At 40.4% G+C, this 104,247-nt stretch overlaps 5 protein-coding genes, 6 non-coding genes and 4 pseudogenes across 12 annotated transcripts; 3 read left to right on the forward strand and 12 right to left on the reverse strand.

Annotated features, from left to right (window-relative positions):
- Nucleotides 1-389: 389 nt before the first annotated feature.
- trnad-guc (transfer RNA aspartic acid (anticodon GUC)) lies at nucleotides 390-461 on the reverse strand. The gene has a single exon. It is a non-coding gene; the product is annotated as a tRNA-Asp (tRNA).
- A 9,926-nt stretch (nucleotides 462-10,387) lies between these two features.
- LOC138407133 (5S ribosomal RNA) lies at nucleotides 10,388-10,496 on the reverse strand (annotated as a pseudogene).
- Nucleotides 10,497-11,135: 639 nt separating this feature from the next.
- LOC138407140 (5S ribosomal RNA) lies at nucleotides 11,136-11,254 on the reverse strand. The gene has a single exon (XR_011240574.1). It is a non-coding gene; the product is annotated as a 5S ribosomal RNA (ribosomal RNA).
- Nucleotides 11,255-16,518: 5,264 nt separating this feature from the next.
- On the forward strand, nucleotides 16,519-19,210 carry LOC138407127 (zinc finger MYM-type protein 1-like). Its single transcript, XM_069521555.1, has 3 exons — nucleotides 16,519-16,884; nucleotides 17,328-19,144; nucleotides 19,186-19,210. Exons 1-3 carry the CDS (start codon nucleotides 16,558-16,560, stop codon nucleotides 19,208-19,210), a joined length of 2,169 nt encoding a protein of 722 aa, XP_069377656.1. The 5' UTR covers nucleotides 16,519-16,557.
- A 2,967-nt stretch (nucleotides 19,211-22,177) lies between these two features.
- trnad-guc (transfer RNA aspartic acid (anticodon GUC)) lies at nucleotides 22,178-22,249 on the reverse strand. The gene has a single exon. It is a non-coding gene; the product is annotated as a tRNA-Asp (tRNA).
- Nucleotides 22,250-29,098: 6,849 nt separating this feature from the next.
- Nucleotides 29,099-30,533, reverse strand: LOC138407128 (uncharacterized; annotated as a pseudogene).
- Nucleotides 30,534-31,380: 847 nt separating this feature from the next.
- On the reverse strand, nucleotides 31,381-31,452 carry trnad-guc (transfer RNA aspartic acid (anticodon GUC)). Its single transcript has one exon. It is a non-coding gene; the product is annotated as a tRNA-Asp (tRNA).
- Nucleotides 31,453-42,952: 11,500 nt separating this feature from the next.
- On the reverse strand, nucleotides 42,953-58,785 carry LOC138407129 (uncharacterized; annotated as a pseudogene).
- Nucleotides 45,235-45,306, reverse strand: trnad-guc (transfer RNA aspartic acid (anticodon GUC)). Its single transcript has one exon. It is a non-coding gene; the product is annotated as a tRNA-Asp (tRNA).
- LOC138407131 (5S ribosomal RNA) lies at nucleotides 46,288-46,406 on the reverse strand. Its single transcript, XR_011240566.1, has one exon. It is a non-coding gene; the product is annotated as a 5S ribosomal RNA (ribosomal RNA).
- A 1,336-nt stretch (nucleotides 58,786-60,121) lies between the features above and the next one.
- Nucleotides 60,122-71,251, reverse strand: slx9 (SLX9 ribosome biogenesis factor). The gene is made up of 6 exons (XM_020103841.2): nucleotides 70,816-71,251; nucleotides 67,709-67,829; nucleotides 64,734-64,811; nucleotides 63,509-63,686; nucleotides 60,626-60,691; nucleotides 60,122-60,511 (listed from the first exon to the last, which is right to left on the reverse strand). Exons 1-6 carry the CDS (start codon nucleotides 70,981-70,983, stop codon nucleotides 60,385-60,387), a joined length of 738 nt encoding a protein of 245 aa, XP_019959400.1. The 5' UTR covers nucleotides 70,984-71,251; the 3' UTR covers nucleotides 60,122-60,384.
- On the forward strand, nucleotides 68,314-77,328 carry LOC138406936 (uncharacterized; annotated as a pseudogene).
- A 153-nt stretch (nucleotides 77,329-77,481) lies between these two features.
- Nucleotides 77,482-81,242, reverse strand: LOC109640056 (dynein regulatory complex subunit 4-like). 2 transcript variants are annotated; one of them, XM_020103848.2, is made up of 10 exons: nucleotides 81,125-81,242; nucleotides 80,387-80,584; nucleotides 79,603-79,803; nucleotides 79,448-79,502; nucleotides 79,039-79,241; nucleotides 78,588-78,737; nucleotides 78,354-78,434; nucleotides 78,003-78,212; nucleotides 77,817-77,882; nucleotides 77,482-77,730 (listed from the first exon to the last, which is right to left on the reverse strand). In XM_020103848.2, exons 3-10 carry the CDS (start codon nucleotides 79,786-79,788, stop codon nucleotides 77,626-77,628), a joined length of 1,056 nt encoding a protein of 351 aa, XP_019959407.2. In that variant the 5' UTR covers nucleotides 79,789-79,803; nucleotides 80,387-80,584; nucleotides 81,125-81,242; the 3' UTR covers nucleotides 77,482-77,625. The 2 variants fall into 2 exon arrangements, with proteins under 2 accessions (XP_019959407.2, XP_019959406.2); XM_020103847.2 differs by having other exon boundaries at nucleotides 80,781-81,125.
- A 312-nt stretch (nucleotides 81,243-81,554) lies between these two features.
- On the forward strand, nucleotides 81,555-83,291 carry LOC109640055 (ankyrin repeat domain-containing protein SOWAHC-like). The gene has a single exon (XM_020103846.2). The coding sequence runs from the start codon at nucleotides 82,005-82,007 to the stop codon at nucleotides 83,196-83,198; it is 1,194 nt and encodes a 397-aa protein (XP_019959405.2). The 5' UTR covers nucleotides 81,555-82,004; the 3' UTR covers nucleotides 83,199-83,291.
- A 3,164-nt stretch (nucleotides 83,292-86,455) lies between these two features.
- Nucleotides 86,456-97,956, reverse strand: dhrsx (dehydrogenase/reductase (SDR family) X-linked). The gene is made up of 8 exons (XM_069520494.1): nucleotides 97,777-97,956; nucleotides 96,727-96,928; nucleotides 94,630-94,737; nucleotides 94,102-94,170; nucleotides 92,931-93,032; nucleotides 92,601-92,808; nucleotides 90,419-90,626; nucleotides 86,456-88,194 (listed from the first exon to the last, which is right to left on the reverse strand). Exons 2-8 carry the CDS (start codon nucleotides 96,824-96,826, stop codon nucleotides 88,018-88,020), a joined length of 972 nt encoding a protein of 323 aa, XP_069376595.1. The 5' UTR covers nucleotides 96,827-96,928; nucleotides 97,777-97,956; the 3' UTR covers nucleotides 86,456-88,017.
- Nucleotides 97,957-104,247: the final 6,291 nt, after the last annotated feature.

Genomic DNA, 104,247 nt, shown 5'->3' on the forward strand with positions numbered 1-104,247 from the left:
GGAGTAGGAGGGGTGAGAAGAGAAGAGAAGAGAATAAGGAAAATAGTTTCCTGGGGTTGGAGGCAGAGGAATTGATCGTTGACAGGTAGAAGGCAGATTTAGCTGCTGATACTGTTGAGGTGAAGTCAGAGAGGAGGTGGTGGTAATGGGCAAGGTCATCAGGATGATGTGATTTTCTCCATTTTCTTTCTGCTGCTCGTAGCACCGATCTATTGGTTCGCAGAGATTCAGACAGCCAGGGAGGGGGGAGATGATCCTGCCGGTAGGGAGGTGAGAGGACAGAGAGCATCTAAAGAGGACACGAGTTGATTCCCGGACCGGTGGGTCAATGAATTCAGAGGAGCGCAGCTTCTCTGGGGGGATGTTGAAGAGTGTCAAGAAGAATGCTTCTCCCCGTCGGGGAATCGAACCCCGGTCTTCCGCGTGACAGGCGGAGATACTGTCCACTATACTAACGAGGATTGGTGCAATAACCACATCAACAGGACGGTGGCGCTGTTCTCTTAAGCATAAGTCATTGTGTGTTGTGGCCTTGTACAGTGATCTGGAATTTGAAAAGTAATTTCCACTGAGGCCTAACATTGATAAGTTTGTGTTCCCTGTATTTATCTTTTTAATTTCCAACAGCCCCATCAATGAACAACAACATGAGCCACATCTCAATGAGAGATCTTTAGAACACTCCTCCAGAGAAACCTTGTGTGGAGCCGGGCCTGGAGGAGCTGAGGAGGCTGCAGGTGGACAAACACTTCCAGAGCAGCAACACGTCAGAGGAATGGCAGATGATGTAATTCGTATACGGCGTGATTCACATCAGGACGACAAGAAGAGAGTTTTAATCACTGTGGGTGTACCAGGAGCTCACACACTGGATTCTGAGACTAGCTACTGCTTGATTTACTGTGTCTGAGTGATAGAACAGGATTTTCTGTATTTTTATAAACTTTTTAGTAAGTGTGGACTAAAACTTTGGAGAAGAAAATGGAAAAGGTTTTTCAGTCCACCTCAGTGACTGTGTCCATGCTGTGTTTCACTTACATTATTATTATATGATCAACTCGCTGATTTATACAAACAGTGTGAGAACCAGTAAACAGAAACGTGTAAATCACTCTACCATCTCTCTCCAAATTTGCATGTCTTTGAGCCCTTTGTGTGTGTGGGGGATTGTGGGTTAAACTGCGTGTATAAACAAATGAAAATGAGTGTAAAAAGAATTCCCCCTTGAGGGATCAATAAAGTTTCAATTATTAATTATTAAATCTCTTTTTAAAAAGTCAAACAAAAACCTGAGCCGTGACTTGAACCTTGAAATAAACTTAAAGTTATTGTGTGTTTTGCTCTTTAAATGAAATTAAGCATTTTCTCTTGTTTAAATTTCAAATCAAAATGTTTACTACAGCCTGTTTACACTAATTTATTAACTGGCTTGATGCTACTGTTGTTGATGATTATCATTAAAAACTAAATTGATCTATGTTGGATTATATCCACTGGATGGCATCATTGGTCAACTGGTGCGTGCATGAAGTAGAAAGTAATGCTGCCGGTATCCACCTCTCAAGGGTAGGCTTTGCTCCAGATTGGGAGCCTATAATAACTGTTGTCAACCATGAATGTTGTCAAAGTGGTTCCTCGATAACAACAATTTCCTCACACGCAGTTTTGAATCTCTCTTCTGAAATCTCAAAGGACTCCTAGTAGCAAATTCTTTGCAAATAGATTTGGCTCCTCTCAGAAAACGGCTTATGGGACTCTGGTTGGTTATGGTGTATTTACCAGTGTCAGGCCCTGGGGATTCACTGTTCGTCAGTGTCTGTAGTGTAGTGGTTATCACCTTTTCTTAACACGTGAAAGGTCCTCAGCCTGAAACTGGGCAGAAACAACTTCTGTCTCAAAAAAATGTCTATTGCATTAGCCGGGAATCGAACCCAGGCCTCCCGCGCGGCCTTCGAGAAAAGTTTAGCTAATCCGACCTAAACGCTTTTTAACATGCATTTCAATGATAGTGCTGAACCACAGTGTGGATGTAATATTCTTTTGGCCACTCTTCCGGCTGTGGCGCTGTTCCGACTTTTTCTATAGACTCGCGGTCCTCCGATATTTTTTTTTTTCCTTCAGGCAAACCTCTAACGGCAGACGGTCATAAAAGCGTGCATATTCACTGTCTATTGTTAATGTCATTACGTGTTCTTACAGGGGCTGTGCATCATTCAAACATTCAAGTCATTTTCATTCGTCAAAGGTAAGACACGTTGTTTTATTTTCATAAAAGTTAGCCTGCTTTCTGATAACATTAGTTCGCTGCTGCTGCTAATTCGCTTGGTTGATGCGATAGAACTGCCCGGAATTAAGTTTGGGGTAATTATGGACTAAATAATGAATGAACATCATGCTATTTGTTGAGATTGTGTGTGGTTTTTAGGTTGTTGCTTAATATTATATATTCGTCAGCGCGGTATTGACAGTAATGTCGTGTCAGCAGTTGCCTAGCACCACTCGCAGGGTAACGCAGAAGATTTGTGGTGAAATAACACGTCAAAGTATGAATGGACATGATCGTTTTATATATTTATATGCATAGTTTTCATGACGTGACGTTAAATAGTCTTGTCAGTCCGTTTATATCAATCTTTTGTTGATAAGTTAACTATAGCCTACCTCAGCATTGTCCACTTGCTAAGAGACTGACGCTACAAACGTGTGTTGAAATTACGTGATAACATGATTGTATTTCATATTTTTGTGTATCTGGTTTTGATGTCGTGATGTTAACTCATCTTTACACCATGGATCTGTTACTCCTAAGATGTCTGACTAGTTAGGCTACATATTGCATCAACTAAAACAGCTGTACTACTAAGGGATTGATACCATCTCTTTTTTTAAAATACAAATGTGATATTAATATGTTCAAATTCATTTGGCAGAACTAGTAGTGCCAGAGTAGACTTTCAGACAAGCAGTAGAGGTCTGCCTACTGTATTAATCAAGTGTAATAAGACTTTGATCTAGGCATTCACTTCTCCTACCCCCCCCTCTCTCTCAGACACACATAACTGCTCTCCAACTCCTGCTGCAAAGACCGTCCCACCCCCCCTGTTGTTTTCGCACCCACACACACACACACACTGTGAGTAGATAAGGATCAGAGAGGTGTGATAAACTATTGTCTTGACCCTATGAACTATTTCACTGCAAGCCCCCACACACACACACGCACACACTGTACTTCCTCCCAGACTCAGAGGTGTGAGAAACTATTGTCTTTACCCTCTGAACTATTTGACTGAAGTTCATAGAAGATAACCCAAACTTATGTTTTTACTTTATGGTAGGTCAAGATGCAGAGGGCGGTGTTCTTCCCAGGTAAGCTCAGTGTTGTGTTCCGCAAGGGACCAGGTGGATTTCTCTTACAGGAACCCTCTGCAGAAGCCAGACGGATCAAGGATGACCCCACTCGTCAGGACAGGTCTGCCCTGAGAGAGGACCTCGTGCGGCAGAATGCCCTGGCTGCGGTTCGTCAGAGAGGGGGTGATGCCTCAGACAGGACGGAGGTGCTAGGAGACTACATCCTGCAGTTTGGCATGTATAAAGGGAAGGCTTTCAGGTGGCTTTTGGAGAATGATGTTGGCTCTACATGTTACCTTGTCAAGGATATGCGTAAGGAGGAGGCTGCAGGTCGTTTCAGGCCCGAGGGGCATAGCAAGGATAGTCTACTGTCCTTTGTGAATTATGCTCTGAGTTTTGCAGAGATCCAGTCTCTCCTCGCCTACGAGGCCAGGGGAGAGGGTGTGGTGACAGCCACATCAGAGGACGACCAGCTGGTTGGCTTTGGCGACAGGGCCAAGAGCACCTGGAAGGAGGAAGAGACAAGACCCACAACCAGGCCCACAACCACAACCAGACCCACAACCAACAGTCCGCCTCTGCAGATTCTGCCGCTTGGAACTGAAACAGGGACCAAACAGCCCTCACATTCACACGGGCTTCCCTGGAGTGGCAGGGAAATACATTTATTGCCCATCAAAGGTGTACTCTTTGTACAGAGATAAGGGCATGGCCAAGGAGATGAGCTGGCCCGAGTTTCAGCAGTCTCCTTTCTATGAGGCTGAGAGACAAAGAACTGTGGAAGAAAGGAAGAAATGATTTCCCTGTATACCCATTGTTTGTACCCATTTTATTTCAGTATTTTATTTCATTATTGTTTATTTAATTATTGTTCTTCATGTTTCTTATTTGACTTGTGTATATGTCTCTAGACGTACAGGTTCTTTGTCTGTGTATATGTAAATAGACTACAAATTAATAGTTGTAAAACAAAGTGTACATATATTGTTTTTCTTTTCTTTTTTTCTTTTATTTATGTGTGAATGCGTGAAAATGTACACACCAGAAACTAGTTTGGTTTGTTTGTTGTGTTCTTTTTTTTTTAATTTCTTTCTTTATTTTACAAATGTCTGAATGTATGAATGTGTGAAAGGTATATATGCCAGTATGTAGAAACTTGATCTTTTGTAAGTCAATGCTTCCGTCTAGTCTTCTGTATGAAAGTAAATAGATTGTAAACATGAAAAGGTTCATATGTTATTAGGTTATTATGTTAATTGTTTTGCATGGTTATATGTCTATAGATCATAGGTTCTTTAGACTTCTGTTGAGCTGAATATAGCTGTATAGTTTTTTCTTTTACTTATATTTTTTACTTACTTTAACATTATTGCATGACCAGAAACACCAGTTTTCTACTTGTCATATTAACCAGCACTGTGTATGTAGACACTTGATCTTTTGTGCATAGTTTGGACTGTTTTGTTGTACAGATGTACTTAGTGCTCTGTTGTTAACAATCGTTTGGATGTAAATAAGTCAATGCTTCCGTCTAGTCTTCTGTATGAAAGTAAATAGATTGTAAACATGAAAAGGTTCATATGTTATTAGGTTATTATGTTAATTGTTCTGCATGGTTATATGTCTATAGATCATAGGTTCTTTAGACTTCTGTTGAGCTGAATATAGCTGTATAGTTTTTTCTTTTACTTATATTTTTTACTTACTTTAACATTATTGCATGACCAGAAACACCAGTTTTCTACTTGTCATATTAACCAGCACTGTATCTATCACTATATACTCCCCCTCCCTATGTATGTACTGTGTCATTGTCATATCTAATTGTTGTCTTAAATTATCTATATTATTTCTAAAACCTTACTTACAGTCCAATTATTTCATTTGTCATATATACATTATTTCACATGTTCATAAATAAAACTGGAACTTTCTTGGAAATATTGCACACTGCCTTTTTGTCCTGCTTAAATAAAAACAATATAGTAGTCATAGTAGTCATGAGTCCTAAGAATTAATTGTTAATCTCCACGTATTTTCAATGCTTTTTACTCAGAAATATCACGTTCAATAACACCGCGATCGGGATGCGAACCCCGTCTTTTGGGGAATCGGAAATAAATAAATAAATGAACGGACCCAGAGAGAATGCTTCGATCCTATTGGCTTGCTGGACTGGTCCAGTATTCTCGACTGGCCCCCGCGCGGCCTTCGAGAAAAGTTTAGCTAATCCGACCTAAACGCTTTTTAACATGCATTTCAATGATAGTGCTGAACCACAGTGTGGATGTAATATTCTTTTGGCCACTCTTCCGGCTGTGGCGCTGTTCCGACTTTTTCTATAGACTCGCGGTCCTCCGATATTTTTTTTTTTCCTTCAGGCAAACCTCTAACGGCAGACGGTCATAAAAGCGTGCATATTCACTGTCTATTGTTAATGTCATTACGTGTTCTTACAGGAGCTGTGCATCATTCAAACATTCAAGTCATTTTCATTCGTCAAAGGTAAGACACGTTGTTTTATTTTCATAAAAGTTAGCCTGCTTTCTGATAACATTAGTTCGCTGCTGCTGCTAATTCGCTTGGTTGATGCGATAGAACTGCCCGGAATTAAGTTTGGGGTAATTATGGACTAAATAATGAATGAACATCATGCTATTTGTTGAGATTGTGTGTGGTTTTTAGGTTGTTGCTTAATATTATATATTCGTCAGCGCGGTATTGACAGTAATGTCGTGTCAGCAGTTGCCTAGCACCACTCGCAGGGTAACGCAGAAGATTTGTGGTGAAATAACACGTCAAAGTATGAATGGACATGATCGTTTTATATATTTATATGCATAGTTTTCATGACGTGACGTTAAATAGTCTTGTCAGTCCGTTTATATCAATCTTTTGTTGATAAGTTAACTATAGCCTACCTCAGCATTGTCCACTTGCTAAGAGACTGACGCTACAAACGTGTGTTGAAATTACGTGATAACATGATTGTATTTCATATTTTTGTGTATCTGGTTTTGATGTCGTGATGTTAACTCATCTTTACACCATGGATCTGTTACTCCTAAGATGTCTGACTAGTTAGGCTACATATTGCATCAACTAAAACAGCTGTACTACTAAGGGATTGATACCATCTCTTTTTTTAAAATACAAATGTGATATTAATATGTTCAAATTCATTTGGCAGAACTAGTAGTGCCAGAGTAGACTTTCAGACAAGCAGTAGAGGTCTGCCTACTGTATTAATCAAGTGTAATAAGACTTTGATCTAGGCATTCACTTCTCCTACCCCCCCCTCTCTCTCAGACACACATAACTGCTCTCCAACTCCTGCTGCAAAGACCGTCCCACCCCCCCTGTTGTTTTCGCACCCACACACACACACACACTGTGAGTAGATAAGGATCAGAGAGGTGTGATAAACTATTGTCTTGACCCTATGAACTATTTCACTGCAAGCCCCCACACACACACACGCACACACTGTACTTCCTCCCAGACTCAGAGGTGTGAGAAACTATTGTCTTTACCCTCTGAACTATTTGACTGAAGTTCATAGAAGATAACCCAAACTTATGTTTTTACTTTATGGTAGGTCAAGATGCAGAGGGCGGTGTTCTTCCCAGGTAAGCTCAGTGTTGTGTTCCGCAAGGGACCAGGTGGATTTCTCTTACAGGAACCCTCTGCAGAAGCCAGACGGATCAAGGATGACCCCACTCGTCAGGACAGGTCTGCCCTGAGAGAGGACCTCGTGCGGCAGAATGCCCTGGCTGCGGTTCGTCAGAGAGGGGGTGATGCCTCAGACAGGACGGAGGTGCTAGGAGACTACATCCTGCAGTTTGGCATGTATAAAGGGAAGGCTTTCAGGTGGCTTTTGGAGAATGATGTTGGCTCTACATGTTACCTTGTCAAGGATATGCGTAAGGAGGAGGCTGCAGGTCGTTTCAGGCCCGAGGGGCATAGCAAGGATAGTCTACTGTCCTTTGTGAATTATGCTCTGAGTTTTGCAGAGATCCAGTCTCTCCTCGCCTACGAGGCCAGGGGAGAGGGTGTGGTGACAGCCACATCAGAGGACGACCAGCTGGTTGGCTTTGGCGACAGGGCCAAGAGCACCTGGAAGGAGGAAGAGACAAGACCCACAACCAGGCCCACAACCACAACCAGACCCACAACCAACAGTCCGCCTCTGCAGATTCTGCCGCTTGGAACTGAAACAGGGACCAAACAGCCCTCACATTCACACGGGCTTCCCTGGAGTGGCAGGGAAATACATTTATTGCCCATCAAAGGTGTACTCTTTGTACAGAGATAAGGGCATGGCCAAGGAGATGAGCTGGCCCGAGTTTCAGCAGTCTCCTTTCTATGAGGCTGAGAGACAAAGAACTGTGGAAGAAAGGAAGAAATGATTTCCCTGTATACCCATTGTTTGTACCCATTTTATTTCAGTATTTTATTTCATTATTGTTTATTTAATTATTGTTCTTCATGTTTCTTATTTGACTTGTGTATATGTCTCTAGACGTACAGGTTCTTTGTCTGTGTATATGTAAATAGACTACAAATTAATAGTTGTAAAACAAAGTGTACATATATTGTTTTTCTTTTCTTTTTTTCTTTTATTTATGTGTGAATGCGTGAAAATGTACACACCAGAAACTAGTTTGGTTTGTTTGTTGTGTTCTTTTTTTTTTAATTTCTTTCTTTATTTTACAAATGTCTGAATGTATGAATGTGTGAAAGGTATATATGCCAGTATGTAGAAACTTGATCTTTTGTAAGTCAATGCTTCCGTCTAGTCTTCTGTATGAAAGTAAATAGATTGTAAACATGAAAAGGTTCATATGTTATTAGGTTATTATGTTAATTGTTTTGCATGGTTATATGTCTATAGATCATAGGTTCTTTAGACTTCTGTTGAGCTGAATATAGCTGTATAGTTTTTTCTTTTACTTATATTTTTTACTTACTTTAACATTATTGCATGACCAGAAACACCAGTTTTCTACTTGTCATATTAACCAGCACTGTGTATGTAGACACTTGATCTTTTGTGCATAGTTTGGACTGTTTTGTTGTACAGATGTACTTAGTGCTCTGTTGTTAACAATCGTTTGGATGTAAATAAGTCAATGCTTCCGTCTAGTCTTCTGTATGAAAGTAAATAGATTGTAAACATGAAAAGGTTCATATGTTATTAGGTTATTATGTTAATTGTTCTGCATGGTTATATGTCTATAGATCATAGGTTCTTTAGACTTCTGTTGAGCTGAATATAGCTGTATAGTTTTTTCTTTTACTTATATTTTTTACTTACTTTAACATTATTGCATGACCAGAAACACCAGTTTTCTACTTGTCATATTAACCAGCACTGTATCTATCACTATATACTCCCCCTCCCTATGTATGTACTGTGTCATTGTCATATCTAATTGTTGTCTTAAATTATCTATATTATTTCTAAAACCTTACTTACAGTCCAATTATTTCATTTGTCATATATACATTATTTCACATGTTCATAAATAAAACTGGAACTTTCTTGGAAATATTGCACACTGCCTTTTTGTCCTGCTTAAATAAAAACAATATAGTAGTCATAGTAGTCATGAGTCCTAAGAATTAATTGTTAATCTCCACGTATTTTCAATGCTTTTTACTCAGAAATATCACGTTCAATAACACCGCGATCGGGATGCGAACCCCGTCTTTTGGGGAATCGGAAATAAATAAATAAATGAACGGACCCAGAGAGAATGCTTCGATCCTATTGGCTTGCTGGACTGGTCCAGTATTCTCGACTGGCCCCCGCGTGGCAGGCGAGAATTCTACCACTGAACCACCAATGCATGACTTTTTATAAAGGGCACCCCTTTTTTTTTTTGTTTTTCTGACACTTTTCCAACTCAGATGGAAAGAAAGGTTCCTGCCATTCCTGTAATGTTCAACAGATACTGACACCTGCTTCTTGGCAGGTGTTTTATTGTGCTCTGGTGAGGTGCCAGGTAAGATAGGAGAAGGGTTTGTATTTCTTACTCAAGCCTGACATGGCAAGATTCATGCCTCTGCTTCAAAGCTACACCATAGCCCTGCGCCTTACGCATAGCCCTGCGCCTTACGCATAGCCCTGCGCCTTACGCATAGCCCTGCGCCTTACGCATAGCCCTGCGCCTTACGCATAGCCCTGCGCCTTACGCATAGCCCTGCGCCTTACGCATAGCCCTGCGTTCTGAAAAACAAGCTCAAGGTGCAACTTTGTTGTATCGTTGCAAGAAAAAAATCATTACAATTTTCAAAAATTTCCTTCAACAATATTGTCAGTGTTTCGTATCCAGTTGCTTCCTTGATACAGAGTAAACTCCCTGCTCTTTCATCTCTCTCTGCAAATATGACATTTTGAAAATGATGTGTTAATAAAATATGAATAAAGTAGTGTTTTGACTACATATGTTCTTTTGAATGCTCACTTTCTTCCTTCAGTGATGATGCGAGGGCTCCGTATCCTTTTTCTCTTTGATGAACAGTCTTTCCTGCTCTTTCCGATATGTGTCTCCTCTGAAGCAGAAGCAACTGCACCATCTGCTGGCGGCAAAGAGAATCATCACCCTAATCCACAGTTTTGCTAATTTGTGACCATTGACACTCTGGAGTTCCTAAACTGTTTTATTGTGCAGGGAAAATAAACTGAAGGTGTCATTTTGTCCTAGTATTGCAAGCCAAAAAAAGTAATTTGAATTTTCAATCATATCCTTCATTAACTATGTCAGGGTTACATAAACTGTTTTTTCCTTGATGCTGAGTAAACTCACCGCTCTCTCCAAATATGACATTTTGAGACTGACATGTTGAAGTGACACGGATAAAGTAGTGTTTTGACTACATATGGTCTTTTGAATGCTCACTTTCTTCCTTCAGTGATGATGCAAGGGTTCCATATCCTTTTTTCTTTGATGAATAGTCTTTCCTGCTCTTTCCAAGATGTGTCTCCTCTGAAGCAGCAGCAACAGCGCCCTCTGCAATGTAAAGTCTAAAAAACTTATAGCACCTGGTATTCCCAGGCTGCCTCCCATCCAAGTACTAACCAGGCCTGACCCTGCTTAGCTTCCGAGATCGGGCGTGTTCAGGGTGGTATGGCCGTAAGCGATAGACTCTAGCCACAATACCTCCTTTATACATGTGAATCATCACCATCCTCAATTGTTCTGTTGCTTTGCGACCATGGAATCTTGAGGTGTGGGGGGGCGGGGGTTAAATTGTTCTGAAAAACAAGCTCAAGGTGCAATTTTGTTGTATCGTTGCAAGAAAAAAATCATTACAATTTTCAAAAATTTCCTTCAGCAATATTGTCAGTGTTTCATATCCAGTTGTTTCCTTGATGCAGAGTAAACTCCCTGCTCTTTCATCTCCCTCTGCAAATATGACATTTTGAAAATGATGTGTTAATAAAATATGAATAAAGTAGTGTTTTGACTACATATGTTCTTTTGAATGCTCACTTTCTTCCTTCAGTGATGATGCGAGGGTTCCGTATCCTTTTTTTCTTTGATGAACAGTCTTTCCTGCTCTTTCCAATATGTGTCTCCTCTGAAGCAGAAGCAACGGCACCATCTGCTGGCGGCAAAGAGAATCATCACCCTAATCCAAAAATTTTCCACTTTGTGACCATTGACACTCTGGAGTTCCTTCAACTGTTTTATTGTGCAGGAAAAATAAACTGAAGGTGTCATTTTGTCTCCTCTGAAGCAGCAGCAACAGCGCCCTCTGCAAAGAAAAGTCTAAAAAGCTTACAGCACCTGGTATTCCCAGGCGGTCTCCCATCCAAGTACTAACCAGGCCCGACCCTGCTTAGCCTCCGAGATCGGACGAGATCGGGCATGTTCAGGGTGGTATGGCCATAAGCGATAGACTCAAGCCACAATACCTCCTTTATACATGTGAATCATCACCATCCTCAATTGTTCTGTTGCTTTGCGACCATGGAATCTTGAGGTGTGGGGGGGCGGGGGTTAAATTGTTCTGAAAAACAAGCTCAAGGTGCAATTTTGTTGTATCGTTGCAAGAAAAAAATCATTACAATTTTCAAAAATTTCCTTCAGCAATATTGTCAGTGTTTCATATCCAGTTGTTTCCTTGATGCAGAGTAAACTCCCTGCTCTTTCATCTCCCTCTGCAAATATGACATTTTGAAAATGATGTGTTAATAAAATATGAATAAAGTAGTGTTTTGACTACATATGTTCTTTTGAATGCTCACTTTCTTCCTTCAGTGATGATGCGAGGGTTCCGTATCCTTTTTTTCTTTGATGAACAGTCTTTCCTGCTCTTTCCAAGATGTGTCTCCTCTGAAGCAGAAGCAACTGCACCATCTGCTGGCGGCAAAGAGAATCATCACCCTAATCCACAGTTTTGCTAATTTGTGACCATTGACACTCTGGAGTTCCTAAACTGTTTTATTGTGCAGGGAAAATAAACTGAAGGTGTCATTTTGTCCTAGTATTGCAAGCCAAAAAAAATAATTTGAATTTTCAATCATATCCTTCATTAACTATGTCAGGGTTACATAAACTGTTTTTTCCTTGATGCTGAGTAAACTCACCGCTCTCTCCAAATATGACATTTTGAGACTGACATGTTGAAATGACACGGATAAAGTAGTGTTTTGACTACATATGGTCTTTTGAATGCTCACTTTCTTCCTTCAGTGATTCAATTCAATTCAATTTTATTTATATAGCGCCAATTCATAATTTACATTATCTCAAGGCACTTTACATTTAAAGGTCAAGACCTTAAGACAATAATAACATAGAGAAACCCAACAGTTCCCACAATGAGCAAGCACAGGCGACTGTGGAGAGGAAAAACTCCCTCATTAACAGGGAGAAACCTCTGGCAGAACCAAGCTCAATGTGGGCGGTCATCTGCCTCGACCGGTTGGGGTGAGGAAAGAAAAGTAAGGGGGGAGGAAAGGAGAGATGGGTGAAAAGCGGGGGAGAGAAGAGAGAGATGAGGTGGAGAGAGAGAGACCGGTAACAATTTGGCACCATCAAAATCAAGGCTAACCATAACAATAACAATGTATAGATCTACATGACTAGATATATTAATGAATTGCTGAGGTCTTGTAATAAATGCAGACAATGGTGATGGTGGTCGTTGTGGTCCTGTAGTCCCGGTGCCGGAGTTATCTGAAACGAGATAGAGAGAAGAGCCAGAGGGACTATGGGAGGACAAAGTGACACTTTGACATGATGACATGTTAAAACTAATAAATAAATAAATAAATAAATAAATAAAGAGGTGTGGGGGGGCAGAGAGACAGAGAGACGTGAAGAAGTGCTCAGTGCATGATGGGAGTTCCCCCAGCAGTCTAAACCTATAGCAGCACAACTAAGGGATGGTTCAGGACTCACCTGATCCAGCCCTAACTATAGGCTTTGTCAAAGAGGAAGGTTTTTAGTTTTACTTTAATTGCTGAGACAGTGTCTGCCTCCCGAACCCAGAGTGGGAGCTGGTTCCACAGGAGAGGAGCCTGATAGCTAAATGTTCTACCTCCTGCTCTACTCTTACAGACTCTTGGAACCACTAGAGACCCTGTGTTTTGGGAACGAAGTGATCTACTTGGATAATAAGGTGTTATCAGCTCTTTGATATATGAGGGGGCGTGATTGTTGAGGGCTTTAAAAGTGAGGAGCAGGATCTTGAATTCTATTCTAAATTTTACCGGGAGCCAATGTAAGGAAGCTAAGACAGGAGTGATATGATCTCTCCTTCTAGTTCCTGTCAGCACTCGTGCTGCAGCATTTTGGACCAACTGGAGACTTTTAACAGTCTTCATGGAGCATCCTGCTAATAGAGAGTTACAGTAATCTAATCTAGAGGTTACAAACGCGTGGACTAGTTTTTCAGCATCCTGCTTAGACAGGATGTTTCTGATTTTGTTAATATTGCGCAGATGGAAGAAAGCCGTCCTAGACACTAGTTTAATATGGGGGTCAAATGACATGTCTTGGTCGAACAACACTCCAAGGTTCCTCACAGTGGAGCTGGAAGCCAGACTGACACCATCCAAAGTGACTATCTGGTCAGACAGTGTTTCTCTGAGATGTTTAGGGCCAATTACAACAACCTCAGTTTTGTCTGAGTTTAAAAGTAGAACATTTTGGGTCATCCACGCCTTGATATCTTTGAGACATTCCTGAAGTTGAACTAGGCGATTAGATTCATCATGCTTCATGGAAATATACAATTGGGTGTCGTCTGCATAGCAGTGGAATTGTATGTGGTGCTGTCTGATAATGTTGCCTAAGGGGAGCATATATAGGGTGAAGAGTATTGGTCCAAGGACAGAACCTTGTGGAACTCCATGATTAACTTGCATGTGCATGGAGGAGTCATTGTTAACATTAACAAATTGGAATCTATCTGATAAATATGATTTAAACCAGTGTAGTGCTGTTCCTTTAATTCCTATATGTTGTTCTAATCTCTGTAGCAGAATCTTATGATCTATTGTGTCAAAGGCTGCACTAAGGTCCAACAAGACGAGGACAGAGACAAGTCCATCATCTGATGCCATAAGAAGGTCATTAGTGACTTTCAATAGTGCTGTTTCTGTGCTGTGATAGGTTCTAAATCCTGACTGAAATTTTTCCAATAAACCGTTACTATCTAAGTAACCACACAGCTGGTTAGCAACGGCTTTTTCTAGGATTTTGGAAATGAAGGGCAGGTTGGATATGGGTCTATAGTTAGCTAAAACCTCTGGATCAAGCGTAGGCTTTTTAAGCAGAGGTTTAATAACGGCTACCTTAAAAGCCTGTGGTACGTAGCCGGTTAGCAAAGACATATTAATCTGATTTAAAATGGAACTGTCAATTAGGGGGAGGACTTCTTTAAAAAGTCTAGTTGGAACAGAGTCCAGCTGACAAGTAGTTGGTTTAGATGATGAAACTAACGAGGTCAGTTCAGGAAGATCAATAGAGTAAAATTTGTTTAGACATAAATCTGGTGCTATGGTTTCAGGACCAGACAATGAATCTGTGTTATTCACTGGGAGGAGGTGGTGGATTTTATCCCTGATGGTTGTAATTTTATTAGTGAAGAAGCTCATGAAGTCATTGCTTCTCAGATCTAGAGGAATAGATGGGTCAGTAGAGGTGTGACTTTCTGTCAGCCTGGCTACAGTGCTGAAGAGGAACCTGGGGTTGTTCCTATTTTCTTCTATTAGTAATGAATAATACGAGGTTTGGGCATTTCTAAGTGCTTTTTTGTAATTTATAAGGCTATTCTTCCAGGCTAGGTGGAAGTCTTGGCGATTGGTGGAGCGCCACTTCCTTTCTAGCTTCCGCGATGTCTGTTTTAGAACGCGCGTTTGGGAATTATACCACGGAGCTAATCTCCTCTGACTTACTCTCTTCTTTTTTAATGGGGCGACAGCTTCAAGTGCTGTTTTTAGTGAGGCTGCAGTACTATTTACAAAGTTATCAACTAGTGTGGGAGTAAGGTTTTGATAATCTTCTTGTATTGTACTGACACATGGCTGAGAGGGAAGTGAGGAGGGGAGCAGTTCTTTAAATTTGTGAACAGTTTTGTCAGATAAACATCGACTGTAATAGAATTTCCGTCCAGAATTTCCGTAATTAACAATTCTGAATTCAAATGTAAGTAAAAAATGGTCAGACAGAAGCGGGTTCTGTTGGAATATTGTTACATTTTCTATGTCAATGCCATATGTCAGGACAAGATCAAGAGTGTGATTCAGGCAGTGGGTCGGTTGATTCACATGTTGAGTGAAACCAATCGAGTCTATTAGTGATTTAAATGCTGAACTAAAGCTGTCATTGGCAACATCTACATGAATATTGAAATCACCGGCTATAATGATTTGATCTGTTTTAAGGACTAGTTCTGATAAAAATTCAGAGAATTCAGATAGGAATTCAGAGTAAGGGGCGGGTGGACGATAAATGATGACTATATTAATTGGTTTATGTGACGTCAGGCTTGGGTGGACGAGGCTGGTTCTAAGATTTTCGAAAGAGTTATAACTCTCTTTTGGTCGGGGGTTGATAGATAGATCAGATTTAAAGATTGCTGCAACCCCTCCACCTCTGCCTGTGTTCCGAGGAATGTGAGTATTAGAGTGGGTTGGGGGCGTTGCTTCATTTAAACCTACATATTCTCCGTCTTGTAGCCAAGTTTCGGTTAAGCATAATAAATCTATTTGATGATCAGTAATGAGATCATTTATAAGTAAAGATTTTGAATTTAGTGACCTGATATTTAATAAAGCGCATTTTATAGTTATGTTTTTAGCTGATGGTTTGGCTGTGTTAATTTTGACTAAGTTTGAGTGTATCACCCCTCTCCTGTGTACTTTTGATTTAAAGAAATTAGGTGGTCGGGTGGCAGACACAGTTTCTATAGGACATTGTGATGGTGACTGTTTGAATAGAGGCGCAGAGAAGCGTGTAAGACTGCGACTCTGCCTCCTGGTCTCAACTCTGGATTGTCACGGTGTGGACATTCTAACAAACGTCGTCATGTTTCTAGATATGAGAGCTGCTCCATCCCAAGTGGGATGAATACAGTCTCTCCTAATCAGACCAGGTTTCCCCCAAAAAGTTTTCCAATTGTTAACGAAGCCCACGTTGTTATCTGGACACCACCTCGACAGCCAGCGGTGAAAGGATGACGTGCGGCTAAACGTGTCATCGCTGGAAACATTAGGCAGGGGTCCAGAGAAAATTACGGAGTCCGACATTGTCTTCGCATATGTACACACCGAATCAATATTGATTTTTGTGATCTCCGACTGACGTAGTCGGAGGTCATTACTGCCGACGTGAATAATAATCTTACTGTATTTACGCTTACCCTTAGCCAGCAGTTTTAAATAGGACTCTACGTCGCCCGCTCTGGCCCCGTATACATACATACCACAGTTAAATACATTTAACTGTGGTCGCTGGTGTCGCTAACTTCACGTTCCTTAGAATAGAGCAGGGCTGGACTGGCAATCTGGCATACCGGGCATTTTCCCGGTGGGCCGACTTCCCTCGAGGGCCGACGGCCGCCCCCGGTCAGTTTTTTTTTTTTTTTTTTTCCAAAAAAAAAAAAAAAAAAAAAAAAACTGACCGGCGGCCCACGATGTCATGTTGACGGCCCTCGGCCGCGAGTTTGCGTGAGTGGAAGACGGCAATGGACAAACCAAAGCGTAAACTCAAAGGTGGAGCTGAAAAGCTCAGGGCCAAAAGGCTCAAAAATCTAGCCGCAGACGCCGGAAAATGTTGTAAAATAACGGACATGTTCAGTGGAGGTGTTTCGGGAGCCCCCTCCACCTCAGGTGAATCAAGCACCACCAGCACCATTGGACAGGGCGAGGGGGCTAGCTGTAGCGATCCACCAATGGAGGCGGCACAGATGGTGGAAGAGGGTGACGCTAGTACTAGCCATGAACAGGGAGGAAGAGATGATGAGTCCGAACCCGAGGGTCATGGACTGAGTGAGCCGCTGCCGGTGCACCAGGTAAGCAGCTATTAACATAAGGATAATACGTTTAGATGATGGATTTGAATTTAGCCAGCCGCAGCGATATGAAAATGATGCGTAATAGTTGTGACAAACGGCTATGCTAATATGCTAATGAAAATGCTAGATGAATAGTCATGCTGCACACTATCATGCCTGACGGATAAGCAAGCACACAGCATAGCCCCACGATACACACGTCTATAAAATTGCATTTTTAAAACTTGGCATATTTTAGAGATATCCTACAGTGTTCTTAATATGGGTAATTTAAAGATATTAAAATGACTTAATGGAGATGAATACAGTATAACTTATTTGGATATTTCCAAATAAAATATAACATTTAAGCATTAATGTTACTACAAATAAATATACATTTGGATATTTAGTTTAAGTATTATTTGTAATTAATAATTGATCCCTCTGTTCTTTTCTAGTCAAGCAAGACTGTTGAGGCAGATGTTGACTACTTTTGCCGTCCAGACCGTGCTACACTGCAAACTTTTTTGAACCACCATCCAAAGCAACATGCTCCAAACCCAATAGGAAAGGTCTTCACAAACAAAGAAGGTACAAGCAGGAAGTGGCTGACATACTGTGATCAACGTCCTGCTTTATTTTGTTTTGTATGCTTGGCCTTTAGCAAGCCCTCTGATAACAGTGTATTCATTACTGGAATGTCTGACTGTAGACATGCTCACCAGAGAGCAGAAGAGCATGAAAAAAGCATGGCACATCGAGCTTGTGCTGAAGCTTATTTTCTAAACTGCTCAAAATCTGACATAAACAGCCTGCTTAGAGGAAGACAGCTAACTGCTCATAGAGAGCAGATCAAGAAAAGACGGCAGGTGTTAGACCGTGTGGTGGAAGTGGTCAGAGTGATTGGAAAGAGGGGGCTAAGCTACAGGCACGAAGACAATGAGGCTGCTTATACTCTAGAGGACAGCAGCCTTGATCATGGCAACTTTTTGGAGATGATACTTTTGCTGGGGAAATATGATGTGGCATTGAAAGAACATCTCAGTGACATAATTCATAAAAGCAAAAAGCTCCATGAATCTGCATCAGGCTCAAGAGGCAGGGGTTCCCTTGTCACTCTGCTGTCTAAATCGACTGTCAACTCAGTGATTGACACAATCCTTAAGATGATCAAAAAAAACATCGGCACGGAAATTCAAAAAGCCGGCATGTTTACCATACAACTGGACACAACACAGGATATCACAGCACAAGACCAGTGCTCAGTTGTGCTTCGGTACGTCACTGATACTGTACACGAGAGGCTTGTTGCTGTGGTAAGGTGCAGTTCATCCACAGGAGAGGCCTTTGTTCAGTTGTTGAGTGATGTGCTTGATGGTCTGAACTTAGACAAAAGCCTCTGCATCGGAAATGCCACAGATGGAGCTGCCAACATGCAGGGAAGATACAGAGGCTTCTCTTCACTCTTGTCATCACAATCTCCTCACCATGTCCATGTGTGGTGCTACTCTCATGTGCTCAATCTCGTTCTTTCTGACACCACTGAAATTGTGATAGAGAGTGGATCTCTTTTTCATCTCCTGAATGACATCGCTGTGTTCATCCGAGAATCTCATCAGAGAATGAACGTATGGGAGAAGGAAAGCCACAGCAGCAGGCACAAGCGCATAGCACCCATTGGAGAGACACGCTGGTGGGCAAAGCATGATGCCTTAAAGAAAGTGTTTGGCTCATTTGGGAAACCGCAGGACTGTCTCTACATTGATGTTCTGTGCACCCTTTCAGCCATTCAAGACCAGACGACAGTGAAGTCAAATGTAAGATCCAAAGCAAGGGGATACAAAGATGGCCTTCTCAGACACGAGACCATACTGACCGCGCAATTATTCTTGCGGATATTTGAGAAGACCACCCCACTATCCAAGTACCTCCAAACAGGCGGGATGGACATCCTCTCTGCCCACAGGATGGTGATGTCCACACAAGAGGCCCTTAAGGAGATGGGAAGAGATTTCCAGACAGTCAAGGATGCAACAGAGAGTTTTGTGAAGTGGGCAAATGACAAGCTGGAGGAGCAGGATGAGGAGATGGGCATGGAGGTGGAGGTTTCACTACCGCAGAGGAGGCAAAAGAAGAAGAAGTCCATGCCAGGAGAGATGGCCCAGGATGAAACTTCCAATGACACAAGCAAGACGTATGAGGTTAAAGTCCATAACCAAATTATGGACACGGTTATTGAGGCCATGCAAAGACGATTCCTCGATAACGGCAATCTGTATGCGGACCTCTCAATTCTGGACCCCCAAAACTTCCCAGATATCAAAACCAGTGGTCTTCCTGAGTCTGCACTGAAAGACCTAAGCAGATGTCTCATCAAATTTAACAATTCGGCAACCATATCAAATTTACAATCTGAACTTGAAAGCTTGGCAAGCCAGTGGGACATGCTGAAACGTCCACCACTAGATGAGTACACATCCCGTACTGTGGAGGAAGGACCTGGTGGAGACCCAGAGGAGATGAAAATTGTCAGCAAAGCCTGTGCCTCATGTAAAAACTGCCCCCTGTGTTGCTACCAGATTCTCCTCAGATTCAACCTGCTCACAGACGCATACCCTCTTCTTGCTCTGTCCTACAAATATCTGCTGACACTCTCAGTGACACAGGTAGCCTGTGAAAGATCATTTTCAACTTTGAAATTCATCAAGAGCAGGCTGAGGAGCAGCTTATCTGCTGGTAAATTGGAGGCCTTCATGCTGATGTCCACAGAAAAGGACATCCTCATGGGATTGGACACAGACAGTGTCATAGACAGAGTGGCCGAAAAAAGTCAACTGCTTCGGAAGCTCCTACTCTACTAAAGTAAGACAATATTTTTAATATTAGTTTAGTTTTGTTTCTCTTCAAAATTACCTAAACTTGATAGTAAGGAATAAAGGCATAACACTTTCATTGTTGATTGTCTTCTTTTTCCTTTTAGGAAGCCTCTGTCTCAGGTTGTGGCGACGACTTGCTTTCACAAAGTAAGTATTATAGTTATGGAAATGAATGTAATTGTTTGGCTTGAAATTAAAACTTTTTCCCTTTCCCCCCCTTTAACATGCATTACATCCTTTTCTGTTATTTACTGGTTTTAGGGTTCCATTTCAGGATTGTGAGATTGGATTGTGAGGATTGTTTTTGGAGATGGACAGACGTTTGGTTTCTGGGTAAGTGAGAAGAAATCAATCTGATTCAAACACAAACGCACACAAGCACACACACACACACACACACACACACACACACACACACACATGTAATGTATTCAAGTCTCACTTCTCTGTGTCTTCCTCTTTATGAAATCCTGTCCCTCTAGGGCTTCACATGTACATAGTTCTTACTGGATTGACGGGGTTTGTGAGCGTTGGTTCCGGTGAAGTCAGCTATTCACCAAGTGAGTAAACATTTACACCTCACCAGAACATAATTAACTTGTTGCAAACCAGATTTTTTAAAAACCAGATCTTCTCTATCTCTGTGTGTGTGTGTGTGTGTGTCTATCTGTGGGTTTCATGAGTGTTTGATGGACTGTAGTCGGTGTAGACAGACAAGGCTATGCACCAAGTGAGTAAACATATAAACATATCCACATTACCATGACATAAAAGCATTAAAAATCTGATGTTGTATGTGCCTAACATCAGAGTGGGTATGTGCCCCCCCCCCTCTCTCTGTCCAAGGAGCTGATTGGACTGAAGAGAGCAGATAAGGCCAGTTCATCGGCAGCTGCCAGGGGCTCTCTTCTCTCAACGTCCAGGTTTTCTGCCAGCTATCATGGCAAATTTATGGATTCATTTTAAATAAACAATTGAGTGTGAAGTCACTGCACATTTCCTGGTGTTTTTTTGGTACCTGAAAGAGAGTTTTTTTAGTTAAATTGTGCACCTTTTTCACTAGGCCAGAACGTTTGTACATTTAGAAGACATAAGTTACGTCAATTTAATGGCAGATGTGCTCCGCTAATTATGTGGGCCGGTCTGAGCCAAAAAATGCCCGGGCCGTTTTGTTCTCCCAGTCCAGCCCTGGAATAGAGTCGCCAATAACCAGAGTTTGTTTCTCAGCGGGTGTGTCGCTGAGTGGGGAAAATTTATTTGACACGTGAACGGGTTGGTGGTGAACCTGGGGCTTCGGTTTAGGGCTACGCTTCTTGTTTCGCACAGTCACCCAACCCACCTGTCTTCCCGGCTGCTCGGGAACTGCTGGGGGGGCTGGAGAAGCTACAGCTATGTGGCTCGCACCGGCTACTGGGGACTGTCTAACTACATCGCTACACGATCTACTCTCCATGGTACTCTAAAAGGCTCATCCTCGCCTCCATCCTGGCAAATAAGCTACATTTAACACATGTATCGTTATCGCTAAAGGAGGCAGAAGGGTGACTGAACATCAAACACACTGAGCAGGAGAGAGCAGGGGAGTGAGAGGGAGAAGCCATCGTTAGCTGCTAATGCTAAATTGCTTTAGCTAACGGGTAGTGTGTAGCTCACAGTGGTTTTATCAACGAGTCGCTGAGACAAGGGGGTGTACGAGCGACAAGTCAAGATAGCACAACTATGAAAGCAACTCAGAATTAGCGTAAATGATTAGGATGTGAAAGGGTACAGTGAGAGACAAAGAGGAGAAGAGACCGATACAACACACAGTAGCTAACACCGGAAGTGACACAATACGCTCACCGCAATACGTCAGCACGTCAGCCATTTCTTTCTGTTAACCCCACCTCTAAAGGTATCTTGTCCAATCTATATAACCTTATTTCCAAACTGCACTGCTCTTCAGTGGCAACTAGCCGATCTATTGGTTCGCAGAGATTCAGACAGCCAGGGAGGGGGGAGATGATCCTGCCGGTAGGTAGGTGAGAGGACAGAGAGCATCTAAAGAGGACACCTCTTTAGATGCTCTCTGTCCTCGAGAGGGAGGATAGCAGAGTGGAGGAGGCTTCCTCAGTAGATATTAGTGAAAATTGGTCTGTAGATGGTAGTGAGGAAAGAACAGTAGAGGCGAGAGCAGAGGGAGAGAGGGATTTCAGATTGCGGCGGGTGTTGACCGCGTGAGGTCTGGGGGCGAGGGAGGTGGTGAATTTTAAGGGGAGAGAGAAAGTGACAGTGTGGTGGTCAGACACAGTGAGTGGGGTAACAGAGAGTGCCGAGGTACTACAGGACCTTGTGAAGACAAGATCGAGTTGATTCCCGGACCGGTGGGTCAATGAATTCAGAGGAGCGCAGCTTCTCTGGGGGGATGTTGAAGAGTGTCAAGAAGAATGCTTCTCCCCGTCGGGGAATCGAACCCCGGTCTTCCGCGTGACAGGCGGAGATACTGTCCACTATACTAACGAGGATTGGTGCAATAACCACATCGACAGGATGGTGGCGCTGTTCTCTTAAGGATAAGTCATTGTGTGTTGTGGCCTTGTACAGTGATCTGGAATTTGAAAAGTAATTTCCACTGAGGCCTAACATTGATAAGTTTGTGTTCCCTGTATTTATCTTTTTAATTTCCAACAGCCCCATCAATGAACAACAACGCAACTTTGTTGTATCGTTGCAAGAAAAAAATCATTACAATTTTCAAAAATTTCCTTCAGCAATATTGTCAGTGTTTCGTATCCAGTTGCTTCCTTGATGCAGAGTAAACTCCCTGCTCTTTCATCTCTCTCTGCAAATATGACATTTTGAAAATGATGTGTTAATAAAATATGAATAAAGTAGTGTTTTGACTACATATGTTCTTTTGAATGCTCACTTTCTTCCTTCAGTGATGATGCAAGGGTTCCGTATCTTTTTTTTCTTTGATGAACAGTCTTTCCTGCTCTTTCCAAGATGTGTCTCCTCTCAAGCAGCAGCAACTGCACCATCTGCTGGCGGCAAAGAGAATCATCACCCTAATCCACAGTTTTGCTACTTTGTGACCATTGACACTCTGGAGTTCCTTCAACTGTTTTATTGTGCAGGGAAAATAAACTGAAGGTGTCATTTTGTCTCCTCTGAAGCAGCAGCAACAGCGCCCTCTGCAAAGAAAAGTCTAAAAAGCTTACAGCACCTGGTATTCCCAGGCGGTCTCCCATCCAAGTACTAACCAGGCCCGACCCTGCTTAGCTTCCGAGATCAGACGAGATCGGGCGTGTTTTTTTTTTTTTCTCTTTTATTATAAAATAAATCAGTTTTTATGTACAAGAAAACTTGAATTCCAATGTAACATCACAAAAAATAAATAAAATCAAATGCAAACAATAACCATCAGCTTTTACCAAATCGGCCCTCCTGCCAAGTATTATGCAAAACTATACATCAGTTTTCCTTTGTGATTGACAGAAATGAAACTGCATCCCTTAACAAAGTGTTGAAATTCTTCCTTATCATACTTAAAAATTAAACTTATGTCTTTTTTCAACCCCGATACAAAGTAGGCCCAGACAGATATTATTCTTTGTTCAAAATGTGCTAGATTCCTTCTTAGCCATATAGCATATCTAGCGTGACTTAGTACATGGTTTATCATATTTATGTTTATTTTCTCTTTCTTTTCCCATACTCCAAAGAAAACAATTTTTTTCCAGTCCTTTCCCTCAAAGTACTGCTTCCCCCAGTTCTTTTGCAAGAAATCCTTTAACTTCGTGAAAAAGATCTTCAGCTTGTCACACTCATAATACAAATGCATTAATGTCTCCGGAACAGTTTTGCATATATCGCATTCCCTTCTTACATTCTTATTTATTTGGTGTATCACCACATTTGTGTACAGTCTGTTGTGCCGTAATTTAAAGTCATGATCCTGACATTCTATACTATTCTTGCTTACATTCCACTGCTTCCATATTTGATTTCCTTCCATACCTGGGAACACCTTTTCCCAAACCTTTTCCGATGCAGGTTCCTTAAATTCATTTTGGATCAGCGCTTTGTAGTAGTCTTTTACCTTTGAATCACTTAGTGGCCTTTTCTCACCATTATTTTCCATATATAACTCGGGGAACGTTATTTTCCTTTCTATAACCACGTTATTTTCTATTTGCCTCACCCAATCTATTGGTATGCTTCCTTTTATTTTGTCATACATATTTACAGTAGTTGTTTCATTCATTTCATCGTCATACTCCTTAACTGCGTCTATTATAGCCTGGTCCCTTAGAAACCCAGGTATGAATTCATATAGGCAATCTTTTATTTGCGTTAGTCCGGAATAAAATAATTTTTTATCCCATAGCATGTTATTGTTCATTTTTATCAATGGGTTACACCATATTGGTTGATTTATTACCTGACTGTATTTTGTGCAGTCATATTTAATGTTTATTCTGTATTTCCCCCATGCCTCAAACACCTCTTTATAATATCTAGGCACTTTCTCATATATGGAGCTTTTCATTATCATTATTAGACCGTTTTCTTCACATCTTCCATTTTTATATAAATATTCCCTAAAAACATTTTTCCATCCATAATCAATCCTATCGTACAGATACTTTTTAACAGTTTTTATTCGTATTGCTTTTTTCTTAATATTCAAATCCACCAGTTTCAATCCTCCTTCTTCATATTTCCCTATCAGTGTCTTTTGTGCTATTCTTGCCAGTTTCCCATCCCAAATGTAATTTGTAATTGTGCTGTTTAGCTCTTTGTGCACCCACTCTGGCATGTCTATCACCGTCAAGGCATAGACAATCTTGGATAGTATTAATGCATTTACCACTAAAACCTTCCCCTTTAATTTTAATCTCCTCGGCTTCCACGCATTTAATGTGTTTTTCACTTTATTTATTACCCCATTCCATGTCTCATCTCTCGCCTCCTTTTCTTTCCCTCCCATATTTATCCCCAATATTTTCATATAATCCTTTGAAATTCTAAAAGGTATGTTACAATCACTTTGGCTTATATTTCCGACGTACATTATTTCAGTTTTGTCTATATTTACTTTAGCCCCTGCTGCTCTCCCATATACTTCCATTTTTCCCATTATCCTTTTCACGCTATTCATATTTTTTACCATACAAGTGGTGTCATCAGCATATTGCTGTATTTTGCTTTCACCTCCATTTGGCAATTTTATCCCCTCTATTTTCTTATCCTTCTTTATCATTTCCGCGAGACTTTCTGCAGTTAAGCTGTAAAGTACTGCCGATAGCGGGCACCCTTGCCTCACAGATCTCTCCAATGGAAAAGGATCCGTTATAGCTCCATTTATTTTTATCCTACTCTTTGCATTTTTGTACAATAATTTAATCCAGTTGATTATTCTTTGCCCAAAACCAAATTTTTCTAATGTGCAAAATAAAAAACTATGCTCAACCCTATCGAAAGCTTTATCAAGGTCCATACTTAAAATAATTCCACCATCCTTCCCCATGCATTCAATTGTGTCCCTTATTGTGCAAATAATGTCCGATATGTCCCTCCCTGGTATCCCGTACGCCTGTGTTGGTGCTATGATTGTTGGTGCTGCTGTTTTTATTCTGTTTACTAATACTTTTGCTAAAATCTTGTAATCTGTGTTTAGTACAGTTAGCGGCCTATAGTTTTCCAGTTTTCTTTTGCTTCCCTTATTTTTATATATGATCGTTATTAGTCCTGTTGCCAGCGACTCTGGTACCTCCTGCTCCTTCTCCATCTCTGCATAAATTATGCTTAAAATTGGGAGCAGCTCGTCGATAAATGTTTTATAAAATTCACTTGTAAGGCCATCTGTTCCCGGACTTTTATTGGTATTTAATGACATTATTGATTCTTTTATTTCTATGACTTTGATGTTGTCATCACACATACTTTTCTCATCATTTGTTATCGTTTTCTTAATATTACCTAATACTGTAATTCTATCTTCCTCCTTTGCAATTCCTTTTTTGTATAGATTTTTATAAAATGTCCCAACATTTCCAATAATGTCCACAAAATCATTTACTATCTCTCCATTTTCATTTTCTAACTCTTCAATATATACCCTCTCCTGTTTCCTTTTTTCTAATCCCAAAAAATATCCTGTGCATCTCTCCCCCTTCATCGCATATTTCTCCCTACTCCTTGTTATTGCCCCCATACATTTATTCTGTTCATAAACGTCCAGTTTGGATTTCACCTTTATGTATTGTTCTATGCTATGTTTTGGATCCTTATCAATTCTTTCTGCCTCTTCTGCCAGCTCATCCTTCAACCATTTTATTTTCTCTCTTTCTTTAAAAGCCCGGACCTTTGCATATCTAATACTTATTGTCCTTATCTTTTGCTTCAGTCTTTCCCACCATAATCCCTTGCTTCTACATATGTCTATGTTATTTTTTCCATTCTCTATGCAGGCCACTATTTTCCTTCTATATCCCTCTTCCTCTAGGAGAGTATTGTTTAGGCACCACACTCCTCCTCCCCTTCTCTCTATCCCAGTACCAACCTCTATTGACAGGATTGCATGGTCACTGAATGATGTGAATTCATACACCATATTTTTTATAAATTTAACCATTGTCTGATGTGCTATACATAAGTCTATCCTGCTTTGTTTTAGTTCCCCCATTACTATTTGCCTTCTTGAGTATTCTCTCCTGTTTGGGTTTTCGTTCCTCCATACATCAATTAATTGTTTTTCCTCCAATGTTTTCAGAAAAATCTTTCTTGAAGTATCATTTTTTAATTGCTTCCCTCTTGCCACATCCAACCTTGTACTTTTTAAATTAAAATCTCCCACTATTATACAGTTTCCCACACACCATTTTCCTAAATCCAAGAAAAAAACCTTCCTGTCTGCTTCTATATTTGGTGCATATATATTAATTATTCGGTACTCTATCTTTTTGTATTTAAATTCTATGATTATGGCTCTTCCTTCTTTTCCTTTGTAGATTTCTTTGAGGTTTTCTACAGCATTATTTCTTATCAGGATTGCTACCCCACATGATTTATCCGTACCATGGTTTGTATACATAATGTCTTTCCATTTTGTTTTTATATCTTCCATGATCTGGTCTGTCCAGTTCGTTTCTTGCAGACATAATATGTCATTATTTCTACATTTATTTAATAGTTTTTCAAATTTGCTTTGATTTCTTAGCCCATTTGTGTTGAATGAAATCAAGCTTAACATTAAACATATAATTATGGTTTCATTCCCAACCTTCATTTTGTCCTTCTTTCCTCCTTCTTCCTCCTTTTCTCCTCAGCTCGGAGCACAGCTTTCCTTTTCTTTGTGGTCCCCTCCGCCTTTCGTTCCTTCTGCGGTCTGGTTACACTCTCTTCCTCTGAAATATCCTCGATAACCATGAAGTCCATCGCAGTTTCCCTCTCGTCTCGATTTCCTTCTCCATGCTGCTTTACTCCAATGCCGCCGGTTCCGTCTGCTGGAGTCTTTTCACGGGGAGCCTTCTCTCCACTCGATTCCTCTCCGGACCGGCTCTCCTCCTGCCCTGTAGTTTCCACCACGTCTCCTGCTGCGACGTCCCTCTGGGTTTGCCGTTCTTGGTTCTGCACCTTGGACTCCACCCCGCTCTCTGGGACGCCCCCTGGGTCTCCCTCCGTCTGCATGTCGTCATCGTCGCTTTCCTCTGTCTCCTCCTTCTCGCTGTCAGTGCTGTTGCCCTCCTCCTCCACATCGACATCTTCTCTCTCCGCTGCTTTTGGCACACACTCCCTTGCATAGTGTCCCTGTTCTTTACATCTGTGACATCTGAATTCTGGGCATTCTCTGAAGATGTGACCCGGTTGTATACATAGTCTGCATACTTTCCTCTGTCCGTCATGGATCACGCGAAAGTATTCTCCCCCCACTAGTGTTTCGAACTTGGTTGAGTAGGGTAACGATTTCACTGTTTCAGTGAACCGGACCTTCAAGAACCTGGTTCCATCGGCTACGTCCGTTCCTGGCCACATTCTTCTTTTGATTGGCGAGATTGCCTTAACTCCCCATTCTGCAAGTTTTAAAAGAATGACACGATCCACAATGTACGTCGGCAAGTTTAGAAATGATACCACTAGTTCGTCATTTCTAATTTCTTTTGCAAAAATCGTGCTCTTCTTTATTCTAATCCCATCTAACAGTTTATCCTTCCCTTCAACATTGTCCATTGTTATTTCATATTTCTTGGGCGTGGTAAAACGGCATCCATTCACCACCCCGCACGTTTTTTTAACTTCACTCAAAAGTTCCATCATAGTCACCATCTCATCTCCAATGATCTCTACCGCCAAGGTAAGCCCCCTCTCAAATTTCTTTTCTGTGCTTGGAAGAGGCTCCGAGGTACTTTTACTGCTGTCCGTGATCCTTCTCGTGGTCGTTTCCTTTCCAATGTCGGCATTCTTTGTCGGTTGCTGCATCTTGCCGTTGTCAATGATCCTGCAGGTGGTCGTGGTCTTTCCCTGGTCAGTATTCTTAGGCGATCTCTGCTCCATGTCGTTTTCCATATTCTTTGTCGTTGTGCTTGCCGGTCCGCTGTCAGCTGCCATGAGATCTGTCCTACTCCTCTCTACTCGCTCTCTCCTCTCTTTGACGTCACTCATTCAAAACACACACACCCTCAAAAAAAGAGATGTTCCCCCGAACAGCAAGCTGCTGGGGGAATAAAATCGAACACAAAAAGTAAAAAAACACTCTCACTCACTTTCAATCTAGCCCAAAACAAAAAAACAAAAGAATTCCTCCTGCTCTCTCCACCTGCTCTCTCTGCTCCTTCACTGCCTGGTTGCACACCTGAACGCAATCAGACGTGATCAGTTGTGTTCAGGGTAGTATGGCCGTAAGCGATAGACTCCAGCCACAATACCTCCTTTATACATGTGAATCATCACTCACTCGCAGTTTTGAATCTCTCTTCTGAAATCTCAAAGGACCCCTAGTAGCAAATTCTTTGCAAATAGATTTGGCTCCTCTCAGAAAACGGCTTATGGGACTCTGGTTGGTTATGGTGTATTTACCAGTGTCAGGCCCTGGGGATTCACTGTTCGTCAGTGTCTGTAGTGTAGTGGTTATCACCTTTTCTTAACACGTGAAAGGTCCTCAGCCTGAAACTGGGCAGAAACAACTTCTGTCTCAAAAAAATGTCTATTGCATTAGCCGGGAATCGAACCCGGGCCTCCCGCGCGGCAGCCGTGGTTAGTTTAGCTAAACGGCCCTGAACACTTTCCCATTCATTGTCTATGGTAGGACTAAACTACTATGGACGTAATGCTCCTCGTGGCCACTGAACATGTTGGGGCTGTTTTTAGCTTCATCTCCAGTTCTCTTCCTCGATTTCTCTTTTAACTTCAAGGACTGACTGAAGAAGAAGCATCAGGAGTATTGATCTCAACAACAACTTTATGTGTCTGTTTTCACCAACAAAGGTAAGCGATTCCGCTGTCCTGACTTTGTTCGGGAGTTTGTTCATCCACTGAGGTGCCAAAACAGAGAAGAGTCGCAACTTCTCTGAGCGGGCTTTGTTTGCTCTCAGCGATGGGGGTACCAGTCGGCCAGCTGATGAACGAAGTGCTCTCGCTGGGGCATGTGGTCTGACCAGTGTTTGGAGGTAGATGGGTGCAGTTCCATTGACGGCCTTGAAGGCCAGCACCATCATCTTGAATCGGATGCAGGCCCCAACAGGAAGCCAGTGCAGGTCACGGAGGAGGGGGTCACACGGGAGAATTTGGGAGAGGCTGGGAGTACAGCCAAGAGGGAGTTGCAATAGTCCAGGTGGGAGATGACCAGCACTTGGACCAGGAGTTGTGTTGTGTCTTTTGTGAGGAAAGACCGGATCCTGCAGATATTGTAGAGGGCAAACCTGCAGGATCGGGCCACATCAGTGATGTTGGGGGTGCAGGACAGTCCATTGTCGAGGATTACGCCCAGGTTCCTTGCCGTCGACGAAAGTGATACCGTGACATCCTCGACAGTGACTGACAGGTCCATATGAGGGCAGTCTTTCCCCGGGATGAAGAGCAGTTCAGTTTTCTAAGGTTGAGTTTGAGGTGATGCGCAGCTGTCCAAGCGGAGATGTCTGCCAGACATTCCGAGATGCACGTCACAACGTGAGTGCTGGAGGAGTATGTGGGAAAAGAGAGGAACAGTTGGGTGTCGTCGGCATAACAGTGGTAAGAGAATCCATGCGATGTGATTGCAGAGCCTAGTGATCTAGTGTATAGTGAAAACAGAAGTGGTCCTAATACTGAGCTTTGAGGGACACCAGTTTCCAGAAGGCAGGGATTGGACAAGGTGCCGTTTCATGTGACCTGAAAGGTGCGATTTGTCAGGTATGATGTGAACCAGGTCAGAGCAGAGTCAGCAATGCCAAGTTCAGCCAGAGTGGAGAGGAGGATTTGGTGGTTGACTTTGTCAAACGCAGAGGATAAGCCGAGGAGAATGAGGACTGACGAGATGGACGAGGCTCTGGCGGCACAGAACGACTCAGTCGCCGTGAGGAGGGCCGTCTCAGTGGAGTGACCAGTCCTAAAGCCTGACTGATTAGGGTCAAGGAGGTCATTTTCTGTAAGATAGGAGGACAGTTGGTTGTAGACTGCACGTTCCAGTGTTTTAGAGAGGAATGAAAGAAGAGATACAGGTCTGTAGTGACGGATGTCAGCTGTGTCGTGAGAGATGTCTTGGAGAAGGGAGGAGGGAATCGGGTCAAGGGAACAGGTGGTGGCACGGTTAGACGTCACTAGCGTGAGAACATCTTCAGAGGAGAGAGGGCTGAAGCAGGTAAGGCCATCAGAGGTGAGGTTTGGGGGAGGTGCTTTCTGGATGGGCATAGGAGTAAATGAGGAGCTGATGTCTTTTACTTTCTTGGTAAAGTAAGTTGGAAAGTCATCAGCAGTGAGGAAGGAAGGAGGGGGAGGAGTAGGAGGGGTGAGAAGAGAAGAGAAGAGAATAAGGAAAATAGTTTCCTGGGGTTGGAGGCAGAGGAATTGATCGTTGACAGGTAGAAGGCAGATTTAGCTGCTGATACTGTTGAGGTGAAGTCAGAGAGGAGGTGGTGGTAATGGGCAAGGTCATCAGGATGATGTGATTTTCTCCATTTTCTCTCTGCTGCTCGTAGCACCGATCTATTGGTTCGCAGAGATTCAGACAGCCAGGGAGGGGGGAGATGATCCTGCCGGTAGGGAGGTGAGAGGACAGAGAGCATCTAAAGAGGACACCTCTTTAGATGCTCTCTGTCCTCGAGAGGGAGGATAGCAGAGTGGAGGAGGCTTCCTCAGTAGATATTAGTGAAAATTGGTCTGTAGATGGTAGTGAGGAAAGAACAGTAGAGGCGAGAGCAGAGGGAGAGAGGGATTTCAGATTGCGGCGGGTGTTGACCGCGTGAGGTCTGGGGGCGAGGGAGGTGGTGAATTTTAAGGGGAGAGAGAAAGTGACAGTGTGGTGGTCAGACACAGTGAGTGGGGTAACAGAGAGTGCCGAGGTACTACAGGACCTTGTGAAGACAAGATCGAGTTGATTCCTGGACCGGTGGGTCAATGAATTCAGAGGAGCGCAGCTTCTCTGGGGGGATGTTGAAGAGTGTCAAGAAGAATGCTTCTCCCCGTCGGGGAATCGAACCCCGGTCTTCCGCGTGACAGGCGGAGATACTGTCCACTATACTAACGAGGATTGGTGCAATAACCACATCGACAGGACGGTGGCGCTGTTCTCTTAAGGATAAGTCATTGTGTGTTGTGGCCTTGTACAGTGATCTGGAATTTGAAAAGTAATTTCCACTGAGGCCTAACATTGATAAGTTTGTGTTCCCTGTATTTATCTTTTTAATTTCCAACAGCCCCATCAATGAACAACAACGCAACTTTGTCGTATCTTTGCAAGAAAAAAATCATTACAATTTTCAAAAATTTCCTTCAGCAATATTGTCAGTGTTTCGTATCCAGTTGTTTCCTTGATGCAGAGTAAACTCCCTGCTCTTTCATCTCTCTCTGCAAATATGACATTTTGAAAATGATGTGTTAATAAAATATGAATAAAGTAGTGTTTTGACTACATATGTTCTTTTGAATGCTGACTTTCTTCCTTCAGTGATGATGCAAGGGTTCTGTATCCTTTTTTTCTTTGATGAACAGTCTTTCCTGCTCTTTCCAAGATGTGTCTCCTCTCAAGCAGCAGCAACTGCACCATCTGCTGGCGGCAAAGAGAATCATCACCCTAATCCACAGTTTTGCTACTTTGTGACCATTGACACTCTGGAGTTCCTTCAACTGTTTTATTGTGCAGGGAAAATAAACTGAAGGTGTAATTTTGTCTCCTCTGAAGCAGCAGCAACAGCGCCCTCTGCAAAGAAAAGTCTAAAAAGCTTACAGCACCTGGTATTCCCAGGCAGTCTCCCATCCAAGTACTAACCAGGCCCGACCCTGCTTAGCTTCCGAGATCAGACGAGATCGGGCGTGTTTTTTTTTTTTTCTCTTTTATTATAAAATAAATCAGTTTTTATGTACAAGAAAACTTGAATTCCAATGTAACATCACAAAAAATAAATAAAATCAAATGCAAACAATAACCATCAGCTTTTACCAAATCGGCCCTCCTGCCAAGTATTATGCAAAACTATACATCAGTTTTCCTTTGTGATTGACAGAAATGAAACTGCATCCCTTAACAAAGTGTTGAAATTCTTCCTTATCATACTTAAAAATTAAACTTATGTCTTTTTTCAACCCCGATACAAAGTAGGCCCAGACAGATATTATTCTTTGTTCAAAATGTGCTAGATTCCTTCTTAGCCATATAGCATATCTAGCGTGACTTAGTACATGGTTTATCATATTTATGTTTATTTTCTCTTTCTTTTCCCATACTCCAAAGAAAACAATTTTTTTCCAGTCCTTTCCCTCAAAGTACTGCTTCCCCCAGTTCTTTTGCAAGAAATCCTTTAACTTCGTGAAAAAGATCTTCAGCTTGTCACACTCATAATACAAATGCATTAATGTCTCCGGAACAGTTTTGCATATATCGCATTCCCTTCTTACATTCTTATTTATTTGGTGTATCACCACATTTGTGTACAGTCTGTTGTGCCGTAATTTAAAGTCATGATCCTGACATTCTATACTATTCTTGCTTACATTCCACTGCTTCCATATTTGATTTCCTTCCATACCTGGGAACACCTTTTCCCAAACCTTTTCCGATGCAGGTTCCTTAAATTCATTTTGGATCAGCGCTTTGTAGTAGTCTTTTACCTTTGAATCACTTAGTGGCCTTTTCTCACCATTATTTTCCATATATAACTCGGGGAACGTTATTTTCCTTTCTATAACCACGTTATTTTCTATTTGCCTCACCCAATCTATTGGTATGCTTCCTTTTATTTTGTCATACATATTTACAGTAGTTGTTTCATTCATTTCATCGTCATACTCCTTAACTGCGTCTATTATAGCCTGGTCCCTTAGAAACCCAGGTATGAATTCATATAGGCAATCTTTTATTTGCGTTAGTCCGGAATAAAATAATTTTTTATCCCATAGCATGTTATTGTTCATTTTTATCAATGGGTTACACCATATTGGTTGATTTATTACCTGACTGTATTTTGTGCAGTCATATTTAATGTTTATTCTGTATTTCCCCCATGCCTCAAACACCTCTTTATAATATCTAGGCACTTTCTCATATATGGAGCTTTTCATTATCATTATTAGACCGTTTTCTTCACATCTTCCATTTTTATATAAATATTCCCTAAAAACATTTTTCCATCCATAATCAATCCTATCGTACAGATACTTTTTAACAGTTTTTATTCGTATTGCTTTTTTCTTAATATTCAAATCCACCAGTTTCAATCCTCCTTCTTCATATTTCCCTATCAGTGTCTTTTGTGCTATTCTTGCCAGTTTCCCATCCCAAATGTAATTTGTAATTGTGCTGTTTAGCTCTTTGTGCACCCACTCTGGCATGTCTATCACCGTCAAGGCATAGACAATCTTGGATAGTATTAATGCATTTACCACTAAAACCTTCCCCTTTAATTTTAATCTCCTCGGCTTCCACGCATTTAATGTGTTTTTCACTTTATTTATTACCCCATTCCATGTCTCATCTCTCGCCTCCTTTTCTTTCCCTCCCATATTTATCCCCAATATTTTCATATAATCCTTTGAAATTCTAAAAGGTATGTTACAATCACTTTGGCTTATATTTCCGACGTACATTATTTCAGTTTTGTCTATATTTACTTTAGCCCCTGCTGCTCTCCCATATACTTCCATTTTTCCCATTATCCTTTTCACGCTATTCATATTTTTTACCATACAAGTGGTGTCATCAGCATATTGCTGTATTTTGCTTTCACCTCCATTTGGCAATTTTATCCCCTCTATTTTCTTATCCTTCTTTATCATTTCCGCGAGACTTTCTGCAGTTAAGCTGTAAAGTACTGCCGATAGCGGGCACCCTTGCCTCACAGATCTCTCCAATGGAAAAGGATCCGTTATAGCTCCATTTATTTTTATCCTACTCTTTGCATTTTTGTACAATAATTTAATCCAGTTGATTATTCTTTGCCCAAAACCAAATTTTTCTAATGTGCAAAATAAAAAACTATGCTCAACCCTATCGAAAGCTTTATCAAGGTCCATACTTAAAATAATTCCACCATCCTTCCCCATGCATTCAATTGTGTCCCTTATTGTGCAAATAATGTCCGATATGTCCCTCCCTGGTATCCCGTACGCCTGTGTTGGTGCTATGATTGTTGGTGCTGCTGTTTTTATTCTGTTTACTAATACTTTTGCTAAAATCTTGTAATCTGTGTTTAGTACAGTTAGCGGCCTATAGTTTTCCAGTTTTCTTTTGCTTCCCTTATTTTTATATATGATCGTTATTAGTCCTGTTGCCAGCGACTCTGGTACCTCCTGCTCCTTCTCCATCTCTGCATAAATTATGCTTAAAATTGGGAGCAGCTCGTCGATAAATGTTTTATAAAATTCACTTGTAAGGCCATCTGTTCCCGGACTTTTATTGGTATTTAATGACATTATTGATTCTTTTATTTCTATGACTTTGATGTTGTCATCACACATACTTTTCTCATCATTTGTTATCGTTTTCTTAATATTACCTAATACTGTAATTCTATCTTCCTCCTTTGCAATTCCTTTTTTGTATAGATTTTTATAAAATGTCCCAACATTTCCAATAATGTCCACAAAATCATTTACTATCTCTCCATTTTCATTTTCTAACTCTTCAATATATACCCTCTCCTGTTTCCTTTTTTCTAATCCCAAAAAATATCCTGTGCATCTCTCCCCCTTCATCGCATATTTCTCCCTACTCCTTGTTATTGCCCCCATACATTTATTCTGTTCATAAACGTCCAGTTTGGATTTCACCTTTATGTATTGTTCTATGCTATGTTTTGGATCCTTATCAATTCTTTCTGCCTCTTCTGCCAGCTCATCCTTCAACCATTTTATTTTCTCTCTTTCTTTAAAAGCCCGGACCTTTGCATATCTAATACTTATTGTCCTTATCTTTTGCTTCAGTCTTTCCCACCATAATCCCTTGCTTCTACATATGTCTATGTTATTTTTTCCATTCTCTATGCAGGCCACTATTTTCCTTCTATATCCCTCTTCCTCTAGGAGAGTATTGTTTAGGCACCACACTCCTCCTCCCCTTCTCTCTATCCCAGTACCAACCTCTATTGACAGGATTGCATGGTCACTGAATGATGTGAATTCATACACCATATTTTTTATAAATTTAACCATTGTCTGATGTGCTATACATAAGTCTATCCTGCTTTGTTTTAGTTCCCCCATTACTATTTGCCTTCTTGAGTATTCTCTCCTGTTTGGGTTTTCGTTCCTCCATACATCAATTAATTGTTTTTCCTCCAATGTTTTCAGAAAAATCTTTCTTGAAGTATCATTTTTTAATTGCTTCCCTCTTGCCACATCCAACCTTGTACTTTTTAAATTAAAATCTCCCACTATTATACAGTTTCCCACACACCATTTTCCTAAATCCAAGAAAAAAACCTTCCTGTCTGCTTCTATATTTGGTGCATATATATTAATTATTCGGTACTCTATCTTTTTGTATTTAAATTCTATGATTATGGCTCTTCCTTCTTTTCCTTTGTAGATTTCTTTGAGGTTTTCTACAGCATTATTTCTTATCAGGATTGCTACCCCACATGATTTATCCGTACCATGGTTTGTATACATAATGTCTTTCCATTTTGTTTTTATATCTTCCATGATCTGGTCTGTCCAGTTCGTTTCTTGCAGACATAATATGTCATTATTTCTACATTTATTTAATAGTTTTTCAAATTTGCTTTGATTTCTTAGCCCATTTGTGTTGAATGAAATCAAGCTTAACATTAAACATATAATTATGGTTTCATTCCCAACCTTCATTTTGTCCTTCTTTCCTCCTTCTTCCTCCTTTTCTCCTCAGCTCGGAGCACAGCTTTCCTTTTCTTTGTGGTCCCCTCCGCCTTTCGTTCCTTCTGCGGTCTGGTTACACTCTCTTCCTCTGAAATATCCTCGATAACCATGAAGTCCATCGCAGTTTCCCTCTCGTCTCGATTTCCTTCTCCATGCTGCTTTACTCCAATGCCGCCGGTTCCGTCTGCTGGAGTCTTTTCACGGGGAGCCTTCTCTCCACTCGATTCCTCTCCGGACCGGCTCTCCTCCTGCCCTGTAGTTTCCACCACGTCTCCTGCTGCGACGTCCCTCTGGGTTTGCCGTTCTTGGTTCTGCACCTTGGACTCCACCCCGCTCTCTGGGACGCCCCCTGGGTCTCCCTCCGTCTGCATGTCGTCATCGTCGCTTTCCTCTGTCTCCTCCTTCTCGCTGTCAGTGCTGTTGCCCTCCTCCTCCACATCGACATCTTCTCTCTCCGCTGCTTTTGGCACACACTCCCTTGCATAGTGTCCCTGTTCTTTACATCTGTGACATCTGAATTCTGGGCATTCTCTGAAGATGTGACCCGGTTGTATACATAGTCTGCATACTTTCCTCTGTCCGTCATGGATCACGCGAAAGTATTCTCCCCCCACTAGTGTTTCGAACTTGGTTGAGTAGGGTAACGATTTCACTGTTTCAGTGAACCGGACCTTCAAGAACCTGGTTCCATCGGCTACGTCCGTTCCTGGCCACATTCTTCTTTTGATTGGCGAGATTGCCTTAACTCCCCATTCTGCAAGTTTTAAAAGAATGACACGATCCACAATGTACGTCGGCAAGTTTAGAAATGATACCACTAGTTCGTCATTTCTAATTTCTTTTGCAAAAATCGTGCTCTTCTTTATTCTAATCCCATCTAACAGTTTATCCTTCCCTTCAACATTGTCCATTGTTATTTCATATTTCTTGGGCGTGGTAAAACGGCATCCATTCACCACCCCGCACGTTTTTTTAACTTCACTCAAAAGTTCCATCATAGTCACCATCTCATCTCCAATGATCTCTACCGCCAAGGTAAGCGCCCTCTCAAATTTCTTTTCTGTGCTTGGAAGAGGCTCCGAGGTACTTTTACTGCTGTCCGTGATCCTTCTCGTGGTCGTTTCCTTTCCAATGTCGGCATTCTTTGTCGGTTGCTGCATCTTGCCGTTGTCAATGATCCTGCAGGTGGTGGTGGTCTTTCCCTGGTCAGTATTCTTAGGCGATCTCTGCTCCATGCCGTTTTCCATATTCTTTGTCGTTGTGCTTGCCGGTCCGCTGTCAGCTGCCATGAGATCTGTCCTACTCCTCTCTACTCGCTCTCTCCTCTCTTTGACGTCACTCATTCAAAACACACACACCCTCAAAAAAAGAGATGTTCCCCCGAACAGCAAGCTGCTGGGGGAATAAAATCGAACACAAAAAGTAAAAAAACACTCTCACTCACTTTCAATCTAGCCCAAAAAAACAAAAGAATTCCTCCTGCTCTCTCCACCTGCTCTCTCTGCTCCTTCACTGCCTGGTTGCACACCTGAACGCAATCAGACGTGATCAGTTGTGTTCAGGGTGGTATGGCCGTAAGCGATAGACTCCAGCCACAATACCTCCTTTATACATGTGAATCATCACTCACTCGCAGTTTTGAATCTCTCTTCTGAAATCTCAAAGGACCCCTAGTAGCAAATTCTTTGCAAATAGATTTGGCTCCTCTCAGAAAACGGCTTATGGGACTCTGGTTGGTTATGGTGTATTTACCAGTGTCAGGCCCTGGGGATTCACTGTTCGTCAGTGTCTGTAGTGTAGTGGTTATCACCTTTTCTTAACACGTGAAAGGTCCTCAGCCTGAAACTGGGCAGAAACAACTTCTGTCTCAAAAAATGTCTATTGCATTAGCCGGGAATCGAACCCGGGCCTCCCGCGCGGCCCTCGAGAAAAGTTTAGCTAAACCGACCTAAACGCTTTTTAACATGCATTTCAATGATAGTGCTGAACCACAGTGTGGATGTAATATTCTTTTGGCCACTCTTCCGGCTGTGGCGCTGTTCCGACTTTTTCTATAGACTCTCGGTCCTCCGATATTTCTTTTTTTCCTTCAGGCAAACCGGCAGACGGTCATAAAAGCGTGCATATTCACTGTCTATTGTTGATGTCATTACGTGTTCTTACAGGGGCTGTGCATCATTCAAACATTCAAGTCATTTTCATTCGTCAAAGGTAAGACACGTTGTTTTATTTTCATAAAAGTTAGCCTGCTTTCTGATAACATTAGTTCGCTGCTGCTGCTTATTCGCTTGGTTGATGCGATAGAACTGCCCGGAATTAAGTTTGGGGTAATTATGGACTAAATAATGAATGAACATCATGCTATTTGTTGAGATTGTGTGTGGTTTTTAGGTTGTTGCTTAATATTATATATTCGTCAGCGCGGTATTGACAGTAATGTCGTGTCAGCAGTTGCCTAGCACCACTCGCAGGGTAACGCAGAAGATTTGTGGTGAAATAACACGTCAAAGTATGAATGGACATGATCGTTTTATATAGCTATATGCATAGTTTTCATGACGTGACGTTAAATAGTCTTGTCAGTCCGTTTATATCAATCTTTTGTTGATAAGTTAACTATAGCCTACCTCAGCATTGCTCACTTGCTAAGAGACTGACGCTACAAACGTGTGTTGAAATTACGTGATAACATGATTGTATTTCATATTTTTGTGTATCTGGTTTTGATGTCGTGATGTTAACTCATCTTTACACCATGGATCTGTTACTCCTAAAGCCTAGTTTATGCTTCTGCGTCACGTCGACGCCGTAGCTACGGCGTAGCTACGGCGTAGACGCAGACCCCTACGCCGTATCCTGACGTGCGCCTCCCAAAAATCCTAACTACGCGGACGTCGACGCAGACCGTAAGCGCTGTGATTGGTCCGCTCAGAACGTAAGTTCCGGCGGTTGCTTTTCCGGTCTTTCTCCCTCGTCGTAAAAAACACCTCCGCAAACGTTTTCTTTGTAGCTTGCGCTTCAACATTTGCAATATAAGCATTTGTTCTTCAATATTGATGAGCTCCAACAACAAATACAGCTGCTCCACCTCGGTCGCCATTGTTTAACTGTTGTTTACTTTACGGAAGAAAAAGCGAGGATTCGGCTATAACCACACAAACACACCGCTACACCCCCTAGCGGCATGGCGGTGAATTGCAGAGCAACGCGTTCCCTCGACGCAGAACTTCGAATGCTGAACGACCTACGGCGTAGGTACGGCGTAGACGTGACGCAGAAGCATAAACTAGGCTTTAGATGTCTGACTAGTTAGGCTACATATTGCATCAACTAAAACAGCTGTACTACTAAGGGATTGATACCATCTCTTTTTTTAAAATACAAATGTGATATTAATATGTTCAAATTCATTTGGCAGAACTAGTAGTGCCAGAGTAGACTTTCAGACAAGCAACAGATTGTCAAGAGAGTATTAATCAAGTGTAATAAGACTTTGATCTAGGCATTCACTTCTCCTACCCCCCCCCTCCCCCTCTCTCACACACACATAACTGCTCTCCAACTCCTGCTGCGAAGACCGTCCCACCCCCCTGTTGTTTTCGCGCCCACACACACACACACACACACTGTGAGTAGATAAGGATCAGAGAGGTGTGATAAACTATTGTCTTGACCCTATGAACTATTTCACTGCAAGCCCCCACACACACACACGCACACACTGTACTTCCTCCCAGACTCAGAGGTGTGAGAAACTATTGCCTTTACCCTCTGAACTATTTGACTGAAGTTCATAGAAGATAACCCAAACTTATGTTTTTACTTTATGGTAGGTCAAGATGCAGAGGGCGGTGTTCTTCCCAGGTAAGCTCAGTGTTGTGTTCCGCAAGGGACCAGGTGGATTTCTCTTACAGGAACCCTCTGCAGAAGCCAGACGGATCAAGGATGACCCCACTCGTCAGGACAGGTCTGCCCTGAGAGAGGACCTCGTGCGGCAGAATGCCCTGGCTGCGGTTCGTCAGAGAGGGGGTGATGCCTCAGACAGGACGGAGGTGCTAGGAGACTACATCCTGCAGTTTGGCATGTATAAAGGGAAGGCTTTCAGGTGGCTTTTGGAGAATGATGTTGGCTATACATGTTACCTTGTCAAGGATATGCGTAAGGAGGAGGCTGCAGGTCGTTTCAGGCCCGAGGGGCATAGCAAGGATAGTCTACTGTCCTTTGTGAATTATGCTCTGAGTTTTGCAGAGATCCAGTCTCTCCTCGCCTACGAGGCCAGGGGAGAGGGTGTGGTGACAGCCACATCAGAGGACGACCAGCTGGTTGGCTTTGGCGACAGGGCCAAGAGCACCTGGAAGGAGGAAGAGACAAGACCCACAACCAGACCCACAACCACACCCACAACCAACAGTCCGCCTCTGCAGATTCTGCCGCTTGGAACTGAAACAGGGACCAAACAGCCCTCACATTCACACGGGCTTCCCTGGAGTGGCAGGGAAATACATTCAAGGATATGTGTTCCTCCCAACCGCAATAAGACTCTACAACTCATCTCCCTCTGTCAGAGCCACCATCACAGAACTGCACTAACATACCTGTCACCTTTGCACCATGTACCCTGCACTACACTACGTGTGTTAATTTAAACCACTTTAATATTACAGACCTTTTTATACAATAATATTGTCTTTTGCACATCCAGTCCACGTATTCTTACACTGCCAGTATATTGTATAGTCAAGTACTGATATTTATACCCTATTATATATTAAATATCATATCATATTATATCATACTCTGCATATTCTCTGTATATTCTTCGGATTTACAAGTCTATATACACATATTTATACATGTGTACATGCTATTATTATATTATTATTATCACTACTACTACTACTATTATTATTATTATATATACTATTGCTGCCATTATTACTATATACTGCTATTATATTGGTATAATTACTGTCTATATAAATATATATTATGTTATATTGTATACTATATATATATATATATAAATATATACTGTACTAATATTCTTATATACTGTCTAACAATAACATTACCATCATATCATTATTACTATTATCATCATATTGCCACTGCACTATTTGTCTGCCTATTCATCTTGTGTTTCTGTTTTGTTCTTTTTACCTAAATGTTTTGTTTTGTTTTGTTCTATTGCATTGTGTTTTGTTGTGTTCCGATACACAAGCTGCTATGACACCTTAATTTCCCTCCGGGGATGAATAAAGTACTCTATCTATCTATCTATCTATCTTATTGCCCATCAAAGGTGTACTCTTTGTACAGAGATAAGGGCATGGCCAAGGAGATGAGCTGGCCCGAGTTTCAGCAGTCTCCTTTCTATGAGGCTGAGAGACAAAGAACTGTGGAAGAAAGGAAGAAATGATTTCCCTGTATACCCATTGTTTAGACCCATTTTATTTGATTTTATTTCATTATTTTATTTCATTATTGTTTATTTAATTATTGTTCTTAATGTTTCTTATTTGACTTGTGTATATGTCTCTAGACGTACAGGTTCTTTGTCTGTGTATATGTAAATAGACTACAAATTAATAGTTGTAAAACAAAGTGTACATATATTGTTTTTCTTTTCTTTTTTTCTTTTCTTTATGTGTGAATGCGTGAAAATGTACACACCAGAAACTAGTTTGGTTTGTTTGTTGTGTTCTTTTTTTTAAAATTTCTTTCTTTATTTTACAAATGTCTGAATGTATGAATGTGTGAAAGGTATATATGCCAGTATGTAGAAACTTGATCTTTTGTGCATAGTTTGGACTGTTTGTTGTACAGATGTACTTAGTGCTCTGTTGTTAAAAATCGTTTGGATGTAAATAAGTCAATGCTTCTGTCTAGTCTTCTGTATGAAAGTAAATAGATTGTAAACATGAAAAGGTTCATATGTTATTAGGTTATTATGTTAATTGTTCTGCATGGTTATATGTCTATAGATCATAGGTTCTTTAGACTTCTGTTGAGCTGAATATAGCTGTATAGTTTTTTCTTTCTTTTTTTTTTCTTTTACTTAATTTTTTTACTTACTTTAACATTATTGCATGACCAGAAACACCAGTTTTCTACTTGTCATATTAACCAGCACTGTATCTATCACTGTATACTCCCCCTCCCTATGTATGTACTGTGTCATTGTCATATCTAATTGTTGTCTTAAATTATCTATATTATTTCTAAAACTTTACTTACAGCCCAATTATTTCATTTGTCATATATACATTATTTCACATGTTCATAAATAAAACTGGAACTTTCTTTGAAATATTGCACACTGCCCTTTTGTCCTGCTTAAATAAAAACAATATAGTGGTCATAGTAGTCATGAGTCCTAAGAATTAATTGTTAATCTCCACGTATTTTCAATGCTTTTTACTCAGAAATATCACGTTCAATAACACCGCGATCGGGATGCGAACCCCGTCTTTTGGGGAATCGGAAATAAATAAATAAATGAACGGACCCAGAGAGAATGCTTCGATCCTATTGGCTTGCTGGACTGGTCCAGTATTCTCGACTGGCCCCCGCGCGGCAGCCGTGGTTAGTTTAGCTAAACGGCCCTGAACACTTTCCCATTCATTGTCTATGGTAGGACTAAACTACTATGGACGTAATGCTCCTCGTGGCCACTGAACATGTTGGGGCTGTTTTTAGCTTCATCTCCAGTTCTCTTCCTCGATTTCTCTTTTAACTTCAAGGACTGACTGAAGAAGAAGCATCAGGAGTATTGATCTCAACAACAACTTTATGTGTCTGTTTTCACCAACAAAGGTAAGCGATTCCGCTGTCCTGACATTGTTCGGGAGTTTGTTCATCCACTGAGGTGCCAAAACAGAGAAGAGTCGCAACTTCGCTGAGCGGGCTTTGTTTGCTCTCAGCGATGGGGGTACCAGTCGGCCAGCTGATGAACGAAATGCTCTCGCTGGGGCATGTGGTCTGACCAGTGTTTGGAGGTAGATGGGTGCAGTTCCATTGACCGCCTTGAAGGCCAGCACCATCATCTTGAATCGGATGCAGGCCCCAACAGGAAGCCAGTGGAGGTCACGGAGGAGGGGGTCACATGGGAGAATTTGGGAGAGGCTGGGAGTACAGCCAAGAGGGAGTTGCAATAGTCCAGGTGGGAGATGACCAGCACTTGGACCAGGAGTTGTGTTGTGTCTTTTGTGAGGAAGGACCGGATCCTGCAGATATTGTAGAGGGCAAACCTGCAGGATCGGGCCACATCAGTGATGTTGGGGGTGCAGGACAGTCCATTGTCGAGGATTACGCCCAGGTTCCTTGCCGTCGACGAAAGTGATACCGTGACATCCTCGACAGTGACTGACAGGTCCATATGAGGGCAGTCTTTCCCCGGGATGAAGAGCAGTTCAGTTTTCTAAGGTTGAGTTTGAGGTGATGCGCAGCTGTCCAAGCGGAGATGTCTGCCAGACATTCCGAGATGCACGTCACAACGTGAGTGCTGGAGGAGTATGTGGGAAAAGAGAGGAACAGTTGGGTGTCGTCGGCATAACAGTGGTAAGAGAATCCATGCGATGTGATTGCAGAGCCTAGTGATCTAGTGTATAGTGAAAACAGAAGTGGTCCTAATACTGAGCTTTGAGGGACACCAGTTTCCAGAAGGCAGGGATTGGACAAGGTGCCGTTTCATGTGACCTGAAAGGTGCGATTTGTCAGGTATGATGTGAACCAGGTCAGAGCAGAGTCAGCAATGCCAAGTTCAGCCAGAGTGGAGAGGAGGATTTGGTGGTTGACTTTGTCAAACGCAGAGGATAAGCCGAGGAGAATGAGGACTGACGAGATGGACGAGGCTCTGGCGGCACAGAACGACTCAGTCGCCGTGAGGAGGGCCGTCTCAGTGGAGTGACCAGTCCTAAAGCCTGACTGATTAGGGTCAAGGAGGTCATTTTCTGTAAGATAGGAGGACAGTTGGTTGTAGACTGCACGTTCCAGTGTTTTAGAGAGGAATGAAAGAAGAGATACAGGTCTGTAGTGACGGATGTCAGCTGTGTCGTGAGAGATGTCTTGGAGAAGGGAGGAGGGAATCGGGTCAAGGGAACAGGTGGTGGCACGGTTAGACGTCACTAGCGTGAGAACATCTTCAGAGGAGAGAGGGCTGAAGCAGGTAAGGCCATCAGAGGTGAGGTTTGGGGGAGGTGCTTTCTGGATGGGCATAGGAGTAAATGAGGAGCTGATGTCTTTTACTTTCTTGGTAAAGTAAGTTGGAAAGTCATCAGCAGTGAGGAAGGAAGGAGGGGGAGGAGTAGGAGGGGTGAGAAGAGAAGAGAAGAGAATAAGGAAAATAGTTTCCTGGGGTTGGAGGCAGAGGAATTGATCGTTGACAGGTAGAAGGCAGATTTAGCTGCTGATACTGTTGAGGTGAAGTCAGAGAGGAGGTGGTGGTAATGGGCAAGGTCATCAGGATGATGTGATTTTCTCCATTTTCTCTCTGCTGCTCGTAGCACCGATCTATTGGTTCGCAGAGATTCAGACAGCCAGGGAGGGGGGAGATGATCCTGCCGGTAGGGAGGTGAGAGGACAGAGAGCATCTAAAGAGGACACCTCTTTAGATGCTCTCTGTCCTCGCGAGGGATGATAGCAGAGTGGAGGAGGCTTCCTCAGTAGATATTAGTGAAAATTGGTCTGTAGATGGTAGTGAGGAAAGAACAGTAGAGGCGAGAGCAGAGGGAGAGAGGGATTTCAGATTGCGGCGGGTGTTGACCGTGTGAGCTCTGGGGGCGAGGGAGGTGGTGAATTTTAAGGGGAGAGAGAAAGTGACAGTGTGGTGGTCAGACACAGTGAGTGGGGTAACAGAGAGTGCCGAGGTACTACAGGACCTTGTGAAGACAAGATCGAGTTGATTCCTGGACCGGTGGGTCAATGAATTCAGAGGAGCGCAGCTTCTCTGGGGGGATGTTGAAGAGTGTCAAGAAGAATGCTTCTCCCCGTCGGGGAATCGAACCCCGGTCTTCCGCGTGACAGGCGGAGATACTGTCCACTATACTAACGAGGATTGGTGCAATAAGCACGTCGACAGGACGGTGGCGCTGTTCTCTTAAGGATAAGTCATTGTGTGTTGTGGCCTTGTACAGTGATCTGGAATTTGAAAAGTAATTTCCACTGAGGCCTAACATTGATAAGTTTGTGTTCCCTGTATTTATCTTTTTAATTTCCAACAGCCCCATCAATGAACAACAACGCAATTTTGTCGTATCGTTGCAAGAAAAAAATCATTACAATTTTCAAAAATTTCCTTCAGCAATATTGTCAGTGTTTCGTATCCAGTTGCTTCCTTGATGCAGAGTAAACTCCCTGCTCTTTCATCTCTCTCTGCAAATATGACATTTTGAAAATGATGTGTTAATAAAATATGAATAAAGTAGTGTTTTGACTACATATGGTCTTTTGAATGCTCACTTTCTTCCTTCAGTGATGATGCGAGGGTTCCGTATCCTTTTTTTTCTTTGATGAACAGTCTTTCCTGCTCTTTCCAAGATGTGTCTCCTCTGAAGCAGAAGCAACTGCACCATCTGCTGGCGGCAAAGAGAATCATCACCCTAATCCACAGTTTTGCTACTTTGTGACCATTGACACTCTGGAGTTCCTTCAACTGTTTTATTGTGCAGGGAAAATAAACTGAAGGTGTCATTTTGTCCTAGTATTGCAAGCCAAAAAAAAATCATTTGAATTTTCAATCATATCCTTCATTAACTATGTCAGGGTTACATAAACTGTTTTTTCCTTGATGCTGAGTAAACTCACCGCTCTCTCCAAATATGACATTTTGAGACTGACATGTTGAAATGACACGGATAAAGTAGTGTTTTGACTACATATGGTCTTTTGAATGCTCACTTTCTTCCTTCAGTGATGATGCGAGGGTTCCATATCCTTTTTTTCTTTGATGAATAGTCTTTCCTGCTCTTTCCAAGATGTGTCTCCTCTGAAGCAGCAGCAACAGCGCCCTCTGCTCTTTGCAATGTAAAGTCTAAAAAGCTTACAGCACCTGGTATTCCCAGGCGGTCTCCCATCCAAGTACTAACCAGGCCCAACCCTGCTTAGCTTCCGAGATCGGACGAGATCGGGCGTGTTCAGGGTGGTATGGCCGTAAGCGATAGACTCCAGCCACAATACCTCCTTTATACATGTGAATCATCACTCACTCGCAGTTTTGAATCTCTCTTCTGAAATCTCAAAGGACCCCTAGTAGCAAATTCTTTGCAAATAGATTTGGCTCCTCTCAGAAAACGGCTTATGGGACTCTGGTTGGTTATGGTGTATTTACCAGTGTCAGGCCCTGGGGATTCACTGTTCGTCAGTGTCTGTAGTGTAGTGGTTATCACCTTTTCTTAACACGTGAAAGGTCCTCAGCCTGAAACTGGGCAGAAACAACTTCTGTCTCAAAAAATGTCTATTGCATTAGCCGGGAATCGAACCCGGGCCTCCCGCGCGGCCCTCGAGAAAAGTTTAGCTAAACCGACCTAAACGCTTTTTAACATGCATTTCAATGATAGTGCTGAACCACAGTGTGGATGTAATATTCTTTTGGCCACTCTTCCGGCTGTGGCGCTGTTCCGACTTTTTCTATAGACTCTCGGTCCTCCGATATTTCTTTTTTTCCTTCAGGCAAACCGGCAGACGGTCATAAAAGCGTGCATATTCACTGTCTATTGTTGATGTCATTACGTGTTCTTACAGGGGCTGTGCATCATTCAAACATTCAAGTCATTTTCATTCGTCAAAGGTAAGACACGTTGTTTTATTTTCATAAAAGTTAGCCTGCTTTCTGATAACATTAGTTCGCTGCTGCTGCTTATTCGCTTGGTTGATGCGATAGAACTGCCCGGAATTAAGTTTGGGGTAATTATGGACTAAATAATGAATGAACATCATGCTATTTGTTGAGATTGTGTGTGGTTTTTAGGTTGTTGCTTAATATTATATATTCGTCAGCGCGGTATTGACAGTAATGTCGTGTCAGCAGTTGCCTAGCACCACTCGCAGGGTAACGCAGAAGATTTGTGGTGAAATAACACGTCAAAGTATGAATGGACATGATCGTTTTATATAGCTATATGCATAGTTTTCATGACGTGACGTTAAATAGTCTTGTCAGTCCGTTTATATCAATCTTTTGTTGATAAGTTAACTATAGCCTACCTCAGCATTGCTCACTTGCTAAGAGACTGACGCTACAAACGTGTGTTGAAATTACGTGATAACATGATTGCATTTCATATTTTTGTGTATCTGGTTTTGATGTCGTGATGTTAACTCATCTTTACACCATGGATCTGTTACTCCTAAGATGTCTGACTAGTTAGGCTACATATTGCATCAACTAAAACAGCTGTACTACTAAGGGATTGATACCATCTCTTTTTTTAAAATACAAATGTGATATTAATATGTTCAAATTAATTTGGCAGAACTAGTAGTGCCAGAGTAGACTTTCAGACAAGCAGTAGATTGTCAAGAGAGTATTAATCAAGTGTAATAAGACTTTGATCTAGGCATTCACTTCTCCTACCCCCCCCCCTCCCCCTCTCTCACACACACATAACTGCTCTCCAACTCCTGCTGCAAAGACCGTCCCACCCCCCTGTTGTTTTCGCGCCCACACACACACACACACACACTGTGAGTAGATAAGGATCAGAGAGGTGTGATAAACTATTGTCTTGACCCTATGAACTATTTCACTGCAAGCCCCCACACACACACACGCACACACTGTACTTCCTCCCAGACTCAGAGGTGTGAGAAACTATTGCCTTTACCCTCTGAACTATTTGACTGAAGTTCATAGAAGATAACCCAAACTTATGTTTTTACTTTATGGTAGGTCAAGATGCAGAGGGCGGTGTTCTTCCCAGGTAAGCTCAGTGTTGTGTTCCGCAAGGGACCAGGTGGATTTCTCTTACAGGAACCCTCTGCAGAAGCCAGACGGATCAAGGATGACCCCACTCGTCAGGACAGGTCTGCCCTGAGAGAGGACCTCGTGCGGCAGAATGCCCTGGCTGCGGTTCGTCAGAGAGGGGGTGATGCCTCAGACAGGACGGAGGTGCTAGGAGACTACATCCTGCAGTTTGGCATGTATAAAGGGAAGGCTTTCAGGTGGCTTTTGGAGAATGATGTTGGCTATACATGTTACCTTGTCAAGGATATGCGTAAGGAGGAGGCTGCAGGTCGTTTCAGGCCCGAGGGGCATAGCAAGGATAGTCTACTGTCCTTTGTGAATTATGCTCTGAGTTTTGCAGAGATCCAGTCTCTCCTCGCCTACGAGGCCAGGGGAGAGGGTGTGGTGACAGCCACATCAGAGGACGACCAGCTGGTTGGCTTTGGCGACAGGGCCAAGAGCACCTGGAAGGAGGAAGAGACAAGACCCACAACCAGACCCACAACCACACCCACAACCAACAGTCCGCCTCTGCAGATTCTGCCGCTTGGAACTGAAACAGGGACCAAACAGCCCTCACATTCACACGGGCTTCCCTGGAGTGGCAGGGAAATACATTCAAGGATATGTGTTCCTCCCAACCGCAATAAGACTCTACAACTCATCTCCCTCTGTCAGAGCCACCATCACAGAACTGCACTAACATACCTGTCACCTTTGCACCATGTACCCTGCACTACACTACGTGTGTTAATTTAAACCACTTTAATATTACAGACCTTTTTATACAATAATATTGTCTTTTGCACATCCAGTCCACGTATTCTTACACTGCCAGTATATTGTATAGTCAAGTACTGATATTTATACCCTATTATATATTATATATCATATCATATTATATCATACTCTGCATATTCTCTGTATATTCTTCGGATTTACAAGTCTATATACACATATTTATACATGTGTACATGCTATTATTATATTATTATTATCACTACTACTACTACTATTATTATTATTATATATACTATTGCTGCCATTATTACTATATACTGCTATTATATTGGTATAATTACTGTCTATATAAATATATATTATGTTATATTGTATACTATATATATATATATATTAATATATACTGTACTAATATTCTTATATACTGTCTAACAATAACATTACCATCATATCATTATTACTATTATCATCATATTGCCACTGCACTATTTGTCTGCCTATTCATCTTGTGTTTCTGTTTTTGTTCTTTTTACCTAAATGTTTTGTTTTGTTTTGTTCTATTGCATTGTGTTTTGTTGTGTTCCGATACACAAGCTGCTATGACACCTTAATTTCCCTCCGGGGATGAATAAAGTACTCTATCTATCTATCTATCTATCTTATTGCCCATCAAAGGTGTACTCTTTGTACAGAGATAAGGGCATGGCCAAGGAGATGAGCTGGCCCGAGTTTCAGCAGTCTCCTTTCTATGAGGCTGAGAGACAAAGAACTGTGGAAGAAAGGAAGAAATGATTTCCCTGTATACCCATTGTTTAGACCCATTTTATTTGATTTTATTTCATTATTTTATTTCATTATTGTTTATTTAATTATTGTTCTTAATGTTTCTTATTTGACTTGTGTATATGTCTCTAGACGTACAGGTTCTTTGTCTGTGTATATGTAAATAGACTACAAATTAATAGTTGTAAAACAAAGTGTACATATATTGTTTTTCTTTTCTTTTTTTCTTTTATTTATGTGTGAATGCGTGAAAATGTACACACCAGAAACTAGTTTGGTTTGTTTGTTGTGTTCTTTTTTTTTAAATTTCTTTCTTTATTTTACAAATGTCTGAATGTATGAATGTGTGAAAGGTATATATGCCAGTATGTAGAAACTTGATCTTTTGTAAGTCAATGCTTCCGTCTAGTCTTCTGTATGAAAGTAAATAGATTGTAAACATGAAAAGGTTCATATGTTATTAGGTTATTATGTTAATTGTTCTGCATGGTTATATGTCTATAGATCATAGGTTCTTTAGACTTCTGTTGAGCTGAATATAGCTGTATAGTTTTTTCTTTTACTTATATTTTTTACTTACTTTAACATTATTGCATGACCAGAAACACCAGTTTTCTACTTGTCATATTAACCAGCACTGTGTATGTAGACACTTGATCTTTTGTGCATAGTTTGGACTGTTTTGTTGCACAGATGTACTTAGTGCTCTGTTGTTAAAAATCGTTTGGATGTAAATAAGTCAATGCTTCCGTCTAGTCTTCTGTATGAAAGTAAATAGATTGTAAACATGAAAAGGTTCATATGTTATTGGGTTATTATGTTAATTGTTCTGCAAGGTTATATGTCTATAGATCATAGGTTCTTTAGACTTCTGTTGAGCTGAATATAGCTGTATAGTTTTTTCTTTCTTTTTTTTTTCTTTTACTTAATTTTTTTACTTACTTTAACATTATTGCATGACCAGAAACACCAGTTTTCTACTTGTCATATTAACCAGCACTGTATCTATCACTGTATACTCCCCCTCCCTATGTATGTACTGTGTCATTGTCATATCTAATTGTTGTCTTAAATTATCTATATTATTTCTAAAACTTTACTTACAGCCCAATTATTTCATTTGTCATATATACATTATTTCACATGTTCATAAATAAAACTGGAACTTTCTTTGAAATATTGCACACTGCCTTTTTGTCCTGCTTAAATAAAAACAATATAGTGGTCATAGTAGTCATGAGTCATAAGAATTAATTGTTAATCTCCACGTATTTTCAATGCTTTTTGCTCAGAAATATCACGTTCAATAACAGCGCGATCGGGATGCGAACCCCGTCTTTTGGGGAATCGGAAATAAATAAATAAATGAACGGACCCAGAGAGAATGCTTCGATCCTATTGGCTTGCTGGACTGGTCCAGTATTCTCGACTGGCCCCCGCGCGGCAGCCGTTGATTGTTTAGCTAAACGGCCCTGAACACTTTCCCATTCATTGTCTATGGTAGGACTAAACTACTATGGACGTAATGCTCCTCGTGGCCACTGAACATGTTGGGGCTGTTTTTAGCTTCATCTCCAGTTCTCTTCCTCGATTTCTCTTTTAACTTCAAGGACTGACTGAAGAAGAAGCATCAGGAGTATTGATCTCAACAACAACTTTGTGTGTCTGTTTTCACCAACAAAGGTAAGCGATTCCGCTGTCCTGACATTGTTCGGGAGTTTGTTCATCCACTGAGGTGCCAAAACAGAGAAGAGTCGCAACTTCGCTGAGCGGGCTTTGTTTGCTCTCAGCGATGGGGGTACCAGTCGGCCAGCTGATGAACGAAGTGCTCTCGCTGGGGCATGTGGTCTGACCAGTGTTTGGAGGTAGATGGGTGCAGTTCCATTGACCGCCTTGAAGGCCAGCACCATCATCTTGAATCAGATGCAAGCCCCAACAGGAAGCCAGTGGAGGTCACGGAGGAGGGGGTCACATGGGAGAATTTGGGAGAGGCTGGGAGCACAGCCAAGAGGGAGTTGCAATAGTCCAGGTGGGAGATGACCAGCACTTGGACCAGGAGTTGTGTTGTGTCTTTTGTGAGGAAAGACCGGATCCTGCAGATATTGTAGAGGGCAAACCTGCAGGATCGGGCCACATCAGTGATGTTGGGGATGCAGGACAGTCCATTGTCGAGGATTACGCCCAGGTTCCTTGCCGTCGACGAAAGTGATACCGTGACATCCTCGACAGTGACTGACAGGTCCATATGAGGGCAGTCTTTCCCCGGGATGAAGAGCAGTTCAGTTTTCTAAGGTTGAGTTTGAGGTGATGCGCAGCTGTCCAAGCGGAGATGTCTGCCAGACATTCCGAGATGCACGTCACAACGTGAGTGCTGGAGGAGTATGTGGGAAAAGAGAGGAACAGTTGGGTGTCGTCGGCATAACAGTGGTAAGAGAATCCATGCGATGTGATTGCAGAGCCTAGTGATCTAGTGTATAGTGAAAACAGAAGTGGTCCTAATACTGAGCTTTGAGGGACACCAGTTTCCAGAAGGCAGGGATTGGACAAGGTGCCGTTTCATGTGACCTGAAAGGTGCGATTTGTCAGGTATGATGTGAACCAGGTCAGAGCAGAGTCAGCAATGCCAAGTTCAGCCAGAGTGGAGAGGAGGATTTGGTAGTTGACTTTGTCAAACGCAGAGGATAAGCCGAGGAGAATGAGGACTGACGAGATGGACGAGGCTCTGGCGGCACAGAACGACTCAGTCGCCGTGAGGAGGGCCGTCTCAGTGGAGTGACCAGTCCTAAAGCCTGACTGATTAGGGTCAAGGAGGTCATTTTCTGAAAGATAGGAGGACAGTTGGTTGTAGACTGTACGTTCCAGTGTTTTAGAGAGGAATGAAAGAAGAGATACAGGTCTGTAGTGACGGATGTCAGCTGTGTCGTGAGAGATGTCTTGGAGAAGGGAGGAGGGAATCGGGTCAAGGGAACAGGTAGTGGCACGGTTAGACGTCACTAGCGTGAGAACATCTTCAGAGGAGAGAGGGCTGAAGCAGGTAAGGCCATCAGAGGTGAGGTTTGGGGGAGGTGCTTTCTGGATGGGCATAGGAGTAAATGAGGAGCTGATGTCTTTTACTTTCTTGGTAAAGTAAGTTGGAAAGTCATCAGCAGTGAGGAAGGAAGGAGGGGGAGGAGTTGGAGGGGTGAGAAGAGAAGAGAAGAGAATAAGGAAAATAGTTTCCTGGGGTTGGAGGCAGAGGAATTGATCGTTGACAGGTAGAAGGCAGATTTAGCTGCTGATACTGTTGAGGTGAAGTCAGAGAGGAGGTGGTGGTAATGGGCAAGGTCATCAGGATGATGTGATTTTCTCCATTTTCTCTCTGCTGCTCGTAGCACCGATCTATTGGTTCGCAGAGATTCAGACAGCCAGGGAGGGGGGGAGATGATCCTGCCGGTAGGGAGGTGAGAGGACAGAGAGCATCTAAAGAGGACACCTCTTTAGATGCTCTCTGTCCTCGCGAGGGATGATAGCAGAGTGGAGGAGGCTTCCTCAGTAGATATTAGTGAAAATTGGTCTGTAGATGGTAGTGAGGAAAGAACAGTAGAGGCGAGAGCAGAGGGAGAGAGGGATTTCAGATTGCGGCGGGTGTTGACCGTGTGAGCTCTGGGGGCGAGGGAGGTGGTGAATTTTAAGGGGAGAGAGAAAATGACAGTGTGGTGGTCTTCTGAGATCAGACGAGATCGGGCGTGTTCAGGGTGGTATGGCCGTAAGCGATAGACTCCAGCCACAATACCTCCTTTATACATGTGAATCATCACCATCCTCAATTGTTCTGTTGCTTTGCGACCATGGAATCTTGAGGTGTGGGGGGGCGGGGGTTAAATTGTTCTGAAAAACAAGCTCAAGGTGCAATTTTGTCGTATCGTTGCAAGAAAAATATCATTACAATTTTCAAAAATTTCCTTCAGCAATATTGTCAGTGTTTCATATCCAGTTGTTTCCTTGATGCAGAGTAAACTCCCTGCTCTTTCATCTCTCTCTGCAAATATGACATTTTGAAAATGATATGTTAATAAAATATGAATAAAGTAGTGTTTTGACTACATATGTTCTTTTGAATGCTCACTCTCTTCCTTCAGTGATGATGCGAGGGTTCCGTATCCTTTTTTTCTTTGATGAACAGTCTTTCCTGCTCTTTCCAAGATGTGTCTCCTCTGAAGCAGAAGCAACTGCACCATCTGCTGGCGGCAAAGAGAATCATCACCCTAATCCACAGTTTTGCTACTTTGTGACCATTGACACTCTGAAGTTCCTTCAACTGTTTTATTGTGCAGGAAAAATAAACTGAAGGTGTAATTTTGTCTCCTCTGAAGCAGCAGCAACAGCGCCCTCTGCTCTTTGCAAAGACAAGTCTAAAAAGCTTACAGCACTTGGTATTTCCAGGCGGTCTCCCATCCATCATCAATTGTTCTGTTGCTTTCCGACCATGGAATTTGGAGGTGTGTGTGTGTGTGTGTGTGTGTGTGTGTGTGTGTGTGTGTGTGTGTGTGTGTGAGGAAAGTGTGGACCTTGATGCTGGCTGGTTTTCTTAAACTGATGTGAAATAATTGAGAGGATGTGTATTTACATGTTGATCTATTTGATTTTACTCTGTGAGAGCTATCGATGCACTGAGTTGATAACAGGCCCCGATATTCTGTGATTAAGCATTGTATTGTTGCGTGTTGTTCATGTGTTCAATGTGATTTTACACTGCAGATAAAGGTTTCATATTTTAATTTCACTCACAGATTCATGGCTATTGAGCAGTGCTTTGTGAGTGTTGGTCGAATACGGTCACTGCTATAACATATTAATGAAAATGCATATTATTAATATTTGTATGTGTGTATATTAAATCAATACAATTGTCAATGCTTCTGCATATGTGTTTGACTGTCTCTATTTAATTTAATTTACTATGTTCCACTTAATAATGGGCTAAAAGGATTGGTTTATGTAATATTTATGTCTTTGTTATGCACATTAGTCATCCAATCATTACTGATTTGATGATATAGAGCTCAATTTGAATGCAGACAATTATTTCTTCAATGCAAAATATATTTTAAAAATCTTGCCTGCATTTGTTTACATATGATAATGAACAAAAATAATAACCAATGATTTTGTCTTTTTTTATAGACACTATTCATTGACCCTCAGCATCCAGCCCTTCATCAATCGTGAGTGTGGCCAATAAAAACGTTCTTGTTTGCATTACATTTATTATTAAGGATTTAGAGGGTTGTATTAAATTAGGTTAATTTAGTTTGGATTAGATTTTATTGTACATTATATAATTTAGTTTAGGTTGTCAGGCTAGTGTATGTTATGATTGAAATGAACATATTTTGTTCGTTTCTCTGTTTAGGCATCCTTCACAGCTTCTGGATTTTCACGGTGGGTTAGAGTAGACGAGAATATATACTATATAAAGGCATTAAATTGGGAAAGCACACCTGTCAGTCAAGTTACACAAACTCTTTACGTGTACCCCAAATTATAGGCCCACAGGTGACGAGGAAGAACAGGGGCCAGTATAATATTTGTTATCTTGTAGAATATGTTGGATGCATAGATTTATAACCATCCACCTCACTGTTCTTTTCTGCTTACCTTCCTTCTTTTCTGTTGTCCCTGTGTTCGTAATCTACTGGACACAGACACTAAGAACTTGTTTGAAAGTATTGTATTATGCATTTAATTTCCTTTTTATATTTGATTGAATACTTAATTTCGACGGACATTTCGGAACTGAATTGTTTCAGAGATGCCGAGGAAGGCGAAAGAGGTCGCAGGCACAGCCCACCCATTTTTGACCGTGAGATACTGAAACAATGACTATATAGATAGATAGATAGATAGATAGATTACTTTATTCATCCCCGGAGGGAAATTAAGTTGTCATAGCAGCTTGTGTATCGGAACACAACAAAACACAATACAATAGAACAAAACAAAACATTGAGGTAAAAAAGAACAAAAACAGAAACACAAGATGAATAGGCAGACAAGTAGTGCAGTGGCAATATGATGGTAATAGTAATGATGATATGATGGTAATGTTATTGTTAGACAGTATATAAGAATAGTAGTACAGTATATATATATATATATATATATATATATATATATAGTATACAATATAACATAATATATATTTATATAGATAGTACTTATACCAATATAATAGCAGTATATAGTAATAATGGCAGCAACAGTATATATAATAATAATAGTAATAGTAGTAGTAATAATATAATAATAATAACATGTACACATGTATAAATATGTGTATATAGACTTATATATACGAAGAATATACAGAGAATATACACAGTATGATATAATATGATATGATATATAGTATATAGTAGGGTATAAATATAAGTACTTGACGATACAATATACTATCAGTGTAAGAAAATGTAGACTGGGTGTGCAAAAGACAATATTATTGTATAAAATGGTCTGTAATATGAAAATGGTTTAAATTAACACATATCACAGAAGTAAATGTTCCAGTATATGGGGCGTAGTGTAGTATAGGGTACATGGTGCAAGGGTGACAGGTATGTTAGTGCAGTTCTGTGATGGTGGCTCTGACAGAGGTAGATGAGTTATAGAGTCTTATTGCGGTTGGAATGAACGATTTCCTGTATCGCTCCTTAGAGCAGCGGGGTTGGATGAGCCTGTGGCTGAAGCTGCTCTTTAGCTTGTCCAGTGTTTTGTGGAGGGGGTGAGAGGGATTGTCCATGATTGCCAGCAGTTTTGCCAGCATCCTGTTCTCCACCACCTCCTCCATGGTGACAAGCTTAGAGCCAACCACAGACTCTGCTTTCCTTATGATTTTGTTCAGTCTGTTGGCATCCTTTGTCTTGATGCCCGCACCCCAGGACACCACAGCAAAGAAGATGGTGCTCGCCACAACAGACTGATAGAACATCTGCAGCATCTTGTTGCAGACATTGAAGGACCCGAGCCTCCTCAGGAAGTAAAGCCGGCTCAGGCCCTTCTTGTAGACGGCCTCTGTGTGGGTGGACCAGTCCAGTTTATTGTCCAATGTGATACCCAGGTACTTGTATGCAGGTACCACCTCCACATCCGTCCCACCGATGCAGACAGGAGAGGGCAGGGGCATGTTCCTCCTGAAATCCACCACCATCTCCTTCGTCTTCTCCACGTTGAGCTGCAGGCGGTTCTCCCCACACCACTTCACAAAGCGGTCGACCAGGTCCCTGTACTCAACCTCCCCCCCGCCCTCAATACACCCCACAATGGCCGTGTCATCAGAGAACTTCTGCAGATGACACGACTCAGTGCAGTGCTTAAAATCAGCAGTGTATGTGGTGAAGAGGAAGGGGGACAGTACAGTTCCCTGGGGGGCCCCGATGTTACTGATCAGACGATCAGACACACAATTCTGTAATCTCACAAACTGTGGTCTGCCATCATCATCGACCCAAGTGATGAAGGGAGCACTCACCCGCGTGCCCTCCAGTTTGGCCTTCAGCAGTCTGGGCTGGATGGTGTTGAAGGCGCGAGAGAAATCAAAAAACATGATCCGGACTGAGGTGTTGGGTCTGTCCAGGGAGGAGTAGGCCTTCTGCAGCAGGTAGATGATTGCATCATCAACCCCAACATGGGGCTGATATGCAAATTGCAGGGGGTCTTGTGATGGGCACACCAGCGGTCTGAGGTGTGCCAATACCAGTCTCTCCATGACCTTCATGATGTGAGAGGTCAGTGCCATATAGCTGAATTTGACATGATTGTCCTAATGTAATGTAAATATATTGTATTTGTATTAATTGATAAGTTTCATGTATCACCAGGCTCCCAAAGTATAAACCCCTCCGCAGCCAGGAAATGTTTGGAGGACGGTTAGTCCACTGGCTCCCATTCTCCTGCAAACAAGGTGAGCTTTTTTATTTCCCACACTGAGGCACATCTATAAAATACAATATTTTTCTGATGTTCTTTATTCCATGTGGCTGCTATTGCACTTCTGTCCGTCCTGGGAGGGGGACATGTGGCTCTCTGTGATTTGTGAATATGGGCTATACAAATACAATTTGGTTGACTTTGATATAATAAGTGTCAGGTCCCTCCCACCAGGAGCCATTTTAACAAGCTCTGATAGTATTTGAGCAGGTTTGTAATCACAGTATCTCACTACTGTGTGGAGTTCACATTAAAAAGCACATTCATAAGGTAACACTGTAGTGACATCTTTTATCCTCAGTGAGCCTGTTGATTCATTCAGCTTAAAATCATTCTTCCAGGTGTCTTGAATCATTTAAAAAGATAGAAGATATGAGAGTTGGCTTTCAAACATCTGGGCGATATATCCTCAAAATTATATCACGATATTTCAGTGACATTTGCGATAACGATATGTATGACAATATAAAAATAATTACTAAACACAGTTTATTGGTGATTGCTGCTTGCAGGCAGCAGTGCAAACAAAGGGAATTTTCCATAATTCTATTCCAATGAGCTACTGTCATTGATGAATTATGACGGCAGTGTAGATCTATTGCCACAAGGTGGGAGCAGTAGTAGCATTATAGTGCAACAGCAGCAGTGACACAGCATCAAATGTAAGTACAAAAGTAGCACAACATAAACACAATTTAAAATTGATCTCAAATTTTAAGTGAAAATGTTCACAAACAGCAGCAATCCAAACAAGCCTGAGTTTAAAATGTAAACACTCACTGCTTATAAAAATAAATAAAAATGCTGTTAAAACTTAAATATCAGTTCAAGTAGCTGTGTTGTTCAGCTGTGATCTTCCTCTCTGTTGCTGTGCCCTTGAAAACGCCGCCAAGGATCTTCTTTGGTCTCTTGGAGGCACCTTGGGTCAGTTGGGTGTCTTCTGCTTGTTCCAAGAGATAGAAGGGATTCCACTTGTCCAACTGCTCTGGCTTGGATGGCTTCGCTCTCACTTTGGCTCATGTATTCAGTGCAGACGCATGGGTCAAGCAGAGTTGCCAGATTAATCAGTTCTCTAGTCATGGTGTCTCCATACTTGCTGTTCATGGAGTCCAGTACTGACTTTTTAATTGTCTTTGTGAGGTCTGTGTAATCTCCTTTGCTTGTAGGATGTTACTACTGTTGTGATTATACTCCCTTAAGCATGGCACCATTAAATGGGCATAAATAAATAAATAAATACATATAAATACCACCCTTCAAAAGGAAGGGAAAAGATAGCCAATTTATTGATTAAGTCTAAGAAATTACTGACTGCAAATTTGGAATTAATAATTAAACAAATAACTATAACCAAAATTACCACATCAGTAGGTAGCAAAGATCAACTATCACGTACATGTGAGATCACATGTACGTGATAAGTTTGTGGAGATGAGTGTGTGAGTTGTTGGTGCCAGGTTAAAGAAAGTAGTTAGATGCATGCAAAGAAAGTGATCAGCATAACAGAACTAACATTAACTTTCAAATAACATATTACAAAATATCACAACACAAGTCAAACTTATAAACATCACATGAAATAGAAATAGGATTAAACAGTCCTTTGCTTAGCCTACCGTAACCAAGACCAGTTGTGTTACCCGTCCATGAAAAAGGGGGAAAGATCGTTTTTGATGTGCTGTTCGAAGTCCAGTGAAGTGGTCTTTTTGGTTTGTGACCTCTGTTGTGCATCTGCTGGTCAGACCTTGTGTCTTGTGTCTATCTTGTTCTGAAAAAACAATGACCTCACTCTCTGAAATAGTAATTATTGTGTAGGTGCTCTTAGAAAACAGGCTTATGGTGGATCGCGAATCAGAGATCGTGATCACAATGGCGGATCCTGTATCGTGCTGGCATCTGATAGTAGCGGTGGACCATGATGGAGTTGGCAGCTGATTTTGGATCCTGATGGCTGCAGTGGATCATGTCGATGGATAGGGCAGAGGATGTAACATCTTGTTAAAGCCCTATGAGACATATTGTGATTTGTGAATATGGGCTAAACAAATACAATTTGATTGACTGATTGATTGATGTGTTGACTGACTATTTCTTAGACCACTCCCACTATTTCTTGTTCAGTAAGAGAAGTGAGCTCTAGCTTGTCCTGCCAAGATTAAATTGGGACTTGTATTGTTTGGTTTTGTTTGACATTGCTGCTTTTAACAATCACTCCATACCGATTTTTGAACTGCCCCTCGGAAGAATAAACATGTAATAGGATGTCTGCTTTTTATTAAAAACTTTTTTTGCCATTTGCTGCTCATCAGAATTCACATATTTGATTGACGAAGTAGCATCACGTGAGATGAGTTGCAATGCATACTAGCGGTTTGTGACTTTCCTGGCCTTCTAAACCAGTGCTGTGCTGACTGTTGTAGAAAATACACCTTAAATGAGCTTTAAATGAATTGAAAATTTTATTATTGCGAAAAAATGTGCATAAGCCACCATTTTGACATTTGACTCAATGCCACCAGTCTTTGCATCTTTATTAAGTACTTGTCAGTATCCTCAGCATCCGATGTGTAACTGACAAGAGTACCAGTTTTCAGGTTCTTCCTCTTCTTTAACTAGAGAGGACAGGGTCCTGTTGGGATTCAATGATTTGAGTCTGTGGAAGCGCTTTATTCTCTCCCAGTTTAACATTTGCTGTTGCTGCTGTTAGCACGGACTGTGCTCTTCCTCCTGCCTCATCCTCTTCCTTAACTGCTCACCAATATCAGCCAGAGGGTTCGTTTTTCCACAGAGTGTCTTTATAACGTCACTGAAGCGGCTGCTCTCGGTTTCTCTGTAATAACAGCAAAACATACCACTTTTAAGAGGTTTGGAAATTCACTGCTATTTGTGTAGGAATTTGGAATGAACCACAGAGTGAAGAAAAAAGGAGGAAAAAGCTGCTTACAGGAGTTTGCGTTTTTGTGACTGCTTCATCTGACTGAAATCGGTTGGCTCAGGCCTCTTCACTGGCCTGACGAGAGAGGGGACACAGGAAAATGATAACAGAGAGAACTAAGACATGGGATATGACATCATACAGATGTCTTTAACATGTGTATTGAAGACTGATACATTTAGGATACATATGAACAAACTGTTAATGGGATATGATTTGCCTCTATTACAATGCTGTGAGAAATAATTAATTATCAAACTGCTCTCATTCTAGGAGCATCAAATGTCACCACTTTGTCAGACCCCTTAGTGTCTCCTACAGAGGCACAAAGCTTCCCATGCTTGAATTAAATAATGCTATTTCAGCCAATTCACTTATTAAGATTAAGATTCCTTTTCATCTTAATAACAGCCTCCTGAAACTACTAGTAGCTTTAGTGAGCTCCTAGTACCCCATGTGTATGGGAAAGCTGTGTGTTACAAAATTAATGTTAAATGTCAAATTGGGGGGTGAGAGTGTGATGTAATCAATATTCTGACATTGTTGTAATATTTTTGTTATGTTTTAATAACAGTGTCTAAGCAATGTTTTATATACTTTCTTTTACTTCTGACACATGGAGCTTCTCTGTCCTCTTCTCCCTCCTTATCACGTTACAGAATTGAATGTCTCTTCATTACATACATTATTACTGTGCCCCTACGCCTTATCGTTTGCAGATCCAGGGTCGCAACTGCGGGCGGCCACATCGTGAATTAGGATGTTGGATCGCGAATCAGAGATCGTGATTGTAATGGCAGATTCTGTATCGTGCTGGCCGATCATAATAGTAATGGTGGATCCTGTATCGTGTTGGCATCTGATGGTGGATAGTGGTGGTGGACCATAATCGAGGTGGCAGGTGATCGTGGACTGATATACAATATGTCTACTCAGGTACTCTACCATTATTAACAATAATTCCACAATTAATGTACCTTCCATTACGCTACACACTGTTTATTCTAGTCAATGCTGTAACTACTTCTGATGCTCTCAATTACATGTGGCATCTATTGCACTTCTGTCCGTCCTGGGAGAAGGATCCTCACATGTGGCTGTCTGAGGTTTCTACATTTTTTCCCCCTTTTTTTGGGGTAGTCTTATTCTTGTTGAGGGTTAAGAACAGAGGATGTCACACCTTGTTAAAGCCCTATGAGACAAATTGTGATTTGTGAATATGGGCTATAGAAATACAATTTTATTGAATTGAATACAGGTTTAGAATCTAAGAAAAAGTATTTCTACTGTTTAACAAAGTATAGCCTTTATCTGACATGATGATTTTTAGATAATTGTAAAGGTTAATTGAGATTTATGCTTTACTGGGGAGTAGAATTTTCGACAACTCTTCAGAAATGTGCACTGAATGCCAACTGCATTGAATCGACATAAACCTGACAGCCTGGGGTTTGCAACCAATGTCAAGGTGCATTACCATCTACTGTGCTGTTGCACTATTTCTGCAATACCAGGCAGATGCATAGATTTTCCAAATTCCTTTCCTTCTACTTCTGCTCGGCTTATTGGTGGGTGGCAACCAACATCAAGATGCATTACTGCCATTGGATCAGCCTCTTCTTACTGAATGCTCGACCAATCTCTCCACGTCTCTGGTTTTGTTTTTTTAGTTTTTTCAAGGTGCATTACCACCATCTACTGATTTGTATCCTTCTTCTCCTGTGTGGTTTATTGGTGGCAACCAATGTCAAGGTGCATTACAGCCATCTACTGGATCTGCTTCTTCTTCTTCCCCTTCTTAGTCCATTGCCAATTGCACCCATCAGGGAGCATGTTCTTCTTCATTCTTTTCTACTTCTTCAGTCAAGTTATCAGAACTATGGATTTTAATTTCTTCCTTCTCTTCATCAGACACTGCTGCATCCTTCCCCATCTTCAGTACTGCATACTACCATTCCCTTCTGATTCCCCTCATGCTCCCCTTATATTCTGCATAGTATGAGTTCTTCTTAAGATCCTGAGAGCTTCTTTCCTCTCTTTCACTACTTTGCCAGTCATCTGTCCATCAAGGAACTGCCTTTGTCTTCATACTTCCTTTACTGCTAGAAATTGACTGCTTCACAGAGCATCTACAATTACTGTTTTAAAATGTTTATCAATCTCCTCAAAATCTCAATCTAAGTCTATTTTATCCATGTATTTCTCAAATATATACACTGGAAAAATTATCACTGCCTTCCTCTGATTCATCCCACTTGCATATTCCTGCTACATTCATTGATATCAAGGTAAGTTCTCGTGCTGATGTGTTCCCTGTGTGTACATCTAATCTAGTCCCTTTACCTTCATTTGGACAAACCATACCTTTTCCTTCTAGCAATTCTTCAAAAATCTCCCACTGTTTTCCCTCCCCACAATGCACTATGAGCATTAAAGTCCACACATACCAACACCCTGTTACAATCCAGCCCTTCAATTTGCTTATCCAACTCTTGAATTAAAAAATGATTGTAATAATTAATAACAAACTCTCACTCACTTGTCTGTATGTCTACTGTAATATATTCTTGCTCATTCCCTACACTTATCTCCCTAAATGACATATCTTCCCTTATAAATGTAGCACACCTACTCCTTCCCTCCTATCAAATCTAACAGTAGCATATCCAACTATTCTGAAATCCAAATTTAGTCCCAACCATGTTTTTACACAAATAACGTTGCAACAACAACTTTTCTGTATACGCAGTATGTGCTGCTGTCTGAAAACGCCTTTTTACTTTTTTTGTGTTATCCCTAGTCTTAAGGACAAAAAATGTGAGAATTATGGAGGACCATGCATGGAAGTCAACAGCTGACACTGACACTTGATGTCTACTGAGTGGCACTCACATTTTGTTTTTTCTGCTCATGCGACGAGCAGTGGAGATTGTGGCAGTAGTTGGGCCATTAAATGGACAGAGATCTGGCAGGGCGTCTACCAGCGGTCTCAGGTCTCCAACCACGGGCATGGCCTGCCTGTGGGCCTTGGCTGCCTGCTCCTGTTGGGCCTGTTTGATGAAGCTGATCTCTGACAGTACAAAGAGAGGGAGCAAATTACCTTGTAGAATAAACACCAAAATTAGAGATGAAGCCGTGGTGAATGTCAGTGAAATTCTTCAATTGGGTATTTAGCGTTTACAAAAGCTGTGTTCAAATACAGCTAATAAAGAGCCTCCCTGCGTCAGTGACCATAATAGAATCATCTGATAAATTTTACTTTTTGGTATAATCCAGGTAGATTTGAATGAAGACGGACTGATTGGCAGCTCATGAAGGGCCCCCAGTTTGACAGCAGCCTCCTGCAAATGGGATTATGGCAGTGGTTCTCAAACCTTTTCTGTCATGCCACACTTTGGAGGAAGAATATTTTTCATGCCCCACCTGTGCCCCAACAAAATAATGCTAAAATGGTTTGACTTAATAATAACATACACATGAACATTACATTCAGTAATTTCTTTGCTACAAAGATAACAATAGAGTTCAACTTAATTTAAGTAGTTTTTGTGACATTTCTCACTACATTTCTCCATCAGTCTGTACTTTTTCAAAAATAGGGAAGAAATAAATTACGTTTACAATCACTTTGTGAATAAAGTTCAATCTGCAACCAAAAAGAACACATGCTGTTTTCCCTCCCCACAATGTGAGAACTCAAGCCATATCACTGCATAAGTGCAATGAGACAGTTTTGCACTGCACATCTTTTCAAAACAGGGTTGTAGGCTTGATAATGCCACTCTTAAGTCATGTTTAATGTTGAGCCTAGCCCTCTGCTCTATGAGTGGATGCTCCCTCTTCACACAAAGCCAGAATTCACTCAGTGTCTGTGCTGTAAACCTCAGCCTCAGGGTGGCGTCAGATGTCATCTCAATGAACTGGTCCTCTTCATTAGAGCTGAATTAGCTTACATTCATTATTGAGAGTGTCTGTGAATGCTAAATGTCTGATAAAGGGAACTAAAGCAATAAAAAAGTAGAGTAGGGTAGAAATACCCAGAAGCAAGGATGTCAAGTCAAACATATTGGAATTTAATACATCCCTCCTGAAGTGCAGGGTGTTGATAAAAACTTACTTTTCAGCCACTTCTCCCTTCTCTCATTCATTTTTTCTTTCTTGGCTGGCTGACGCCCTATCAGAGCTCTGTCAGGACCTGTGACAATGAGAAAATGATAAGCATCATGGCAAATGTCAAAAAAAAGGAAAACAGATAAAGAATGTCTAATTTTCCCATGAACCATCACAGAGCAGATTACTGATTTTCAAGATGTTTAAAGAAAACAAAACTAAATAACATTACAGATATTCCGTTTTTTCTCTGTGGGCTGTGACGAAGCCTAATAAAACAACATCCAACTGGAATACTTAAAAAAAATAGCAAATGTTAAAAAATCACAACAAACGAATGAGGACAGGGACAAAAAAACAATTACAAAATTTGTGTTTAATGATTTAGTTTAGATTTAGTTTTAAGATGTTTTAAATGAATTATTCTCTGAGAAATCAATGAAAATGTTGAAAACATTCTCCTTTAGTTTTGTGTACTGCCAGTCATTACTGGCAGCATCAGGCAGCATCTGCAGCCCAATCAGGTTGCACAGGTAGTCCAGCTCCTCCAGGAAGGCACATTCACACGTGCGGTCGCAAGAGGGTTTGCTGTGTCTCCCAGCACAATCTCAAGGGCAAGGAGGAGATACCAGGACACCGGCAGTAACACAAGGAGAGCTGAACAGGGCTGTAGAAGGGAATCAACCCAGCAGCAGGACCAGTATCTGCTCCTTTGTGCGAGGAGGAACAGGAGGAGTGCCAGAGCCATACAAAATTACCTCCAGCAGGCTACAGGTGTGGATTGCAGGTATTCCTGTCAGAAACAGTCTCCATGAGGGTGGCATGGGATTGTTGGGATTAACCGGTTTTGCGATAGCCGCAGTTCGTATGTAATCGTAAGAATTTTAAAACTTACGATGTCTAACTATGGTGTCCTGCCTCTCGTGTGTGTGTGTGTGTGTGTGTGTGTGTCAGGAACAGCTGACACACACCCCCCTCTCTCTCTTCTTATTAACCATTATACAAGTAGCCGAGAATTTAATTCACCTATAATGAAAGGTAATAGTATAATAAGGACATGAAGAATGTGGCTTGAACCAGGACATGTTTAGTTTTTCAAAACTAGTCAAAATTCACTCCCATAACAGAACAACTTCTGTTGCTGACCCTACAAAATAAAACTCCCATACAGATACACAGCTTATGACAGGAGAACACAAATTTAGTGACCAACCTTCCACAATAAGGCAACTAAATAAAATAGCTTACATAAATTACTTTTAAATAGATAAACGTTACACTATAAAAACTAACTGGATAAAGTTGATGAAAATAAGCTATATTATTAGCTATCTATTAGCTATATATTGCTTGTTGTGAGTCTTTTTTCTTCTATAGTATCGACAATAGTGGCACCAAAATTTCATATCATGACATCCCTAGTTGTGTGTCTTTTTCCTTCTATAGTGTCAATAACATATCGTAGAATATCGTGAAACCGTGATATTTCCTCTGACAATAATGGTGGCACCAGAATTTCATATCGTGACATCCCTAGGCCCGACAACCTCTAGTAGGTCCTGTGCTCACAGCCCAGCACCGTGCAGCTTGACTGGCATTTGCCAAAGAACATCAGAATAGGCAGGTCTGCCATTGGAGCCCTGTTCTCTTCATACACTGGTGCAGTGGGCCCCGGGTTCTTCCTGGTGCAGGACAATGCCCGGCCTCATGTGGACAGAGTGTGTAGGCAGTTCCTTGATGACGAAGGCATCTATGCCATTGACTGGCCCTCTCGTTCCCCTGACCTAAATCCAATTGAGCGTCTATGGGACATTATGTATTGGTGCATCCAACGCCGCCAAGTACCGCCAAAGAGTGTGCAGGAGCTCAGTGATGCCCTGATCTAGGTCTGGGAGGAGATCCCCCAGGACACCATCAGCCAACTCATCAGAAGCATGCCCAGATATTGTTGTGTGTGCTTACAGGGATGTGGGTGCTTTCAGTGTATTTTAAGAGCTGTTGCTCATGCTTTTATGTAAATGGTTAAATGGTAAATGGTTTGTATTTATATAGAGCTTTTCTAGTCTTGATGACCACTCAAAGCACTTTACAGTACAGTTTGCCATTCATACCCACATTCTTACAGTGCATCTATTAGCAGCACTTTTTTGTTCTATAAGGGGCAATACAGGGTTCAGCATCTTGCCGAAGGACACTTCGGCATGCAGATGGGAAAAGACTGGGGAATTGAACTGCCGACCTTCTGGTTGGAGGATGACCACTCTACCGCTCAGCCAAAGCTTGTGTCTCTATAGTTTTCACAACCACAATTTGTCTGTATTTTCAATGCTTTTATTCTTAACATATGCACTTTTATTGCCTACCCAGGGACTTCAGATGAAAATTAGCCTCATTGGCTGACTGTGGCATATTTTCAGAAATGTTATTTATATGGATTAACTGACATTCGAGTGCATTAGAGACACCTTACAGCTGTGATTGGTAGTTTTTCATCGGGAGCTCTGTATTCTTGCAAACGGCATTCGAGGCAGGAGGAGCCAAAAGATTGTTTCACAGATTATCTGTCTTTTATACAGTAAGAGTTTGAAGATATAGTGACAGTTATTTAATGTAATATTATTTTCATAAATCCTATCTATTCAACCCTTAAATGTCAATTTCTTGATTTATTTGAGCAACTTTAAAGGGATAGTTCGCCGAAAAATGAAACTTCACTCATTATCTAATTGAAGTAACTGGTGACCGAGACTTCAGACGTAATAAAACAACAGAAAACACATAACATGCCTCCATGCTGCTTGTGTGATGTCATACAAGTGTCCGCAAGCCCCAACATTCACATTTGAATCAAAACGAGTTCATTTACACCATGTTTTTAGCTTAAGTTAGTTTCATTTTTGGGTGAACTACCCCTTTAATCCCTGACAGCAAGGATGCTGTTTGCAATTTTGCATTAATAATGATAAACGTCGCACATCTTACCTTCTCTGCCAAGTTTGGGTGTATCTGGAGTTTCCTTACACTTCAGGGTTTGTACCAGAGCTTCTGGGGTGATTTTAGTGCCAGCAAAGATTCCAGTCGGGAAGTGGCTCTCTGCCAGGGGCTGTGGGGTTATGTAAATTACAGATAAACATCATCTGTACTCCGTGCAACTTCATAATAAAACTCTACGAGTTAAATAAGTAGTTGAAATAGTTGTGTAATAATGGAATTCCACGCTGAAAGTACTTTGTAATTTCATAGAAATGTCTGGCATTGTGTGTGTATATGTAGCCTACAACGTGTTTAATGCATGTATTCCAGTGCAGTGTTCCCTCGTCTACGGCTTGTGTGGTGCCCCCCACCCCTTAGAATCCTCCAGTGTTGGACAGATCTCATTAACACACCCCAGCCACAACCCTAACCATAAACTTTCATGCTGGCAAAATTGAGCCAAAAACAGATCATTTTAATTAATTGTAAAATCCACATGTCCAACTCAATGGAACCTGCTTTTGTTTTTGGCAAATAAGTTATGTTCATGGATAAATGGGATTTGACTTTGATTTTAGGTGTGGTTTTGAATCCTGCCCTTAATGGGTTGATGATTTTGTTTCCATTGACCGTTGTTACGTCATTTTGTTCTCAACAAATTACACAATGTTCAATCAGTAAAGATTTTAAAGTTGAACAATTCATTCATCAAGATCTGATGTGTGATTTCATTGTTCCATTCATTTTTTGGAGCAGTGTATTATGCACGGCTCACTGGCTCACTGTACTATACAATATGTGCTTTGCTCCGCACCATGCTGCATTTTGTTGTTTATTTGTAATGCATTACTTGTGATTTTTATCTGCCTATTCTTGTTCCTGTTCTGTTTTGTGTCTGCAGGTTCTGCTGCGCCACACACATGCACGCATGCAAACACACTCGATTAGTCTTATAATGTCCATTCACTAATAACCTATTCGTAATATCTAAGCAGACATATGTTTATTACAGGAAACACACCTTTCAGAATCTGACTACACTACATTTAAATCACCACAAATGAATACTCTATTCTCAGCTCACAACAATGTTCAACACGCCACCATTCCAGATCCAGGGGGAAGTTTGTAATTACAGAAATATTTATCAATTTTTTAACTTTTACTCATTAGAAAAGGACCCAAATCAGGAAGACGTCAAATCATTTCTCAATAACATTGATTTACCACTTCTTAATAACAAACAAACCAACATACTTGATTTACCTATAACACAGAATTAACTCCTCACTGCTCTCAATCATATGCCCAATAATAAATCACCAGGAACCAGTGGCTTCCCTGCTGAGTTCTAGGAACAGTTCTGGTCCATTCTAGTACCACTCTTCAACAGAATGATAAATGCAACAAAATAAAAAAATGTCATCAAACAAGACCCCACAAATAAGATTGGCAAATTTAGAAAAACCCTAACAGAAGGAGGACTTTAAGCACAATATTTTTATCACTACTGCCTGGCAAATCAACTTTAGTACACGTTGGATCCATCCGAATCAATCAGATAAAACATGATTAGAGAGTGAACCAACAAGGATATTCACATTTCAGATTTACCATTTCTCAGTCTATCAAAACAGCCTGGTGGAAATTCCACAAAATCCCAAACACTGCTATTGCAAAATTATATTATTTTATTCCAATCTGGAAAAATCTTGACTTTTTAAACAATCAACCTCCGCACATGGAATGAAAAAGGCATCAGACATTTGTTCCATATTAATACACTGATCTTTTTTCATCACCAAATTTTGCAGGCGGGCGTAAGGTCCACAGAAAATGTACGTATTTTAAGGTGGTTGGGAAAGTGCATCTATAAATGGCTTTTCAATGACGGGGTCTCTATTCATTTACTTTCGCCGAGAGAAATAGAATTTGGCGCACATGTGTATCATGCCAAGACACACAAAAAATCCTCATGACACTCTTCACTACACCCACCATGAAGTCGGGCATTTTGGATTGAACAAACAAATCTGGCGTGAGTTTTAGCGTTTTGACACCTGCTACAGATTTCATCCAATCGACTTCAAATTTGGTCATGACTTTTCAATAAGTTATATTTTCACTGACTTTTTTTGTCAGGGGGTGAAATTTCAATGATTCGCCAGAAAAAAAGAATGTGCTTATAACGTCCAATCTGCCTCAAAATGTACCACAATTATCCCACACTGAATAGATCCATATTGATAATATTTAATACTAGTCGTAGTGCCCACTAGTTCTAACAGGAAATGTCGTTTTGCATTTTGGTGTTCTGTGGCTAGTCCATTTACTCACCCCAAGTGAAATTTGGTTAGGAGAGCCTAAAAGAGTTGGTGATGCCATACAATAAAAGTTCTTCTGTTTTCCCCAGGGGCCGTGTCCTAAGCATGGTGGCGAAACAAGATGTCTCGCCATTAAATTTCAAGTAGCTGTGCCTTCCATGTCTTTACTCCAATCACTATGTGTTATACTGTAACATGCAATGCCCCCATTTTTTTCATTTGATCCACATCAAAATTGACAAACATTGGCAAAGCCATATTATGGCACTTAAAATGAATAAGCCCATCTTAAAAAGCAATCAATCAAAAAATTTGATTATAAATTATTTATTTATGTGAAATTTAACCTACAAGTAATATTGTTTGTAATTCATATATTGTATAATATCTCATTCTAATCATTACTGTTATTATTGTATTTGCAGTTTGACTGGGTTTTTATTTATTACCGTAACACCTCATATAGACAGCCATATAATTTATTTTAAAGCAACGGCTGGCTGGACCTGGTCTTCAGTCTTCACAAACGACTCGTCTTGCAAACAGTTTATATTTATGTATGGTTGTGGCATTTTTAACGTGAGTATTTTGCAAGCCTAATTTTCATAAATATGTCGAATCTGCGATTATGTGGCGCTGGCATTTACATCGAAAAGCTCACAAGAAAACAAAGTTCACAAGTTAAATTGGTACACTAGCCGGTAACACACTGATTAACTTCACAACTTCCGCCACTTGTTCTTTGATCACTAATATCAAAGTCAGTTCGGTGGCACAGTTCTTGGAACAGACCTGATTGCCCGTCCAGTGGTTCTCTGGACGTGGATGGACCATGTGGTGTTTGTCCTGGGTTTTCCGAGACAACGCTAAGTCGGTGGGCGCATCGTGACTGCAACACTTGTCCAGCTTCACTGCCTCGTGGTGAAGCTTCTGGCGGACATGTCTTATCTTCAAAGCCATCTCAAAACAAAAAATTCTCTGTTTAAGAGTTCCAGTCGTGTCGCTTGCTCCCTGGGTCAAGTCAGCTACAATATCACCGGAAATTCATCCGTCACAGACCATTCTAGAGTTGAACGTCTTATACAAATATACTTATGGAACAGTGGTTTACAATCAAACGTTGACTCCATTTGATTCGATGTTTTATTTACAGAGAAAACTCTTTTGTAACTGAAACACATGCACAGATCATATGACTATTCGAGGCTTTTATTGTGGAAAAATATTAACAACAGAGGCTGCTTCCGGAGAACACGGTAGCGTAACTGGTGTACCGAAGCTAAAGACTCGGTTACAAACAGCACAGAAGAATGGTTCCGCCCTCCAAATATTGATTAAGTGATTAAGTAACATGACCAACTATTACTCTGGTCAGAGAGCAGGGAAGAATAAACTTACAATGACATAGGTATGTTTGACAACTTATGTATTTACATTTGAAAACAAATATTTGTGATATATATATATATATATATATATATATATATATAAACAATGCTGAAACTGATTTCTGTGTTGTGTATCAATACTACACTGATTTACATTACAAGTCAGAGTCCTGCATTATAACTGCTGTGTTTTATGGTATATAATTATAATAGACTGACCAGTATCACCACATTAGTATTGATTAGAAACAGGAAGTAGTAGAGTCATAAAGAACTGTCATCAGAAAGTAATGACAATTTTAAATGTTAAAGGTCCAGTGTGTAAGATTTAGGTGAAAGGGAACTATTGGCAAAAATTTAATGTAGAATAATCCTCATGATGTTTCACTAGTTTGTTTCATCTAAATTGTATGAATTGTAGTTTTTCTTTATCCCAGAAAAGACCCTTTATATTTAAATACTTTATATTTACATCGAGGGGACCCTCTCTACGGAGGCCGCCATGTTTTTTACATGAGTCCAGACTGGACAAACTAAACACCTTTTGAGTTTTTATGACAACTGAAGCTATCACAGGTTCTTTTTCATGTTTAGAAAGAGAGGGTGAGGTGAGGGGTGTTCAGCTGCAACATGCAATCTACACACTGTACTTTTAAGTCAGTATTACTTGGGGGCTTATTCACATACTGTCAGTGCCTTGGATATTAACTCACAGAGTTAAATCACATGAATTAATCAGCGAGTACAGAACCCTGAGGAATATAGTGGTTAACTTTGTTGTGCACAGATGAATCATTAATTTGCACAAATTGGAATCGATCAGATGAATAGGATTCTAAACAAATTAGGGCGGTGCCTTTTATGCCAATTAACTGTTCTTGCCTCTGTCATTAAATGTGATGATCCAATAGCGTCGAATGCTGCACTAAGATCTAACAGAACGAGGACAGACACAAACCCTTGATCTGAAGCTATTAGAAGGTCATTAGTAACGTTTGCCATGCTGTCTCTGTGCTGTGACAAGCTCTAAACCCTGACTGAAAGTCTTCATATACATTACTAACACAGCTGATTGGCTACAACTCTCTCTAGGATGCTGGACAGGAAGGGGAGGTTCAAGTAGGAGTGCCTTTGTCCGCTCTCCAGCCTGTGGAAGACGATCTCCTGCAGCACATCCGGAGACGCTTTGCTGCACTGGACAAGCGGTGTTCCCCAAAACAGACTTTGACCAAAGTCGGACCAACACCAAAGCTCACACCCCCGGGTCTTGAACTCCTGGAGAGTTAAGTGGTTTTAATAGATTAATTCTTCTGGAAATAACGTGCATTATGTCCCTTGTGTATTATGTTAAATGTCATAAATTTTAAGGGCCCGCTTAAAGCCTAGTACCGAGGTGGGGGAAAACAGCTGAGGGACCTTGATTAGATCCTCAGGTGCCTTTTATGTGCCCTGATAGCACGTGTGAGTATGTTTACTGTGGTACAATATTGTGTGTTGTGCCCTGAGGGGGTGTAGTTCCTGTGTGAGTTGCAGTGCGTAACTGTATTGTGGTGTGAATTAGATTGCCAGGACCTCATACTAGTTTTTTGCCCATGCAGGGGCACTTAGGGGGAGAGTATAGGACTCAGACTGTGATCAGTTAACCCTGTGTTCAAAACTGTGGCTGTATGAATTAAATAATAAAGTTATAATTTTCTATTACTCCAGGTTTCCTCCTCCTTTCATTGTGTGTAAAATCCTTGTGTGCAAGCTCTCTACATTGTCACATCTGAGACAAGGTTTATTACAATATATTAGCATCAATTGAGGGCAGGAGATGGTTGATTTTATTTATAATATTTATAATTTTATTGTTAAAGAAGTTCATAAAGAGCCTTCCCATTCAGGGAAGGAGGAATACTGGGTTCAATGGAGCTGCGACTCTCTGTCTGCCTGGCTAGAGTGTTGAAGAGAAACCTGTGGTTGTTTTTATTTTCTTCTATTAATGTGGGGTAATAGGCAACTCTTGCGTTGTGGAGTTCCTTCTTATATACCTTAGGACTATCTTTCCAGGATAGAAGATTTTCAACACAGTTGTCGGAGCGCCACTTCCTTTCTAGTTTTCTTGATGCTTGTTTTGTTTCACATATGCTGGAATCATACTAGGGAGCTAATTTACTCTGTTTTGAATGCCTCTTAGTTTATTATGATGATAGTTAATATGATTAAGTTTTTGATTGAAGTTGTCAAATCTAATATGTTTTTTCAATTGTTTTATTGTTCTCATGTAATCAAGTATGGTCATGTTACCACCCTCTCAGTTGCTAGGGTTTCATCTAATATGAGACATGGCCAAAAGGTCTATTGTTATGGAATTACGGATATGAGAAAAGGGTCCCGCCCTGAATTACAGGTAAGATTTGGCACTATACAATTAGAACTGAATTGAATGATAAAGGTTTAAATGTGATTTGGGGTTTGAAAAGTCAATGTATGTTGATTTATATTGTGTGTTCCAATGTACATAGTAGTACATTATTTATCACTGGCCTTAATATATAATAATAATAATAATAATAATAATATAATATAATGAATGCTTATCAATGATGATCATTCTGGAGAACAAAAAAGAATATAACAGAGAGCAGCCCTGGTGATTAAAAAAAAAACACTAGTTTACTCTAAAGAAGACAGAAGAAATCTTGTTGTTGTCATTACAATTTTCCTGATTAACATTTAGGTTTATCTAATTGGATTGTTTTGACTCAATAATTGTTCTAGTACGTTCAAGAAATATGTCTCATTTGTACTTGTTATTATTGTTATGCTATATTGTATTTTTGAAAACGTCTTGAAAATTAGCAGGGCTACATTTTTTGCCAAAGAACTTTTACTCAAATTGGCCGAGAGATGTTTGCCTGCAACAGCCCCCTTTTGGGTGTTAGAGGGGGGGTCAAATGAATGCATGATGTGTGACACTTCATGTTGAATTTTCACTGTGTTTTATCCATTGTATTGTACAGTAAATGTTTTTGTTATGATGGTAGGGTTTGTGTCGATCTCATGATCAAAATGAATTTTTCACCATCCTCACACTCTACTGTACATGCCAATATTCATTATGTATACAGTGTATATTACATCACATCTATACACAATTAGGAGAATAGTGTCTGCCCAAGGTCAGGTTATAGATAAAGGGCAAACTAGCACTGCACTCTCTCAGATGCCTAGACAGAGAGGCACCAAGTTCAACTCTTTTTTAAATTACCGCTGTTGCTCATGCTTGCTCGGTGTCAAACAAGTTGGATTTTGTCTTTTTTAAGATCTTGGACTTTTGTGCAGCACCCTGAGACAACTGTTTGTTGTGATACCATGCTATATAAATACATTTGATTGATTGATTGATATTGTTCCACCTTCTGGTCTCTTTGATGCATCAAGTCTACATTAAAATCTTCTGCATAAGACATCAGCTGCTCCCTGAGTTCTCCTTTCACCAGCTTCCAGAAACGTCCAAGAAAGGCTTCCAGCTCCACTGTGATTCCAGCTCCACTGTGAGGAACCTTGGAGTGTTGTTCGACCAAGACATGTCATTTGACCCCCATATTAAACTAGTGTCTTGGACGGCTTTCTTCCATCTGCGCAATATTACCAAAATTAGAAACATCCTGTCTAAGCAGGATGCTGAAAAACTAGTCCACGCGTTTGTAACCTCTAGATTAGATCACTGCAACTCTCTATTAGCAGGATGCTCCATGAAGACTGTTAAAAGTCTCCAGTTGGTCCAAAATGCTGCAGCATGAGTGCTGACAGGAACTAGAAGGAGAGATCATATCACTCCTGTCTTAGCTTCCTTACATTGGCTCCCGGTAAAATTTAGAATAGAATTCAAGATCCTGCTCCTCACTTTTAAAGCCCTCAACAATCACGCCCCCTCATATATCAAAGAGCTGATAACACCTTATTATCCAAGTAGATCACTTCGTTCCCAAAACACAGGCTCTCTAGTGGTTCCAAGAGTCTGTAAGAGTAGAGCAGGAGGTAGAACATTTAGCTATCAGGCTCCTCTCCTATGGAACCAGCTCCCACTCTGGGTTCGGGAGGCAGACACTGTCTCAGCATTTAAAGTAAAACTAAAAACCTTCCTCTTTGACAAAGCCTATAGTTAGTTCTGGATCAGGTGAGTCCTGAACCATCCCTTAGTTGTGCTGCTATAGGTTTAGACTGATGGGGGAACTCCCATTATGCACTGAGCACTTCATCACCTCCCTCTGTCTCTCTGCCCCCCCACACCTGTTTATTTATTTATTTATTAGTTTTAACATGTCATCATGTCAAAGTGTCACTTTGTCCTCCCATAGTCCCTCTGGCTCTTCTCTCTATCTCGTTTCAGATAACTCCGGCACCGGGACTGCAGGACAACAACGACTACCATCACCATTGTTAGCATTTATTAAAATAACTCAGTAATTCATTAATATATCTAATCCTGTTGTAGATCACTACATTGTTATTGTTATAGTCAGCCCTGATAGTGATTGGTGCCCAATTGTTCCCGGTCTCTCTCTCTCCACCTCATCTCTCTCTTCTCTCCCCCGCTTTCCACCCATCTCTCCTTTCCTCCCCCCTTACTTTCCTTTCCTCACCCCAACCGGTCGAGGCAGATGACCGCCCACATTGAGCCTGGTTCTGCCAGAGGTTTCTCCCTGTTAATGAGGGAGTTTTTCCTCTCCACAGTCGCCTATGCTTGCTCATTGTGGGAACTGTTGGGTTTCTCTATGTTAATATTGTTTTAAGGTCTTGACCTTTAAATGTAAAGTGCCTTGAGATAATGTAAATTATGAATTGGCGCTATATAAATAAAATTGAATTGAATTGAATTGAATTGAACAACCCTCACCTCACCCTCTCCTTCCAAACATCAAAAAGAACCAGTGGTAGCTTCAGTTGTCATAAAAACTCAAAAGGTGTTTAGTTTGTTCAGTCTGGACTAATGTAAAAAACATGGCGGCCTCCGAAGAGAGGGTCCCCTCGATGTAAATATAAAGGGTATTTACTGGGGTAAAGGGTAACCTGTCAAATAAGTCTTTCAGTGCATCACGTGGACCCACCACAACAAGCCACACATGTACAAACTGCTATGATGACACAAATGCTACAAGGGTGCAACCTGCTAATGATGCTCATCAGGAAGATAGCACTTGCCACAGCAATAGTAGAGTCCAGTCTCCCAGTACCAGATCCTTCTGTTTTCAGTGGAGAGCCACAAAGGTTCAAAGGAAAATGTCCTTTCAAACATTAGTAGACAGGAAACACATACCAGTAAATGAGAAAATCGACCTCCGCAAGTATGTTGGCGGACCTGCAAAGAAAGCTAGTGAGAGTTACTTCCTGTTCGGAACAAATGCAGCATACTATACAGCATAGCACATCCAGGAGGAAAGGTATAGAAACTCCTTTTTTTTCAACACATGGCCAAAGATAGGACCAAATGACAGCACTGAACTAAGAGAGTTCTCAGACTTTCTTCGGGGCTGTGAAGTTGCAGTGGTGAAATCCAAAAAATGCTCACCAAGTTTCCTGATTGGTTAAGAGCCAGGTGGAACATAAAGGTCATGCAGACTGAAGAAGGAAGGAAGGAATTCCAAACGTTCAGTCCGTTTCTTTAGTTTTACACATTTGAAGTCAAGATAGTATGTAATCCAGTAATCTCTCTTCACGCTTTGAAGTCTAGTGATGGTGAAAAGGTGAAGACACCAAAGACTAGAGGTGTTGGTGCAAAAATACTGGCAAGCAGCTATGAAGTAAAGGCAGATGCTAAAGAGTGTGTCTTTTGTGAGAAGTCAAACCATGGCATTTATGCATGTAGAAAGTTGACAGACAAGAAAGACAAGCTGATAGCAGAACGAGTCAAGTTTGTGCAAACTAAAAGGTTGTGTTTTGGATGTTTGAAACCCGAACATTAATCAAAGAAAAAAGAAATGTCTGTGACACATGTAAAAGGAAACGGTGTTTACATGAAATAGCATGCCATGGAGGACTGAGACTAAAGTGAATTTAGCAGGTACGAATAGAGGGTAGAACATTTTGTTGAAGTTTACAACTTCTGGTAAATATGTTTTTTAATGAAGCTGCTTTGGCTTTAAGAAAACAGTCCCTGCTTCACAGCTTTGCTGATGGTGTTTTTATCTAAAATGTCTGTTTTCTCACTTTTGGGCAAAGCAAAGATCTAAGGCCTGTGCCTGACTTTTTCCAGCTCAAGACGAAGCTCCTCCACTGGGACACCAACAGCCCTTAGCTTGGCCTTACAGTACAGTAGCAAATCCTTGCGTGCCTGTCAGGACCAAAAGCATGATTTTCAGTACCAAATTTTTCTAAATATCATCATTGTTTAAATAAATATGTAAATGAACCACTAACCTTGGAAATCTGATCTTTTTTATACTGTAAGATCCTGATGGTATTATTGCTGGAGTCAAGGTTTTCCTACAAGTGAAAAATAGATGACATAAAAATAAAACCTTCTTTCATGTACAAACAGCATAAAATTAATTTCATCAACAACCAAGAATATGAGTGACTGCTGAGGAGTAAGTCATGAGGTACCTTAATGTTCTTAATGACCTCATGAAGGGCTGTTTGGTCCATGTTAGGGGCAGAGACCACAGAGTAGAGCTGAGCATTTGTCTTCTCCAGACTGTCTGTGAGAGCTTTCAGCTTCGTTTCCAGCTGCATGTTCTTCAGATCTGCTTTATGCTGCACCTTCTGAATAGACTGGGAGTGCGTCTTGTTCAGCTCATCCCTCTCAAGCTGAAGCTGTGCGACATGCACATACACATACACACACACGACATACAGATGCAAAAACATTTACTTATGGCTAACACCCAAGGTGCAGACAAATCAAATAAACATTTGAGCGATTATGACTCAGTGCAACTAAATCTTAACTTTTACCTTGTTGAATTTCTCTTTCAGCTTCTCGTGATCCCGCTTTAGATCTTTCATCTTCTTTACTGCGATCTTTTCTTTGGTGTTCTGTCATAAATAGAGTCACTTATGTTAATGTTCAGTATGCTACACGGCAGTGACTAAAACACATTCTAAACAAATAAGCAATTAAGAAGCTGATAGCAATTAATATAAGTGTACAAGTTGGAATTGTAAAATCGACTTTAAAGATGTAAGTACAGTTTCCATTCCGCTGCGTTTAATTTTTGCCTCCATTTCAGCGATTTCTTCTTTAGCTTTCAAGAGAAGCTCAGCAAGACGTTTGTTATCACACAAACAAAGGGTCAGGTCTTTTTCCTTCAGCTTGGTCTTCATTTCTTTAATCTGTGTCTAAAAAAGATCGTAAAATTAAACGTGAAGAAAAACATAACTGAATAAAAAATATGCTGCAACAACTAAGAGAAATCCAAAAGATATGATAATAGATGTCAAATTGATAATCTGTCAAGACAAGGCTTCAGTAGTTTTTAGTTGTTTTTTTTTTAACCATTTTTCACTAATCGTATAGACAAAACAATTAATAATCAATAATCAACAGACTCATCAATGATGCAGATAATTTGCAGCCCCAGATGAAACATCAAGCATTTCTTTGTTTTAATTCTGAGAGGCTGAGTGTGTGAACTTGTACCTTGAGTAAATCATTCCCATCCACAACCTGTAGTAAGTCTCTACCCAGCTCACTAGCTTCATTGAGAGCTTTGTTGTGGTCTGATATGAGACCGTCAATGTGGCTGTTCCAGTGATCTTCATTCTTAATGAACCCATTGTTCTTCATGATGTCCAGCTCTTGTAGGATCAACGCCATCTTTTCCCCATACACAGCTTCAGTTTCTATTCAAAAAGCAACACAAGATGACAGCAGAGACTGTTGATTTCCAGGAGTTTTTTTTCTAACATTGCGAATTATTGGATTTTTTAAATTTTCATCAACTTCCAAGGTAATCATTTATGGATTTTATTGATGAAAACATCAGGTACAAGGCGACCATAAGGCTTCGGCAGAGATATGCTGTCTACTGAGTGTGACTCTAGTTTACCTTTGAGTTGCTTCTCCAATTCGTCCCTCAATTTAATCATTTCTTCTGCATCTTTCTGTTGAGACAACAATCACACTGGCATTTGAAGGAAACACATCAGGGCAAAAGAAAATAACTGGTTTAGAAACCATGTAGACTTGGTGTATATTACAAACCAGTTTAAGCTCCTTGACAAGGCATTCATCATTAATCTTCTCGATATCAACCTTGATGCTCTTCATTCTCTTATGAAGCTCAGCCTCTATTTTTTGTTGCTCCTTCTGCTGCTTTTCTGTTGTTACTAAACTACTTGCTCTCAACTCAGTGATCATGTTCTGATGTTCACAAAGGAGGTGCTTCATCCTCTTCTTAAACACCTAGTGGGGAGAACAAAAAAGTTGAATATAAAATGATTTGTCTTTTGATATGTCACAGTTGTTGCCGTGGCTGTGGCTATTGGATCCCATGCAACCATTCTGTAGACCTGCTTTAACAGGGCTTTTAAACTTCCTTTAAATCCTACTCTCACACAAGCAAAGATCAGATATTCAGCAGCTTTGATTTTACATTTCACCAGTGAAACTCATGAAAGGATCAGTATATCTCCATAATCTTTGCTTTTCATGAAAATCACAAAAAATCAGTCTCTTAACTCTGGATGACAGTATGTTATAATTTAATAATGTATAAAAGTGATGCATTCAAAGTGTATATGATTAACGACAAATTGAGTGTGGGCAGATGGTAAATGTAGTTCAACGCTACTAAAGAAAGTACACAATGGATTGTGGGATAGTAAAGCTTGTCCCGACTAAGTTGTCCAAATTCAGTTAAATAAAGGTTGCATCGATTGGTTGCATTTAAAGAGCCATTAAATCTGGACCACCTTGTTTCCTGTCAAACTGAGCAGTTTGACAGTGTATCAATCTACACCAATCCTGTATCTGTCCACTCCCTTACCTTAATCTCCGCTTGGTGGCACTGTGCATTCTTTGCTTTGTCAGTTTGTAGCACTTGCAGTTCAGCTATTATATCCTGTAGCTCTCTCTGTTTGTTGTCAGAGATGGCGTTAATGTCTTCCTTCTCCAGCTGAAAGGAGTTTGTCTCCTCCCTCTCTCGATCCAGCTCCTCTTGAAGGCGCAAAATCTGTTCTTTCAGCTGAAGGAGACAGGTATATATTTTTGGTGTAGTTACAGATTATCAGATCCATACAATTGCTAGTCGCTTTTAATTACTATAACCACCAATGTCAAACCAAGGACCCCCCCCCAACACACACGCACACACACACTTCACACCATTGGGCAAGTATGAAGAATGTGTGTGTAATAGATATTGCCTGATGGTGTCTTACATCATGGTGTAAGGCAGGCATCATGGTGTACTTTTCTCCTTCTTCTTCGGCAAAGGCAAAACACCCACACTCTCTTGTTTCTTCTCAGATTGTATACATCTTTTACCTTTGCAACAGGTAGATTCGAGACGGACGCTGAGGCATAGAAATGCCCCAGCAGAGAAATCAAAGCAATCTAAGACTGTCCATTAAAGAAAACTGACAACAATGGATGAAAGGAATTATTTGCTTTATATGATCCTTTGTAGTGTTCTTTTATGTGACCACAGCTCTGGGGTGTGGATAAGCGCGGACATTTAGGCTTAAAACATAGTGTAAATTACGAATTTGAATGATGGGCTTACGGACACTTGGGTGACACCACAGCAGCAGTATGGATGGAGCCAAACTTCTCAGGCTTGTAAAAAAAATCCCATGTGATTGACTACCGTAAACGCGCGACAAATTGTGCACCTGAAAAACGACATGCGACTGACTTGACCGCAGCAATATTTACTAGTTCACTTCCTGCCTTAGTCGCCGTCATCCTCTCCTCCTGATCGCGTTTTCAACTTCCTTCTACAATGATCGTTCACCACATTTATAACGTTTATCTGCCATGAACATAAATGTTTGAAACATTTCCTGTCGTCTGATGTTTTCAAAATAAAAGCATTTCAGCCTTTCTTTTGATTGCATGCCTGCATTTTTTTCAAAACGCTTTTATTGTGAAGTGCTGGAGCGAACTATACACGGCTTCGTACCGTTTAGTAATCGATTTTATTTCAGTACATAGGACGACATCTATACAAGAAAGTACAGTAGTCACACCAGACAACTCACAAAGGCTGTGGTGAAATTAAAAGTAAAGAACTTCCGGTGATGGGCAGTAAGCGCTCTCCATGTCTGTGCCTGTCTCTCTCTCAACCTGCGCAGGTACACAAGACTTTAATATTTCGAAACCACTCGTCAAGGATGGAAACAAAATGCTGATGTTTAAAGACAGTAGTCTGTCTGAGGAAGAGGTTCCAATGGGCAGGTAAGGAGCAGCAAAGCTTTTTTTGAAAGAAACAGCAGCGGACATAAGTCCTCAGGGTATTCAGGACAGACAGGCTCTACCAGGCTTAGGTTACCGGAAGTGACAACCAGGTGAGGGCTCGGCATGAGGCTCCTCCTTCGAATGGTGTCTGTCCGTGTCATGAGTTTGTTTGGAAAGTTGGAGAGGTGGACAGCAGCTCAGGTGAGATGGGGAACACAGGAAGCTTTTGGGGAGAGAAGAGGGACTCCAAGAAACAGCAGGCGAGACAAGCACCTGCCATACCAGAAATCTCAGTGACTGAAGCGTCGCCTCTTTCGAAAGAGGAATTTGTGTTCACCCTACCCAGCCCTGTAAGGACTAGTAGCACAGGACAGGCGGATTCAGCTACTGCAGCGCATATTCAAGTTGTGAGCAGCAGCAGAAACTCTGAAGGATCCCACTGCAGATCCAGGCAGCCTGAGACAGACGACGTGGACAATGAGGGACAGTTTGATACTTGCAGTCTCAGTGGCAGTGAAGGTAACAGCAGCCGCAAACACTTCATCCAGGTCATGATGGACACTTCCCCCCAGGTGAGGCGCAGCATGGTGCTGCGCAGGTCAGTTTACCTGTCCTCCAGGAGTGTCAGTGACTCAGGCTCCATGCTCTCCTCCACCCTGGATGAAGACAGGACTTCAGTCACTCTGGACCCTCTGGAACATGAGTGGATGATGTGTGCTTCAGATGGTGAGTGGGACAGCTTGAACCGCCTCCTCTCCACTGAACCCAGTCTCATCCTAAGGAAGGATTTTGTCTCTGGGTTCACCTGCCTGCACTGGGCCGCCAAGCATGGCAATCCTGAGCTCATAGCGCTTATTATTAGCTTTGCCAAGCAGAACAACATTCCAATTGATATTGATGTTAGATCCAACACTGGCTACACGCCTCTACACATAGCTGCTATGCACAACCACATGGAGGTGGTGAAGATCCTGGTGGGCGCCTATAATGCTGATGTAGAGACCAGAGACTATAGTGGAAGGAAGGCCTGCCAGTACCTTACTGACAGTGTGAGTGTGGACATACAGGACATCATAGGAGCTTACGAGCAATCAAACTCAGAGAATGCTGACTGCAGGGACAGAGGCCTTTGGAGGTTCTCCAAGGTTCTCCAATCTAACCTGAAGCCCCTCTGGCTGCTGAACCTAAGTGACTTTGACTCTGTAGATGGGGAGGGCCGAATCAGAGAGAAACCCCTGAGGAGAAGGTCTTCTCTCAGCAGGATGAAGCCAAAACTGCAGAGGCTTCGCTTGAGGGCATCACAGATTGTCCACAGCACAACTTTCCATGATACAGTAGACTTGGAGGGGTCTGAGGAAGATTTCTGTAAGTCCAGACCTAAGACACATTTCTTTGGGTGAGACAGAGACAGCAAAATCTTTATTCTTGATTAGGTGTAAGATGTGTTAAAGCTCTCAGCTCCAACTACATCTATTAAATTACATCAAATGCAATTTGGACCCCTGGCACTCATATTTTATTGGTATTTATTTGAGTTTTTCCATAATAATTGTGTTATAAATGACTAATTCACGTTCTGTTACAGTGTTTTAATGACAGGACTGATAGGATAAAAAATACTTTACTGTAACCACATTTGTTGGGAAATGATTGCAGGTCAGCCAAATTATTTTGTTCTGTCCAGAGCTGACACTAAAGCCCCTTGACCTTTACTGGACCGCTGCAGATTTCACTCATGCAATGTAAAGCGATAGTTCAGCGCAAAATGAAAACTCCACTTCTTCAGACATAATGAAACAACTGAAAAAAAAAATGTAACGTGCCCCCTTACTGCTCGTGTGGTGTCATCCAAGTGTCTGCAAGCCCTGATTTTCATGTTCGACTCAAAGCCTCAAAGTCCACTACCAGAACATGCACCCCACGCGTGGCCTTGGGCAAGAGTGTGTGCAGTTTTCCAGTGTGCCTGTGGTTACGTGACTACTCCTCCAGGAGGATCAGAGGACACTTAGGCTGAAAACACGGTGTAAATGACGCTTTTTCGAATATGAATGTCAGGGCTTGCGAACACTTGGATGACACCACACGAGGCATGTTATGTTTTTTCTGTTGTTTTATCATAATTGACTTCAACTGTATTGGATTTGGCTCCAATGCTGATTACCAGAAGTGTTTTGTGGACTCAAAACACTTCACCCACCCCTCCATTGGCACAGTGGTGAGTAGAAAATTTGTGATTTTTAATTTTTGGGTGAACCATCCCCTTAAGTAAAAGGCAACGGTGGCATTGAGACACAAGGTCTAAACTTTGGTAATTTTACTTTTCATACATTAAGGGAGCAGAATTTTGAGATGCTCCGAGGATGCCTGTGAATCTTTGTGCTGAAACGACCCCCTTTGTTCCACAGCTCTGTGGGTAAAGTTGAATGTTGAATATTTACATCTTAAATAATCTAAAGCTGCAGTCACACAACTTTACTACCCAGAGGAGCTATTTGTCTGAATGCAAATGACTGTGTAATTGGATCTGGATATTTAAGAGACTCACTTCTGCCAGCTCCCTAGTACAAAGCCTGTCATGTATTATTGAGCCTGTGTGTGAATAGAGAAAGTTATTTTCCAGATAATTCACAGCGAACAAGCGTGTGTGTGTTGAATATTTACAAATGGTTTACTTTTTGCAAAATATACAGTGTTTTATAAGTTTGTTCATGGATATTTTGCATGAGTTGGTGTATGAAAGTCAGGCTAAGGAGCAACAGTTTAATAACAGCATATTCTATATGTTTAAGAACATTGAACACTTTGTTGGAATAGAAATTCCATGTTAGGGAGGCTTGTGACAGCTAAGGTCTGAGTCAGGTATGGGGCAACATTCTGCTTCATGTCAGAACTTGACTTAAGCCTAATACTGCGAATGTTTCTCATGTCAAGCTGTAGTAAAAACTAAGGTCCTTGGAGATGAAGGCTGATTGGTTACATTTGTGCTCATACTTTACATGATATCATTTACATCCAGTCATTATCGAGAAAGGTGGTTTTTCAGTGATACATAAATACGAAATTCCATTGGTCCCATATGAGGAATCCAAGACCTTATCTCTATCTTTGCTGTGTTACCACAAGTTTAATTTTATCAATGTTTTCTGGTATGTACACTAACCGTTTTCTGTGTATCTCTAACTAGTTCAGCTTTCAAATATTTTGTTTACGTTTGTAGACGTCTTTGTCATTTTACTTATATCCTTGCAAATTTGATCAAAAACAAGTCTTAGAATTATATGTGCATAATATCCACTCTGTAAACCTTTACTTTTAAGAAGCATGAAAGAACATTATTTAGGCTGAGCAACGCATGGAGATGTATTACAAGCCTTTATATGGTTTATGAATTAAAATGTTGTGACTAAGATCCACTGATCAGTTTATTTTAAACCTCAAAAGCACCTTAAGGCGTCTGTGGTTCATTGTGAGTGTGGCCCAGTGAGCACTAGGCCTCATCTTTTGTCTGAACAGCAATTATTTACCTGGTGGTGTATTGGAAAATGTTAATGCTTTGTATGGTTGATGTTTGCCCTCTAATTAAATAAAACATACATTGTGGTAATTCTATAAATGACTGTGACTGATTGACTGTTGATGCATGCAAATTTGAAAAATATGGATGATAGTTTTTGTGAGGTAAATTAAATTAATCAAAGTGAAACGGAGTCCTAATGGTTGTCCTTGTTATAGTGTAGTTTTAAAATGTTCCCTTCACTAAATGATAAAAAGAAGAAACAAGACCAAAATTGATCTAACATATCAATCTGAAATTTCATCAAACAGCTTAAATGCTTCAACTTTGTCATTATAGGGAAATGAGTGTATGATGGTGAGGGAAAGATAATTAATTTTAGCATAAAATAAATACTTTCTGAATGCACTATGCTGTAATCTATGTCTCTGTTTAATCAAAATTATAGTAGAAGTGTAATATGGATTCTAGAATGCCTTTCTAAGACTGCACATGCAAACCGGACAAATAATATAGTGTTTGAAGCAAATCCATTTACACCTTTCTCCATCATCCTGTTTCTTCAATTAAGAGAAATTATGTTTCTAATTAGTGTGACTTTACTTAATCATTGTGTCCCTTATTTCCATCTAATTACATTGAATGGTGATGGAAACTAATAACAATCTATTACATTAATTCATTCATTCGTGTGCATCATGATCAACAGTTTGGTCATTTGATTTTAATACAGTTTCTAGTCTTGATGAGCACACACAGCGTTTTACAGTAAATTTTTTGCCAATCACACATACATTCAAACATCACTTTCTCTATCATACATCATGAGGAGCAGTTTGGAGTTCAGTATCCTGCCCAAGGACACCATAGGGGGAGATGGGTTTCAAACTGCCGACCTTCTGACGACTCGCTAAACCTCTTGAACAATAGCCTGAAAGTTATTATCACAATGTCTTATCTCGAAGAAAAACACTTTTATCCTGGACAAGATATTCATAAGCTACAATGACTGCAGCACAGATGAAGGACAGTTCAACCTGAACACTGCTCTGGCTAAAAAAAGATTTACCAAACATATCTTCACTTAGACCTTTCCCTGAGTGGATACCGTCATGTTTAATCAAACAAATCACAATTGATCTATTTTGCATCTTAGCAGACATGTTTTATTTTTTCTTCATATATGGAGGGCGTGTCTGAAAGGAAACATTGTTAACCGACAACTGCAGCAGAAGAGGCATGGCACATTCAAATATCAGAACTACATGTAATAAAATTGTACTAAGAGGGGTCCAGTTCCTGATCATTTAAAATAGACATACATATCTTTTCATTGTAACTCATAAATTCCAGCACCTAAAGATTCACATATATTTATTAAGTCATAATTACACTGCACAGAAAATACACTTCCAAACTGTATTAGATGTTATAATAAATACTTAATGTTGAGTGGTTAAGGCACAAAAACTACTGCAATAATGGAATTGAAACTCGAAGAAAAGGTGGGGAAGGGGTCCAAGGAAGAACCCATTAAATACAAGGCTTGTTGATTGCTAATATGCTACTTAATATAATTGCTGATATGTCAGTACTTACAAATTATTTTTCTTGATAATTGATAATTAGGTCACAAAAAATGTTTAAACATTCTTGAAGACAGAATATTTCTAAGAAATAGAGTTGTTCATAGACACTGCTAAAACGTTTATGTTCAACAAGTGCCCAGGCTTTGTGATTATTCAACATAAGCTGCTCTTCTATAAAAACCTTGGCATGAAACTCATATTAAAATCTGATATAGTGTCTTAAACAAGACAGGTAAATGTGGCACTTGTGTTTCATCATGAGTCATACATATAACTTGTAGAGTCACATTCATGACTCTATGACCGAGAAAATGAAAACATACAGAGCCAAGTGACATTTTAGATGTTCAAGCAGTCTGATAGGTTAAAGGTACAGTGTGTAGAATTTTGTGATACGTAGTGTTGAAATTGCATGTTGCAGCTGAACACCCCTCACCTCACCCTCTCCTTCCAAACATGAAAAAGAAACTGTGGTAGCTTCCGTTGTCATAAAAACTCAAAAGGTGTTTAGTTTTTCCAGGACCCCCTGGATGTAAATACAAAGTATTTAAATATAAAGGGTCTTTTCTGGGGTAAAGAAAACTAGTGAAAACATCATGAGGATTATTCTGCATTAAATTTCTGCCAATAGATCCCTTTCACCTAAATCTTACACACTGGACCTTTAAGTGGCCTAACATTATCTCAATTAATAGGATGTTAGATCGAAGCCAAATTGAAAGTATCCTTCTTTCCCTGCAACGGTTCAATTGTTATGCTCACTAGTTTTGCTTGATTATATTTGCATGTGTTAGGTTGGGACAACTTATAACTAGCAGAGCTATCACAGTGTATACAGTGCATGGGAACAACATGTGAAGTTATTGTTAGCATGAATGATTTTAGCATCTTTATCAGACCTGGGACATTGTTCAAAAAATATTTATATTTTTCTTTAAGGGATTTTGGCTTTTGCTACTTTGCTACAGGGACAGCAGCAAGTTTCTGTATTCAAGCTTAATCTCAAAATCAACTATAAATCTGGATATTTAAGTTTCGGAACAAAATACAGTGAGGCGGTGGCTCAAGATAGCCTATCTCAAATGACCTTCGAAGACACAGCAGAGTGTGTCAGGCCTACTGAAGGCCCACAAGCTCACAACTCTTCTTCCACAGCTCTTCTTGAAGCTCAGAGTCGAAGGAAAGGTCAGAGGACTGAGTCTTCTTGCCATTATACAGGTAACAGCCCCCCACTCCCTCCATTTCAGAGGCAGCAGCAGCGTAGATGGTCACTGATGCTCCCTCTGCTGGAGTCTAAGAAACACAGATACAATATGGTGGAACAAATTAAACCAAAATGGATGGTGGTGGAGGAATCCCAGAAATCTTGACCATCTAGAGGGCCCTAAAATCCCCTGTAGAATCCTCTTGAAGTACTACTAGGAACTCCTAACATCCCCCTTCTCAACCACCTCTTGAACATTGTCACTAATCATTGAAGCTTCCAAACACACAACTACCTTCGCTCCAAGACATTTACAGATCCCAGTGTCTACGTCGGGCAAGAAAAATGCAATAACTGGGACTGGTGCAATGTAAACTATTTACATTCCACTTTTTTCAGAATTATGTATGCTATATACAGTCTATCAGACCACTGACTCCACTGTGTGCTTTTATCTTTAATATTTAGATTTATTTTAATATGAAGATGCACCAAAGGTGGTTGTAAACCTTTGCAAACTGTTCTATTTTAAAAATGTGACCTTTAGAATCACCAAAATACCCCTAAAAACTCCTTACTGGCCACTACATCCTCTGAAACGATCTCCACAACCCCCAAAGGACCACTAGAACCTTCCAACTGACCACTGAAACATTCTGAAGGATACTGATACAATAGAACCTTGCAAATGATCCCTTAAAATGTAAGGCTTAAACCTTTGGTTAATAATATAAATAATGTACTGACATTATGAATGTCATTAAAGTAAACATTAAGTGTTACGTGTATAGAGACAGAAGCGTTTGATGAATTGATTTCTAATATAGATTCAGCGGATTCTTTTCAATTTTCCACTCTTCCGTGGATAAACTTGGAATAAAATGCTGCCAAGAAGGTTACTTAGATTTGAACATTTGCATACTCTGCGTTCAAAAATGCTGATGGAACTTTACATTGCAATTATGGGTGTCATGATGTGCTGGTATTGACAACAACCATGAGATTAAAAGAAACAATAACAATTATATTTATATTAATGAAAGTTTCTATGGATATGATAATATCATTATCATACATTAAAACGTGATTGAAGTTTATGATATCCTACCGAACAGGCCTTTATCAGACACTAGGATTTCATAACATCTTTTAAAATAGGATCTGATGGAGTTGATCTTAGCTGTTTGTCTGTTAATCTGAATGTCATTCCAGAGGGTGCTAAATTATTTTCTCATTCATGCATACGCTGAAGAAATCTCATTTTTATTTTTCTAAACCTCACATGTGAATATTTGGTGAGTTTCATATATAGGCTGAAGGCTAATGCAAGAAGAATATAATCAAGGATTGAGATGATGGGTGGTCCATCTGGGTTTGTTGATTTATATCCTATCTAGAAAAAAAAAAAAACGTTTTCACTAGTGGTCGTACGTTTTTGAGCTGTGGAGTGACCCCACATCTGTTCTTGGCCCTATTTTACTTGCAGTTTAGATATAGCCCTTTTTCTTTTTATGTATTTTTTCAAAGGAGAATATCCCAGTACTTGTTTAGATTAAATAAAGGTAAAATATTTTGCATTAGCTGTCTTAAACCTTAATGTCGAGATGTCCAACTCCCTGTAGATTATATTTAAAAATATAACAATCAAGACTCACATATATCCGTAGCTGGTGTTTGCCTAATCTTTACTCTCTTGCATGTTTGCTGGGAAGCTGTTTGTAACTTTAAGTAAGAAGTGCTATAAATAAATAAATCTGGACCTATATACTTACCAGTCAGGAAATCTAGCACCGGGTAATATATACAATTTTGTAAATTAGAACCTATTTAAATGAATGCAGATTTGATATAATTTAGAGAATTAAATAAAAATTAATAGAATGTCATTACATGTATATGTCTACATCGTCAAAAGTCAAGATAGTTTGATTAACTGAGATGGAATAGTTATATGGCATATAGGTACACATGATAGGGGACTGTTTGTCACCTGATTCCAGGTGACTTTAATGGTTACCCAGTTACCACTGGTGAAGCCAATGGCGTGGACTAATTAGCTTATGCCTGTGCTGTACATACTTGAAGCAACTGGGGCAAACAGTTCATAAATGTATGAGATGTATTTCTTGTACATGAAATACTGAAAAAAATAATTAATTGTTAATAATTAAAATCATGGAGGAATATATCAAAAAATGGAAATCACCACCATGCTTAAAAACATTATTTTTGGTGGCTGCATTGCTTATACTTGATAGATTGTAGATTGTAAAATGAATTAGACCATGTTAACACAAAACAAGTCATATGTACCCTGAACAGAATCTTGGCCACTGGTTTCTTCAACATCTGTGCGAGGCTGTACAGGTTTTCATACAGGGCTGTGTCCACCATACCAGGGTCCACAGCATTGACAGTAACTGGAAAGCCACCAGCTGTTAGCTGCTCTTGCAGGTAGTAGGTGAAGAGGACCAGAGCCAATTTGCTTTGAGAATAGGCAGCATGGGAACTGTAGCAGATCCTAGAGGCAGAAGGTGGGGGGGATTCAGGTTAACTCACAAGTCTCCAAAATCTCAGTACGACATATCTCTTTGTTAGCTTAAAAGGATGAACCTTGGTCAATGATAAACATCTATAATTTCATTGATGCTTTATTGTTTCTAGAGTTGGACTGTAAGTGGCATTCTTTCTCACACCACATGAAGACAACATAAATAAACTGGAGGAGAGTGAATATGACACAGATAGTGGACATTCTGAACAGGAGGGACACCAACCAGCAATGACAAACAAACTCGTACATAAAAGAAGGGCTACTTATGCTGTAGACTGCTTCAAAACTAGAAGTACTTGAAGAAAAATGTAAGGGCAATTTTGTGACCTCAAAGACACAAAGCACATGTGCGATTCAGGTTATAACAGGCTAGAAAAAGTTGATCCTAATAGGCTCAATGAATATTATGCCATTTTCAAAGCCTTCAATCACATACATAGGGATGGCTGAGAAGGTCAACGGGGTCTCACTCCCCTGCAATGACGACATACATGTATATAGGGTGGGTTTTCCTTGTTCACCACCTGTTAGAATGCTAACATTACAGTGTTTAATAATGGCTGAGGTGTTCTTGTAGAACGTTATGATGTCAAAGTTAAGTTGACCCTGACCTTTTGGATATTAAATGTCTTAAATTCATAATTTTATCCAATTGAATATTAGTCTGACAATTATGGCCAAAATTAATACGTGAGTCCAAGTGAACCTTTGTAATGTGAAGAGAGATATCACATTCACAAGAATAGGGATGGAAAGATGAACAACCCAAACATGTAGTTGTTCCAGCCACAGCTGCTGCCCTGTATGAAAATAACAACTTGAGTAATGTTATTACTCCTGCAAATGTGCTCTGTTACTGATGAAAACTGATTATGTGCACTCATTTATACTGTGGCTGCACAGTCACAAGGCACACATGTCCTGTGCTTCAGTTTGAGTCCTCCTCTCCTCATAGAGGCATGCTCTGAATGCAGGAGAGGATTAAATGCAACCAAGACTAGACATCTTCTGCATTTAACAAACATAAAAGTTCAGTTTGACTTTGATCAGCTATGCTTTAATTATTTTGTCAGTTCCACCACTTACACATAACAACCATCACTCTGAAACTGTCTAGTCAAAACCAAAAATATCATGTGCTTGATTTTATTGTTGTATTGAATTGGAACCACTTCCCAGTTCCCTTCTAACATTTCATTGTAGATTATAGATGATAAGTCTCCAGGGCTCTGTATGCTTACTGTTAAAGGACATTTAAGTGATCAACTGAGTGACTGTGGAGAGAAAAAACTCATTAACCTCATTAACTGGAAGAGACCTCTAGCAGAACCAAAGTGCTGCTCATTGTGGGAACTGTGGGGTTGCTCTACAAATTTTAAGGCCTTCACCTTATTATATTATGATTTGGCCCTTAATATTGAACTGAATGAAATACCTTTTATTACAGTTCATTCATCTTTTTGCCATGGATTTTTGTGTGTGAAGTACTTTGTAGCTTTGTTTAGATAAGTGCTATACAAATAAAGTTATTATTATCTATAACTGAGGTTTTGTCTCTGCTAAAGGTTGGTACTATTTTGAATGAATGTACCTATGTTGTGTATAACCAAATTTAAAAGCACTATCTTGTGGTAGCGCAATGACCATGAATGTAAATGAAGCAGCACAAAGAAGGTGGTTTTATATATATATATATATATATTCTGGAGCAACATCACTATTTAAACCAAAAAAAAACATGCAAACATGACAGAATAATGCTTTAAATATAAATAAAGCAATATAATTTACACCAAAAAGACAACAAAAGTTCTAAAATTGCCAATAAAAATTAATGTTGATTGTAGTTAGGGCAGCAACATTGAATAAAATACCTGTGAGATGCTTACACAGTCTGTGTGCCCAACACGTATACTGCACAATTTTCCTTTTTCCTCTTACCTCCGGTTTAAGTCATCCATGTCCACAACTCCTGAATAGTGTGTAGCAGAGGACATGTTGATGACTCTGGAGCAGCGGCCCTGTCGTCCTGACTTCCTCAGCAGATCCAGTAGCAGGTTGGTCAGCAGGAAGTGGCCCAAGTAGTTGAGACCAAAGTGGAACTCAAAGCCGTCCTCTGTATTACTCTCAGAAACCAGCATAGTCCCAGCTCCATGAGAGAACCACAAGTACAATATGAGATCATCTTTTTAGAGTAAGCATAGACCATACAGGCCCTGTATCACAACTTCATGTGTTAGTGTAATTGACAATCACTGTGAAACAGCCTACCATTGTTAACCAGAACGTGGAGTGGTAGACCTCTGTCTCTGAAAGCCTGAACAAACTGCCGCACTGATTTCAGTGAGGTCAGGTCTATAAAGACAAACTCAGCTGTGAAATTAAAAATAGAATTTATTAAACAATTTTTAAGATAATAATGAATTTAAAACAAAAATCCCTTGAATTAATACAACTAATGTATTATAACTTCAATACTCTATGTTGATCCTGGGGAAAAATGTTTTTTCCCGAGAAAATGCGAGACGCCATAAAAAACTGTGAAACATCAATTATCCACACAACTTCTGATAAATAAATGGACTGCATTCATTTATTGGTTTCTAATATTAGAATAAGAATATCACAGTATCAACATTTTATGGTGGTGTTTCTAAGAAATTCACAACTGAGCTAAGATACTTTATTTGAATTTGAGTTAAACTAACTACAGTTTGACTTCTAATGAGATCGTTCTCAATCGCATTTACAGAGGAGGATGACCGAAGAAAAATATTTCACACAGGGAACATTCTTATTCACAATGATTCATATTTGTTTTTATCTGATTGATGGATCTAAATCATATATTCCCTTTTTCTTCAGCTCTGTTTTAGGTCTCGAACTATTTCTGATATGTCTCTGTCCAACATCTGTTGTACACTAATGGATAAGTGCAGTTTTAAAATTACTGGAGGGAACATTTAAGTTAAAAGTCCAGTTAGTACTGTGTCTCACACACAGTTAGACTAAAACAATGTTATCTTTGTAATGACATCATATGTCGGCTGTGTTAAGGAGATAATTCACTCAGTCGGAAGGTTTTACAGTTTTGTAACGCTTGTCTCCACATCACAGTATTTTCAGTACTGTTTTCAAAAGGAAACCGAATATCCATCCTCCCATAGTCCCACTTTGTCCTGTGTGAAGCATATATATTTCTCTCATATTGAATACATTATTACTTTGATTTTGGGGCCATAATTATATATAGTAAGTACATTCATTCATCTTTTTTTTCTCTGTATACTCAATATAGTGGGCCAGTTTTACAGGCCTCACTTTTGACATCTTGATTGAGGTGTTTAATGTGACTGCTTTAAAAGTTACTGCTTTGGCTAAACACTGCTAAAAGGACAGAGAAAGACAGAAAAGAGAAAAGTGGAGACAGCGGGATCCTTACCTTTCCCTTCGCAGCCTTCCTCATTAATCGTCATGGCAGCTGCTGCACCCTCTTCTCTCTCATTCCCAGCTAGAGATGATGGAGAATCAGAGATACTTGGTGGACAGATGTCCAACAGATAACCACTTCAACTGAATCCTGCCCACAGCGACTCATGCCATCTTTGTTTACAATAATACGAATATTATTAATCTTCGAGGGAAAGGTGAGTGCTCAAGCTATTCTGATGACCAATAAGGAACATGTGCATCTATGAGCTTAAGTTTTAAAATTAATGTGCCAAACCAGAACATGTGAACTACATAGTTTATTAAGCATTTACATTTTATACAATGACAGTATTTCCTTCATTTATTGTCAGTAATAAGGGAAAATAAATTACATATATTTCAATTAAAGCTGAAGCACAGAGATCTAGTAACCTGCATTAATAAGGGAAAATGGGGTATATTCTGTGTACAGTAATTTAAATATTCATAAAGCCAGTAAACAGATGGAGATGCTGACTGAGTTAGTGCAGTAGCCTACCTATGACAACATGCATGCCTAGGCTGGCCAGATGTCTTGCTGTCTCTAAACCCATTCCTCTGGTACCCCCCGTCACGATGGCAACCCTTCCATTTTGCTTGGGTAAGACTGTGGAGGAGAGAGGGCTCAAATCAGTATCAATATAATTGTGGTTGCACCAGAATCGAAAGTGTATTGTTGCCACGCTGGAAAAAGAAAAGACAGGATTAGTATCATGCTGTAACATGGTTCACATTATGTTAAACATATCAACGGTTATTACAGTGCTGACTCGAACACCTTCACTTTATGCTTCAGCAATGAAATGTAGATCATGGTGCAGAGGGAAAAAAAATCTGTAAAAAATTCCCTGACCTATTGCAATTCAACTGGAAACCCACAGAAACTCATGAGGCTGACCCGCGATGGTTAACTTCCCAAACATTATCCAGATCCTAACAGGGTTCCGATTCATAGTAGCTCTGCAAGTTCTCATACAAAAAGACCTAATGATCTACTAGACCTGGAGATATGTGGTTGCTCTTCAAAGACCTGTGGCAAATCAACTTGTTGCCGGAACACACCAATACTTTCGTAACACATTGGGGAGGGTGGGAAACAAGGCTGCATGACTCAACCACCACAGTAAGGTCTTCATTCAGACCTAGAACTCTCTGTAATTAGTAGTTGCTCAGCTCACCTCCACCTGAGCATGCAGCTCTCCTTGGCTCTAGTCTGCATCAGAGTGACAAAATATGGCAGCCAAAGGGTTGTTAACATGGTATACTGGTTTACCAACGAACCATCCAACATCCAACACAATTTAACTGACTATGAAAACGGAGAAGATATGTTTATCAGTCTTTCTAGTTCAACTTTGACCCGCTGTACTTGTATTGTGGCAACTTTCAACAGGAATTTTTGGAAATCCCATAAATACCCTTTGGCCTACATTCTCTGTGAGATTATGAGCTTAAAACCCCATTTCACCACAAGGAGGCACAATTGGCTTTTTGTCTTCAAGTGTAATGCATTATCAATTTGTCACTCTACCATCACATGATTTAACACACACTTTTCTTGATTGATGGCTTTGAATCCAAAAATATTCAAAACAGTAACAACCAAAACACTGTTCACTTCAGAGTTAGTGTAAATGCATGAAGAGCATTACAAAGAGGGAGTTGTTCCATTGCTTTCAGAGTTTTGAAAAAATGATTTGAACTCAAGTCGGCCAGGATTACATCTTGTGGTCTTGAGCAGATAGTACGAAGTTCAACTTCAATTAAGCAAACTCTGAAAAAGCTCTAAAAAAATAAATAAGCAATACATTTAAATATTTTTTTATCACATTACAATTTCAAGAGTCAAGGTTGAAGTTTTGTGCTCAAATTCTCAGAGTTAAGATTTCTTTGACCCCCCCCCCCAAATTACTGAGGGTTAATGGTATCAGTCACTGGCTGGTAGACTTGAGTATAGCAAGGAAGTAACAGGAGTCATATCTAATAAAGACAGCTGCTGTTGAATAATATCAATCTAAACAAAAAAGAAGAGAAGTGCAACCTTTTGTCCATCATAAAAATTTAAATAACAAAGAAGAGATGTGCAACCTTTTGTTATTAATATCAATCTAAAAAACAAAGGAATGAAGTGCAACATTTTGATAATAATATCAATTTAAACATCAAAGAAGAGAAGTGCAACCTTGTGTTAATAATATCAATCTAAACAACAAAGGAGTGAAATGCAACATTTTGTTTATAATATAAATTTAAACATCAAAGAAGAGAAGTGGAACCTCTTGTTAATAATATCAATCTTAACAACAAAGTAGTGAAGTGCAACCTGTTGTTAATAATATCAAAACGACAAAAACAGACATATTGAGCATTCCAATCTCAGTCAACTGAGACACAAATTAGAAATAAATCTAAACTAACCCATATTAAAAAGAGATTTTTTCCAAACACTCTGCAGCTCCTAACTCAAGACATGAATCATGAAACAAATTACGGAGTCTGGAAAAGGAGATGGAACACATCGTGGACAGGGGGAATAATTAAAGAAGAGAATTGATCAGACATAAATCAACGTGAAGGGAGAATGAATGAATCTGACCTGGTAAGGTAAAAGATCTGTTGAACATCTGATAAAGAAGAACCTTTACACCGCACTTATAAAATCTGAGCAGAGGTATCAACACCGACTGGAGCCACATTCTTCTGCGTCTCGAGGATTTTCTTCCAAGTTCCACTCAGTTTCACTTCAGAGTGTCCGGGTCGCAGTCCGGACGCGTTTAGGGTTTCCCTCTCCACGGGTCCTATTTAAAACATAAAAAGACCGCCCCGTCCGCCCTCAAGAAAGCGTCACGAGATCCATTACCGCTCCCTACAATTGTATTTTCCTTCTAAGTCCTACCTTTTCCAAACATATGTCTATATGGTGATTTCGGGTAATTTCTTGCAATTTGTGATTTTTGCGTCTTATTTCGATATCTGTTTTACATGTTAGATTTATTCTAACCACAGCAGCAGAAAGAACGGCACAGCTTTTATTGTTCTTTGTGCCAAAAAAAGAAAATTCTGCTTTAATTGGAATATCTGGAACTGGTCACTTTGTACTCAGGGACACTTGTATTGGTCAAATAAATCACCTTGCTTTATTTACGTCAATCTCAATATTTCCAAGTTTTAAAACTAATTCTGAAAATAATTGTATATTATTCATACAAATATCATAATTCCTATTAACATGTAAAATGTCATATTTTTTTCATTAAGAACCCTATCTTAAATTAAAAAAAACTATAATGTAAATTTAAAACATTCTACTAAAGGTCAATCAGAGGAGCCACTTGTAGACGCAAGTCAGGCTTAGTGCTCCAGGCCAAAATCCCTATGTACTTTTTTTGATGAACGAATTATCACAAGTTCACTAGCTGATGACATCAGTATCTTTTTTTTTTAAATGTGGAAACTCCAAACCCCCGTTTTCAAAGTACGCATGCGCGAAATCCATAGCCCCCGTTCCAGACGTACGCATGCGCAAAATCCAAACCCCCCCCGTTCCAGATGTACGCATGCGTGAATCTCCTAACCCCACCCCCCCCCCCCCCCCCGTTCCAGATTTACGCATGCGCGAAATCCACAGCCCCCGTTCCAGACATACACATGCGCGAAATCCACAGCCCTCGTTCCAGATGTACGCGTGCACGAAATCCACAGCCCCCGTTCCAGATGTACGCATGCGTGAATCTCCTACCCCCCCGTTCCAGACTTATTAAAGCCTAGTTTATGCTTCTGCGTCACGTCGACGCCGCAGTCGTTGAGCATTCGAAGTGCTGCGTCGAGGGAACGCGTTGCTCTGCAATTCACCGCCATGCCGCTAGGGGGGTGTAGCTGTGTGTTTGTGTGGTTATAGCCGAATCCTCGCTTTTTCTTCCGTAAAGTAAACAACAGTAAACAATGGCGACCGAGGTGGAGCAGCTGTATTTGTTGTTGGAGCTCATTAATATTGAGGAACAAATGCTTATATTGCAAATGTTGAAGCGCGAGCTACAAAGAAAACGTTTGCGGAGTTGGTTTTTACGACGAGGAAGAAAGACCGGAAAAAGCCACTGCCGGAACTTACGTTCTGAGCGGACCAATCACAGCGCTTGCGGTCGTTGACGCGGACCGCAACTAGGCTTTACGCATGCGCGAAATCCACAGCCCCCCGTTCCAGACACACGCATGCGCGAATCTCCTACCCCCTCCCCTTTTAGACGTATGCATAAATAAATATTCAGAAATACATATTCTTCATAAATCTCTGAAAACACTGTAGAAAACACTTAAAGGAGCGATGCCTGCGTCACTAACATAACTTGAAATAGATACTGCACACATGGATTATTACACGTTGCATTTAAAGTGGCCCTGAAGTGTCTCAGTGTAGTTGTGTCTTTTGTGGATGCCTGTCTGCAGGGGTCACAATTAACTCATATTCTTTATAGAGTAACCAAACATCCCAAATATTGATATGCATGGTATTTCATATAAACTGTAAATTATAAATTATAGTCACCACCACTGCCATGCACTTCAGTCAGCTACTGACATTTTATTTGTTCACACAGTGTCCAATGCACGAACATTTACTGGAAACATGGAATGACGTGTGCATATGTAACGGATGATTGCTGACTTGAAATGTTTTTATTGTGTACAACACAGACAGATGTATGCTGACCACTGGGAGGCTCCTGATTGTGTCAGGGGTAAGGTAACAATAAACTACTGACTGACATTAATCATTCATACCACTAATTGCTTAGTATTTAGTTTTTTTCAGGTTTACTTGGATTATTATTTTGCAATACATAAGGACCTTGCCTCAGACTGACACACCCAGTCTGTTCTTTAAAATGTTTTGCAGGTTTGTTGATAATATTATTTCACAATAAGCTATAGCTGATGTGACGACCTTGTCTCAGATCGGCACACCCAATCTCCTTTAAAAAGAAAGGGTCAGGACTGGGGTTGCATAGGACGGTTGCAGCTGCAAATTCCAGCTAGTCACAACTATCTACTCGTTTTTATTTTGCGTTGACAGAAAAGTCGTCATCATGCAGTTTGGTGTGCGGATTGCTTTCTCTCTGCTCCTGATTGCTGCAGCAGTATCTGCAAAAGGTAAGGGGACTATTGGACAAAAGTATTATTTTGACACTGTTACTTCAAATTGGTTAAAATGTATTATGCAGTATCAATTGACTTTTCAAGTGGAGCCTAAAATGTAATTAATATAGTGCTCAAGAGGAGTGTCATTTGGTATATATATATTTTGCATTTTTACTTATATAATATTAATGATTAGATACTATAGAATAGATACCAAGAAATGCTGTACAGCTAAGACAGACCAGTTGTACAACTTATGAGCAGCACCTGAACACCAACTGTTGCTGTTGACACTTATTAAAACCTATAGCTGGTAGAGAACTTAAATACAGTAATGGAAAACCAAGTGATTGGCTTGTTGCAAAATGCAAACCGACGAAAAGAAATCAGAGGAAATAACCAAATAGACAAAGACAAGGCTACACACTGAAGCATGGAGGATCAGTAGCTTTATGTAATAAAGTATGTGAAATAAAATATAGAGAGGACAAGATGTTAACGCAAATATAAATTTATCATCACTCATAGTCGTATGCTTAAATGATGATAAAATGGACAAAGAAGCCATTCTGTAAACTAAATTCCAATTTTAAGAAACTGTAAATTTTATACCTTACTCAAATTTGAGAGAAACGGGTGAGGTGCAAAACCTGTATCGACAAATGCTGGCTGACAATATCTTCTATGCTTGTATTTGTCCCAGACCACCTATTTAAAAGTTTTTAAAAAGTCATAAAAGGGTGGAAATTAGGATTTATGTTTATTTCCATTTACTTAAAGGTAATTTTTGTTATTAAAGATAATCGTAGTGACCAAGATGTAGTGTATGACTCTCACCATCATTTGACAACAGTAAACTAACATTAACATTAAGTGCACATGCATTCAACAATTTGTAAATAACCAGAGGAATTTCCGAATTGATTGTTTTGACACTTGCACATATAAAAAGCTATTTGATATCAATATATTTTCAGTTTTTGATGTGTGCGTGTATAAAACTGTTTTAGCCTACGTGTATAAAAATTGCTTAGTACTTGTGTGTGCATAGTACATGCATTTGATAGCAGTCAGGGGTGAATGGCAAAAGTTTCCATCATCAAGACGAGAAAAGCCCTATATAAATACAAACCATTTACTATGACACTAGACGGCATATGAATATCTGGTCCAGGCTCTTGCCATCTCACGCCTAGACTACTGCAAACCTCTCCTGGCTGCTAATGGCATCAATATTGCAGCAGCTTGACTGGTCTTCAACCAACCTAAGCTCACTCACGCCACACCGCTCCTCTGCTTCCTTTACTGGTTTCAAAACACTAGTATTGCGTGCCGTGCTGTGAACGGATCAGGCCCAGTCTACATCCAGGACATGGTTAAACCTTACACCCCAGCCCGTCCACTCCGCTCTGCATCTGCCAATCAGCTTGCCGCTCCCTCACTGCGAGGAGGGCACAGCTAACCACTCAACAAAATCACGACTGTTTGCTGTCCTGGCTCCTAAATGGTGGAACAAGCTCCCCATTGACATCAGGACAGCAGAACGTCTACACATATTCTGCCACACGCTAAAGACACATGTCCTTTGACTACACCTTGGTCAAGAAGATGATGTCAAATAACCAATAATAACAAGGAAAGGAAAATTAAGTTTAGTTAGTATGTGGTTTTGCTTTTGAAGTTAATGTACCCTCATAGTAAAATAAGTCCCTTTGGATAAAAGCATCAGCTAAATTAAATGTAATGTAATATATAATTACCCAATTATTATCTATATTATGATGACATGTCATCAATGCTGAGAGCTGGTGGAGTAAACCAAAGATATGCAAGTCAAAACAATAGCATGCCCTGCCCTCTGTTGTTTTCTCAAGGTTTATAGTGACTGTGGTTCATAACACAGGTAAATTGTGGTGCATTTATTTGTGTTGAAACTTCAGTAATCAACAGCTTTGAAGATAATTGAACTGCTAATAACAATGAGGTGATTCATATGTCCACAGATAATAGCCACTAGGGACATGATCGACTCCAACATAAAATAGGAAATGACCAATTTGAAAAATAATTGTGTTTTAATTTATAGAAGAATATATACCCAGCAGTGCTATCAGAACTTTAGAAAGCAGTCAAAACTGTCTCCTATTATATTTTCATGTCATTTTAATCTTTCTTAATTGATTTTATTCCCTTTTTTTTTATCGCTTACTGTTTTTAATGTGGTCCTACGACTTTTGTGTTTGAAATGTGCTGTAGAAATGTCTTGCCTTGCACTGTTGCTTTCTTATATACTCAATGTTTCCATACTCACAGATCTCCATCACAGATCCCCTGTCAACAGACCAGGGCGTTGGAGTGGTGAGTGTGCGAATTCAGGCTGGTTTTTCTTTTTGCAAAATCATTTTGTCAGACATAGTCAAAAGAATCCATGTTTACAAAATACCAGGAAGCAATGTTTTTTTTAAAAGCTTCAATTCAATTCAGTTTTATTTGTATAGCTCCAAATCATAATATACATTATCTCAAGACACTTTACATAGAAGGTCAAGACCTTAAAATCTTATTTGATATAGAGAAACCCAACAGTTCCCACAATGAGCAGCACTTTGGAGACTTTGGAGGAAAAACTCCATCATTAACAGAGAGAAACCTCTAGAACCAGACTCGATGTGGGCGGTCATCTGCCTCGACCGGTTGGGGTGAGCAGAGAAAAAGGGGAGGAGAGGAGAGAGAGAGATATTGGGGAGGAGGAGGAGGGGGAGAGCGAGAGAGGCGAGAGAGACCGGGAACACTTGAGCACCATCAGGTATCAGATATTTGTGTTCACCATAACAGAAACACAGATTTGAGCCATTTTCAGATTACATTTATATTTCTATACTTTGTACCCTTTCATTATTGATTGACATTATTACTATTACGAAGTAAATAACAGCTTGAATCAATATAATGTTTAACAGCTTTAATGTTTTTCTTCAACAGGATTTAGTGTGTTTGACAACTTTGGCAAAAGTGGTGAGTGACTTCAATAGACATCAACATTTGGTAGCATACTCCGGCAAACTGTGCATTCATTTAAGGTACAGTGAATACAATAGGTAAGGGACGCCTTCTTATTCATACATTCATACATACAATATCTATCTTACAGGAGCTTCTTCCCTAAACCCCAAACCCACTAAAGCCACAGGTGAGGGTGAGTCTACAGGCATCTTTAAATGTATCATGCTTTTATCACAATAGCAGTAACATGATTGTGTAAAAAAAAAAATTCTTTGGACTGGGGAATCTGGCCAATGCCCTTGTGTTTCTCTACTATTGTTTATCCTGCTGCAAAAAACCGGCACACATCAGAAGCTGAAACTAAGAGCTGCATTTTGTTAGCAATATGTTCTTTAATCGGAATCCCTAAAAATTAATTACACTGCTTATATTTTGTTGGTTGAAGGTTAACGTGGTATTTCTGTTGATCCATAGATCCCAAACCCTTCAAGGCTGCGGGAGGAAGTGAGTACACAAAACTTCACATATTTAAAATTGAGTTGAGAATAGTGTTCAGAGTCACAGTGACCATAATATAACATATTAAACAAGCTAAACAATCTTTGACTTTGATGTGTTATCTATTTTAAATTTAACTTTAACTCTTTCATTCCTAGATGGCTTTTCTCTGGAGGATGCTCTTCATCCAGGTAAAACAGTAACGGATGCTACGTTGAAGAGTTCTTTCATATTTAATTAATTATTACTTGGTTCGATTTTACATATATTTTTTACTCATACAGTTTTGTGCTCTCTAAGTGTTATAAATGAAGTGTTATGTTCTTATTATGTTCCCCCAGCTGCAAAGCCTACTGACAAACCAACAGGTGAGTCAACAAACGTGTTACTCTGTTCTTCTTGATAAAACTACCTCTTATTTAATTCATGCATTGTACACTGAATGTATGTATAGAGATGAGTTCACACCAACAAAATAATGACATTGCTGTAAACTCTACCTTAGATTGTCAGGGAAATGTGGCCCAAAAACTTGGCACAGTTATTGAGCGACAAAATCTGCAGCTCCGCCTGCTGGTGCAGCTGATGGCTCATCTTCGAGTTGCCTGAAATCAAGGTGTACTCGGTATCTATGGAATCCCGAGGTGAGTTTAGAGATAAGGTTAGAAATGTTTGTACAATGGCAGATTTTGTATAGCTTAACCCAGTTTTGCAAGATAAAAATGTTTCCAGGACACAATTGCACACATCAACCCATTTACTAATTTTTACTGAAACTAGTTTTTCTTTCTTTTAAGAAATGAAGAGGACGGGTCGACAGCTGACACCCTCTTGAATACGCCTGAACTTCTTAATCGTTCTCCTGATGAATAAACAATCATAAATATATTCGTGTTATGTCTATCTTTAAAAACACATTAAGCAGAACCTCCAAACATAATTAAAGTTTAATGGGTAGCAAGACACTGATGGGTGAAATGACTGGTGAGGTAAACTCTGTTTAAAAGATATTATATTAAACTTCTAGTGAATCGATAAAGATGATCATGAAGGTTCCTCTTTTGTGTGATTCTATTTGCCTTATCCTTAGAAGACCACGTTATTTTGTCAAGGTGGAGCAGGTTTAACAATAATGTGAGAAATAAGAAACGTAAGCAGATATCTTTATAAATTATTTGAATGGTTTTTCTGCTCCAGAATTTCTGGGTGTCCACTCTTCTGATCTCAAAACAGAGCTTCTAACATACAGAGGGAGAGTTTCTCAGATTATGAATACATCACAACTACTAATTTCAAACAATGATCCTTTGATTGCCAACACATAATCTGATAGTGTTAATGCATATAAACCTACACACTTAATGAATAAAACACTAATTACAACTAATTTGGGGGAAAATAACAACACACTCAGAAAAAGCAGTCTAGAGTAGTTCTTGGATTTATTGTACTTCAAGCAAAATACACTAAACGTAGACTG

The sequence above is a fragment of the Paralichthys olivaceus genome, chromosome 24, assembly GCF_024713975.1.
Source record: "Paralichthys olivaceus isolate ysfri-2021 chromosome 24, ASM2471397v2, whole genome shotgun sequence".
Lineage (NCBI taxonomy): Eukaryota > Metazoa > Chordata > Actinopteri > Pleuronectiformes > Paralichthyidae > Paralichthys > Paralichthys olivaceus.

Bases quoted from the DNA above. Each gene is read 5' to 3' on its own strand.
- LOC138407127 (XM_069521555.1), top strand. From the start codon at position 16,558: ATGGACAAACCAAAGCGTAAACTCAAAGGTGGAGCTGAAAAGCTCAGG. The intron at 16,885-17,327 runs GTAAGCAGCTAT...GTTCTTTTCTAG, and splicing joins AGCCGCTGCCGGTGCACCAG to TCAAGCAAGACTGTTGAGGC. The intron at 19,145-19,185 runs GTATGCGGACCT...AAAACTTCCCAG, and splicing joins TTCCTCGATAACGGCAATCT to ATATCAAAACCAGTGGTCTT.
- slx9 (XM_020103841.2), bottom strand. From the start codon at position 70,983: ATGGCTTTGAAGATAAGACATGTCCGCCAGAAGCTTCACCACGAGGCA. The intron at 67,830-70,815 runs GTCTGTTCCAAG...ATAACCCCACAG, and splicing joins ACCACTGGACGGGCAATCAG to CCCCTGGCAGAGAGCCACTT. The intron at 60,692-63,508 runs GTGAGTGCCACT...CTCTCTCGTCAG, and splicing joins ATGAGCAGAAAAAACAAAAT to GCCAGTGAAGAGGCCTGAGC.
- LOC109640056 (XM_020103847.2), bottom strand. From the start codon at position 80,804: ATGATGCCTGCCTTACACCATGAT. The intron at 80,585-80,780 runs GTAAGACACCAT...TGTCTCCTTCAG, and splicing joins TGCCTGCCTTACACCATGAT to CTGAAAGAACAGATTTTGCG. The intron at 79,804-80,386 runs GTAAGGGAGTGG...TCTCCCCACTAG, and splicing joins GCCACCAAGCGGAGATTAAG to GTGTTTAAGAAGAGGATGAA.
- LOC109640055 (XM_020103846.2), top strand. From the start codon at position 82,005: ATGGGGAACACAGGAAGCTTTTGGGGAGAGAAGAGGGACTCCAAGAAA.
- dhrsx (XM_069520494.1), bottom strand. From the start codon at position 96,826: ATGTGGCTCCAGTCGGTGTTGATACCTCTGCTCAGATTTTATAAGTGC. The intron at 94,171-94,629 runs GTAGGCTACTGC...CATCATCTCTAG, and splicing joins AGGCATGCATGTTGTCATAG to CTGGGAATGAGAGAGAAGAG. The intron at 93,033-94,101 runs GTAAGGATCCCG...TTAATTTCACAG, and splicing joins GGAAGGCTGCGAAGGGAAAG to CTGAGTTTGTCTTTATAGAC.